The 144179-nt window shown below is 35.6% G+C and overlaps 7 protein-coding genes across 11 annotated transcripts in view; 5 read left to right on the top strand and 2 right to left on the bottom strand.

Annotated features, from left to right (window-relative positions):
- dhcr24 (24-dehydrocholesterol reductase) overlaps nucleotides 1-5315 on the bottom strand; it is an 11839-nt gene extending 6524 nt beyond the window's left edge. The window contains exons 1-6 of the mRNA XM_051139144.1: nucleotides 4882-5315; nucleotides 4254-4409; nucleotides 3215-3320; nucleotides 1628-1746; nucleotides 1269-1532; nucleotides 938-1081 (exon numbers count right to left, since the gene is read on the bottom strand). Of these exons, the coding sequence (XP_050995101.1) occupies nucleotides 938-1081; nucleotides 1269-1532; nucleotides 1628-1746; nucleotides 3215-3320; nucleotides 4254-4409; nucleotides 4882-5112 (1020 nt within the window). The 5' untranslated portion in view covers nucleotides 5113-5315. The remainder of the gene's footprint in view (nucleotides 1-937; nucleotides 1082-1268; nucleotides 1533-1627; nucleotides 1747-3214; nucleotides 3321-4253; nucleotides 4410-4881) is intronic.
- A 2030-nt stretch (nucleotides 5316-7345) lies between these two features.
- On the top strand, nucleotides 7346-9717 carry si:dkeyp-51f12.2 (uncharacterized protein LOC100151460 homolog). Its single transcript, XM_051092122.1, has 2 exons — nucleotides 7346-7935; nucleotides 9266-9717. The coding sequence occupies exons 1-2, from the start codon at nucleotides 7652-7654 to the stop codon at nucleotides 9504-9506; spliced, it is 525 nt and encodes a 174-aa protein (XP_050948079.1). The 5' UTR covers nucleotides 7346-7651; the 3' UTR covers nucleotides 9507-9717.
- A 4458-nt stretch (nucleotides 9718-14175) lies between these two features.
- si:dkeyp-51f12.3 (uncharacterized protein LOC107988041 homolog) lies at nucleotides 14176-21931 on the top strand. Its single transcript, XM_051137890.1, has 3 exons — nucleotides 14176-14512; nucleotides 14979-15421; nucleotides 20899-21931. Exons 2-3 carry the CDS (start codon nucleotides 15093-15095, stop codon nucleotides 21071-21073), a joined length of 504 nt encoding a protein of 167 aa, XP_050993847.1. The 5' UTR covers nucleotides 14176-14512; nucleotides 14979-15092; the 3' UTR covers nucleotides 21074-21931.
- Nucleotides 21932-23990: 2059 nt separating this feature from the next.
- On the top strand, nucleotides 23991-29174 carry bsnd (barttin CLCNK type accessory subunit beta). Its single transcript, XM_051138106.1, has 3 exons — nucleotides 23991-24983; nucleotides 25129-25211; nucleotides 28675-29174. Exons 1-3 carry the CDS (start codon nucleotides 24807-24809, stop codon nucleotides 28937-28939), a joined length of 525 nt encoding a protein of 174 aa, XP_050994063.1. The 5' UTR covers nucleotides 23991-24806; the 3' UTR covers nucleotides 28940-29174.
- A 2084-nt stretch (nucleotides 29175-31258) lies between these two features.
- On the top strand, nucleotides 31259-43978 carry pcsk9 (proprotein convertase subtilisin/kexin type 9). 2 transcript variants are annotated; one of them, XM_051138104.1, is made up of 13 exons: nucleotides 31259-31497; nucleotides 33755-33946; nucleotides 34594-34785; nucleotides 34924-35047; nucleotides 35179-35312; nucleotides 35397-35538; nucleotides 37612-37808; nucleotides 37889-38072; nucleotides 38196-38372; nucleotides 40024-40172; nucleotides 40256-40418; nucleotides 41119-41291; nucleotides 42912-43978. In XM_051138104.1, exons 2-13 carry the CDS (start codon nucleotides 33770-33772, stop codon nucleotides 43098-43100), a joined length of 2001 nt encoding a protein of 666 aa, XP_050994061.1. In that variant the 5' UTR covers nucleotides 31259-31497; nucleotides 33755-33769; the 3' UTR covers nucleotides 43101-43978. The 2 variants fall into 2 exon arrangements, with proteins under 2 accessions (XP_050994061.1, XP_050994060.1); XM_051138103.1 differs by lacking the exon at nucleotides 31259-31497 and having other exon boundaries at nucleotides 33599-33946.
- A 2711-nt stretch (nucleotides 43979-46689) lies between these two features.
- Nucleotides 46690-120833, bottom strand: usp24 (ubiquitin specific peptidase 24). 4 transcript variants are annotated; one of them, XM_051138100.1, is made up of 67 exons: nucleotides 120372-120833; nucleotides 104750-104918; nucleotides 104590-104657; nucleotides 104312-104455; nucleotides 102388-102510; nucleotides 102049-102084; nucleotides 101869-101934; nucleotides 97202-97267; nucleotides 94839-94913; nucleotides 94350-94508; nucleotides 94145-94259; nucleotides 90683-90786; nucleotides 89034-89141; nucleotides 88864-88959; nucleotides 87412-87573; nucleotides 86701-86796; nucleotides 84518-84625; nucleotides 84231-84380; nucleotides 83478-83609; nucleotides 81536-81647; nucleotides 81235-81311; nucleotides 81008-81148; nucleotides 80862-80915; nucleotides 80660-80715; nucleotides 78686-78752; nucleotides 77028-77138; nucleotides 76603-76701; nucleotides 75178-75351; nucleotides 74546-74631; nucleotides 72698-72806; nucleotides 71976-72134; nucleotides 70864-70961; nucleotides 70646-70741; nucleotides 69040-69268; nucleotides 68800-68962; nucleotides 68556-68711; nucleotides 68394-68464; nucleotides 68154-68314; nucleotides 67404-67465; nucleotides 65180-65371; nucleotides 64973-65087; nucleotides 64748-64892; nucleotides 64503-64622; nucleotides 63050-63175; nucleotides 62563-62661; nucleotides 62392-62474; nucleotides 62145-62286; nucleotides 61944-62063; nucleotides 59704-59924; nucleotides 58423-58547; nucleotides 57958-58099; nucleotides 57735-57885; nucleotides 57543-57638; nucleotides 57358-57461; nucleotides 56358-56471; nucleotides 54854-55061; nucleotides 54561-54650; nucleotides 54027-54129; nucleotides 51958-52079; nucleotides 51763-51876; nucleotides 51599-51664; nucleotides 51445-51511; nucleotides 51277-51355; nucleotides 50488-50563; nucleotides 50057-50143; nucleotides 48538-48648; nucleotides 46690-48398 (listed from the first exon to the last, which is right to left on the bottom strand). In XM_051138100.1, exons 1-67 carry the CDS (start codon nucleotides 120651-120653, stop codon nucleotides 48336-48338), a joined length of 7821 nt encoding a protein of 2606 aa, XP_050994057.1. In that variant the 5' UTR covers nucleotides 120654-120833; the 3' UTR covers nucleotides 46690-48335. The 4 variants fall into 4 exon arrangements, with proteins under 4 accessions (XP_050994057.1, XP_050994056.1, XP_050994059.1 ...); XM_051138099.1 differs by having other exon boundaries at nucleotides 80660-80775; nucleotides 120372-120832; XM_051138102.1 differs by lacking the exon at nucleotides 120372-120833 and adding an exon at nucleotides 115573-115747 and having other exon boundaries at nucleotides 80660-80775.
- Nucleotides 120834-122167: 1334 nt separating this feature from the next.
- On the top strand, nucleotides 122168-125707 carry bloc1s2 (biogenesis of lysosomal organelles complex-1, subunit 2). The gene is made up of 5 exons (XM_051137831.1): nucleotides 122168-122484; nucleotides 122793-122909; nucleotides 123071-123190; nucleotides 123293-123397; nucleotides 125208-125707. The coding sequence occupies exons 1-5, from the start codon at nucleotides 122325-122327 to the stop codon at nucleotides 125237-125239; spliced, it is 534 nt and encodes a 177-aa protein (XP_050993788.1). The 5' UTR covers nucleotides 122168-122324; the 3' UTR covers nucleotides 125240-125707.
- Nucleotides 125708-144179: the final 18472 nt, after the last annotated feature.

Here is a 144179-nt window from a genome sequence, read left to right as displayed (position 1 = left end):
TCCCGTAAACAAACGTTGGTTTGTGCGATTAGTTTTCAACTCACTGGTGCATGTGCAACACCAACGTCCTACGCCATCCGCCCGAAGCTGCTTCCGTGTATGATTAGTCGGCACAGGCTAGATTAAAGTGATGCTTACATTTGATTTCAAATATAAAATTCTTATAAAAAATGCATTGATTCGCTACAGGAGGCTTTTTTATTATGGATAGATGCACTTTATTGGACTTGTTTTGGACTGATGAAGAGAAACACCCGTCTAGCCACGATAAAGCTTGGAAGTGCCAGGATAATACAAGTCATATCCACCTAGGATGCCTGAAGGGTCAGTAAATAATAAGCTAAATTCCATTTTTGGATGAACTAACCCTTTAAAGGAGAAGTCCACTTCCAAAACAAAGATTCACATATAATGTACTCACCCCCTTGTCATCCAAGATGTTCATGTCTTTCTTTCTTCAGAAATTAATTCTTCAATTATAGAAATTAATACTTTAATCTAACAAGGATGCTTTAAATTGATTAAAAGTGACGATAAAGACTAAATAACGAAAATAAGAATAAATAACATAAATAAAACTTTCATTTAAAACATATACTTCACAATATTACTATTTAAAGTATTTTTGATAAAATAAACACAGCCTTGGTGAGCATAAGAGACTTTTAACAGCATTTAAAAAAAATCATATAACCCAAACTTTTAAATGGTGGTATATGTTGTGTTAAATGAAGAATTGTTGCGAATCAAGTTAATGTGATTCTCTACATTCATCGTTAATCTGCTGAGAAAACTATGTAAACTTGAGAAAAACTTTATACTGCCACTAAAAATCACTGACTGTTTTTTCCTAAAGAACAAAAAGAAAAAATATTAAAAAAATGAAGATCGTTTGGCAATTATGTTGTGTTGAGTGACATTTTCCAGAGTCACTTACTTGTAATTCCCAGAAGATGCTGCGGGTGTGTCTGTGGTAATAGTGCCGGAGAGGAATGTACTCCACTGCAACTCGGTTCTGTCTTAGGAAACCCTCCACATGCCGAAAGAACCACGGCTTGTAATAGTAACCTATACAGTTAGTCTAAAAAACAAAGAGAAAAACAGAGAAAATGAAATGGTATGATATCTACAATTGTAGATAAACATGCACCAGTGCCACTCGGAAAGTTGGCGTCTCAACGGCCGATGCTAATATTTAGAGAATTAGCAGCTGGGCCATAGAAAAAGTAAAAGCAATCAGATTTACATTACAGAACATTCATTATCACCTTGTCAGGCTCTGCATGATCTGTCATGGTGCCTGTCATAATCACGGCCTCGTCCCGAGAGTACTGCAGTCCCTCCACAAACTGGTTTTCCTTGTTGGCTGATTCCTCTGCAAACTTCTTGCAGATAGCATCCAGGCCACGTACAGGTTCGTAGCGAAGCTTAACCCATTTTCGAACTGGGATTATCCGGATCTCTGCCGCAACCAGGAACCCCAGTGTACCGCAGGACCAGGGAACGGCATAGAACAGGTCCGAGTTTTCTTTCTATAAGCAATAATTTTGTTTTAAAACATTTGTTTTATCTTACCCATGTATGTGTGTGTGTGGGTATTTTATATCATCTGTAACAGCGGACTCACCTCAGTGCAGCGGACCAGACTACCATCAGCCAACACCAGCTCAAAAGCCACACAAATGTGCTGGAACAGGCCGTAGATGTGAGATGAAGACTCAATGCCTGTTCCCATTACCAGCCCACCTGAACACAACATCAGACAATCATGAGAAACAGTTTCTGGATGGGGAAGTCAATCATAATAAATGGCCAAAACATGCATTAATAATATAAATTGAATGCAAATGTAAAATGTAATACGCTACTGCTTTTGAAAAGTGTCTTATGCTCACCACAGCTGCATTTATTTGATTAAAAAATACAGTAAAATAATATTGTGAAATATTATTACAATTTAAATGAGCTGTTTTAAATTTTAATACATTTTAAAATATAATTTATTCTTCTAAAGGCAAAGCTGAATTTTCAGCAGCTATTACTCCAGTCTTTAGTGTCACATGATTCTTTATAAATCATTCTAATATGATGATTTGCTGCTCAAGAAATATGTTGTCTTACTTAAAAAAAAAAAATAAAAAATAAAAAATTACATTACCATTATATTAGGTAACTTAAAATATTTAATAGTTCTCCCTACAAAAAAAAATCATGCTTCTAATGCTTTAAAAAAGATTCATGGAACACCAAAACCAACCTATTCAACCTAGTCAACTTAGAGATAAAAAAAGGAAGAGTCAAAAGTCCAAATAACTGACCTTTGATAATAGATACACGACTCTAAACTGCTTTATAGAAATGGTTTTATATAAAACGATCGCTTTCGAACAGTGCTTACAGTATTGAAGATATAGGAATCAATATATGTGGCTAGAAACATCTCCTATCGTTCAACACACAATCACAACACACCTTTCCCATGTCTTATTACCAAGTACTGTGTCTCTACAGAATTACAAATGAATTTGAAGGAGAGTCAGTGTAAAACATTTCTACGCCGATGAGCGCTCTTTTCTGGGATCTATAAACACTTTCAGCAATAGGACCCGTATCCGCCCTAATCTAATCTGCCTCATTGAAACAGGGACTATGCTCATCCGTAACCTAATTATGAGCAGCCTCTGATGCACCACACACGGCATATAATATTGATCAGGAGAGAACGTTATGCTCCATTTAAAGAAAGCAAATATCTGCAAGTGCTCAGAGACATTAAACAAATCCCTTGTGGTGCATGCGGAAAGAAAGGGAGAGATTGGACAGGTCAGAGATGACTTACAGTCTTCATCTAAATGGACAAAAGTGTTACTGTGTGCTGAAGAGAAAATGTTCAAATGCATCTAGACGCCACATAAATAAGAGTTTGCTGTAATCTGAGACTTGGTAACAAAAAAGCATATTTAGGCTTAACGCACAGATGCTGGGAAAAAAAGTGAATCCTTTATACGCATATGTTTCTGAATTCATAGTATGTCCAAAGGTTCACATTATTTTTCCTGCAAATTAAATTAATATTTAGATCTACTGTCTTACAGAAAATAAACTACAGAGCCACATCCTCAAATGCAAAGTAAGTCATTTTGGATAAAAACCATTCAGTGAATGATGCATTAATTAAACATTTGTTTACTCGTTTTTCTCTCGTAAAACCTACCAACTGTGAGGTCATCGAGTTCAGGTAACACAGGCAGTGTCCAGCCAATAGAGTTGAGCAGAGCGGTCACCTGACCCATGTTAGCTAAGGGTTCCACACGCACCACCTGGAAAATGTGACATACATGCTGGATTTGTTGTTTGTAACAATTGCACATTTCCTTACTTTACATTGTAATATTGCTAATTATCACTTATGACAAATTACTTTTAAAATTCTCATCTACACACGTTTGCTGTCGAATTAAAGCTTTGTCTTTCAAAATAGTTCACCCCAAAAAATCAAATTTACTCATCCTCAGGCCAAGATGTAGATGTAGAGAAATTGATCATTCTATCACTTGCTCACCAATGGATCCTCTGCTAAGAATGGGTGCCGTCAGAATGAGACTCCAAACAACCGATTTAAAACATCACAATAATCCAAATGTAATCCACACAACATCAGTCCATCAAGCGTAAGCATCCTCTATTCAAAATATTGCTTTCTCCAGAGAAAAATACATCTTTTCTGAATCAGGAGAGAAATATGCCCAGACCGAGCACTGTTTACAATTAAAATAGTCCAAAACAGTTCTAAACAAATATGTCAGTGGATTTTGAGGATAACGGAGGACGGATTTTTTTTTACCGAAAGGAAGCGTTATGGATTTTAAACAGTTTAATGTTAAAATGCCTTAATGTTAGATTTGTTTATTACAAACATACAGTTTTTCACTTCACAAGACATAAATTGATGGACTGGAGTCATACAGTATAAATTACTTGTGGATTATTGTGATGTTTTTATCAGGTGTTTAGACTCTCATTCTGACGGCACCCATTCACCGCAGAGGATCCATTGGTGACCCAGTTACGTAATGCTGAATTTCTCCAAATCTGTTCCGATGAAGAAACAAACTCATCCACACCTTGGATGGCCTGAAAGTAAGTACATTTTCAGCAAATGCTCATTTTGGTGAACTATTTCTTTAAATTTAAATGAGAAGAAGAGATTTAAACAATTTTACTGCCAAAAAATAATATCTGGCATCAAGCACCTGCCGTTTTGTGTCCACCTCCAAAATGTCCATCATGTTAATCATGATGTTCTTGTGCGTCTTCTTGTATTTTCCCACTCTGAGAGACACAGTCAACCATCCTGGACGACCTGTGCACATATGTTTCTTCCCTCCCTCGTTTTTCCATTCTCGCACCTGAAAATTTAAATAGTCACATTTTTTTTAAAACCAAATTGCATCGAAGTCTCATCAAGTTTATATATTCTTTTTTTTTTTTTTTTTTTTTTTACATTGATTCATGCAAAAAAAAAAAAAAAATTAGTCAATAACTAGACTGGTGCACCTGTCATGGTGTGTCAAATGGTAGGGGGCGTGTCAGTAAGTTTTCGTCACGCCCCTACTTTTACCACCCCCCACAACTTGGAGAGAGGCTGTCCGCTACTTTTTATTGTACCATCAATTATTTTTATCAGAATTTTTTTGAAGAGGCACTGCCCTTTATATTACATGCACATTTCATGTTTTGTTTTGTTTTGTTTTTTTCCATGCATGTTCACTAATATTACAAGTATTTAATTTGTATGCATAACGTATGATCATCTGTGCAATACTACAATACATCAAATATTAAATTATAAATAAAGTATAATAAAAGTTTTGCAGTTACCTGTCTCTGAATATCTCTGACTCGCTGGTCGTGCTGCTTGGGCGCTGAGCACATCTTGAAGATGATCCACGCACGCAGGTAATAGTACACATCAAAGACGACGGATAAGGGGAGCAGAAAGAGGCAAACGAAGATCCATCTCTGGTGTATTATCACGTACTCCAAGCCCTTTACTTTAATCCATACCAAAAACAAAACAACTAACCCACCCAAATATAACAACAGATCCATTCCGACAGCTTTTTAAATCACGAAATGCCTAACGTTAATTACAATGAAATTTAAAAACGCATGGAGCGTGTTGCTAGCTTTTGATTTAACAAATGCTGCATAAAACAAAAGTCTGATAAATTTACTGTGATTTCTTGTATTCCTTAATACGCGTAGTTTCTTCACTTGCACGCTCGCTATTAGTCATCTATATTTTCCTTGCTGTTTAGGAACTTGGCCAGGTGGTCTAAGCACCGCCCCCAACATGCGATGATTGGCCAGTAGCGCGTCAAATCAGATGACGCCAGTGGTTGCGTACCGTCCGTTCAGCCAATCACAAGAAAGAAACACCGTCACACCATTGACTCAGTGAGATGTGATCATTATTATACAGTAGTTGAGAAATGAGGCGACTAGTGAAAGCAGTACAGTTATAGGCATACATTTCCGTTTAAAAATGCTACAATTTAATAGATTATTTTCTCGCGTTTAGAAGAGGGTTTTATCATAGTGGTTTATGATTATGAGTAAAATAAGTCTATGGTTAAAATTTATGGAATTTTTGGTTAATAGCGTTCTGGGAACAGTATTTTATGTTAAAAAATCATCAAACATGAACCACACTAGACTACTAGACTACTAGTATGGTTTTCACTCTAAATTCAACTCTCCTTGTTAAGACATCAAAAGGAAAAAAAAGTTTAGTGCTATTTTAGTATCAATAAATGGGCACTCACATACACTCACACCCATTTTACTACAGCTGTTTTGATTTACACATAAAAAGTACCTATAAAATTGGAATTTTATATACATATATACTACTAGTGAGAAGTTTTTGAACAGTAAGATTTGTCTCTTCTGCTCACCAAGCCTGCATTTATTTGATTCAAAATACTGCAAGAGCAGTAATATTGTGAAATATTTTTACTATTTAAAAAAATCTTTCTTTTTGAATGTATTTTAAAATGTAATTTATTCTTGTGATCAAAGCTGAATTTTCAGCATCATTCTTCAGTGTCACGTGATCCTTCAGAAATCATTCTAATATGCAGATTTTTTTTTATTATTATAATTATTATTAATATTTAAAACACTTAAATACATATTTTTCAGAATACTTTGAAGAATACAAAGATCCAAAGATCAGCATTTATCTGAAATAAAAAGCTTTTGTAACATTATGCACTATACCATTCAGATACAAATTCAAAGACATTTATAATGTTACAAAAGATTTCTATTTCAGATAAATGCTGTTCTTCTGAATTTTCTATTCATCAAAGAAACCGAGAAAAAAAAATTACTTGCAGCAAATCAGAATATTAGAAAGGACTTCTGAAGGAACATGTGACTGGAGTAATGATGCTAAAAATTCAGCTTTGATCACAGGAATATATTACATTTTAAAATATATATTCAAATAGAATGCAGATATTTTAAATAGTAAAAATATTTCATAATATTACTGCTTTTGCTGTATTTTGGTTCCAATAAATGCAGGCTTGGTGAGCAGAAGAGAATTCTTTAAGAAACATTAAAAATCTTACTGTTCAAACACGTTTGACTGGTGGTGTATAGGGAAAGATCTGTGTTTGCTACATTAGACACAACAGACCGAACACACAAGACCAAAGAATGTAAGCAAACAGTTGCCAGTAGCCACTGACTTTCATATTGTGCATATTTTTTCCATACTATGGAAGTCAGTGGCTACCGGCAATATTTCCTATGCAACATTCTTCAAAATATCTTATTCCTCATACAGGTTTGGTACATCTTGAGGGTGATTTTTTTTTTTTTTTTTTTTTTTTTTTTTTGGTGAATTATCACTTTAATTAATATTTATTTTTATAAAAAAAAACATGAAAAAAATCATAAAGAGAAATCTAAAAGCTATATGAAATTTGTGAGCGATACAAATAACTAAAGAACTTAAATTGACGTCTGAGCAGCTCATGAAGGGATAACCGGCAAACTGTTTATAACTGTTAAAGGCTACTACAAATACATTTATCAATTGGATTTTCATTTAAACCTGTCCATATGAGGAAATCTATTTTAAAAAGGTTAGGGTCTCTGTACAACAAATAGATAGTTTAAGGGATCTTTACATGTCTTCTTGTTGGGAATCATATTTTCAAATTCATGCCAATAACCATCTGGCCTACAGACGGCTCTGGGGTGGGGCATGAACTCTAATGATGCTCTTATAATGATAGAGGAGTTTGACAGCAAAGCAGCTGCGCTCATTTGACAGCACGGACTAACCCTGATGCGCGTGAACAGCAGCTCACAGCTTCGATCGAGTGCATGTTACATTTGTATAATGCACTTTACGTCCTTTTTTACTACAAGTGCCTAAATCAAGACACTGGGTAATATGAAGGTATTATCAGTCATAAAATGCGCACAGGGAATGCAATTTCCTTCAGAAGTAAACCAGCGCAGACAAGTCTCCGTTTGAGGAACTTGATTCACCCTGGAGTGTTGATATCATCTTGAAGCTGGACGATGCGCCCGGAACTTTACAGATAGGTCAATGTTATGAATTGACATTATGCCTTCATTACATCATGGCGCTATTTTTATTGGAGTATTTTTAATAGTCACCGGTGGCTCCACCGCTTTTCTAACTACTAGTCAAAGTCGACTCCAGGCGTTCAGCATGTGCTGTGTGGTGCTCGGGGCGGTGATGCTCATACTAGGGCTCTTCTGGGCGATGAACGGCAAGAGAAACCCGGTGCCTTATAATGAAGAGTACAGCCACGACTACAGTCAAGTTCTGTTTACCCCACCGCCCGGAAACCACTTCCCCGAATCCCAGTCCGTCTTTCTGCACGGGTAAGTGGGGAATCGCATCATAAATTAACTATAAATGCGCTGATGATTCTGATAAGACGAAATTAGGAAGATATTGTACTTTTAAAATTTTAAATGTATTTTATGTATATATATATATATATATATATGTACTGTGTATTTCGTGAGTATACTAGAATTACTAATGAAATTTCAATTTAATATGTACTTCTAAAATTTTAAATGTATTTTATGTAAAGTTTATATGCATACATATATAGCCTATACATTTCGTGAGCAATTGTACTATAGAATTACTCATGAAATTGCAATTTTATATGTACTTTGTACTTTTTATATTGTACTTTGTATGTTTTAAATGTATTTTATGTACTATATATATATATATATATATATATATATATATATATATACTGTATATTTCATGAGCAATTATACTGTAGAATTACTAATATATATATATATATATATGTGTGTGTGTGTGTGTGTATGTATATGTATATATTTCGTGAATAATTATACTACAAAGTTACTAAAATTACTAATGAAATTGCAATTTTATATGCACTTTTTAAATTTTATATCTATTTTATGTAAAGTATGTGTGTGTGTGAGTATGTATATATATATATATATATATATATATATATATATATATATATATATATATATATAATAGTATAGTACTCATGAATTTGCAATTTTATATGTACCTTGTACTTGTTATATTGTACTTTGTAAATTTTACATGTACTTTATGTACTTTAAAGTAATTATATATAATTTTATACGCACTTTTGACTCAAAATATAAATTCAGCCTAATCTCTCTGAACTCAGACTCCATCCCACAAACATTTTATCACAGATATTACATTGTTATTCATTACATTAAAAATAATTTTAACATATTTCCAACATAATACGAAAGAGGACACATGATCTACCATAAAAAGACCAGCCTTAAAAATATGTAAGTGCTCCTCTAGATAATTCACCAAAATGCAGCCCACATAAAATAGCTTTTTAGCTTTTTTGCAGCTTTTTTAAATTGATTGGAATAGATAGGAGCATGGAGAAACATGGAGATAATTTCACTTTTCCACCCATAACCCATATCCCTCCAGACTTGCTCCATCTCTCTTTCCTTTCCCCCTCTCTCCCACCCTCACATGTCATTAAAAATCACTTAGAGGAGAAGTCTAAGATCAGTTACTGCTTCTCTGCGCTATTGTTCTGATACTGAAAGGCCCTCTAGTGTTGATGAACAGAACAGCATATACCAACCTACATCCAAGTTCCGCTTCAACCCAGTACTCTTATAAATAATAATGTGTGATTGTGTTTTGAAGAACTTTGCAAAGACGAGGCGTATATGGTGAAGATTTGGACTATCCCCCGATGGAGCCAACCTGTTTCAGCCCTACCAGTCGGGGTCGGCCACCTCACTGGGACATGGAACCTCCTCCGCCTTATGAGGTGGCCATCAAAACCACCAGGAGCTCTACGCACCTGAGACGCAGCTACTCAGACACACAGCTGCTCACTGAACCTCTCTTTGGACGCTCACGGGAGATCAGTTTCGAAGTGTGACATCTGAGCCGCGATCATCTCTTGAGACCCACCCTAAAGTATTCTCAAAGTGTTGATGAAGCTACAAAACAGGCTTTGACAATCCACAGCTCGTCGAGGGGGTGTTTTGTGCCTCTTGAGATGGTTTTCATCTTAACCATGTGTTTACAGCCTTAATCAGAAGGAAATGTAGAATATTATGCTTTTTCTCAAATAAAATGCATTATAAATGTAAAATCTATACATAAGCTTTTGGAAATAAGTGGTTAATATCTCATTAAACATAATGCAATGCATTTTTAATAAAAAGAAGGCTTTAAGTTTAGTTATATGCCATTTCAAGTCATCTCAACACTAAAGAACAAAAAAACGCAATTTGTTGAGTCAACTTAAAATAATATGTTACCCTGCTGCCTTAAAATTGTAAATTTGGTTTGTTAAACTTAAAAGCTGGGCTTGTTACCCAGCTGACTTAAATTTTTAAGTTGAATCAATTCAAATATATAAAATGTCACCTAGTACAACTTAACATTTCAAGTTGACCAAACTTTTTTGAGTTGACTGAACTTGAAATTTTAAAGTCAGTCAGGTAATTTTTTTTTTAGTTAAAATACCTTCTTTCAACTAGCCATTGCACTTAAATGCATTTGCCCTATGGCATCATGGTATAATTTGCATGATATTCCAACATTTTTGAAAAAATACCAGAGAACTGGTTTGAAGGTGTTTAATTTGTATATTTATCCATTTGTTAGACTCTCAGGGCGTAACATTGTGTTTAATGTAAAGAACATTTTCATGGCATATGAGCACACAGTTTTGAGTCAAAAAACGCACAGTCAGGTTACTGTAGAGATCTGGCCGGAGAGATGATTTATGCATAAAGCACACTTTGTGGTGCCTGATAATGGGAGCACATCTCTGCTGAGAAAACCACACAGCATTACTGAGCTTAATGATGAACTAATGCTCTGTTAATATTGTTTGGAACACTATAAACACGACATTCACAGCCACTGCTTCCTCTGACTCATCCATTACAATGATATTCATCTTTTAACAAGGGCACTTCTGGGTGTTCTCTGCATTTTGTATATATGCCATGGGTTTTGAACTTCAGTGAATAATCTACAGAGGTAATAATCTTTACATCAGTTCTGTTTGCGTGCATATTAGATGTTTATTTGAGATGATGTTTTTTTTAAATTTAAACTAAAGAACCAGACTCACACTTTTCATATTCATTTTTCTGATGTCAAAGGCAAACACTATATGATTATAAATCTTTGCACTAGTCATGCAGCACAGGCTGAATGCTTGTAGGATGTAACACCATCTTACAATGAATGACAAAATGTCTCACACTCTCTATGCACCTCATCAGTAAAGACACAGCTCAGTTTTTAATTCTATCAAATACAGTATCTGTAAAACCTACATCTTACAGCATGTTAGTATAAATCTGAAACTGCCAATTTAAACATTCAGATCATTTCTAAGAATTTCTAAGAGTTTAAAGGGGGTCCTATTATGCCGTTTTACAAAGTCTTGATTTTGTTTTGGGGGTGTACTAGAACATGCTTTCATGCTTGGTGGTTCAAAAAACACATTATTTTTAACATAATTTACATTATTACAATACATCTCTCCCAGCCTGGCACATAAGGCTCGATTACTTCCGGGTTTAATGAAGGCCCGCCTTTCGAAAAGCAAAATGTGTTGTGATTGGTTAGCTCTTCCACTGCGCTGCGACTGGCAAACACCTTAGACGGTGTTTCAGTACTGCCGTGCCCCTTGTCGAAGAAGCAAGTTCCCTGTACAACTGTTAGCGCGAGCTAGATTAAAGTGATTCTTACGTTTTAAATATGGATATTTTTCTTACAAAAACACATCGATTTGCTACAGGAGGCCCCCGGAGGAGGGTTAATAAAGCTTGGGAGTGCCAGGATAAATTTTAATATAACTCCGATTGCATTCGTCTGGAAGAAGGAAGTCATATACACCTAGGATGCATGGAGGGTGAGTAAATAATACGCTACAGTAGTGCTGGGTCCTATCATCAGCCTGCCAGACCGCCAATACATTATCGTGCTAATGTATTTAATTATTTACATACTTAGTTTCACTGCCCGAAACCAGCTCCAGCATAAGGCTAAAAGCAGCCTAACATTATCAAAGAACATCATCGCTGATCAGCCTAGCCTATTCTAGTGCAAGTTTATGCATTTTAAAAAACACTTGCGTTATAAGTGAAACTATCTACACTGTGTGATGAGTAAATCTCTTACCAGACACTGCACACGTCTGCGGTGCGTTACGGCTCTGAAGCGGCCACTCTAGTCAATGCTTGTGTTTATACCCGCCGAGCTGCGGCTCGTTGAAGCGCTCTCCACGCTGCAACTCTAAAGTTAGGCTAATCCCCCACCTCGTCCCTGCCTTCCCTCCAACAATTCGATTTCCATGGGCGGGATTTATTTTAATGATATTCTAATGGACCGCGTTGCGACATCATTGCATGCGGAAAACAAACATTGTAGTGCGAAGGAGCTGTTCGTTGTAGTTCTTGAAAAGGGATTTTTTAAAAAACGAAATATCTCCTTTTGGAGTGGACTTGGGATTTGTAACTTTGTAGATTTTTTTATGCCCAAAGATACACACCACACACTGACTAAAGTTCAAAAAGTGAAAAAGCATAATATCACCCCTTTAAGAATTTACCATCTTAACCATAAACAACACCCATATCCTGCTTCCAACATGCCACACCATGACACATCTCTCTATTGAGAAATAGTGGTTGGGAGTATTTTCCCAGTTCCCATTCCCAAACAATTTCCCATAATATGTCAGTCTTTAAATCTTAACATTTTATACAGATGCGTTTACTCTAGCTATTTGCGAGAGGAGTGCTGCATGTTTCCTTTCATATAAATAGTTTTAGCTGATCTGACCAGAAGCATGTTCCTCTCTGTGTTTGGATGTTAGTAAAGTGCCCCTGAACTTATGTGGAAGAATTTAATGGGATAGTTCACCCAAAAATTAAAGTTCTGTTATTGATTACTCATCCTCATGTCGTTCCAATCCCGTAAGACCTTAGTTCGTCTTTGGAACACAAATTAATATATTTTTGATGAAATCCGAGAGGTTCAACCGTAATTTAATGAAGCTATGAAAATGATTTCTTTTATAAAATAAAATAACAGTTTTATTAAACAATTCTTCTCTTCCGTGTTACTTTAAGTTCAGAGGAAAACACACACATGCGTTGTGGTACTCTCCAAAACGGTGCTAGAGTGACACAGAGGAGAAGAATTGTTTAATAAAGTTATTTTCCTTTTTTGTGCAACAAAAAGTATTCTCGTAGCTTCATAAAATTACGATTGAAACACTGATGTCAAATGGACTATTTCGCTGATGTTCTTAGTACCTTTCTGGACCTTGACCATGGTAGGACTCTTGCTGTCTATGCAGGGTCAGAGAGCTCTTGGATTTCATCAAAAACATCTTAATTTGTGTTCTGAAGATGAACGAAGATCTTACGGGTTTGGAATGACATGAGGGTGAGTAATTAATGACATAATTTTAATTTTTGTGTAAACTACACTCTTAAAAATAAAAGTTCCAAAGGGGTGTTTTTGCAGTGATGCCATAGAAGAACCATTTTTGGCTCGCCAAAAAAACTTTCAGCGAACAGTTCTTAAAAGAACCATTTTTAAGAAAATTTCAGAAAAAAAAAATAAAAAAATAAAAAATCTAAAGAACCTTGTTTGACTATAAAGAACCTTTTCTGCATTTGAAAGGTTCCATGAATGCTCAAGGTTCTTCACGGAACCATCAATGCCAAATAAAGAACCTTTATTTTTAAGAGTGTATCCCTTTAACTTTTCAATCACTGCTGATTAAAGGGTTAACAGTGTGCAGGACAGGTGAACAGATTATGAAATAAACCGAATAGGCAAATTACTTGTCTAAAAACATTAACTGACTAAACTGTTAATATGAAACCTACACCACTGTTCTAACTACTTGCTAATGTTGTGGCAGTACAGTGTGGCTTTATCAGTTTTATCGTAAAGGGCTTTTGTTGGCTTGTGAGCGCTGAATAAAGCTGTGTATTGTGTCAATGAACTCGCTTTCCACGATAGACCCGTTTGGCTCTGCCACGCCCAGCTGGGAATGGGTGATTTCCTTACTGACAAGTGATGGGAAGTTAGACTCATTTCCACGACTCGGTTCTTTCGAACAGTTGTAAAACAGTTCAAAACAGATTCAGCGAGTCTTTTACGTCACGGCGCAACACGTCGTTGTGTTTTGCCTGACAAAACACGACGCCCCCTTTTCGAGGAACAACCTAGCTAATGCAGCTAAATTCATCCACCGTGTGAGTAAAATATTACGACAACGTAAATAACTAGGTTTCATATTATAGCCATGTCTATATTGTTTCTGTACATTAGTAGAGTAAACCTAATGTGATTTTCAAACCTCATATTGTTTAAAAATGCTTGTCAGTAAAATATTTATTAATTGTGCTTAATGTTATTCCACCTGTCATTAGAAAGAAAAAAATGAATAATGCCCTAGCAGTTAAAAGATCCGTTCTTAGACCGGGTTAGTGAACCGGCTCACCTGAATAGATTCAAAAGATTCGCTTCAAAAGAACGATTCGTTAGCGGATCGGTCATCCCTCTGAAGTGGCATCAACCTCCGCCCATAAACTCTGCCACTTCCTCTTCGCGTTTAAATGCCACCAGCGACTCTGATCTGCCGACACCGATGACTGTGGGAAGAATTGAAGTTTTTATTACGGATTCTCTAAGGAAAAGACTGGCTGAGTCGCGACTTCCGTGGTAAAGTGAAGAGCTTGCTGGAAATGATTATCCTCTCTGAGGATAATGAAACAAGCGGCGCTAGACGCGTATTCAGTACTTGAAGACCGTTCATGAGAAGAAACGCTTACACTCATCCACTGATGTTCAACTTTGTGATCAAAACAAACGCACGTCGGACTGCGTCAAACCGACAAGGTAAAATAATGACGACATGAATAGCACGAAGTGTAGTTCTGATTTTTATTACATATGAAGAAATATATTAACAATATTAATTCATAATATTCGACTATAATAACCGTGACGGCATTTGAATTCCATTTATTTTTTTGTATTTAATCTGGCTAAAACGGTGTTAGATTGACAGTGTTCATTACAATGTAATAACATGTGATTCTGCTCTTAAGGACCTATTTTTGCCTCATGTAAACTTTTAACTTCTCTTTTTTGGTGTAACTAATGTAGTCATTTTGTTTATGTCATATATGCATTTCTGACTAATTAACAGTTTATTAAGACGTTACCACATGAAGCACGTGCAGCTTAATTCATTTATTAGAATTCCGTTAGCAATTGAATTTATATTGAAGCATGCTGCAATATGTTCTAATATGTTTTAAGCAAGTATAATGTTCACTCATTTATCCTGCTCTGTGTGTAGGATGGTCTATGATCTCTTTTTTGGATCTGCAAGGATATGAAGTGACACCGGGGCTGGACTGACCTTTGTGCTGTGCTCTGCGCAACACAACTTGAAACACTTACTCAAACACACATGCACGGTGATACGCATGGTGTTACAAGGGCGGAAAACAATGTGCCTACTTGTGACAGTGTAGTTAGAAGAAACAACATGTCTTTCCAGCACAGATGGCAAGTTTCATTGGGGACCTTGCTTGTGATAGCAGGCCTGGTGCTGTTTATGACTATGGATATGTACATTGTTCTTATTGGCATGGCTATAGTGTGTCTGGGCCTCTTTATTCTCATCCGTGCCTTCTGCGTGGTCATTAAATCCAGTCATGTAGCTGTGCCGGGTCACTTTCTTCTACACCCGCGAACGGGAACCCGTTACACCCACCATCAAGCCATTGCGGTGCAAAGGTAAGATGGAAATGCTGAACTGTTTGTGCACAAATATCATTATGAGGCTAATTTATGAGTGCAAGTGTTTAGCCAGAGTTGTGGCAACTGTATACAAACACAATGAGTGTCATGGAGTATGTAAATGTCAAATCAAGTTTCCGGAACACTGTGAATATACAAAATAAACAGAGAGACTGAAAGCTGGAATAGGCTACCTGACTTTTTTAATATCTGAACAAATTTTAATATTTGCAGACTTTTGGCAACTAGCACTTGACTTGTCCAGACTGCAAATATCTGTGCAAAAGTCACGTAGTGTATTCCAAGTTTTATACAAAGACAGTATCTAAAACAGAAGATAAATAAGGAATTTTGAGAGGTCAAGAAATGACATAGCTCTCAATTTTGTTGTATGTATAAATGTATTCAAAAAAGCAATTCATACAATGTCTTGAACACATATCTTCTATGATAAGCATGTTTTTAATTCCTGAATTGCAATTAATTATATTTGGATGCAAAATCCTCCTTAAAAAGATGTAATTCATGAATATTGGAATGATTTCTGAAGGATCATGTAACTGGAGTAATGATGCTAAAAAGTCAGCTTTGAAATCACAGGAATAAACTACATTTTTCATATATTCCAATAGAAAACAGTTATTTTAAATAGTAAAACTATTTCAAAATGTAACTGTTTTTGCTGTATTTGAATCAAATAAATACAGGCTTGGTGAGCAGAAGAGACTTATTAGAAAAACATTAAAAAAAACTTTTGACTGGTAGTGTATATAAATATATATATATTGGTCCCACTTATATTAGGTGGCCTACTTACATTACTTACATTTAAATTAATCATTTGATACAATGCACTTATTGTGTAAATACATGATTTTACACTGTACTTATAATTACACTGTTGACCCATGCTTTACACCTTAACCCACCCTTAAACCTACCCATACCACCAAAACTGACCCTAACCTTACCCATATCCCACCTCAGTAGCAGCAAAAGTGTTTTCCAATTCAATATCAGCACAATAAGCACATTGTACTTTTTATATAAATACAAAGTAGTTAAAGGAGAAGTTCACTTCCAAAACAAAAATGTACAGATAATTTACTCACCCCTTGTCATCCAAGATGTTCATGTCTTTCTTTCTTCAGTCGATAAGAAATTATGTTTCTTGATGAAAACATTTCAGGATTGTTTCCATATAGTGGACTTCAATGGTGCCCCAAAGTTTGAACTTCCAAAATGCAGTTTAAATGAAGCTTTAAATGGGTCTAAACCCAGCTGAGGAAGTAGGGTCTTATCTAGCAAAACGATCAGCCATTTAAAAAAAAAAAAAAGACAATTTACATGCTTTTTAACCTCAAATGCTTGTCTCGTCTCTGTGATGTGCATGCGTAGTCAGTGTAATGCAGGTCAATACGGTTAGGGTATGTCGAAAAACTCCCATCTCGTTTTTTGCTTCAACGTCAAAATCATCATTTTACCTTTTTTTTTGTAAAGGGCATTTGACCTTCTTTGCATGCTCACTTTGTAAACACTGGGTCGGTACTTCTGCAGCGATGTAGGACAATTTTGAAGTTGGGGAAGAAAATGAGATGGGAACAGACTTAGACAAGACGAGCGTTTGAGGTTAAAAAGTATATCAATTGTTCATTCGTTTAAAAAATGACTGATCGTTTTGATAGATAAGGCCCTTCTTCCTTGTCTGGGATCATTTAGAGCCATTTAAACCTGCATTTAAACTGCATTTTGGAAGTTCAAATTCGGAGGCATCATAAAGTCCATTATATGGAGATAATTCCTGAATTTTTTTTTAATTTCTTTTTTTTAATATAATTTCTTATCGACTGGAGAAAGAAAGACATGAACATCTTGGATGACAAGGGGGTGTGTAAATTATCTGTACATTTTTGTTCTGGAAGTGAACTTCTCCTTTAAGGTCATGTGATATAAAGTTGGACCTATACTTTTTTTAGTACTTTTTCCAGACAGTCATGTGGTGCATCCAACATGCAGAAACAACATAAAATAGGAAACAACATCATAGAGTGGACCCCCTGCTGACCCTGACCTAAATAAGTTGGTTTGCTAAAAGTTTTTTCGCATTAGTTGGTTTTACTGAGCAGTAGTTTTCTTTCTCATGCATTAGTATGACTGCTAAAGAGATAAACATCAGTCATGAAACATAATACACTGATTGATGGTTTTGTATACACTCAGTATATCTCTGGCTTTCAGTTTATAAAAATATGCAAACTAAGAGGGTGCTCTGTGTCTTTTCGGCCCACTCTCAGTTTGAAAGCCAAAGTTAAGCAGAAGTAACAAATGTTCTGATTATGGAAGTAGGTCAACAGTGAAAACAGTGAGAGTCTGTAGTGTTATATGGTAGACATGGTGAGTCTGCACCCTGTCCATGAACTAATTAATGTCACTAACATTTACATTTATTTTCATAGTGCAAAAGACCAATGTATTAGCTGGAAGAATTATAATTCCCCTCTTATAGCGAGAACGGCGAGATACAATCTATCCAGCGTCTCTACGAGATGCTGGTTTGTGAAAGAAATCACTAGGTTCATGCTTCCAAACTTTGTCAGCTTTGTCTATTTAGTTTAATTCCAATTTAATATATAGAGACAACTGTGGGGCGCATGGTTTAAGCATTTTTACAATTTGTTTGGTTACATTATTGGTGCAGAAATTACAGCTTCAGGTTCAAATTAGATTTGTTAGGATGTCATTCTGTGATGCCCATTTAAATGACAGCTCAGCAAAACAGTGTTATTATGTCAATTACAGTAATTAGTTTCAAATGACTCCCTTTAGTCAAAGCAGACAGCATCGTTTTTAAATGTTTCAGCACCTGACAAAATGCAACTGTGTCATGTAATTAATGGAGAAACTGAGAGAAAATGTTAAGGCAGGGTTATGCTTACAGACCAAGTGAAGACTGAACAGCTGCTGGGCGCCAAATTCTTTCAGTGTTCCATGTCTGAGGGAAAGAGAGAGACAGAGAGAGAGAGCGAGAAAGGGCCTATTGCCATGTAAATCCTAGTACGATGCTGGTATCTTAGTTTATATTTAAATCTGCATATGGGTTTTTTTGTTTGGAGAATCGTGCTGAAGCAAAGAATCAAAGGGGGCAATGCAGTTCATTCGGATTGCGTGACCAGGAGAATAAATGTTAACAGAAAGCAGTCAGCATTGTACACTAGCCCAGAAAGAATGAGGAGGGAGGGAACAAGAGGACGAGAGACGATATTTTTGTTTCTTGCAACATGCTGAAGCCATCAAATCAGTGCCTAGGGGTCCCCCCTTCTCCCCACCCCTGTCCTTTTGGCAAGTTTTAAGGGAATAATGTTAAACATTCAAACTCTGGTTTAAAAACACACACACTAAAATACTCACTAGCAAGCACACACTGGGTAATTTCAGGCGATTTGGTTTTCTTTTGAAGTAAATGTTGCCTCTATAACTCCTTATTACCTAAAGGCCCCAACTTACTTTATGAGACTGAATCGGTGTGACAATTTAGAACAAAATCAGGCCAAAATTAAGTTCGCTTGGAGTTCGTTAGGGACGTTCAAAGCAGTTTGCCAAAGCAAACTTTCCAGAAAGCTGGTAACTTCAAACTACCATTGGTCTGTGGTGATTCGGGGCTCCACAAAAGTCAGACGTCTACAAATAAAAACATGGACACACTGGAGAGCTGCTTTATAACAGAAACTGAAATTCTGTTTTATATTTTTACATCAGCAGTGTAATCAATATTCTATTTATTAAAGCCAAGTATGAATCTCATCAAGTTAGTGTTTTTAAGCATTTTACATTTATTCCAAAATAATAAATCAAAGCAGTAACAATTTAAAAGGATATTTTGTTTGTGAACTTTTATATATATTCTTTTTTATAGTCAACTTTTAACTATTTTTGAACTTTTTTAATTAGCCTTCCCATTAAAGGAGAAGTCCACTTCCAGAACAACAATTTACAAATAATTTACTCACGCCCTTGTCGCAGAGCTTGTGCTACACAAGCTTTTGTGCTTAAAAAGTATACAAATTTTTATTTTCCAAAAAAAAATTACCGATCATTTCGCTAGATAAGACCCTTCTTCCTCGGCTGGGATCGTTTAGAGCCCTTTGAAGCTGCATTTAAACTACATTTTGGAAGTTCAAATTCGGGGCAATGAAATCCATTATATGGAGAAAAATGCTTTCCTCAAAAACCATAATTTCTTCACGACTGAAGACAGAAAGACATGAACATCTTGGATGATAAGGGGGTGCGTAAATTGTCTGTAAATTGTTGTTCTGGAAGTGGACTTCTCCTTTAACGCCATTATATTGTTCATTCAGATGGATTTGTGAAAGCATAACTTGCAAGAACACTGGATTTATCACATGAACCAATCACAGCTGATCATAACTAGTCATATCCAATTATGTTGCGATGGAGGCATTGCCTTCTCTCACATGACTTTCCCCCATTCGTTCTTAATTACCCCCCCAACAAACTCAACACATGCTTTTCGGTCTGTTAAAACTCAATGGGCTCAGGGGAGGTGAGAGAGACACTTCTCTAGTCGGCTATTTTTATTTGAATGTGGATTTTTGGAAAAATCAGGCTGTATATAAATACTCCTCGTTCCAGAATGACACAGTCCACACCAAACTTTGTCAACATGATGCCATACTGAAGATGCTAAATTACGAGCGGATTTGGGATATCTTGAATGGTTTTAACATGGTGATTTATTAAAATAACAGTAAAAAAAAAAAGAAATATATGTTTTTTTTTTGTTTTTTTTGACTATCCGGGGCATTTTGAGGGCCTTAACATGCTCAAAAACTCTTGAAAATTGGCATGTATATTGTTCTTATCAAGCCGGACAACTTTCTAATTTACACCCATTAGTTGCGACCAACAGAAAGTCTGCTATTTTGATTTGACTGTGGAATTTTGGAAAAATATAGCTGTGAATTAATGAATACTACTACTACAAAAAAACATCGAATTTACACCAAACTTTGTCAACAAGATGCCAACATACTGAAGATGTTAAATTGTGAGCGGATTTGGGATATCTTGATTGGTTTTGTGGTGATTTATTAAATTAGCAGTAAAAAACATAACCATAATTTTAAAATGCATCATCCAAACACTTTAAAACATTTTACATGCATAGAACTAGTCATTCTGAGAAATAAATGCTTAGTTCCATTGATATAAAATAGTCTACTAAAAATAGGGCACCTTTTTTCTGATGGCACCAGGGTTGCGGATGCGCTGGCGGCAGCGAGGGCCCGTCATCGCTGCTTGCAGCTATATTTAATTAATTACTTTTATAAGGATGTAACTCAGTTACTAACTTAGTTACTATTTGTGAGAAGTAACTAATAAAAATATCTACTTTTAAAGTAACATGCCCAACACTGGTTATACACATATTCACTGCTGTTTTCTTTCCATAGGAGGCTGGACCGGATCCGGAGGGCTACAGCAGAGGAGCACAGTCCAGTCCCAGTGCCTCCACCCTCAGACACCAGTCCACAGAGCCAACCTGCAACCCCTCCTCCCTGGCAAATGGAGCCGCCGCCGTCCTATGAGACTGTTATGAAGACCACTACAGCTGTAAACCAACTATAAACACTGCTTTGACTGATTGACAAGCTGGTCCCGTTGGGGTGCATAGTAATTATTTTCATCTTTTGGCTGATAACCGATAAATGGCAGAGTAAAATTAAAATCTGAACTACTTAAGCATTTTAAATGATACAACTGAATGTAGGAGTCAAAACACAGCGATGTGCAGTATGAAAGATGGATATTTAGCTTTCATTTTGCTAAAAAAATCGGTTTGAATGAAAAAACAAAGTAACTTAACTAATTTTTATGCATGAACGCACACAGCTCTGCATGCACTCTAAAAGAGACAATGCACTTAAATAGTTATATCTTTTTATATCTCTATCCCGTTTTGTTATAGTACATACAGACTGCAAAAGTAATCTAAACCTAAAAGGGAAACAAGTTTACAAGCATACACAATATTGAATGATAAGCGATATCTTGTGCAGCTCTATTTCTCTACCTATCTCTAATCTTTTCTAAAAGTGCCTTAATTGACAATAAATTACAGTTTTGTAATTTTGTACTGGTATGGACTTATCTTATCTTGTCTTGGCTGATGGGATAAACTATATATGTTTTAAAGCCAATAATTAAAGTTATTGGTTTCAAAACAAAACTAAAAAATTAGATTTTAAAAACTTAAAGTTCCTTGAATCATCATTATCTTCTTGAAGTTTGAGAGACCCAAGGCCATTTCAAGAGTTCAAAAACTATTACCATTGGAGATGGTTTTCTAAGTTGTTTACTTTCATGTGTTTCATTGTATTTCTCTGCAGTGTTTTTATCAGTGTCAAAAACAAAAGCAGTGTTACTAAAACAGATACCAGTCGCAGTGATAAAATATCCATTCTTACTTTGTGGTAAAAAAAACAAGGGAAAAGTGTCAATAACTGAGTCTAATGGGTTTTGATTAGGTTAGATAAAGGGAATGAACATACATTAATTTGAAGGGAATATAAGAGATTTATTTAAAATCACTATTACTATTTAATATTATACATACACTACCATTCCAGTTTTGGGTCTGTAAAATTAAAAAAAATAATAATATTATAAAATACTATTACAAATTATAACTGTTTTTTACTTTAAAAAAGTAATTTGTTCGTGCAAAGCTGAATTTTCAGCATCATTACTCTAGTCTTCAGTGTCACATGATCCTTCAGAAATCTTTCTAATATCTGATTGGGTGCTCAAGAAACATTTCTTATTATTATCAATGTTGAAAACAGTTGTACTGCTTAATATTTTCTGGACACTATCAATAAAATAAATGAAAATGTCTTAACTGCTCAAAAAAAAAAAAAAAAATCTTAAAAAAAATCAAAATCAAAATATATAAAAAAGAAATAAAACTCCCCTAAAAATTGAATGGTAGTGTTTTTTTTTTTTTTTTTTTACTATGGTTAGTGGGACTAAAAATATGAAGTCAATCTGAACAGAACATGAAGATTAAAGAGTTACTCCACCCCAAAATTAAAGTTTTGCCACTAATCACTAACCCCTATGTCGTTCCAAACCCGTAAAAGCTTCATTCGTCTTCGGAACACAATTTAAGATATTTTGGATGAAAACCGGAAGGCTTGTAAACTGTCTAATTGACTGCCAGGTAAATAGCGCTTGTCACGACCCAGAAAAGTATGAAAGACATTTTCAAAATAGTCAATCTGCCATCAGTGGTTCAATCTGAATTTTTGAAGCGACGATAATACTTTTGGTACACAAAGAATCACAATTCGTCTGCTCCGCGCCAGCGTATTGCCATTTTGGAGAATATCTGCTGGACGCAAACTGTGTACGTCGTTCTGTGTCAGGCGCACCACACAGATACGTTTTCTACGTATATTTACCATTAATTTCAATAGTATGTTCCTGCACAACCGGAGGCTGCAGTTTCAGGACCGCAATTCTAGGACCGCATTTCTGAGACCTGATTCAAGCATAAAACAAAAACTATTCATTTTTTAACCTTCCATCTCATTTTTAATGTAAGACCTGGTGTGAACTTGTGTTCGAGGCGGTGTCAGCAATCTCCATTTAGCCTATTTAGCTGTGCAAAACAGTTAATTGTTCTGCTGAATGTTATATACTAGCATTTATATTCAAATTATCTAACATTTATTAATTTACCAATAAATACTAATTTGTAGTGCAATTGTTTTACCGTTTACTGCACTTTATGTGTGTCACACATCAGACGTGAATCGCTGTGCTGCGGCTAATGAACTGACGTCTCACAAAGATACAAGTCTTTCTTTACAAGAAAACTGAATTTAAAACAAGATTATATATATATAGAATATATTGAAATAAACTAGGTTAAACATTTCAATCGGGTTTCCAATGTTCAGGGTATGTTAAGAGTTAGGAGTTGGTTAGGACAATAATTAAGTGTATACAATTAAACAACTACATATTTCTTTAAAATATAATAACATACAGAACGGAATAGCAAGCGCTATTAAATAGTATAAGAAGCGAATACATACATAAATACAATAAATAAATAAAACAATAAAAAAACAAAACAAACAAACAAAAAAAAAACTATAGGGTCCTACAAATGTGGCCCTGAAACTGCAGCCTCAGGTTGTGCAGGAATACCCTTCTCTTTGATTTGAACGAAAACAGCATATCCGGCGTATGCAGTTTGCATCCAGCGGATACTCTTCAAAGTGGCGTTACGCTGACACGGAGGAGACGAATTGTTGAATAAAATCAGTTTTTTTTTCTTTGCGTACGAAATGTATTCTCGTCGCTTCATAAAATTCAGATTAAACCACTGATGGCAGATTAACTATTTTGATGATGTCTCCCATATATTTCTGGGTCTTGACAGTGGTATTTACCTGGCAGTCAATGGGACAGTTACAAGCCTCCCGGTTTTCATCCAAAATATCGTAAATTTTGTCCCGAAGACGAACAAAGTTTTTACAGGTTTGGAACGTCATGGGGGTAAGGGATTAAGGACAAAATGTTAATTTTGGGGTGGAGTAACCCTTTAAGATGCTAGTTTATGATTGTAATGCCACCGAGTACCTCTTTATTAATACGCTGAACCAAATACTGAGTCGTGCCTTAATTTTTATTTACTCCCTAATTTTTCTAATGACCAGAACATGTTTTTGAGAAAGATCTAGACATTTCCTAATGTATATTCTCTTGTTTTTTCTATATTAATGGTAGGCCTACATTAAATTGTAAGATATGGGATTGAGAAACTGAACATCACTTTTGGTCACTTTAACAGGCCTACCAGAAACTATTCTCTCTGTTTCATGTGTGTGTTTTGTTAATAATATATCACATAATGCTGCATATGTTTCCTGTGATGTTTTGTCAGTTACACATCATGTTAGTATATTACTATCACTTGTGCATATAAATACCAATACACCACAAAAACTGTGTTGTTAATTTGTATTTGATAATCAATAATATTATCAAACCAAAGGTTTTGGTGTGCTCTTGTGCTTTATTTCTCTTCTACTTTATCATTAAGATGCCAGCATTCCTGGAAATGAGCATAGTAAGATTGCTTAAGCCACTGCAACCTTTACCTGAGGGAAGGTCACCTGACTAAGGCCCATTACAGGTTCAATGATCCGGATCTCGGTTCTCCACTGGGCCTGCGTCCTGTCACTCACTCCTGCCCTTCACCTTTATGCGGACACGTTCATAAAGCTTCAGCTCGCTGGTACTTTCTTCTGTTAACTTAATAAACCACTGCTGGACTAAGTTTTTTTCCATGGCAGAGAACAAGCCGTACCGCTATGGGCTCATCGTTCTGGGGATGGCGTTTGTGGCGTTGGGTCTGTTCATGATTTCCGTAGAAAAGCCACAGGTGTTTGCAACATTCTGCGCTGCGGGAGTGATAATGGTGGTCACTGGGTCGGTCTGGTCAGTTTGTCAGTGTTACCCCAGGGTAAGGAGGGTGGGCTGTTCCCACGGTTGGCTAATAGATGGATTTAATGCTTAATTGTCATGGCATAGTATCAGATTTTAGGTTATTAATACTCAAAGTTAAAGTTTGAATTGTTTCATATTTGTGTGTTTCACCCGTCCTACAGGTGACTGTTATACTGCCAGAGAAGGAAGAGCTCTTTCGGGCTGAAAAACAAGACTTGAGTGCTGGAAGCTCAGATGAAAAAAGGTTAGAGTGATTTCTTTACCAACAACATTAAAACAAATTCAGATAATTGTTTTTTTTTTTTTTTTTTTTTTTTTTTTTGTTATTTAAAAGCATACATTTGCCAATGAGAAACATGAAATTCATTCAAGAAACTATTGTCTATTTTGAGTGATGTCTATAAATGTTTTGTAGACATGCGTGCGTTTTTTTAAGATTGAATGGATAATTTACTTTACGAGTAAAGATAATGCAAACAATCATCTTCATCATTCCTCATTCATTCATCCAGTCTAATTCAATCTTTTCCTTCTCTTTCTGTCGTTACACTGGGGTCTGTGTGTCTATGTGTTTTCTAAGAGGCCATCAAGACTCATTACTTTCTAAGTCTAAATTCACTCGCTCTGTAACCGGGTTCAGCAGATGCCTAATTGAATCTTACCAGGCAGAGAATGTAATTACTCTAAATATGATAAGATTACTTTTGGATAATAGTGAGTTTTAGAAAGCAGTCTACAAAATAATGAATTCCACTCCCTGCCTGACAAAAAAAAAAAAAGCAACAGGCATCACTATACTCAAGATTTTCTTCATCATCAAATTTTTCCACCTTGACTGACATTTACACTCATTTTTTATGTTTTTTTTTTTTCTGGTCATTCCTTTGTTTGAGTCAAAATATCACATTTGTTATTATCTATGAATTAAAAATGGGGACAATTCATTTTTAAATGTTTTTGTTTTTAATTGTTGTAAGTTAATAATAATTAATAATTATTATGATGTTTAGTTTTATTAGGATGTCTCGTTTTAATACAGTTGACTAAGAATTAGTAGTAACACTACTTTACAAAAAGGTTTATTAGTTAACTACTTTAGTTAACATGAACTATGAATGAACAACACTTAATGTTAATTTCAACATTTACTAATGCATTATTAAAATCAAATGTTGTGCTTGTTAACATTAGTTAATGCACTGTGAACTAACATAATACATAATACAAAATGGCTGATAAATGGCAGATGGATATTTTTGGGTTGTGACTGCAGAACTTTTTAAAATTGTCTGCAAAACAGTTGTACAAAACAACAACAAAAAGCATATCAGGCATCACAAAATTAAATTTAAATTAAATTTTTTCTACTTTCAACATGTGGTATAGTTAAGATTAGGGGTCAACCAATATGTTTTTTAGGGCCGATACCGATTATTACAGATCAAATGAACCGATAACTGATATTTTTAACCGAAATATGTATATGTCAGGTGTAAAAATTTAAATTTATGTAAAAAATTAAGAATAAAAAGGGCTCTGACAAAATTTTCTTTAAATGCTTTTAAATTATTTTATCGGCAAATTGGTTTTAAAAATGACCGATACCGATAACCATAAAATATTTAATACCGGTGCCGATAATAACTGGAGCCCTAGTTGACGTATGGAAATTTTTGCGTTGTGATGGCAAAACTTTTGTTAAAAAATTGTCTGCAAAACAATCCAACAAAACAACCAAAAAGAAAGCATATCAGGCAACACAAAATTAAATTTCCCCCATATCTGGGTGTACTTTCACCATATGGTATAGTTAAGATTAGGGGTTGACTGATATATGTTTTCAGGGCTGATGCCCATACTGATTATTACAGATCAAGTAGACTGATAATGTATATTTTAAACCGATATGTATGTCTGGTGTAAAAATTAAAATTAATGCGAAAATAAAGAATAACAAGGGCTCTGACAAAAACGTTCATTAAATACTTTTAAATTAATTTATCGGCAAATCGGTTTTGAAAATGGCCATTATGATAACCATAAAATGCTTAATATCGGCACCGATAATCAGATCCTTAGTTAAGGTGTGTGGAAACTTCTGCGTTGTGATGGCAGAACTTTTTTAAATTGCCTGGAAAACAATCCAACAAAACAACCAAAAAAAAAAAAAAAAAAAAAAAAGCACATTGACAACACAAAATTAAATTTCCCCCATATCTGGGTGTATTTTCCCCATATGGTGTAGTTAAGATTAGGGGTCAACCGATATGTGTTTTTCAGGGCCGATACCGATTATTACAGATCAATTGGACCGATAACTGATATTTTTATCCGATATATATGTCTGGTGTAAAAAATAAAATGAATGTAAAAAATTAAGAATAAAAAGTGCTTTAGAATAAAAGAATAAAAAACTTTCTTTAAATGCTTTTAAATTATTTTATCGGCGAATTGGTTTTGAAAATGACCGATACCAAAAAACATAAAAATGCTTAATATCAGTGCCAATAATCAGTCAACCCCTAGTTAAGATCTGTGGAATTTTTTGCATTGTGATGGCAGAACTTTTTTTTTTTAATTGTCTGCAAAACCATCCAACAAAACAACCAAAAAGAAACCATATCAGGCAACACAAAATAAAATGTCCCCCATATCTGGGTGTACTTAAGTGTATAGTTAAGATTAGGGGTGTAATGTCTGGTGTAAAAAATTAAAATTAATGCGAAAATAAAGAATAACAAGGGCTCTGACAAAAACTTTCATTAAATGCTTTTAAATTAATTTATCGGCAAATCAGTTTTGAAAATGGCTGTTATGATAACCATAAAATGCTTAATATCGGCACCGTTAATCAGTTGATCCCTAGTTAAGGTGTGTGGAAACTTCTGCGTTGTGATGGCACAACTTTTTTAAAATTGCCTGGAAAACAATCCAACAAAACAACAACAACAACAAAAAAAAAAAGCATATCATATTAGGGGTTGACCGATGTGTTTTTCAGGGCCGATGATGATACGAATTGTTACAGATCAAGTAGACTGATAACCAATATTTTGAACTGATATATATTTCAGGTGTAAAAGATTAATGTCAAATTGAAGAATAACAAGGGCTCTGACAAAAACTTTCTTTAAATGCTTTAAAATTATTTTATCTCCAAATTAGTTTTGAAAATGACCAATACCGATAACCATAAAAATGCTTAATATTGGCACTGATAATCAGTCGCCCCCTAGGTAAAATGTGCAGAAATTTTTGTGTTGTGACAGCAGAACTTTTTTAAATTGTCTGCAAAACAAAACAACAACAACAAAAACTAAACTAAAAAAAAAGCGCATAATATGCAACACAAATGATACTGTATATTGAGGTCTAATTAAGTGAAATCTTCTGTCTGTCCAGGAAACTAAACATTATTTACAATGTTAAAACCATGCAAAATAAACACAATGGTAACCCATACAACCCAAATTAAAACTGTAAACCACATCTTCTGCCTAATTGTCATAGATGCATTCACTTGATGTAAATGTCAGTACATTGTGAAACTTGTTGTAAACCCGGGTTGGATAGATGGTCAGAATCAATGGTGTACAGTTACTCACATGTGAATGACTAAAAGATGAGAGAATTGTCATTCCTAGTTAGCATTTATATTCACATCAAAATACTACAGGATACAACTTACATTTATTTTTCTGTCACAGTCCAACAAAACCAATTAAAGCTCCCTTGGCTGGCTTCTGTGATGATGAAGTAGAAATATCAGCTGATCCAAAACGCCACATGGATAACAAAAACAGTGAGCGTGTCATCGTCCTCCACACATGTCGAAGTTCACCCAGTGTTCTGGCCTGCTCCAGCACTCCACTGACGGACAGAAGAGCTCCACGACCAGACTCCAACCGAGAAATGTACTATGGGAAAGTGGAGGACTCGTGTTACTACACATCTGAGCTGGAGAGTGAATAGCTCCTGCTGATCCTAATGTCCAAATCAACACCTCCATTTAAAGGAGAACTCCACTTACAGAACAACAATTTACAAATAATTTACTCGCCCCCTTGTCATCCACGATTTTGATGTCTTGCTTTCTTTAGTCGTAAAGAAATAATGTTTTTTGAGCAAAACATTTCAGCATTTTTCTCCATATAATGGACTGATATGGTGCCCCGATTTTGAACTTCCAAAATGCAGTTTAAATACGGCTTCAAACGATCCCAAATGCGGTCGTAAACGATCCCAGCCGAAAAGGAAGGGTCTTATCTAGCATAACGATTGGTTATTTTAATAAAAATAATACAATTCATATACTTTTTAATGCCAAACGCTCATCTCGTCTTACTCTGCCTGGACTGTTTTTTCCCAGTTCATGACAGTTGTCCCTCAACTTCAAAATCGTCCTATATCGCTGTTTTACCTTTTTTGTTAAGGGTGTTTGATCTTCTTTGCATTGTCACTTTGCAAAGACTGGGTCGGTACTTCTGCAGCAATGCAGGATGATTTTGAAATGGTTTTTGAAGTTTAGGGAGAAAATAAGGTCGGAGTTTTTCGACATACCCTAACTGATTCAGAATACACAGAGTTCAGGAAGAGAAAGGCTAGGCGAGCGTTTGAGATTCGAAAGAATTTAAATTGTATTTTTTTTTATGAAAATAACTGATTGTTTCGCTAGATAAGACCCTTCTTCCTCGGCTGGGATTGTTTACAACCACATTTGGGATCGTTTGAAGCCGCATTTAAACTGCCTTTTGGAAGTTCAAAATCAGGGCACCATTTTAGAATGGAGAAAAATGCTGAAATGTTTTCCTCAAAAATCATAATTTCTTTACGACTGACATGAACATGAAAGAAAGACATGAACATCTTGGATGACAAGGGGGTGAGTACATTATATGTAAATCTTTGTTTTGGAAGTGGACTTCTCCTTTAACATAAAACAATATTTGCCAGTCATGTAGTCATACATTTTTTTTAAAACATAACTTATAACAAAACGTTTATGCATGCAATTTATGTCATCACATTTTACATTAGGCTGTTAAGCATGTTAATGTCACAAGGTCTGGCCATGACTTGTCAAAAGCATATGATAATAGAATCGTTCCACTCTCAGGGAAATAAAGCTGGAAAAAGATTAAACATTAGGTGATGAAATACTTGTGACCTTGACTCATGTCACCATGATTACCAGAAGAACATAAAAGAGGAACTGCTTGGTGTGAAGTTTTTATATTTGTCTGTGGTGTTCCTTCAAAAGAGTTTCTTTACATATGAGTCAGCACAATAATTATAATTTATTTGTTTCTACATTGTTGAAATGTAGTATTTGAAAAAAATTCCATTACTTTAATGTGTGATATTGAAAATTGTTGAGCCAGTTCTAGATAATTTTAGTAATGTAAAAAATGCAATTGCAATACTGAACAGTGAATCATCTTAGATGTGTAAGTACACATACTTTTTTTTCTGTCATGGTGGGGACTTTCCATTAATGGGGTTCCATTTGTGCCAAAAAGGAATGAACTCTTTTGTGCTATACATTTGTCCATGTCTACACTCATTGCCTATGTAAGATTAACAAAGAACATACATACATCATCTATTATTTTATGTTGTCTTGTTATGTCCTCCTCCTTGCCAAGCTTCTTGTCATTTATGGAAGGCTGTCCAAAATATGGTGTTCCGTTTGGGCCAGAAACTGTAGACTGCTTTGTACAATACATTTGCTTAAAACTACCAGAGCCAATCCCCCCATACGCAAAATACCCAAGCCTTCCTCTCAAAGATGATTTGTTCTAGTTTCGTCTTTGAAGTAGGTCAGTGGTTATCAAAACATGAATGTTTAATTTCTTTTAATGCGGTGCGTTGTCGCCCTTTCTCCGTAAAAATCAGTTAAATCATGTAACGTGAATGTCAAGACAAGTTGAAAGCGTACGTAGCCACGGAAGAGACAATTGTTTCTCAAGCGCTTTTCACAAGCGCAATTTAAGACAGAGCGAACCACGGACAAATGCGTTTAATTTTTACATTAATAACACCCCTAATGAGTTAAACTCATTAATTCATATGTTCTGTTTGTTTACCATGATATCTGAAAAGTTGTCTGCAGAACATTCACTGAGAGAAGTAACTCATAAAGCATAAAAGAAGCCAAACACGACTTGAAAGATAACAGGCAATAACAGTAGACACAGATATGCAGTCAATAGACGCTTTTGCACCACAGTTTTAGAAACTCAGTTCTGGGTACTAGCCAGCATGGTGGTTCCTTGAAAACCAGTTTCGCTCATGGGCTGTTTCCTGGTTGCATTCGCACTGGCAGCAGGAACTCTGAAACTGCAGACAGCGATGTCTTTATTCACGCCATTTACAAATGTCAAAAACTGGTGAATGGAGGACGCTGAGATCGGAGCTGTTTTTATTGGGTGTCGAGATGGAATGTAAACGCACAATTTACACGATTGAAACAGCACGAAGTGTTACATATAATCAAGGCTGAGAAAAGAACACAATGCTGCAGTCAACAGGTAACGAAATGCCATTATCGCTGTTTTCCATGTTTGTGGAGTGAATATTTGTACACAGCTTTTTAAAAATGCTGGGTAGTCATGTTTCGCATGCGTTTGGCCAATCAGTGTACACGTATGTCACTGGTAGTTCTTACAGAACTGTTTTAGACCCTACTCTGAAATAGGAGCTAATTTAGTTCCTATAGAACTAAATACGTTCCTAGTTCCTGAGGTGCAAACATGCCAGTAAGTGGTAACTTCCACCAGTAGTTCTAGGAACTATAAAAAGGTTCCTCTGGTGCAAAATCCTTTAATAGTTTTTGGCACAAATTTAACGCCACATCCATTGACCTCTGCTTTTATACTGAGCTAAAGGTATTTTCAATTTTCTAACCCTAAACATGAAACTCACAAACTTCTGCATTTTTGCATGCTCATTTAGGAATATTTTTATGAATGGGACAGATTATATAATAATAAAATCATTTACTAATACTTATATGCTAATACCTTTTTTTTCTGGGACAAGTTGATTCCTACAATATGCAAAACCCGACACACACACACACACACACACACACACACACACACACACACACGTCTGGTTTATTATCTTTGTGGGGACTCTCCATATGCGCAATGGTTTGTATACTGTCCACACTGTATTTTCTATCCCCTTACCCTAACCCTACCCCTAAACCTAACCCTTACAGAAAACTTTCTGCATTTTTACTTTCTCAAAAAAAGTAATTCTGTATGATTTATAAGCTTTTGTACCCATGGGGACCTCAAGCCAGTCCCCACAATGTCAAAAATTTCAGGTTTTACTATCCTTGTGGGGACATTTGGTCCCCACAATGTAGCAAAAACAAGTACACACACACACACACACACACACACACATGTGTGTGTACATGTTTTATGGGGACATTCCATAGGCGTAATGTATTTTATACTGTACAAACCCTATTTGCTATCGCCCTACACCCAAACCTAGCCCTCACAGGAGACTGTGCACACTTTTACTTTCTCAAAAAAATGCATTCTGTATGATTTATAAGCCTGTTTCCTCATGGGGACCTCTCAAATGTCCCCACAAGGTCAAAATTTACTGGTATTACTATCCTTGTGGGGACATTTGGTCCCCATGACGTGATAAATACCAGGTGCACACACACACACACACACACACACACAGGTGTAAATATTCAGACTCTATCAAAACGCAGTTAGATTATTAATCAAGCATTATGCCCAAGCCTCTGGCATGTGATTTGCATATTCAGATCGTTTACAAACAGGTGTAGCACGTCATATGACACAGAAAAAGGGATTACGTCATCCTTGCCTCAGTAAAGGTTTACCTGTACTTTTGACAGCTTTTGATTCTTGTATTTTTCACATATCAATAATTCTCGAATGCTACAATTATGTTACACAACCAAAAACAAAACAAAACAAACAAACAAACAAAAAAATAATAATATATATTACTTATTTTAGATGAGCATTTTTCCAGGTGTTTGGGCGCATCTGCTTTTTTCTCCACAGAATGCGTTTTTCCTTTACTCAATACGAGTAAACACTACCAGATAAAAAAACAACCTACTGCTCTGACCATATTATTCATTGTGTTTTGCACGTTTAGTTCGACTGCGACTTTTTTTTAACTGTCCGACAATACTATTATTTGGCCAACAGAGGACGACGTGAATCTGTTTTTGGTCAAAACGATACCAGCAGCATCCGACGTGCACGCGCAACTTTTGGCTCGCGTGGACGCGCGCAGGTGACATGTGAGCTCAAGTTCAGTGTGAAAACAGTATAAAAGCATGCATTTTCCTTTTTATCTCGTTTGAAAAGACAAACAATTTTACTACAAATAAATGTCAATGTAATTGTTTAGTATTTATATATTTTTTTTTTTCCCCCACAATACATATTTAGTCTCTAACTAATTGCCACTTTCATTTTAGCAAATGTTACATGTCTGTGCAGGACTAGTAAAATGTGTGTGGGTGGACTGTAATCTGACTCCTCTTCTGCTGTATTTATTAACGAGACATCGTTCGATATAAGGACAGTGAAACGTCAGCACGCCCCACCTCACCGCCTTCAGTCAGTCAGAGACATTCAGATGTTCAATGACATGAGGATACACCTTAGCTACAAAACTCTCTACTTCATACGTCTGCCTTATTATATGTCGAACAACAGTGCAAAAAGGGACATTCTTAACAATATCACCTAAAGCTGCTTATTTTATATTGCTTAGTTTAGTGTCCACAGAATGAAAAGCTTCGTCACGGTGTGCTGTCTGAGCATTCTGCTGGGTCTTGTGGCTGTAGTTGAGAGTGATGAAGACTACACTGAGGATGAAGAGATGATCCTGTCTTTAATTCTGCAGGATGACACCCAGCCTGAAGCAGAGAGCAGGCCATCCGCCCAGTTTTACAGGTGCACTAAGGTAAGATCACTACCTGCTGAATGAACTAATTGGGCTTATTTGTGTATATGAACTTAAAAAATATAACCAACAATGTTTAGATAAGGCATTTCTTAACTAAAATGATTAGGAATAATTGTTGCACATTAAAAAATGTATAAATAATTACGTTTTCTGTGTCTGAGATGTCTAATATTCTGAAACTACTTTTTATGAAAAGTCAAAAAGTAAACTATTCTGATATATAAAAGATTTGTTTTGTGTTAGTTAAGTGCATTTACTATGTCTATAGCATGTATATTATTTATTAGGTGTATAAATAAAATCTAATTAATAATGCATGCATAATTAGTAATTTCCTGAGTGATACTAAAAAACAACTTTCCTAACGCGTCAGGCACTTAGTCCTATTCTAATTAGTTTTGTTCACCTGGTGTCGGAGGCGAGGGGCGAGCGTCAATCTCACATGCAAACTGTTATGTAACTGCCAATAAACTTTGAAATGTTTTATCAGTTGCGTTGAAACACTTGGAAGTTGCTGTCTTGACAGAAACAGTGTTGCCATATACCAAGAAAGTCTAAAATAAACGTAATGTATATGGAACGCTTGGGATGAGGAGGTTATCAAAATCAATGTGAATCAAATGCCCTATCTGTTTTACGCACAGGACGCTTGGCGCATGCCAGGTCAGTATATAGTGGTGATGCGGAACGGAACGCATGTGAACCAGGTGGAGCGCACTGCGCGCAGACTCCGCGCAAAAGCTGCCAAACGCGGTTATCTGATCGAAATCCTGCAGACCTATTCAGGAGCTTTTTACGGGTTTTTGGTGAAAATGAGCAGCGATGTTCTTCACATGGTAATTTGTTTCATGTATTATATTTAATAAACATGGACTAAAAAAAAAAAAAAAAGGAAAACAAGCAGGGGAATTACAATAATTCCTAAAAATACGCATTGCCTGTTTACTTCATTCCATTGCCTTTGTTGTTGGCAGGCAGTAAAGCTGCCCCATGTGGAATACATTGAAGAGGATTCCTCCGTCTTTGCCCAGAGCATCCCATGGAACCTGCAGCGCATCCTTCAAAACAAACATGAGCCTGGAAAATACTCACCACCCAGTGAGATAAAGTTTTCCCATTTTTCCCAAACATTTTGTTACTTCTAAAATTGTGTTCTGAGATCCTGAAGTGAAAGCTTTTTCCTTTCGCACAGTAATTTTTGTCTGAGGTGTATCCTTGTGTGTATATAGATGATGGAGCAAAGGTGGGAGTGTATCTTTTGGACACAAGCGTTCAGGTGACTCATCGTGAGATTGAGGACAGGGTGATGGTGACGGACTTCAGCAGTGTGCCGGAGGAGGATGGGGTTAGAGTTCACAGACAGGTAGGTGAATGTAATAAAATGTGCTTTATGATAACTGGACAGTTTTTAGTATGTCCATCACTTCTTGTGGTCTTCTGTCCACAGGCTAGTCTGTGTGACAGTCATGGGACGCACATAGCAGGTGTGGTCAGTGGACGGGATTCAGGTGTAGCTCGAGGAGCCAGTGTAAACAGCGTTCGAGTGTTAAACTGCCAAGGCAAGGGTACCGTGTCAGGAGCTTTGGCAGGTAAACCAAAACATGAATTAAAAATGTATAAATCTACTACATACACATACAAATTGTATTAACCTATATATTAATTTAGAAAAATGTCTAGATGTATTTAGATAAAGTAGACACACACTCACTGGCCACTTTAGAACTCACAGAATAAAAAATTCCTGATCATTTACTTACTCCCATGTCATCCAAGACATGTCTTTCTTTCTTCATTCTAAAAGAAATGAAGATTTTTGAGGAAAATATTCCAGGATTTTTCTCCATACAGTGGACTTCTATGGGGATCAATGGGTTTAAGGTCAAAATTGCAGTTTCAATGCAGCTTCATTCAGTGTGAAGATGCGAATGTGCAATGTGTTCTTCATGGCACAGATTCAACAAGGTGCTGGAAACATTTCTCAGAGTTTCTGGTTCATACTGATATTTCACATCCACATGTGAGATACACATCCATGATGGGTACCCATCATCCAGTGCAAATTGTAGCCTCAGTTTCCTGTTCCAGCTGACAGGAGTGTGGTCCTGGTGTTATCTTCTGCTTCCAGGTCGGTTCAGAGATGCCCTTCTTCAAACCTCAGGTCGTAACGTGTGGGTTACTAACACTTTTCTATCCACTCAAACCAGTCTGACCATTTGTCTCTGACCTCTGGCATTAAGGCGGCATTTTCACCCACAGAACTGATGCTCACTGGATGTTTCCTCTTTTTCGGACCATTCTCTGCAAACCCTATAGATCTCAGTAGATCAGCAGTTTCTGAAATACTTAGACCAGCCTGTCTGGCACCAACAACCATGTGATGTTCAAAGTTACTTAAATCATCTTTCTTATCCATTCTGATGCTCGGTTTGAACTTCAGCAGGTCAACTTGTCAGTGTCTACATGCCTAAATGCACAGAGTTTCCACATGTGATTGGCTGATTAGAAATTTGTGTTAACAAGTCATAAGGGTCAAATTTATGAGATTTGTAGCTGAATCTGAAAGCCGAATAAATAAGCCTTCCATTGATTTATGGTTTGTTAGGATAGGACAATATTTGACTGAGTCACAACTATTTGAAAATCTGTAATCTGAGAGTGCAAAACAATCAAAATACTGAGAAAATTGCCTTTAAAGTTGTCCAAATATAGTTTGGACTTACACGTGATTTGTAGTAGTGATGGGAGGTTCGGATCATTTTACCAACTCTGACCATTGAGTCTCGTTCAGCAAAATGAACAAATTTTTTTTGTGTCATTTCGTTCATTTTAGCAAAATATAATTAAAATGTTACGTGTTACTTCTCTAACACATCTACTGCTAACACAAACGATGATCACACTACAAACAAGACAAAACTGTAATGCTATAAGAAACAGAAAAGATTCATTGTTTACCTGGGTCTTTAGTCTATGATTAGCTCACCTCACCTCTTATCTGACAAGTTTTTGGGTTTGAGTCGTTCGTTCATCACGTGACAGCCCCATTAGATGAACGAACGACTCGAAAAACCCGGAGACTCAAAACAGGTGAACTAATTCCAGTACAAAACCTAATAGGATGTTGTGTATGTGCGACTGAACGAATCACTCACCGAGACGACTCGTTCTTCCCGAATCACATTAAAGATTCGTTCAAAATGAAAGAATCGTTCAAGAATGACCCATTACTAATTCGTAGCATCGTGGACGCACATCCCAGAGCCTGTGCTACACAAGCTTTTGTGCTTAAAAAGTATACAAATTTTTATTATTCGCAAAAAATGATCGTTTCACTAGATGAGACCCTTCTTCCTCGGCTGGGATTGTTTAGAGCTCTTTGAAGCTGCATTTAAACTGCATTTTGGAAGTTCAAAATCAGGGGCACCAATGAAGTCCATTATATGGAGAAAAAACCTGAAATGTTTTCCTCAGAAACCATAATTTCTTTATGACTGAAGACAGAAAGACATGAACATCTTGGATGAGAAGGGGGTGAGGGGGTATTTGTAAATTGTTGTTCTGGAAGTGAACTTCTCCTTTAATGACATATTTTACATTTATAAACTATCTCTTTGAATTTCTCTGCAGAATTTGCATTAATTGAACCAACTCTGTTGCAGGTCTGGAGTATATCCAATCATCTCTAATGTCTCAGCCTATCAGACCTGTGGTCCTACTGCTGCCATTTGTAGGAGGATTCAGTCGCACACTCAACGCTGCCTGCAGGAAAATGGTGGAATCTGGGGCAGTACTTATTGCTGCAGCTGGTAACTACAACGATGATGCTTGTCTGTACTCACCAGCCTCAGAACCCGAGGTACAATGGATTGAATCCTTTAGAAAAGCAATTGCTTGTCAGTATTTTTGGTTTTGACAGTATTTGGTCCACCACTGCAGGTGATAACAGTAGGAGCCGTTAATTTTGCTGACCAGCCCTTGAGCACTGGGACGACAGGCACCAATGTGGGTCGCTGCGTGGATGTGTTCGCACCTGGTGATGACATCATCAGTGCTTCCAGTGATTGCTCCACCTGCTTCACCACTAAGAGTGGAACATCACAGGCAGCAGCACATGTCGCTGGTTAGCACACATACGCTAAAGTCTTCGTTATCTTCTGCATAGTACTTGTGTATATTATTTGTTGGATGAGAGTGTATTTATCTGTCTGTCCATATAGAAGCTGTGGTCTCTGTGTGTTTTTAGGTATAGCGGCGGTGCTTCTAAATCTGAGTCCGAACTCCAGTTCTGCTGAGCTTCTACAACAGCTACGCTATCATTCAGTCAAACAAGTCATTAACCCTGAGTCTCTGCCATTGAACCACCGTCTCACTACACCCAACATGGTGGTTGCCCTGCCCGACCCGAAATCCACACTCACAGGTCAGAGTTTACAAGTAAAACTTTGTGGCTCAACATTGTGGCTTGCTGAGCAATGAGAGTAATAGTATGGACTGATAAAACAGTGCGATAATGCTACTAATACTGTAATCAACAGACTGCAATAAATTTATAAAAATGTAATCTAACAACCTTATTCATATTTTATAATACTATCAATTTTTAATTCAACACTATAATTAGCAGATTACAATAAATGTATAATATAAAAGTCTTTTACTGAATATTATACTGTTATAATTTTGTAAATTTTTTTTAATAAAATATAAAAATTTTAGTAAAAAATAAATAAATTTGTAAATTAAATTTTAATTAAAATGTAATTTATTTTTTTATGTTTTATGATTAGCTTTTTAAATATAATTTATATTAATTAGTTTTAGTTGATTTAGTTTTGGTTATTTAAAAAAAAAAAAAAGTACATTTTGCCTTGTTAACTAGCTGAAATTAAATTCTTTAGTTTTAAAAATAAAATAAAAATTGTAGTTAAAATTTTTAATTAAAATCGTATTTGTTTTTTAAATGTTATAGTTTTTTAAATATAGTTTTTATTTATTAGTTAAACTATACAAAAATGAGACATTTTGCATTGTTAACTAGCTGAAATTAAATTTAGTTTTTTTTTTATATATTTTATTTTAATTACAAGTTTATTTAGTTTCAAGTTAATGATAATAACCCTGAATATATAATAAAATATAATATAATATAATATAATAAAATATAATATAATGTCTTTTTTTAGTAACACTGATATACTGTTATAGTTTTTGTTAAAGTTTTTAAAATAAAATAACTTTTAATAATAATAATAATAATAATAATAATTAAAATTGTATTTGTTTTTTAAAATGTCTATATATTGTTTATTTTATATAATTTTTATTCATTAGTTTTAGTTGATTTGTTTTTATTTTAAACTATACACAAATTAATTAACTAGCTATTTTTTAAAAAATATTTCATTTCAATTAAAGTTTATTTTGCTTCAAGTTAACTATACTAACTCTGAATAATAATTTTATTTAGTAACATTACTGTTATAGTTTTAAAAAAATCTAAATTGTATTACTTTTTTTTTTTACTAAATTTTGTTTTAAATTTAATTTTTTTTTCAATTTAAAATAGTATTATTTTTTTTGTAAATGTCTATATAGTTCATAATATAATATATAACCTTAATATTTAATTGTAACCTTTAATTTTTTATTACTTTACCAGACTGCAATTAATTTATTAGATAATATATAAACCTTATTTATATGTAATAATAACATTAAACTTTAAAACTGTTTAGAAGATCTCAGTTATTGATGTAATGTAATATCCATATAAATATGTGTTATTAATATGAATATTATTTATTGTTTTACTTTACTATTTACATACTAATTGTGTATTTATTAGTGACTTTCATCATGTAACATACAGTACATACAATTGTATAATGAATTGCTTATTCTATGTAACAGTTTGGAACAGTTTAACTCCAAAATGGTTACTGTTACTGGCCCAAGCAGGTTGAGTTGTTTATTTTTCCAAGTAGACTTTAAAGAGTATGAAGTATGTCCAAAACATATTGGTAACCATTAAGGTGATTTTAATTCCAATACATTTGTGTGTTTCCTTACAGGAGAGGATTTGCTCTGTAGATCTGTTTGGTCTGAGAGGTCAGCTGCTAAAGGTTTCGCCACAGTTACAGCCCGCTGTCGCCAGGGTGAAGAGATGCTGAGCTGCTCCAGTTTTTCACAAAACGGAGCAAGAGCTGGAGAAAGAGTGGAGGTGATTAGCACAGAAAGTTTGTGCACATTCCTCAAAAGTTTTAAAATCATTTTTGCTCACCAGAGTAATTTCCTTTCTGACAGGAGAGAGATGGACAGAAAGAGTGTGTTGCTGTCAATGGGAATGGAGGGCAAGGTGTGTTCGCTGCAGCGCGCTGCTGCACAGGCCATAAAGCTCAGTGCCAGATGTTAGAGAGTCCCAAGAGAGGCGAAGATGCAGAATGTCCTCCAGATCACCAGCTGACAGGTGACAGATGGTTTAACACTGCAGTATTTTTCATAAACTCTGGAAATTATCATTAATTAATGGAATTTTCTGTGTTCGGTGGAAGTTAAAGTCTATTGGGTTTTGGCCAATTACCAGAAGCCTGTTTTCGACACTGAATAAAAAATAAAAAAAGGTTATTGCAACTTTTTTTCTCAGAATTGTGTGGTATAAACACAAATCTGACTTTTTTTTCTCTGAATTGCGATATATACACAATTCTAACTTTTTTTCTCAGAATTGCGTGATATAAACTTACTATTCTGAAACATAACCAGTCATATCATGATTGAGGCATTGCCTTCTCTCACATAACTGTCCCTCATTCATTCTCAATTACCCCCCAACAAACTTACCACAGGCTTTAATAGGTCTGTTAAAACTCAATGGGCTCAGGGGAGGCGAGAGAGATGCGGACCCCCGCTGTAACTTTACCTGCTGGTGTCGCTGTTGGACAATGTTTCTTTAGAAAAAGCGAGTGATTTATACACATTTATTGTTATATTTTGTAACATTGGTGTTTTATTTTTGTACGACACATTTTTTTTCATCCAGTATTTTGAGGAGACGCTGCCTTCCCTTGCCTTCCTGTATACAGTATATTACTTATTGAGTGAAGTTTCTGTTGTCACTGCAGCTGAAAATAATGCTTAACTTCATGACAACTTTTTGTCATCTGTAGGCTGTAGTTCTTCCTCTTCAACTGGAGACGTATCGGACTCTGGTCGCCCTCTACATGGCAGCCGCAGGGCATGTCCTGCTAAAAGGGGTGCAACGTCATACGCCTCCTGCTGCCACACGTCCTCTCTGGAGTGCCGGCTAAAAGAACATGACTCTACGGGTCTCAGCGAGCAGGTGACTTGCTCTCAGAATCAGAAAGAGCTTTATTGCCAAGTGTGCTTACACCCAAAGAATTAGTCTTGGTGACAGAAGCTTCCAGTGCACAGACGGGATGACAAGTAACAAGACACAGATAACAAAAATTTAAATGTGCTTTTTCGGTGCTCAGTGCTCTGTAACGCCGACCAGTCAACAACAGTTTGAAGAGAAGATGGGCTGGGCATGACTATCTGGACTATCCTCTGTAGTCTTCTAAGGTCAGTTTTGGTAGCTGAGCTGAACCAGACAGTTATTGTAGTGCAAAGGACGGATTCAACGATAGCCGAGTAGAACAGTTTTAGCAGCTCCTGTGTCAGGTTGAACTTCCTCAGCTGGGCCTTTTGGGCCGATGCGATTGTCCTACTTTACACTGTTTTGAACGTGTTGAGCTCCAGGTTGTTGTGACTGCACCAGACAGCCAGCTCTTTAACCTGCTGTCTCTAAGCAGATTCATCTCCGTCCTTGATAAGGACGATGACTGTAGCCTCAACCGCAAACTTCAGGAGCTTGACAAAGTGGTCTTTAGGGCTGCAGTCGTTGGTGTACAAGGAGAAGAATAGTGGGGATAGGACGCAACCCTGAGGAGCGTCAGTGCTGATGGTGTGGCTGTTGGATGTGTGTTTACCAATTCTCTAGCTGTTGCCCATCTGTCAGAAAGCTAGTGATACATTGACTAGGAACAGAGAGCTGGGTTAGTTTGGTCTGGAGGAGTGTTGGGATGATGGTGTTGATGGCCGAACTGAAGTCCACGAACAGGATGCTCACGTAAGTCCCCATTTTGTCCAGATGTTGCAGGACGAAGTGCAGTCCCATGTTGACTACATCATCCACAGACCTGTTTGCTCAGTAGGCAAACTGCAGGGGGTCCAGTAAGGGTCTAGTGATGTTCTTCAAATAAGCGTAAAACTGTTTTTCAAACAACTTCATGACCACAGACGTTAAAGCAACAGATCTGTAGTCATTAAGTCCAGTAATTTTGAGTTTCTTTAAGACGGGGATGATGGTGGAGTGTTTGTTAAACCTTCGCATAGCTCCAGTGATCTGTTAAAGATCTGTGCCAGCTGGTCAGCACAGGTTTTCAGACAGGCTGGTCTGACACAGTCTTGGCCTGGTGCCTTTCTTCTCTTGTTCTTTCTGAAGACCTGACGCACATCATCTTCACTGATCTGAAGTGCAGGAGATGGGGAGAGGGGGGTTGCTGGAGGTGTCTACAATAAAACTCATTCAGGTCTTTAGCAAGCTGTTGATTGTGGTGTCCTGTAGTTTGTAATGTTTTTCAGGCCTTTCCACACTGAAGCTGTGTCATTGGAAGAGAACTGGTATTCTAGATTTTCAGCATAGTTCCTCTTAGCCACTCTAATCTCCTTATTTAGTGTGTTTCTGATCTGATTGTACAAGACTCTGTCCCCATTCCTGTATGCATCCTCTTGGACCTGGCGAAGCTGTCTGAGTTTTGCTGTGAACCATAGTTTGTCGTTGTTGAATGTTAAATAAGCACACCTTCTAACATTTATAACAGATGGAGTTTACAACTGTAGATTCTTCAAAACATGATTTGGTGTATATGAGCAGCACTAACCTGCATCGTTTTTTTAGGTGGAAATTTCATGTGAGGACTCATGGACGCTGACAGGCTGTCAGGGTCTGTCACATGGTTCTGTCATTCGCGGAGCATTTGCTTTGGGAAACACCTGTGTAGTTCACACATCTGGAGAAGACAAAGGAGCTGCCGCTATCGCTACATGCTGCAGGCACCGCCTGTCCCACCAGCCATCTGACCACTGAGGGACGTGTGTTCTTCCTTTTCTCATTTCTCTAAGCACGTAACCATTGGACGTAACTGCTGTAACACATATAATAGTTGGAGGTGTTACACAAGTGAGCTCAGTTCTGTCACTTACACAACATAAGTCCATTGCATCATTGCATCAAGTCCATAACTGGTTCTGGATATAACCACATACAATCTAGACACTCTACAAGGGGTGTTAAAACACTTTAAAAGACGTTTGAACTGCAAAACACATTTATACGTGCATTAATATTAGCAATAATTATTTTCATGTTACGGCTATAAAACTCTATACTATTTTAAGTAATAATAAAAAACACTAAAATTAACAAATTGTGAATTCAGGCATCACTGAAAAATGGGTATTCATTTTCAGATTTGCTAAAAATTATATTTAACAGTGGTAAAGTTAGCAATAAATGACAGCTAGCTGTAAAAAAAAAATACAGAAAACAAGCATGTACAATGAAATATGCAACATCAGCCAATATATTTAAAATATGCACCAAAACTGCTAAATTAAAGTATTTTCAATATCGATTACCTGTATTATAGATAATACCACGTTGACTGTATTTAGACCAGTAATTTTTATATTTACATATTTTCTGAAATGGAGATCTATTTTCACTATTTTTGGCAAGAGCGTTATCTACAATTATGCATGTGCACTGTGTAGTTCTTTTTATAAATGTATATTTTTATATTACAAACTATGTTAACTTCATCTAATGGACTTAAATGAACTTCAGACTTGACACATACAAAATCAGACAGTCTGAGAAGTTGTGCATTCCAGTTTTTCCTTTTTTATATCAAATGTTTTCATTGTCAAACTCTGATGTACAAATTAAAATGTGGTTTTAACATGCATTAACAGATTCCTTTACACATCATACACACTCGCAGCAGAAATGAATCAAAGAATCACCAGTTATTAAAAACTCTTCAAGCATCTTTAACCCTGTCCTGGCACCCGGCTTAAAAACGCAAGCCTTGTCAAAGATCTACTGAATGGCTGGTACAGCAGCTACAGGTGTAGGAAAGGTTAAAAAAGATTGATTGGAGGGAGGAGGATCAGATTTGTCGATAGTTTTAACACACCCTGTTCACTCAAGTACATCGTATTTCAAAGACTCTACAGCACTGAACCTTTAGTGAAAACCTAAGCAGGGAGTTGAGCTGAAATTAGTGTTATACCTTCGCAAATGTGCATATTTCAGCAAAATAAGAAAGATGCCTTATGCTCAGGCACTGATCTGATGAATTCTCCCCTCATTAATAACTGAACCCTGTGCCTTCAGCCATGAAACATTTCAAAAAGTCCTCTGGTCCATCCTAAAACCTGTCTATCCAATTGTCCCAAACGCTTACCACATCTGCTGCGGTGAATTAGCAATGAACCATTTACTGATTCAAAGCATGAAGGCAGTTGTGAGTACTGCAGTGTTTCGTTGACTACTAGAGGCCAAAACCAAGAGAAAGAGTCAAAAAAGTCAAAGACCCTATTGAAAAAGAACTGCTTAAACCAGTCCTAATGGGTTTGCTGGTTTTACCGGGCCTCTCTGTCTGATCAGTCTTGAGTTTAGGGGCTCTAATACCAGCAAACCAGGCTGGCCATGTTGAAAAAATATGTAAAACCAGTTTAAGATGGTATTAAGACTTATCAGGCTGATCAGTTGAAAAAAACAAAAACAAAAAACAACAACAACATATTAAACCATCCCAAGGTGGTGTGCTGGTTTTATCTGGTCTTCCTGCCTGAGCAATCTTGAGTTTAATCCCCAAACCACAACATGTTAAACCAGTTTAAGATGGTGTGCTGGTTTTACCTGCTTAAGCAGGCAGGCTACATCAACTTAAATCAGTCTAAGCTGGTTTGCTTCTCTTAGTTGGCATTCCAGCCTTATCAGGCTGAGTTTAAGTGCCCCAAACCACTCTAAAACCAGCAAACAAGGCTGGCCAGTTGGGGGAAAAAAACAAAAACAAAAACAAACAAACAAAAAAAAAAACGTTAAACCTGCTTAAGTTGGTGTTCTGGTTTTACCTGGTCTCCTAGCCTGGGCAATCTTAAATTTAAGTGCCCCAAACCACTCTAAAACCATCAAACGAGGCTGGCCCTGTTGAAAAAAACAAAAAACATGTTACACCAGTTTGAAATGGTGTGCTGGTTTTATATGGTCTCCCTGCCTGACTTTAAGTGCCCCAAACCACTCTAAAACCAGTAAACCAGGCTGGACCTATAGAAAAAAAAAATGTTAGACCAGTTTCAAATAGTGTGCTGGTTCTGTCTGGTCTATCCAAGCTACACAGTTGTTAAAACAAGTTAAACCAGTTTAAGATGGTGTTCTGGTTTTACTAGGTCTTCTAGTCTGACCCCAAAACTCCCTTAAAACCAGGCAGGCTCTGAGAACTTAAACCAGTCTACGTTGGTTAACTTCACTTAGTTGGTCTTCCAGCCTCATCAGGCTGAGTTTAAGTGCCCTAAACCACTCTAAAACCAGCAAACATGGCTGGCCTGTTTAAAAAAACATGTTAAACCAGCTCAAGATGTTGTGCTGGTTTTACCTGGTCTCGCAGCCTGAGCAATCTGGAGTTTAAGGGCCCCAAACCACTCTAAAACCAGTAAACCAGGCTGGACCTGTTGAAAAAGCATGTTAAACCAGTTAAAAAATAGTGTGCTGGTTTTATCTGGTCTCCCCATCTGAGCAACCTTAAATGTAAGTGTCCAAGCTACAAAGTTGTTGAAACAAGTTAAACCAGTTTAACATGGTGTTCTGGTTTTACCAGTTCTTCCAGTCTGACCAATCTAGAGTTTAAGTGCCTAAAACTCCCATAAAACCAGCTAAACAGGCAGGCTTTAACAACCACAAAGTTGTTAAAACGTGTTAAACCAGTTTAAGATGGTGTTATGGTTTTACCAGGTCTTCCAGTGTGATTAATCTAGAGTTTAAGTGCCCAAAACTCCCCTAAAACCTGCTAAGCAGGCAGTCTCTGTCAATTTAACCAATCTAAGATGGTTTGCCTCTCTCAGTTGGTCTTCCAGCCTGATCAGGCTGAGTTTAAGTGCCCCAAACCACTCTAAAACCAGCAAACAAGGCTGGCCCTGTTGAAAAAAAACCTGTTAACGTCTAAGCAATCCTGTGTTTAAGTTCCCAAACCACAATGCTGTTAAAACATCATAAACTAGTTTAAGATAGTGTGCTGGTTTTACAAGCTCTTCCAGCCTGTCTAGAGTTTTATGTGCCCGAAACTCCCCCCAAAACCAGCTATGCAGTCTGTCTCTGTCATCTTAAACCAGTCTAAGCTGGTTTGCTTCTTTTAGGAGGTCTTTCAAGTCTGTTGGCAGGTATTACATGGTTTTTGGACACTAAATCACATAAACACCACTGAGAGACCAGCATAAACCAGCAAAGACCAGCAAATCCACTTAGGCTGGTTTTAGATTTATTTTATAAACCAGCTTGTTTCAGCTGTTTCGGCCAGTTTACGCAGTTCTTTTCCAGCAACAAAGTCTCCCACACATACAAACGCACAGAAGCGCAGCAAAAAAAAAAAAAAAAAAAAAAAAAAAAAAAAACCAAAAAAAAAACGCTGACATGAAAGTTGCGAAGAGCAGGTGACTGTGAGGTAAAAAGCAGCACATTTGTGTGAGGTGGCATTGAGGTCCTTCCGCTGTAAACACTGAAGCAATGTAACTAAGTCTTAAAGTCTAAATACAAAATGAGCAGCAAACGGCAGCTGAATCACCCTGTGGACTCCCTGAAAGAGAGACATCACAGGACCGGCTCAAACAAGGGACCGTGACGCACGAGGTCCCAACATGGCGCTCTGAGATGAGTGCAGCTGAGCCATTCGAGTATACGTACGTGTGCGTTATTATCGTAATGTCGAGTGGGTTCAGGCATTTGTGTAGCACGACGCGTCCACTGGTTTGTCTCGAGGCGAGGACGTGAGCGGCATAGGGGAGGAGTCGAGTAAAGGCACTTTACTGCTCTGTGAGAACTTCACATTCCTCCAACAACCGCCGTCTTTCCCCTTCCCCTTCACCCCCTTTCCGCCCCATCCTCGCCTCGCCATCCGAACTGCATTGCTTAAGGCAGACTGAACAGAAAGGATGCAGGCAAACAAACAAAAAAAAGACAAATTTGGCAAAATCAACCCTGAAAAGTGTCTTCACGTCCCTAGACCTTCATACCAAAGCGGCACAAGACAACATCAAAACAGATGAACACAAAAAGTGAGACAGTTTCTCAGTGACAAGCTCTGCTGATTGTAGCATTCGTTGCCTTTTGGGAAGAAGAAGAAAAGCTTGTTGGACAGTGTGTTGCATATGTGTCTTCGGACGCATCTGCCGATGCAATATGTCTTCCCGCCGTAAGGTCCGTCCTCAGTGTCCGCCATCATATTTCTGTCTAGCACTTGCATAAACAGCTTGTGTCTTTTGCTGCATGCTGTTCTGATCCAAGAAAACCGATGGACAGAGAGCAGCGAGGGACATCCGTCCAATTGTCTCCACATGATGAATTTGTCACAAACTGAATTCAAATATAAAGTGCATTTAAAAAATACCAGCAAGAAAGAGAAGGGAAAAAACGGTGTGATTATTTGACTCTCAGAGACTTGGCAAGTTCCTCTTTTTTTCGAATAAATTTGAGGCACCTCTCAAACAGATCCACAAAACAAAACAAAAAATAAAGAAAATCAGTAAAGGATTCTTAAAAATATTATTTTACATTTGAAATTACACTTATGGAACACATCTTTACATTTCTCATGAATAGTATCTACTTAATTACATTGGCAAATATACGCTGACTCTTTTAAAACACCCCGTCTGGCACCATAGTAGTAGTTCGGCGTAAAAATGTCAAGGAAACAAACGCCTCCGTTTTTATTAAGTCCTCATCTGACAGAACTTATTGAGTCAGACGAAACATTTGAATAACTTGCTAGACCTGAACTCTAATTTCATCCGGCCAGGCTTTAACCACCAGGAAAAAAACAAAAAAAACAAAAACAACAAGATATTCGCGCATGTTCACATCTCCGACAAGTCGGCCTGAAGAGCGAGCGCTCTGACGGGCCCTTTGGCTACTTCTGCTTGCTCCATTTCCAGTCCCTAGAAGATCAAATGCAGTTTCTGATTGTCTGTTTAGACCCACAACATCTTTCCGTCGGAGGGAAACTTTTTGTGTTGTTTTGTTGCGCAAAAACAATGAGAAGCGTTAGGGGTCCACATCTTCTAGATCACTTCGAGAATCGCCCAGCATCATTGGGGATTCGGATCCCTGAGAGAAAGAGAGAGAGAGAGATATGGTGAAAGAGCAAACGTAATTGTTTATTAAACACTAGTAAGTTTCATCATATTGCTTTTGACACTGTTTTATAATGAAACTGATGCAGAATTAATGACAGACAGAGCTTTACCTGTCTGAGACTCCTGTCTGAGTTCTCATTGGCCGGGCTGCCGTCTGATCCGTTACTGCTGCCGGACTGCTCCTTCTCATTTAGTAAAGCTGTGGCATAAGCTAGAGTGTCCTAAAACATAAAAACCAGCATTCACTGAGATTCATTCAGCAGATCACGTGCACTCCTAACCCAAAGGTCACTGGTTCGATTCCCGCACCAGCAGGATTTGAAGGTGGGGACTGTGAATGAAGAGCGCTCTTTTCACCTTTAATACCATGACTGAAGTGCCCTTGAGCAAGGCACTGAACCCCCCTCTCTGGAGCAATGGCTGCCCACTTGTCCGGGTGTGTGTGTGTGTGCGTGTGTGTGTTCACTTCTCACTGCTGTGTGTGTGCACTTGTGATGGGTTAAATGCAGAGGGACAATACGTTGTCACTTTCAATTTAAAGTAACATAAAAAGGAATTAAAATAAGGAAAGGAAATGTAATAATTTTATGATATATTTTGTACATTTTAGATATAATCCAAAATATCCAGGAAACAAAAAAGTCAGATTTCTTTCATGAATGTTTGAGCTTAAAGGAAAATTCATGAAAATGAGCTTAAAGGAAAATTCACCTAAAAATGACAATTCTGTCATTAATTACTCTAATGTTGTTCCAAACCCTTAAAAACTTCGTTCATTTACGTAACTCAATTTAAGATATTTTTTTAAAAATCCGAGAGCTTTCTGTCCCTGCATAGACAGCAATGCAATCGACACATTCAAGGCCCAGAAAGGTAGTAAGGACAACATTAAAACAGTCCATGTGACATCAGTGCTTCAATCGTAATGTTACGAAGCTACGAGAATACTTTTTGTGTGCAAAGAAAACAAAAAATAATGACTTCACTCAACATATTTGTGTCACATGGAGTATTTTAATGATGTCCATACTACCTTTCTGGGCCTTGAATGTGGTAGTTGCGTTGCGGTCTATGCAGGGTCAGACAACTCTTGCATTTCACCAAAAATATCTTAATTTGTGTTCCAAACATGAACAAAATTCTTGCACGTTTGGAATGACATGAGGGTGAGTAATTAATAATAGAACCTTCATTTTTGGATGAACTATCCCTTTAAAACAATTGTAATCAGTAGAAAAAGTTAACTTTGTACTTGGCTTAAACTTTGAAATTAGCTTAAATTAGTATTTGTGTTTTGTTTTTTTCATCTCACAGGAAAGCTAAATCTGAAGTATTTATAAAGGTGAGGGAGAGAGAAAGAAAGAGGAAAATAGAACCTTTTACTCCTAAGATTTTAAGAAGCTTTCCCTAAAAAGTAATAACTAAAACTACTGAAAATAGTGTTCAGTTATTGAAATAAAGCTGAAATAAAGTAAAATAAATATCAAATGTGCCCAATGGAGACCCATTTTACATGCTATCAAAACAGTTTCACAGAAGTTTAAACTGTAAAGGTGAAATGACAATTTGGCAAATACGTAATTATTTTATTCTAGTTATGTATAATGTAAAGAAGTGTGAGTGAAGTACCTGTGCTGAGATGGTGCGCTGGAAGGTTTTAGCTGTGGATGTCTCGTTTGATACGTTACTTTGAGGTGTCCAGTAGTGCTCAGACATCTGAAAGAGGAGAGAAGGGGACTTCAGTAATGAATATTGTTATTTCACAACAAAGTAGTACTCGTGTGTCTGTGCGTTATGGGGTCCAAGTGTCCACACAAATATAGCAACACCACTAAATTGACCTTGTGGGGACATTTTTTTTGGTCCTCATGATGAAAACACCTTATTAAATCATATCGAATTAAGTGTTTTGAAAATCAAAAAATGCCTGTAGCTTTGTGAGAGAGCTAGGTTTAGGATAAGAGGGTTAAAAAAAAAGTTTTTACAGTATAAAAACCACTACGCCTATGGAAAGTCTCCACAAAAAATGGAAACCAGTATGTGTGTGTGAGGTCTCTTGCCTTTTTCTGAAGCCACTGCACAGCCCAACTCCAATGTCCTGAGAGCTCTTTAAAATAGTCTTTAGCTGGGGAACATCTAATAGAAACACATTGTTGACATTTAACATCACTTCTCCCAGAAACACGGATATTGGAAGCAGAAAACATTAGACATTATTTATTCCGATTCAAGTAGTAATTTACTAAACAGTACTGAAGTTATCCATCTTTTCTTCTGTTGAAAAAAAAAAAAAAAAAAAGTAGACATTAAAAATATCAGGCATATAATTATGGTAACTGACTTATTACAAGAATAGGGATGCACAAATATTAAAATTCTGGCCGTTACCTATTAATTATTTTCTCAATATAAATGCCTGATATTAAAATTCAATTCTTTTTTCTCTAAATAATGAAAAAATTAACCTTAATCTTAAAACTAATACTAATTTCTGTAAATGCAAGTGAATTCGACATCTCAGTCACAATTATGTACAGCATGAAAAATGAATACTTATTTTGAGATTTGCTATGACTACATTTAAAGGTGTTATTAATTTTTTTTTTATTTTTTTTTATTTTAAAGATTAAAAAATGAAAATAATAAAAAATAACCTAATGTAAAAATAGAGGAAATTAGCATGGACATTTTAAATATCCAAAATCAACAGATAGCAGTTTATATATTTAAAATACTGACTGATAACTGAAATGGTACTATTATATTGTATATCCGTAAAACACAATAATATACAACTACATGTTAACATATTGTGTATGCCTAAGTTGATTCCAGTGTTCTACACTCACTTCTGTGCCAGCGTGACCAGGAACTTTACACACTGATAGCAGCGACTGCTGTCCACATTGTTGCTCTGATGCATCAAAGCTGTGAAAGAATGAGAATCGCATATTAGTACAAATTAATTTAATCTAAACAATACTTACACTGATAAAGCCAAATGATATGTTTCTTACCCAGAAGGCCCTTTTCAGATTCAAATGCATATTTGAGCCTCTGAGACTGCAGAGGGTCCTCTACCATCTGAGGTGAAAATAAGAAAATAAGGGCATTATATCATTATATCCTGCCCAAACACAGTATTTGAGACAGCACACAGTCATCACTCACCAGGATTTCTAGGAGCAACTGAAAGACGTTCTTCAGTTCGTGAGGAGGAGCCGTTTCCAGATGGTTCTACAAGTCACATGAATGTCATAAAGATTTTTGCAGGCTTATTTTTATAAATCTATCTGTCTATCTATCAAAAGGTTTAAACTAGTCAGGGTACCAACCTTGAGTAAGTGTAGGACTCCCAGTGAGAAAGGTTCGTTACAGAACGAGCAATATGTGATCATCTCTATGAGGAAGGGCAATGGGCCGGACAACTCACGCATGGCAAACATCACCTAAAAGACATGCGTCTCAGTCAATAGTGTGCAATACAGACAGGTAGCAGACAGCAGAGAGAGAATAAGAGACAGCATTACCTCCATGAGATATGCCTGTCCTTCTGCTTTGAAGAGCAACGTGTTGATGTCTGGATGTAGAGGAAGGAGGGGTGAAGATGGAGCCACCAGTCCTGAGGAAGCGTGCTTAAACGCCCCTTGAGCTGAACACACATGAGAATTGCATTAACACACTAACATTAACCTCATCGCTCACACAGAGAACCATTACTATCTAAACAAACAGATAACTACACTAAGAAATGGAAGTTTGATTACTGATTAAATATAAAGGATTAGTTCACTTCCACAATAAAAATTTACTCACCCCCTTGTCATCCAAGATGTTTATGTCTTTCTGTCTTCAGTCACAAAGAAATTAAGGTTTTTAAGGAAAATATTCCAGGATTTTTCACCATATAGTGGACTTCAATGGGGATCTAATGTTGAAGGTGCAAATTGCAATTTCAGTGCAGCTTCAAAGGGCTCTACATGATCCCAACCAAGGAATAAGGGTCTTATCTAGCAAAACGATCTGCCACTTTCTAAAAAAATAAATACATAAATAAAAAAGTATATACTTTTTAACCACAAAAGCTCATCTTGCACTAGTTCTGCAATGCACGTGCATTTTGCAATCACGCTAGAAAGGTTACATGTGGTTAGTTCTTCATCTGTGCACTACTGTGTAAAACTTCAAAATTGTCTCACATCGTTGTTTTATCTTTTTTTTGGTAAACGGTGTTTGACTTTGCTTACATCAAGAGTGGCCTTTCCAACATGAAGTGAATGCGTGAAGTCAAGCTAGTGCAAGACAAGCATCTGTGGTTAAAGTATATACATTTTTATGTTTTTAGAAAATAGCTGATTCCTCAAGTGGGATCGAGTCCTTTTAAGCTACACTGAAACTGCAGTTTAGACCTTCAATCTGTTGATCCACAATGATGTCCACTATATGGAGAAAAATCCTGGAATGTTTTCCTCAAAAACCTTAATATCTTTTCGACTGAAGAAAAAAGATATGAACATCTTGAATGACATGGGGTGAGTAAATTATCAGGAAATTTGTAACCTTTGTATGGTGTTCGGGTCTGTGGGACCCGTTTTCACTGTTTGTCAAAAGAAAAATGATAAGCAAAATTATTTTTTCAAGCTCATACTCATTGGCCTTGGCTCATTTTCTGTGAAGAAACAAATTTTCAATGACCGCTCGCTGTACACCCCCTTACACACTTATATTACACACAGGACGTTCGGGTCCATTGGACCCGGGGCTAATAAAAAAGTGGAAATTTTACGTCCTGTGTAACTTCACTCTGTCCCACCATTGTCTGGGCCTGCTATTAGTATGTGTGTTTATGTGTGAGTATGTGTGTGAGAGAAAGTCTGTCAGAGTCTGAGTGTAAGTGTGAGTTGTGTGCTTCTGCCTCTGCTATTCCCGCACAAGGTAGTAGCACTTTTATTATCTAACAAAGGAAAAGGGCAAATGTCAGCCAAACATTCTGTTTATATTGCTATTAATTGGGATGAAGTAAACATCTGTTGAGCACTTTTACGCAATTTTTAAAAATTATGTTGAATTAAAAACCCAAAAATGCAGCGGCTCCACCAGACCCACAAACACTGGTTGAGTAACAAAAATATGAACACCATACAAGGGTTAAAAGTATCATTTTTTATAATATGAACAACCATTCAAATGTTTCAGGTCAGTAAGATTTTTTTTTTAGTACCAAGGATGCATTTATTTGATCAAAAATACAGCAGAAACAATAATACTGTGAAATATTATTATAATTTTTTTATGAATACAAGTTTAAAAGAGCAGCATTTGTTTGAAACAAATTTTTGGAAATTTTTTAAATTATACCCCTTTTCTGTCACTTTTGATCAATTTAATGCACATATGCAGAATAAGGACATTCTTTTTTTTTTTTTTACTCCAAACATCTTATAAAATTATAAAACGTATAAAAAGTATTTTCTTTTTATTGAACATTAGTGTTTTATTTTGCAAACTTCTGTTTCTTTTTATAACATTTTTATGTCCTCACAATAGTTTTTATTAATGATGATAACTTCACGTATGTCCAGAAACTATGTGTTCTTACCCTCTGTCCTCTGAGACGTGAGGTCTGTGTGCAGCACTATCAGTGCCAGAGTGTTGTGAAGATGCAGGAACTCACGAGCCTGTGCTGAACTCCAGCGCCGGTGCTGAAACACAGAACCAGCAGAACACTATAACACAGAGATTAAACAATGCAGATCAACATGAGTACTTAAAGGGACAGTTCACCCAAAAATGAAAAGTTCTGTTATCATTTACTCACTCTCATGTCTGTCCAACCCTGTATAACACAAAAGAAGATATTGTGAAGAATGTCGGTAACAGTCACGATTCCCACTGACTTTATTTTGTTGTCCATACAATGGAAATCCAAGGAACCAAAACTAATTGATTACCAACATTCTTTAGAACATCTCTTTTGTGTTCCACAGAAAGAAACTCACACAGGCTTGGAATTATATATGTCTGAGTAAATTAAAATTTTCGGGTGGACTGTCTCTTTAAGAAAGTATTAAACCTCAGTATTCTCAAGATGTAGAACTCTTTGTAAGGTGTTAACAGCAGGTGTCTGTGATACCTGGTTGTTTTGCCGGTTGGGTCCCAGGAGGAAGGCAAGCATCCGACGATAAGCAGAATGTTTTAGCAGCAGCTGACACGGCCCACATCCCTAAAACAGATCATCAGTGAATAACTTTCATTTGTTTCCTCAGCTCCTATGAGTGTCTTCAGAAGACAGATTATCAGTTGTATGGACCATTTTATGGTCCTTTTTTTGGGATTACCATACATCTTCTTAATGGAAAAGAACAGAATAGCACTTCCTTCAAATATACAATCAGATGCCCCTAAAAGTAACATCATCGTTCTCACCCTCTGAGCGAAGTTACTGAAGAGGCTGAAGTATTGAGAGCAGTTCTTGCAGTTATCCGGGACATCCTTATCCAATAGAGAAAGCAGCATGTCCAAAAGACAGTCCAACCCAGAGTCCTGGAAGTACAAAGCGCTCTCCAGGGTCTTCTCTAGGATGGTGGCCACCACAATACGGACCTCCCGCACACTGCATTCCAACAGACAGATCCTAAAGAGAGACAAAGACATGTCCTTAATGAGATTTATCCATTAACAATGCTAATTCAGTTCATTTTGAAGCAGTTTTCTACTTTTTTGTGGGAACATGTGGTAGGAGATGCTGGATGTTGGCATATCTAAGCTGGGTGGGAGGTCTGTGGAAACTTTCCCTGCAGAGCCAGCTCTATCATTCTCTCCAGGGGGAAAAGTAAAAAAAATTTTGTTAAATTACAGCTTCAGGTCTCCATTGATGAGAGAAATGCTTGCTTGTTTTGTTGGAAATGTGTCAGAGCTCGATCATAAAATGATCAGGAACATTCCCTGGCTTCTGCTGAGGTGTTGCGTGGCAATCGGGGCAGCCCTAACATCCGATACGAACCAGCCAATCGTGTAGCAGGGCAGTGCGCACCCTTACTCCTCTTTAGAAGTGCCAGACATTTCCAGATAGCTCTTACATGCTCTAAACATTAACATCCCTGAACTGACCCACATTTCAGGTTGACAGAAAGCAGCTGTGGCCGTACCCCACACATGTGCTATTGATTTTCAGCGATTCGATTATGACCACACACCTGGCTTTGGGGGAACTGGGCACTAGCTAAAAGGCGAGGGAATATCTTCAATCCTTCATGGGACAGTTTTCAGCTTTTCTTTGATTTTTTTACTTATTACGGTAAAAACAAATACAACAGAACATTTAATGCAAGTCAAATGTACAGTGGCCTCAAAACATTTAGACACTTACAACTATGTGTTTAATAGAGACGTGGAACCGTTCTAAATTTAAATAAGGTGAGAATGCAGTAAATTGGACTTCAGATAGTTGCAGATACTTCAGATAATCTAAGCTAAGCTTAGTTTTTAGCAGCAGATAGTACTGTGCGCTTTAGAAACAGTCGTACTCTGCTTGCTTCCAATTCCTTACGCACACTTGAACCTAAAGTAATCATTCATTCATCATCTTGAGTCATACAAGCATTCAAAGCCGAGGTGCAATTACATGACGCCCTTCAGCGCTCTTCTTTGTGTGCATTTGAGTGTGTGGTTAAAAACAAGATAAGCCATCTGCTGTTAAAACTAAGTTCAGAATCGGTTCCAGGGAGAATCGTGATGCTTTCTGAGAATCTCAGAATCAATCCACGAAACGCGATGCGTTGATTTATTGTCGCAGCCCTAGTAGATACACAGACATATGAAGATATTTTTATATTCTGTGTCTGTGTGTCAACAGTCTGGTTAGTTTTACTATTTACTATCCATTGGGGATTTGCCAGTGTTTGCGTAGAGGGTTGGATATGATGCTCACTTGATGATCTCCCGTCCTTCAGGTGCCACCAGGTACTGGACCATCCATTGACATGCCTCGCTACTCTTGGACAACAAAACCTCCACGGTAGCGATCCACTCCTCTGTGTCCACCCTGAGAGAGAAGACATCAGAGTTCTTACGTTGAAAAAAATACACTGCTAAGTCTAAAGTCGTACTTTTGTCGATTTTGGAGACATTTGTCAATGAGACACAGAGCCAGCTGCATAAACTCTGCATGGCACAACCTCAATGTTAAGACAGTGTCTTAAGAACTAATCTGACCAACAGTTAACCAAGAAGTAATCAGTCTTATTTTTTGATTCAACTTAGACTAATCTACATTTTTATGTAACTGAATTTTAAAAATTATGACCAAAAAATTGCTGACTAACTTTTAAGACTAGTCTTAACCTTTTATGCAATCAGACCATAAACAAAAAATAATTTTTGTTGTTTTAATTTTACTTTGTTAAATGGTTAGTTCACCCAAAACTGAAAATTAGCCCATTGTTTACTCACCCTCCATTCATTCTAGGTGTATATGACTTCCTTCTTTCAGACAAATGCAATCATAGATATATTAAAAATACAAATCTTTACAAATCCTCATTTTGAACTTCTAATTCATGACTGGTGCTGTGTTTACCTCTCTCTACGGTGCGTCCGCATTCGTCATGACTGAGCGGTGCATGCGTGTCATCTGCCTGGAGCTGTTTCCATGTACAAGCAGTTGACGGAAACTAGATTAAAGTGATTCTTATATTTTAAATATGGATATTTTTCTTACAAAAAAGCATAGATTCACTAAGGAGGCCTTTATTCACCCCCTGGAGCTGTGTGAGGTACTTTTTATTATGGATGGATGCAATTTATTGTTTTGGACTAACTCTGATTGTATTCGCCTGAAAGAAGGAAGTCCTATACACCTAGGATGCCTGGAGGGTGAGTAAATTATGGGCTAATTTTCATCTTATGGGTAAACAAAAGCAGTGTCCCACCTGAGTTTCTTTTTGGTGCGCAGGTAAGTGTGGAAGAGGAACTGGACGGCCAGCTGCAGGCTGGTTTTGGCCATGGCCTGATACGATGGATGCTTTAACTTCGTCTGAAAAACAGTATAAAGCTCAAATTTAAGTGCAGGAAATACAAAGTGCTTATAAAGGAGGCTGAATGGCTCAGAACGTACCGCGTTGACAGAAGCCAGAGACAGTGTGAAGCTGAAGTAATCACTGTTGTAAACGTCTCTGTTCTTCATGAACTTCAGATTTTCATCTCTCACCATCTATAGATATAGAGAAAACAGCAAAATGTCTGAAACACTGTATTTCATTTAGTCACATTGGAATTGCAATGCATGAAAAGGTCTTATAATCTCTACCTGATAGATCCTAGCAGGCATCTTTTCCACAAACAGACCCTTCTTCTCTCCTTTCTTTACCAAGCGTGTGAGCAGGGTGAGGCGGTCATTGTTGGCCCTAGGTGGCCGTGGGGAGGATTGGGGTGAGATTTCTGGAGAGGATGGGGCTGACCTGAAGGATTATGAACGTTAATAAGAGTGTCCATATTCAATTGTTCAAGCAGGAAGTAAAATGCTAACTCACAGTGATAGATCCTCTGCCTCCTGCCTCATGATGCTGACTCGACTCTTTTTGGGAAGGACAGGGGAGTTCTGGTCACTGATGCGCTGGTAGAATAGCATGTAGGCGTTCCAGTAGCGCCGCCGCACATCCGGATAGGGGTTAGCTATAGCATGTAAACACAGTAGCAAAATGTTAATATAGTAATATGAACAATAAGTGATAATGACTATGACAATGTGACATTTAATCCATTTATTCCAAGATGTACTGTGTATGTTTTTATATATTAAGTCAAACAAAATACCAGTCACCAGTCAATAACATGAATAATAATTCATGATTACCAAGTAAAAATGAAGGAAACAGTTTTTTAGGCCTCATTTTGTGTTCAATTTTTTATTTTATCAATTTGGTGCTAAAGTACCAGTATTTTTGGCATTATAATTTAAATAGATTTAAAAATATATATATATATTAATAACTTACACTGGTCATACACTTTGGGTCTGTACTCTCCTCCAAAACACTCGTACTCCAGAGTCTCATCGTTCATGTCAAACTCTTCCACAACATTGTCGTTAAACTTATACCAGCGTCCTCGTGAACTACCCCTAAAAAAGAATAAAGCGTTGAAAAATGTGCATTACAAACATTGCTCACTCTCCTTGGTCACCCAAACATTCCTTCATTCCCTCAAAAAAATGTGCCAGGTTAAAGCACCATCAAGCTGCCAAGCATCTGGGACAGTTTAAAAACTCTCATAAAAACACTCTTACCAAAAACAGAAGCACAGCACTCCAGAGACCCATAAATACACATACATACACACAGAGGGGCAAAAGACCTCCCAGAAACATGGTTCAGATATAACGCTTACTTAAGAACGCTCTATATATAGACTGTATTTTGGAAATAGACTCAAACATATTGTTCAAACACAAGCCCTCTAGGATCTTTTAACACAAGCTTTATGCAACATTACAATGCATGTTGTAATCTCTTACTACTTTTCATAAATTAGAGATTTGTTCCCTAGTAATAAACTCAAGCATTGTTGCTTGAGTTGGTGTAGATCAGCGATTCCCAAATCTTTGTCAGCCAAACCCCTTTGACCTAAAATATTTACTTAAAGTACCCCCTAAGAAGTTAACAGTGTTGTGATACTGGTTAATAGTCATGTGACATGGAGGAAAACAAATAAATAGTTAAATCTTTGGTTTAATTTTAAAATGGTTTTGATTTAAAATTATTTTAACCATGACAACTCTGAATAGTTTTAGCATGTTAATGGATATGACAATGTTAGTTTGTTTGGTCTTGGTGGACGAGATCCACTACTGCTGCTGCAGAGCAATTCTGGACTTGCTACTGCCAATAGATACACAGAAAAGCTGTTTTGAGCATGCTGCTGCTGCTGCAAAAGTAGTAATAATTACAGTAGCATTAGCAGATCTAGACAGGTGGAGCTGGGGATGAGGAGGGTTTTAAAGGAACTGCAAAGCTACCTTACTGTGAAGCAGCAGAGGCCAATCAACTTGTGCCATGCAGTAATTTACATGATTACTAGCAGACTGCATGTATAGGATCTATCAGTCTAGAGATTTATCATCTCACAAATCGCGGTTTGGGAATTCCTGGTGTAAATTGTAAGGCCTGATAAGAAGTCATCAAACGCTCTCCTTCAACTGGGCCTAGCAAGAAAACACCCAGCAACCACCCTGAAAATCCCACAAACATATTAACAGACACACTCTCTTGCCATCTCACCGGCGGTCTTTGATGAATGAGTAATAGTGTCCTGCGTGGGCCTGTCCGCTGTGGACCACCACTCCCACAAGTTCGTAGTTCTCAGAGATAGTGACCTTCTTCCGAGGCGATCCCCCGGATCCGGCCTCACCCCCTCTCCCATTCTCTCCATGATCTGCACTTGAATCTTGACGGGCCATTCCTGACACAGTGTACGGCTCCATGTTCAGCACCCAGGGGAACTAAGAGTGAACACATATTATTGAAGTAGATGCAAATCGATTATATAAAGCAGGTCCATATATATTTGGACACTGACAGAATTTTCATAATTTTGGCTCTATATGCCACTAGAAATTAAACAATCAAGATGAAATTGCAGACTTTAAGCTTTAAAAATATAACATAAAATGCTTAGGAATTACAAACATTTTTATACACTGTTCCTCCATTTTCAGGCACTCAAATGTAACTGGACAAATAAATATAATCACAAAATGTTCATTTTTAATATTTTGTTGAGAATCCTGGCAGGTAATGACTGCCGTAAGTCTGGAACTCATGGACATCAACACAGACCGGATTTCGTCGTTTTGCGATGGTTTGCCAGGCCTTTACTGCAGCTGACTTCAGTTGTTTGTTTGTGGGGCTTTCTGCCTTTAGTTTTGTCTTCAGCAAGTGAAATGCAGGCTCAATCTGGTTAAAATTCCGAGATTGACTTGGTCATTGCAGAACATTCCACTTTTTTGCTTTAAAAAAAAAAAAAAAAAGCTTCCTTTTGCTGTATGTTTTGGGTCATCATCCACTTGTACAGTGAAGCGCCACCCAATCAACTGTGCTCCATTTGACTGAATCTGGGGAGAGTGTATATCCCAATACACTTCAGAATTCTTCCGGCTGCTTCTGTCTCCTGTCACATCATCAAAAAACACCAGTATGGCTATGTTCACACTTGGAGTCTTTTTTGGAACTGCCAGCATCTGTTTTACATTATAATCCTAGGGAGTACACTGTGTTTTCAAAAAAGTCCTGAGCGTTTTTTAAACGCCACCGCCGGCGTCTTTTTCTGCAGGTCAGAGCGTCTTTTTAGGTTAAAAAAAAAAAAAAAAGTCCAACTTTTCTGGGAAAAACAAAAAAAATAAAAATAAAAGACCTGCGTCAAGCACCTTTTTGACAGCTGTCCAATGACAAGCCAGTAGTGAGACCTGTCATTTCCATAACAACAAGAACAACAAGAAAAAAACTGAGAAGGTGCGGTACGCTGAACGCTGCCATATATATATATATATATATATATATATATATATATATATATATATATATATATATATATATATATATATATATATATATATATATATACACACACTGCTCCACCATGATTCACAGATTATGTTGTATGTTTTGGATCATGAGCTGTTCCAAACCTTCTCCATACTTTTTTTCTTTCCGTCAATCTAGTACAAGTTGAATTTAATTTTAGCTGTCCAATTTTTTAAGATGTTTTTTTTTTTTTTTGCCAAAGTCTTGTTTGCACCTTGTGGTGAACCCTCTGTATTTGCTCTCATGAAGTCTTCTCTTGATTGTAGACTTTAACAGTGACACGCTTACCTCCTGGAGAGTGTTATTCTCTTGGCTGGACGTTGTGAAAGGGTTTTTCTTTACCATGGAGAGGATCATCCAGTCATCTGTTGTCCTCTGCAAACGTCCAGGCCTTTTTATGTTGCTAATGTTCCTGCGATCTCTCTGATGGATTTCTTTTGTTTTTGAAGACTAACAATTGTCTGTTTCACTTGTATGCAGAGATCCTTTGACCGCATGATATAGGTTCAGAGCAACAGCTTCCAAATGCAAATGGCACACTTAGAATCATTTCCAGACCTTTTACCTGATTCATTGATGTAGAAACAAATGAGGAACAGCCCACAATTGTACATGAAACAGCCTTTGAGTCAACTGCCCAATTACTTGCGGTCCCTTGAAAAAGGGTACATATTAAAGAGCTGTAATTCCTTAACCTTTCCTCAAATTAAAGCTCAGAGTGTGCACTTTAAGTCCATATTCATTATATAACTGTATGTTTGGACAAGAGCTAAAAGAATACAAATTGTGTCAGTGTCCAAAGTTTAAGTTTAAGGTTCTTTTATTCAGCATGATACACTAAATGGATCAAAAGTAAGATTTTTAGTTAGTGGTTGTAGGTCAACACTACTGTACATGAGGTGAACTAAAGCAGAGCTGATGCTGATGCATAATCTTACTCTGATCTGCTCATCGTATTTGATGGATCGGCCGCTTTCCCAGTCAAAGCCGAATCGCATGAGGTGGATGACCAGCACGCTGGGCAGAGACTTTATACAGGTCCTCTTCACAGTGGTCCGCTGCAACACAGATTGTGTGAGCACAATGTACAGCCGTATTTCCTTGCAGTTCTTCATGAATGAGAACACATCAGACTTTACCTTCTCTTTACATTTCTCGCAGTAATAAGCATTGCTGCCATCCAGGACTTCTCCTCTGACAAACTGATCGAGAGAGATCTCCAGACTCTGACAGGACGTCACTCCCAAGTTCAGAGCCATGAACGTCTCCTCACGCTCATACCTACAAAGCAAACGAAAGTCAATGTTATAAAGAAGTCTTCTTGAGAACATAGGTTTGGAATGATATGTAAATGAGCAAACACCAAGCTGTTCCTTTAAGGCTTACCTGTGTGGGCAGTCTTTGCATATCTTCTGATCAGAGAAAATGCCCTGGAATGTGTTCTTGAAGATCTGCTCTCGACCGATTTTCTATATAAGTGACATTAGAAGAATTACAAACGCAATTCAGATTGTGTATGAGCACTTGGGTATGCAGAGGACTTCGGGTGAGCTGTACCTTTAGATGTTCATCAAGCTGATCCACCAAACTGGTGAAAAACTCATAGGCGTCCTGTTGTTCTCGCACGTATAATTCTTTATTCCACATCTTAAATATCTGCATCAAGACCAAACAAGTGATGAGAACAACAAAATACTTGATTTTCATTATATTAACTCTGATAAAATAACATATATAACATACAACTGACAACATTTCTCATTTTTGTTTAGTTTAAACTGTACTAAAATACTAAAGAAACTAAAACTTAATAAAAACTATATAAGACATTACAACAATACAGTGCATTTTTAATATCCTCGACTTTCATATAAGCATCAAAAGTTGATATCTTTTTCCTCAAATGTTCTGGACTACAGTTCAAATAAAAGTCATTTTTAAATATGTTTCTTTAGTATTTTATACATTTTGCAGCATTTATTGCAAATTCAGTTCACTGTGTGCATGTCGATAGTTTCAGATAAATCATAACAGTGGATCTCACCTTCCAGAAGTTCTCAGGTACGTAGTATTGTAGTTTGCTCTCCATCAGGTGACCAAACAGAGACTGCACCTGACAGAACACACTCTCCTCTGGGTTTTCAATGTCATCTTCAATTGACAAGACAGCCTACAACACACAAAGTTAATATTGTTACACAAACCTTCTATAAAGGCAAACACACAATAAAAGTGATACACAAAAACTGAAAAATAAGTAAGTTAGTAAGTAAGTACAGTAGTATAATGTCAGAAATATACTAAAGTAAAAATATATATACTATTTTTAAGACTTGCAAAAAAAAAAAAAAAAAGTCAAAAATGTTAATTATTTTACCAAAATAAGAGGGATCATACAAAATGCATGTTATTTTTTATTTAGTACTGACCTGATTAAGAGAATTTCTAAGTATGTAAACTTTTGAAATGGGTCATTTTTATAAATTCAACTATTATTTTCTCTTGTGAATTATATGTAAACAAATTTATGTGAAATATCTTATTCAGGTCAGTACTAAATAAACAATAACATGCATTTTTTATGATCCCTCTTATTTTGGTAAAGTAATTAACATTTTGCAGATTCTGCAAGGTGTTTATAAACTTTTGACTTCAACTGTAGTAAAAACTGTATATTATAATATAAAATATTTTTACAATTTAAAATAAGTTTTCTAAAATGCCAGTCTTCAAGAGTCACATGACCCTTCAGAAATCACTCTAACATTCTGATTTGGTGCTTAAGAAACATTTCTTATTATTATCAGTGTTGAAAACAGTTGTGCTGCTTATTATTTTTGTGGAAAGCAAATTTTTTTTCAGGATTGTTTTGATGAATCGTTCAAAAGAACAGAATTTATTTAAAAACAATAATATTTTGACCCATTATACATGTCTTTACTGTCCTTTTAATCAATTTAATGTGTCCTTGCTGAATAAAAGTGTTTTTTTAAAAGAAAATCCACAACTTTTAAATGGCAGTGTACATAAATAAATAAATAAATAAATAAATAAATAAATAAATAAATAAAATCAGAACTCGTAAAAGAATAAAAACTAAACCAAAACTATAAATGTGGGGAACATTAGGGTAAAAAAAACTACATAAAATTGCAACGAAAATAACTTCAGTTTCAATATATCCCATGGTGGTCTGAATTAATTCATTCACCGCAATATTGAGTATGATGTTTTTAATAGTGTAATATGCTTCACCATAGGTAGATGGAACAATCTGTAGTGCTAATGTTTTTTATATAAAAAAAAAACCCTATAATAAACTAAAAAAATATATCATAATTCAAATATGATAAAACAAACAAAAATCATCCTTTATTTAGCAATACAGCAATAAACACTTTCTTTATGCAGTTCACTCCTACTACTACTAGGTTAGGGCGTCACCTAGTGGAGAGAGTGCTCTGTTATAACTAGTGTACGGTTAGCACAATGTTTACCTCAGGCAAACCAGGCTGCATGTAGAGCTGCTGGAACACTGCATTCATGTAGCAGGTTGCACCTCCATTCTTCAGTCCCACAAACCCAGACACAGAGCGACTGTCTACAGGAGGAAGATACTGACAACACACACAATGACAGAAATGAACGCAAGTATCTGTTTTAAGTTCCTACAGCAGTACAGGGCAATTAAAATCAATTTCTGTTTCCTCCAAAAGATGTAAAGTCTGGTGAAAGGACTCACGTCAAACTCTTTGGAGAGAGACGGGTCAGACTGATGATGCATGGACAGCAGTTCTTTAGTGATAAGCTGCAGATTAGTAAGCGAGCTGTCAGACAACATGACCAGCACCTCGTAGGCCGCCAGACGACTGCTGACCGTGCTGCACCTGAAACACAGACACAATTATTAAACGCAGCTGTTTTGACTTGCATATCAATGTGTTTAAATGTACGCATTTCCTCTTACTTTGGGTGAAAGTCGTGGATAGATGCTGTAGTGCTAGATGAGCTGTCACTATTCAGGATGATTCGTGACGCTCTGAACAGGAAGTCGTCCAACAGCTGCTGGATCAGCGAAGGACCTGCAGCACATTAACGAGAAGAAATGTTCGAATGCACATCCGGATCTTCATATGCATATCATGCTGTCATATTTATCTGAAAAGTGGCTGACCGAACTGCTCTTTCTCACTGCCGCAGAGGGACAGCAGGGTTTTAATGAGGCGCAGGTGTCCGGCCAGCAGGATGTTGTCGGCTTCGCTGGTCTCTAGCTCGTTGGTCCAAGTGGGCTCGAAATTATCAAGCCAGCTGATCTCGTCCTCCAGCATGGCTGCAGGACCGATCTGAAGCTGCTCCATTTCTGATGCTGAGGATATGAAACATAAGAGGCTGAGCTTTTCTAAAGGAACCCAAAATTGTTAAATTCCACAGGATTAAAAAACACTCCCTAAAATTCACATTTCAAACTTATCCACCTTTTTCTTCCCGTAAGAGTAGTCACGGCCATTTGTCAATTTTATGGGTCTGGCTTTCAGTCTCATTCACGTCCAGATATTTTAACTAAGCAGTAGAAAACAACTCGTTTTCCTGCTTGATATTGCAAATTGGTGTGTCCTACCATTATATTTTAATGTATTATCTTAATTATGAACACATTGGTTTGTAATGCAAAGAGTTTTACCATTTACTGCACGTTGTTATTCTTCTCGTTACTTCCCTATAGGGGCTAATGAACCGGAAGTCTCACCCATAGGCTTACTTCCGCATTGAAGAAAAAGGTGGATATAGAGGGAAAAAAGCAGGATTGAGCAAATGGCTCAGTGAACTGGTCATAAAATATTGATAATCATATATAAATATTAATCATCAAGCTTTTTATTTAATGCGCCATTCATTTTCAAAATTTGCAACCCTGTTACCAAAAATCACAAACTTAGTTTAAAAAATAAATAAATATACATGCATATATAAAATATTTATAAAATCATACTGTAGACATGGAAATTTAGCCCTGAATCAAGTGATTATTCAATAATGACTATCAAGTCTGGGAATTGTTGATTAAAGAATCAGTTCACTTCCAGAACAAACATTTACAGATCATTTACTCACCCCATTGTCATTCAAGATGTTCATGTCTTTCTTTCTTCAGTCGTAAAGAAATTGTGTTTTTTGAGGAAAACATTTCAGGAATTTTCTCTATGTAGTGGACTTCTATGGAGCCCACGAGTTTGAACTTCCAAAATTGCAGTTTAAATGCAGCTTCAAAGAGCTCTAAATAATCCAAGCCGAGGAAGAATGGTCTTATCTAGCGAAACGATTGGTTATTTTCTAAAAAAAATTGTACAATTTATACACTTTTTAACCACAAATGCTCGTCTTGTCTAGCTCTGCAGTGCGCATGAGTATTCTGTGCACTCCGGGTCAATACAGTTAGGGTATGTCGAAAAACTTCAAAATCATCCTACATCACCGTTTCACCTTTTTTTGTAAAAGACGTTTGACCTTCTTTACACATTCACTTTGTAAACAATGGGTCGGTACTTCTGCAGCGACGTAGGACAATTTTTAAGTTGGAGGAGAAAATGAGATGGGAGTTTTTCAACATATTCTAACTGTATCGACCTGGAGTGCACAGAGTACGCACATGCAGCGCAGAGCTAGACAAGATGAGCATTTGAGGTTGAAAAGTACATAAATTGTAAATTTTCACCAGTCTTTTCACCAGTTTCTTCTTTCTTGGTTAGGATCGTTTAGAGCAGGGGTGCCCAAACTCCGTACCGGCCATCCAGCTCTGATCTAGAGCCCTTCGAAGCTGAATTTAAACTGCATTTCGGAAGTTCAAACTCATGGGCACCATAGAAGCCCATTATTTGGAGATAAATCCTGAAATTTTTTCCTCAAAAAACATAATTTCTTTATGACTGAAGAAAGAATGACATGAACATCTTGGATGACAACGGGGTGAGTACATTATCTGTAAATTTTTGTTCTGGAAGTGAACTAATCCTTTAAGTAGCTGACAATTTAAAATTTCCAAAAACTAAATGAACAAAAAAAAAAGAATATAAAAGAATGTTGACTAATTAATGCAGTCAACACTACACTAAAAAACTGAAGGAGATTCACTGTTTTGTTCTGCCATGGTGTAGAAACACTCCACATGATGCATCACAACTAAAGAATGTTATTATTTATTTTCCTTGATGTGAAAAAATGTTTTTTCTTCTGTTAGTAATTAGTTAATAATTACAAATAATTTTAACAACAATGAACTATATTATTGCAAATCAAAATTACGGAATAACAGAATAATCAGAAAATAAATAATGGGAGATTTTTGTGAAAACTGACATTTTTATTATATAATTATTTTTCAAATAAGGCAGAACACTTACTGGTCAGGTCATCAAGCAGCTGGCACCGCAGGTCAAAATACTCTGTGCATTGTGAAAGCAACCTAAAACACAATAATCAGTTTAGCTCAGCAGATATTCATCATTTCACAGCTTTTCTACACAATGTTTTTAAGGGATAGCTCAGCCAAAAATGAAAATTCTGTCATTAATTACTACACCCTCATTCCAAACCCGTAAGACCTTCCTTCATATTGAAAACACAAATTAAGATATTTTTGATGAAATCCAAGAGCTAAAATACAAATATATCGATAAAATAGTCTGTGTGACGTCAGTGGTTCAACCGTAATGTTGTGAAGCTACAAGAATACTTTTTGTGTGCAAAGAAACAAAAATAACTTTCATTCAACAATTTCTTCTCTTTCGTGTCAGTTTTTGACATTGATGTCACACAGACTATTTTAATGTTGTCCTTACTACCTTTCTGGGTCTTAAAATGTGTCAGTCATGTTGCTGTCTATGCAGGGTCAGAAAGCTCTCGGATTTCATCAAAAATATCTTAATTTGTGTTCCAAAGATGAACAAAGCTCTTACGGGTTTGGAACAACATAAGGGCATTAATGGCAGTATTCGTTTTTGGGTGAACTATCCCTTTAATTACTTTATGGGGCTATTATAGTAATAAATAGATTCCAGCAATTTCGTAAGTTCTTAGTCATTACACAAATCAGAAATAAAACTGGTCTCCTAAGAGAGATGAAATCATGTATGTTTAGTAGTGTGTCTGACCTTTGGTTAATGCCCCTCATAATGCTGGTAGGGGACCAGAGAGGAAGCTGTGCTGTCAGAACCACCTTCAACAGGAAGAGGTTGGGCTTCTGGAGGTCAGGGTACGCAGAAGTGTCTGACTGACTGAGAGTGTACAGCTGATCACACGCCACACGTCGGATCTGTGAATAGAGGAGCTTAGATGTTGACACTCCAAAGAGACAAGTTAGATTTTCACAGAGCTATAATGCAGACACTGACCTCTCCACTGGGTGACCCCAACAGAACATCAATGATGAAATCATTCACAGAAGGCAGATTGTAAAACGAAGCTTGAAAGGGAACGGGAAACAAAGCCATTCTGTAAATGTTTGATTTTTGCTGACTTCATTTTACACATAAGTGTTTTTATTTTTTTCTTACATAGCTGTTGGCAGCGTAGCTGAAGGCATGTGACGAGTAAAGAAAGCGCTTCCCGTGCAATAATAGTGTCTTTGATGGAAACACACAGCTGTTTGACGCATATCCCAGCCTGCAACGTGGTAACCTCTCCCTCACTGCCCGAGCTGCAGTTACTTCCTGCAATACATACACGAGCACAAACATTTAGAGAGATGAAAGACAGACTGACTGAAAGACCAACGTACAGTACAGATCAAAGTCTCACCTGTGCTGCTGACCCTGCTGCGGACACCCAGCGGGAGAAGCGAGTTGGTTGTCTCTCTGATTGGCTGGCTGCTGCCAACTAGATCCAATCGGCCCGCGGCTGCCGCCCAGGTGAGTCTCATGAAACACGCCACTGTGGATGTGAAGTCTCCCACCTCCATTGTCTGAAACGTCAAACCACAGATGTCAGAGATAGAGTTGAAAATCAATGATTTAGTAAGCGTGGGATGCACTCTCGCACCTGTATGGCGACACGGGCGGCCGGGATGATTTCTTCCACTCTGATGGAGGACCTGTCAGACATGGACACCTGTCTGTAGGAGGACTTCTCTGGAGTTCCGCAGACGGAGAGCTGTCGGCCGCTCTGCCGCCCGGCGTTACGGAACGGCCGAGAGGACAGAGTGTCCAGACCTTCCTTGCTCAACTCCTCATCGAGCATACTAGGCATAGCCTGCCCTACAAGCAGGAACCTGCAGGGGGAGACAAAGACCAAGTGCTTTAAAGCAGACATCGGATGTAAAATTTTACAATGCACTTTTACAGTGTTTGCATATAAACGTGTCAAACACAAACACCCTACAAATAATAAAACTTAATTCACTCTTTTTTTTTAAATCTCCAAAAAAAAACTAAACACTCAATTATCAAGCCGTTTGGTTTTCGGAGCAGTATGATGTCATATTGCTCAGGCCCTACCCACGCCCACAGATGGCATGGCGGGGACTCATACCAATTTGTGGAAAATGGGCATCCGATGTCCCCTTTAATAATCAAAAACTAGGGATGTAACAATATCAAAAACTCAAGATACGATAATATTATGATATGAAGTCCACAACACAATATTTATTGCGATATTTAAAAAAAAACAATTAAAAAAAAGACAAAGAAGAATGGGAAAATTTTTTAATTTTGCACATTTTAAAGTTAAATCTAATGCACTTTGAGAGTTCAAAATTAAGAGCTCCAAACCATCTTCTTAACGAAACGTAAGTCAGAAAAAGTCAGTGAATTGACTTGTATCTGAACTTTAAAGGGGACTCAACTCTATTTTTATTTGTGATATACCGTCTCAGTTCAAATTACATTCACACTGGTGTTTTAGGAAGCCAAAAAAATTTGAATATAATAATAATAATAACAACAATGACAGTAATAGCCATAAATTGTCATTTACACTGCAGAAGGGAAATTACAATACTTCTTTCCTAATTTCTACACTTAAAAGAGTTATTTTGAATTTGGACTGCATTTAAACCGCTAGCTGTCAGCAATTCATTCAGCACTTTTAAGCTTTTATTTTGATGGAAACTCCAGTTTCAATGAAACAGGCTTACAAAAACGCATCTCACTACAAATCTAGTGAAATGCTATAATCATCTGCCATTAAATAAAGCATAACTGATGGCCGTTGCGTTCCCAAACGCGTGCTAAACTCACAGCACATGCAATAAACGAGTTCACTTCAATCATTCACTGGAAATGGAGACGTTCTGAGGCACGGTAAACACCAGATCAGGAGCTAATCGCCAGAACGAAGTGCAGAGAAAACAGACTTGATTTTTTTTGGTTTTAGTTTTTTTTGACAGATACTGTGCAAAAGCATAATGGCCCAAAACACAACTTAAAAGACATTTTATGATAGAATAAGAAGTGTAAATATATTTTAAAAACTACACTTTTTGCCTGGAAGACCTACAACAATATCGAGACAGTTTTGCTATCACAATATTGATAATATCATTGCATCCCTATAAAACACACATTGTTTATAATGTTCATCTGGGTAAAGAAAAGATTTGAACAGAATGCAATGGTTTTTAGATGGTTTATAAATAAAACTGCACCTGGCCAGCTGCAGGCAGATGGAATAGACTCCCTGTCTGGTCTCGTAGTCCACCTCAGAGGGGATGGAGTCTCTCTGCATGACGTTAACCACCAGACTGAGAAAGAGAGAGACAAAGCACCGCTGAGATAATTAATGGGTAAAATATACGACCACATTATGACTGCAGAATTATCAACATGAGGAGCAGCGTAAAAGTGGGTTGAGTGCAGACGCTACCTGAGACCTCCCGCTTTGAGGAAATTCTCACAGAAGGATTTGACACTGGTCTTTGCCATTTCATCATCAGATGTGGGCATCAGCTTGGAGCTCAACACCTTTAAGGAAGACAGAGGTGAGTGTGTGAATATAGAAAAATGAATGTTCTTGCCATAAGTTAATTAATTCGTTATGTAAAAAAAAAAATGCAATTAAAATATTTTAACGCAGTCGACGCCCCAGACCTGTACATCATCTTATATTTAAAATAGCTGACTGTTGACAAATATGATGAAGAGCAACAACTCCATAAATGCAGTTATGCCCTAAAATTCAAGATACTGGTGCAAAAAAATGCCCCTGTATGTGTTTTGGCATCATATTTATATATATCACATGATATATCAAGGGCAGAAAGAGCAATATGACTCGAGTGCTGATTTTGACCCGATCTATCACAAGGCCGTTGCAGCCCAAATGTTTGTGTGTAATAAAATTTATGTTGAATCAAATGAATTATTTCTTTCTAAAGCTACAATTTGTAATGTCTACTTGATACTTTGTCATTTAACACAAAAATAGCTTTAAATAATCTTTTGTGTGTATTTTCACAGTCAAATTTTGCAATTGAGTAGATTAATCAACACATCATGTAATTAAATACATGTTATAAAAATGTGGAAATTAATATACTTTGTTTTTATTTCCTAGTAATAAACATTTTAAAAAAATACATAGAAATATGTACACTATCATTAAAAAACATGTTTGAATATATTTTAAAATGGAATTTATTCCTGTGATCAAAGCTGAATTTTCTGCATCATTACTCCAGTCTTTAGTGTCACATGATCCTTTAGAAATCATGCTAATGTGCTGATTTGCTGCTCAAGAAACATTTCTTCCTATTATTAATGCTGTGATGCTTAAGATTCTTGAGGAAACTGGGATGTATATTTCAAAATAGGTAACAGGGTTGAAAATTATGCCTAAATTAACCTTTAAATCAATAGGGTATAGATAGATTGGTTTGCAATTGTTGATTAAATGTAAAATATTTGTTCGATATCTGTTTTTAATAATTACTTTGGAAACACAGTTGAATCAAAACAAGAAATTCATGCTTCATGTACCTCCAGGTTATACAGCACTCTGAACGTAGACATGCCAGGGGCAGATGAACGAAACAGAGACTCCAGGATGGATGCTGCGCTCTGCTGGTGCTGCTGTTTACTGGACAGAGATGGAGATTTCGAGGCCTGAGAACCAGACCCCAGTGTAAACAGAGTTTTCTGATGGAAGAGAGTGAAAGAAAGAGTTATTTACTGTCTGCTAGAGGACACTGTCCTTTGTGTGCACTCTACAAGGAACAAACACAAATGCTGAGTCATTCAGCACAAGTTCAACTCGAACTCTGTTTTACCTAAACTACCAGTCACACCTAATTTTCTTTACTATTACAGTTTTCCAAACAGCAAACTCTCTCTCTCTCATCACTATTAAATAATTCCCATTATTCAATTCATGTTAAGTATTGGCTATAAATGTTAAATCAAAAGCACACTTTTTATTCAGCAAGGGTGCATTAAATTCACCAAAAGTGAGAGTAAAGAATTTCTAATTGTACAAAAATATATCTATTTCAAATAATTACTGAACAGTAGTTCAATATTTTTTCTACCAAACTTTTTTTTTGTCTAACAAAACATTTAAGGCTAATAAAGGTTTTTAAGATAATGGGAAACATCAATTTATTCCACTTTTCACTACCTAGAAAAAAGTTGAACTTGTTATCTAAACTTGAACTGACACATTTATGCACTTTTCTTTAAATCATGGAGTGGCTTTCAAGTACCTGGTGACTCCAGACGCTGGACTCTTTTGGCACGAAGTTATCAAGGGCGTCCTGCACCTCTGGGTCAGTTGGGATAAGCAGCAACAACTTCCTGACACGCAAAGTTATTCTGGACAGGAACAAGAAGGCCAGAGAGTTATTACAAGTCAACTGAAATCACAAAATACACACAACATACAGTCATGGCCAAAAATATCAGCACCCTTGCAATTCTGTCAGAAATTGTAACACTTCTCTCAGAAAATAGTTCCAATTGCAAATGTTTTGGTATTCACGTGTTTATTGTTTTTGTTTGCACTGCAACAACAGACACAAAAATGGACTGAACAAAATTATTGGCACCTTGTCAAAATTGTAAGAAATAATTGCTTTTCAAGCATGTGATGCTCCTGTAATTTGTATTTAGACACACCTGTGGCAAGTAACAGGTGTGGGCAATATAGTAATCACACTTGCAACCAGTTAAATTGGAGCAAAGTTGGCTCAACCTTTGTGTTGTGTGTCACATTGACCATGGAGAAAAGAAATAAGTCTAAAGAGTTATCTGTAGATTTGAGAGAAAAAATTGTGGAAAAACATGGACAATCTCAAGGCTACAAGTCCATCTCCATAGATCTTAATGTTCCTGTGTCCACTGTGTGCAATATCATCAAGAGGTTTACAGCCCATATCACAACAAAGAATTGTTTGAATGGTGGATAAAGAGCCCTGATTAACTCTCAAACAAATTCAAGCTGATCTGAAGACACAGGGTACAACAGTGCCAGCGTCACCTTTTGAATGAAAAGGGATGCTATGGTAGGAGACCCAGGAGGACACCACTGCTGACACAAAGGCATAAAAAAGCAAGACTGGAGTTTGCCAAAACTTATGTGAAAAAACCACAATCCTTCGGGGAGAACATACTGTGGACAGATGAGACAAAAGAGCTTTTGGAAAAGAACATCATGGCACTGTTTACAGAAAAATAAAAGAGGCTTTCAAAGAAAAGAACACAGTCCCTACAGTCAAACATGGTGGAGGTTCAAAGATGTTTTGGGGTTGCTTTGCTGCTTCTGGCACTGGATGCCTTGACTGTGTGAACGGTATCATGAAATCTGATGATTACCAAAGAATTTTGGGACACAACGTAGTGGCCAGTGTCAGAAAGCTGCGTCTCCACCAGAGGTCATGGGTCTTCCAGCAGGACAATGACCCGAAACACACTTCAAAAAGCACTCGGAAATGGTTACAAACAAAGCGTGGGAGAGTTCTGAAACAGCCACCGATGAGTCCAGATCTGAATCCCATAGAACACCTGTGGTGAGATCTCAAAACAGCATTTGGGAGAAGGCATCCTTCAAATCTGAATGACCTGGAGCAGTTTGCAAAAAAAAAAAAAGTGCTCCAAAATTCCAGTAGAGAGGTGTAAGAAACTCATTCATGCTTACAGGAAGCGACTGATTTCAGTTATTTTTAAGGGGGTGCTACCAAATATTAAGTCAAGGGTGCCAATAATTTTGTCCAGTGCATTTTTTGGGTTCTGTGTGGAACTGTAGAAGATTTGACTTTTCTTCTGTTTTTTTGTGCTATTCCAATGCAAACAAAAAATAAACATGTGAGTACCAAGACATTTGCAACTGCAACAATTTTCTGAGAGAAGGGTTGCATTTTCTGGCAGAATTGCAAGGGTGCCGATATTTTTGGCCATGATTGTATGTCTGCAAAGTGAAAGGAAAATCGACCAGTTGTGTGGTATTATCGACCAATAAAAGAAAAACAGGTTTACTAAACCATACAGTTGAGTCAATAATGAAAGAACTATGCTTTTAAATAACTGCATAACTTGCAGCGTTTGTGGGTGCTTACCTGGGTTCCTCCAAATTGGCGAGCTGATAAAGCATCTCAAAGACATTACACACCAATGCCATGACCACACCGGGAAGAGATTTCTCCTGCAATCACACATATGAGGTTAATAAAGTAGGTTGATGAGGTTAATAAAATATATTTGGGGCCTGTAAGTTTTTTTTTTTTTTTTTTTTAAACAAAATTAATACTTTTATTCAGCAAGGACGTATTAAACAGATCAAAAGTAATAGAAATCTTTTGCAACAAAAACTACTTCAAATAAATGCTGCTCTTTTAAACTTTTTATTCATCAAATAATCAAGAAAAAAAAAACGTATCAGTTTCCAAAAAAACAGTAAGCAGCAACTGTTTGCAACATAAAAAGTGTTTCTTGAGCGCCAGATCAGCATGAATCAAATCAGAATGATTTTTGAAGGATCATATTAAATTATATCAAAATATTACTATTTTTCATGTATTTTTAATCAAATACAGATTTGTTGAGCATAAGAGACTTCTTTTAAAAACATAAAAAAATCTTACAGACTCTAAACTTTTGAAAGGTAGTGTATGAATTCTGTACACAAGTGTGTACTGGATCCAATAAGTATTAGGAAATTGTGAGTTGTCAGTTCAGTGGGTGTATGTACCTGCTCCAAAGCATATGCAGAGTTAAAGACCCCGCTGCTGCTGGAGCTGGCTGAAGCGGAGCTGTCCGCTGAACTGCCTGATGGAGTGCCTGTTCCTGAGCTCTTCACCGTCAGACTCTGCTCATCAGAGAAACCCAGCTGATTCAACAGCTTCTGGTCTCGATTCATCGTCAGCTGGAATTTATAAAGAGGACTGTTAACAGAAATCCATAACACGTGCAAATAAGGGTTTATATAAACAACTTGTGTTACATGAACTTTCATTAACACTTTACTGCAATATTATTTTAATATTATCTTTTGTGATACACATTCTAATAAAAAAAAATAGTTTAAAACTAACTCTCATTAAAAGATTACATTTCTTTTTATATTATTAAATCTGATATTTTAGAAACAGTCAGTGTTTTTATTGTTAATTAAAACTTAAAACTAAAATAATAATAATAAAAACAACACACATTTTTGAAAAAATAAAAATAAAAGCTGAAATAAAATTAAATATAAATGTCATATGAAAAATAAAATTAAAATTGAACATCTTTCCTTGGCAACTACCTAATATAAGTTTAAGTCGAAGTACTAAAAATACTAAAATAAAATTGAATTAAATTAAAATTGAAATAATATTAAATTTAAACATTAAAACTATTAAAAAATAAAAATGAAAAATGAAAATTGAACATCTTTCCTTGGCAACTAACTAATATAAGTTAAAGTTGAGGTACTAAAATTACTGAAATAAAACTGAAATTTAAATAATATTAAATTAAAATATTAAAACTAAAAAAAAAAAAAATTATATATATATATATATATATATATATATATATATATATATATATATATATAAATTATTAACTAATATAAGTTGAAGTACTAAAATTACTGAAATAAAATTTAAATTGAAATAATATTAAAATTAAAGCATTAAAACTATTTAAAACTATATATATATATAAAAAAACTCAAAATTACAAATGCATGTGACAAAATGAATAAAAATGTAACTAACATTAAAATGAAAACTGAAAAAAATAAAAAAAAAGCTGAAATAAAATAAAATAAAATATAAACATTAGATGAAAAACTAAATGAAATTGAACATCTTTCCTTGGCACTAACTAATACAAGTTTATGTTAAGGTACTAAAATTAAAAATTAAATAATACAAAATTAAAGTTAAACATTAAAACTATATGACAAAATTATGAAAAAAAAAACAAATTTAAATTTAAAACCTAACAATAAAAATAATCAATACAAATAAACAATGTTTATTGTTACTTAGAAAACAAAGTCTCCACATGCTTCCATAATAGCTGCCACATTTTCACACAGTGCTGGCCTGTGCTGTAGGAGTGTTTGGCACCTGTGCACCACTCAGATATGACTGCGACGCATCACAGCTAGTGTTTGACTCACCATGCTGTCATTGGCAAATATCTGCACATTGTCCACCGGACAGCTGAGCTGCTCGGCTATCTTCCATCTGATGCTGCCTATGGTCTCGTTGCTGTGAGCCTGCACACATTCACATGAACACAAACACATAAGGGCCGTTTCCATCCATCCATTCAAATTAGGCAAAGCAGATACCAGTCACTTAAGTCTACAGAACAAACAATCACCCAGCAGACTGTTGTTTATGAATATCACATTTGGTTTCTCACACCGAACGTCCACCTGCCATCTATCGATGTTGCTCTATTGTCCAAATAGGGGAAATGTTTATCAAATTTTCCATTTATATCAACCCTGCTTACAATCTGTCAAAAGTATGTGCGTTTGTGTCACGAGTGCCAGAACGAAAAAGGTTTTGTCTCCAAGAAGTGTGCGTGTGACGTTACCTCCAAGGTGAATGTGTCTTTGGTAGATTCGTAAGTGATGTGAAGTGTAACAGGATGGCCGTGGAAAGACGCTCCATGAGGTAGAATAGTTCGAGGAACAGAATACAGGTCCTGAAACAGAGCCAGCGGAACAACAGTCAGAACCATGTGACCTGGAAACTCATTTTAACTAGTATGCTATATTAAATAATAAAGACATTAATAACAGGAATAAGACAAAGCATATACACTACCGTTCAAAAGAAATTAATACTTTTATTCACCAAGGATGTATTAAGTTAATAATTAAAAGTTTATTAAAAGTTCATAATAAATAATTTACATTGTTATAAAATATTTATATTTTGAATAAACACTGTACTTTTTAAACTTGTTATTCATGAAATAATCCTGAAAAAAAAAAAAAAAAAAAAAAAAAAAAAAAAAAAATCACAGGTTCCAAAAAATATTTGGCAGCACAACTGTTGATATTATCCAACACTGATCATTCTAATAATAAATCCGCATATTAGAATGATTTCTGAAGGATCATGTGACACTTAAGACTGGAGTAACAGCTGATAAAAATTCAGCTTTTCATCACAGGAATAAATTACATTTTAAAGTATGTTAAAATAAAAAACATTATTTTATATTGTAAAAACATTTTGCAATATTACTGTTTTTTTTCTATATTTTTAATCAAATAAATGCAGCCTTGATGAGCATAAGAGACTTCTTTAAAGACTATTACAAGTCTTACTGACCCCAAACGTTTGAACGGTAGTGTATATATTTCTTAAATTACTAAAACATACATTATTATAATCATATAAAATAAATGATGTATTTGAAAAATAAATACATTACATTAATAAAATATATATTAACTCTATAAACAATTTTTCTTGCTTACTAACATATTGAACCACGTTCCTGAGGTAAACGTAAGATTAGATGAGCTCCTGCATATTTTACTGCAATAAATCTGCCATTTTGTATAATTTTTCCATGAAGAAGCATTTCAATGAATGGGCAAATGAATGCCAGCAATAAGCTACTGAGGTTCATATTACATGATTTACTCAAATTCATAGAGTAGACAAATCTCCTCCAGTCCAAAAGCACTTCCTGCGCCAAACGAATGTCAATAACCTGACCAATTAGTGTCTGTTATACTGAACGGGTGTCAAAATGTCTGTGTCTCCTTCTGAATGCACACACAAATCAACACCATATCGGATCCCTTTTCGCTGTGTTCTGGCATGATTATTCCTGAATGCACTAAATGGCGCGACAGACTCTATGCCAGATTTCGGCATGGAAGTGAACAGCTGGAGAAATGGGGAGACGGTGAATACTGCAGTCAACCAAAGATCCGACTTCATCACTCCACAGCTGCAAGTCTGACAACTATCTAACACATTAAGAGAGTTAATTAGCAAAGTCTGTCAAATGATGTTGCTAAATTTGACTTCTACAGCTTTCTGGTTTCTTCGCTGTGACTGGCTGATGCTTTCAAACAGAGATAAAGTAAGTCATTCAAGGTGGGTATTAAAGCAGGTTGAATAAAAGATGAACTTGAGCAAATAAAGTCATGCGCTTATATACGTGAAGCAGTGTGTGACCCAGTCTGTGTGTGTGTGTGTGCGTGTGCATGTGTGTGTATCAGCTCTCACCTCTATTGTGATGACGTAACGTTCTGCCAATAACAGAAGTCTCTCGATGATCACTAGTTTACTGGACCTGAGGACAGAGAGGGTTATGAGCTTTAATACAATTTCAGGTCAATCTTTACATTAAATAACGTTAAACTCTTTCTAAACAGCCTTCAGATCAATTAAGACTTTAATGCTGCCTAACACCACGTCTGGTGTGGCTAAATGATAAAGTATTAAATGTGAGATATGAATTGTTCAAGAGGAAACCAAACAAAACAAAAGAAAAAGAAAACAAAAAGACAGAATAGAACAAAGAACAAAAATCAACATTAAAAAACAAAATAAAAGCAAAGAAACAAAAAGACAGCATAAGCACAAAAACAAAAAAAACAAACAAAAAAAGGCCAAATAGAACATAAAAAACACAAAAAAGCAAAGCAACAAAAAAAACATAAGACAAAGAAAAAAAAAATACAACAAAAAAAAACAATAAAATAGAACACAAAACAAAAAGCAATGCAACAAAAAAAGTAAAACAAAAAGAAAAAAATACAACAAAAAAACAGAAGACAAACAAAATACAACATAAAACAATACAATAAATCAACAAAACAAATTAATACAACAAAAAACAAAACAGAAAAAAAATCAATACAACAAAAAACAATACAATAAATCAACAAAACAAACAAAAAACAGAAAATAAACAAAACACAAATTAAAAGACAAAACAGAATATAAACAGATGACAAAAAAAATATATCAATACAACAAAAACCATTAAACAAAAAAACAAGACAAAAAATACAACTAAAAAACCTATGTAATAAAACATTAAAACACAAAAAGACAAAAACAAAAATCAACACAACAAACCAAAATAAAACAGAAGACAAAAACAAAACATAAATAAATACAACAAAACAAACAAAAAACAATACAGAAGACAAACAAAACAGCAAAACAAACAATAAAAGACAACAAATAAGATAAAAACAAAACAAATCAATGCAACAACAAAACAAAAGACAAAAAGAAAAACAATGCAATCAAAAAAAGTAAGACAAAACAATACAAGAAAAAAACAATATAATAAACAAAAACAAAAATGAACACAAAACAAAAAATAAACAAAACCAGACAAAAACAAAAATCAACAAAAAACAAAAACAAATCAGAAGACTACTAAACTAAACAAGATAAAAACAGAACATAAATCAATACAACAAAAAACAGAAGACCAAAAAAAACAACAAAAAAACAATATAATAAAACTCAAAAACAAAACAAGACTAAAAAATATTAAAAAAAAAACATAAAAAAAACATAAAAAAACAAGACAAAAACAAAACATAAATCAATAACACAATAAAACAAAAACAAACACAAAAAACAAAACAGAAGATTGAGATACAAAAAAAAAAATCAATACAAAAAAATCTAAAAAAACAACAACAACAATACAATAAAAAACAGAAGACAAAAAAAAAAATATATATATATATATATATATATATATATATATATATATATATATATATATATATATATATATATATATATATATATATATATATATATATATATATATATATATACACACAATTATATATATATATATATATATATACACACACACACACATAAAAACAGTAAAACAAAACGGAAAAAACAAAAAACAAAATCAGCAGAATAAAATAAAACCAAAACACAAAACAGAAGACAAAAACATAAATCAGCACAAAAAAAAAAAAGAAAAAAAAAAAAACAATAAAACAAACAAAACTAAACAAAAACAAAACAAAAACAACAAATGTAATATTGTTAATTAGCTTTGGTACTATTCTGCTTCCGTTTTCCTAAGTTTCTAAGCTTAATAAAAGTAATGTTAAAGTGCGTCACTTATTTTAAAACAATGAAAATGCAACATCAGTTGGATCTCATCAACTAATCTACAAGCTGTTCAACTAGCCTCAAAACTAGTCCTCCTACCTGGATGGAGATTGCACTGATGTGGCGACCGTTGGCATAGCAGTGGCTGTCAGCATCTTGGTTGCCCGAGTAACAGCATGTGTGAGGGTCGGGCCGCCTAGCGCAGAGCTAGCAGCCTGTGTGAGATGTAGGGATGGGTTTTATCACAATCATCATCACAAGGAGAAAAAAAAAAAGTGTAATTTCACACTGTAACACTCACCTCCAATCTCTTATAGCAGTCAGCAATGAATTTCTTATGTAGAGATACTGAGTCCTGTAAAAAAATACACAAAGAAACAGAAAATGATAATTAACAGAGAAATGATGGATAAACTAGAATGAAAAAATAAAGGTTTGACTGTTGACCTTCTTCATTTTAGGGTTGAGGTTGATGTAGCTGTATGTAATGATGAGCTGTATGGCTTCATTAGCGATATCCTCGTCTGGAGACTCCATCGCGATCCTCCAGATGAAGTCCATCCCAGCCAGATCCAATCGCTCCACACACTGCGAGAGACAATCATACATTTTATCACCTGTCAAAACAGGATTTTCCCATCCAGTTTCACTGAAAATAAGCTTGGATCTCATACCAGTTGCGTTCCCTGCCGTTTTAGACGGTGGTCACTGAGGTTCACATTCTCAAAGAAGGTCTTGAAGAGGTTAAACCCTGTAAAACATTGATTAAAGAACACAGAAAATTCACACTTCATGCAACTTCACCCTGTGGTGCTAATGAGGCCATTTTTTTTCTGTGAGGGTAAATTTAGCACAGCAAGCACAGTGGTTTCCTGCAGATGTACAGGAGACGTGCAACACCTCTAGATGCTATAATGTGGAAACAGTGTGGTTTGAAGTGGAAGTGGTGAGTGAGCTCTGTGGTTGAGCTATTACCATTCATAGTGATCTCATAAGGCTCCAGCTTGAGGATTTTCTCTTTAAAAAGCTGCTGTTGAACGTCACTCTCTAGATCATGCTGGCCCTTGGTGAACCATTCGAAACACATCTACAGCAGAGAGTTGAACAACATCAAACTTTTATATAGTTGCCCATAAAAATAACTTAAAATAAAAAACCTTTACATAGTTTGTCACAATAGCAAAACTTCAGCATTTTTTTTTTTTTTTTTTTAGTATTTTTACACCACAGAACAGAAAAGACATTAAACACATTATGGGATAGATTTACTAAACCATAAAAACCATAAAAGCACCAAATAATAAGGGGAAAATTCCACGTGTGGTTTACTGACAATGCACACATTAAAGAACAAAGGCACAGCCAGATCATTTCCATAATGACCAGCGCAATCTACCGAGTGCTTTGACACATGTTTTTTGGGCGTTAAATTATGGCACAAATACAGTAATTTGACATACACAAATGTTAGTAAATCACATTGCATGATTTTTTTGAATACTCTCCTCCCAAAAATTTTGCTTCTGAAAGCGAAACTCCTACAAATGCACATTTAGGTCACGCGCAAAAAACATCCCTAGTGTCCTAGAGATGTCACAATTCTCAATATAATATCAAACCGTTCGGTACGACATCCAAGATTCAATATGCGCTTGTGAATTGCGTTTTTTCGGTTTTGCATTTAAATAATTACGTTGTTTTATTTCTCTTGGAATTTGCTGTGTGTGCCAGCGATTTCATATGCTGAGATGAGGAAATGCTCCCCCGCTTATATTTGAAAAAGCAACTTCCCTTCTAATGACATGCAATGATAAGCCTTTCTAAACCTAATGTCCAACAAAAGTGTTATAAAAACAAAAGTTATAAAAAACATTATAACTTGTTTTTAGGGGTAACGATACATGTACTCGTACCGAGCAGTCACGGAACAGACATCTCGGTTCGGTGCGTGAGGCCTTACAACAAATACAGGCAATTCACCCTCAATCCAGAAGGGGGCGTCCACAGTGATGCAATGCTGATTGATAACCGCCATCAGAAGAACAGCGAATGCCGTGATTTGTGCATATACCAGCAAAGTCAACTTAAAACACTGTCATCTGTCATGTCACTGTCTTATTAATAATGCATCACTGTAAAAGGTCTTTTGTAAATTAAAGAAAACAAATAGGATGTCACTTTCAGCCATTTGAGTTTCCTTTCTGTCAAAAAAATGAACTGAAACTCAGCACATATAGGCTACGTTACTTGTCACACTTTTCCCCTTGTTTATCTGTTAACTAAATCAAATATATTTCAAGTATTTATGTATGTATATATGTACTGCAGATTATATATTTATATATATAACATTATAATTTGATATAATATTTAGTATTTCACATCTAGGTGGACTTTTTTTTAATTTGTACTACTGTCTGTTCAAAATAAATGAAAAGAAACTTATAGCAATCATAGCAGATTTGTTGTTTTTTTTCCCGTTGTACCAAAAAACGTATCGAATTGTGACCCCCGAACCGAGGCAGGTACCGAACCGTGCATCTGTGCCATTCATTCACACAGAGATACGAAAAACATGCAGGATTCATATTTAAAACTTTTTTTTTCAGCTTAATATTTAGATACTAGTCCATAACACGATTTCATTTAAGTATACTGATCTACTTTTGATTATTTTTTCAAGATTTCGCCAAATTCCCTGAGATTCCGAGTTATACGGTAAACTTATTTTTATGATTGGATCCATGTTTTTCGCACTGCCAAATATGTGGCTTCTGCTGATTAAAATTCAAACAAAACAAAATAAAACAATAAATCAAACAAAAGGACAAGCCAGTAAACAAAACACCCCCCCCCAACAACAGAAACAAAACAAAAAAAAAAAAATGTAATCAAAACAATACAAACATCACCGCACCTCTCGATCCAGTTCGCACACATCCATGCCGGACACCAGGCATTCCCAGATCTCTTTGGCTCTATTCCAGACCAGGTACAGACTGGCCTCTTGCAGGAAGAAAGCAAGGAACTTCAAGTGACCTTCCAAATACTGGAAAAATGTGAAAAAAAAAAAAAAAAAAAAAGTTAATTAAATAACAACATCAGATAGATAAACAAAAACCTACTTCTCTTTTTTCATTCTTACCAAATGTGAGGCATAACATGAGTCACTTCTGTAGTCTACAAATGTATTTTTGTCCTGTGCAAATTTTGGGTCAAACAGCAATGATTCATCTTTAAACCAGAGGAAATGACTAGACTGTGTTTACACTTATCTTACTTAACTAGAAACTAGAAGTCGACTGCCTTTTTGAAACAATAACACATAGGCAAAAATTAACAACAAAAACTAAGTATGCATGTTTATGTGCTACATGTTTGTGAACCACTGGGGGAAAAAAAAAAAAAAAAAAAAATCTTATCTTATCTTTATTTATTTGTTCATTTACTTATTTCAAATATGTACCAAAAATGTCCAAAAATGTACCAACATTTTTTTTTAATAATAAATAATACAATTTAGATGTGCAATGTTTTACATTACTTGGAATTCAGCTTTTTCACATCTTACTAGTTGTTACTGGTAAAATCTATTTTTGACTGAGCTGTAACATTAACAATGATTAAATTCATTGATTCACACAGATGTAATAGACTTTTGGCAGCACACCTCCTGATAGGAGTACCGCCCATCAACCAGCGTGGACCCAGAAAGACCGTTGGATCCAGCGACGGACACGGCCAAGCGATGACATGACACCAGAGAGCCCGTGATCAGCTTCACTATCTCAAAGTTCTTCTTCAGGTCCTGGATTATACTCTGATAAAGGAGACGACACAAAGTATAACCCAAATCCAATTAAAGCATGAAAAATGAGGTTTACAGTTTATGTAGCGCCACTTGCAGGAAAAAAATGAACAGGCCAGATGGTCCGTCTGGACACTGTCTGTACCTACCTTGTCCTGTTTCTGGTAGGTCTGTTTGATAAAAGACCGTGTAATCTCATGAAGCTGCCGCAAGGCTGGAACCACCCACACCGTCTGAGGGTTAGTCTGCTGAGACGACTACAATACAAGCACAAACACACAGAAATAAACACAGTGACATCAACCATAACACACATGGTGCATTCATGGATTACAGTAATCTCTATCTGGGTCAATGACGTATATGTATGTCCACAACTTACATATGGTTTATTAACATTTTTACTATTTTCAAGAATAGTTTCAATTTAATGACTCTAAAATGTCATGTGGTGTAGCCAAGTAAAAAGTATTAAAATAACAAACTAAAAGTTAAAAAAAAGAAATTCCAAAAGTAAAAAAAATGACTGAATTATAAATTTACGTTTTTCTGGAGTTGCACCACATGACATTTATTAACCTGAATTAATCTTTTCTTGTCATAAAATGGTCAAATTATCAGATTTTTCATACACAGACTTATTGACCTTGAGTCATGAGGGTCTTGGGTCCATTATTTTGTTTTGTAACATCTTTTTTTTTCCTTATACGTTGGTCGCACCACATGACTTGTCTTCTTATAGTAAGGCTTTTTTACTGTATTATGACAGTTATATCTCCCTGACTTTTTTACTTTTTATGCCCCCCAAAAAATATCACAATGAATTTGAATTCAGAAAGAAGGTCTTTCAAGTGATTACATCAAACATTTATTTATTTATAGTTGAGGTCAAAAGTTTACATCCCCTTTTCAGAATCTGCAAATGTTATTTATTTTACCAAAATAAAAGATATCATACAAAATGCATGTTAATGTTTGTTTAGTACTGACCTGAATACGATATTTCACATAAAAGATGTTTAAATATGATCCACAAGAGAAAAATAATATAACTTATAAAAATTACCCTATTCAAAAGTTTACATCCCCTTGATTCTTGTGTCATTACCTGACTGATCCACAGATGTGTTTTTATTTTTTTTATTTAGTGATAGTCCCTTGTTTGTCCTGAACAGTTGAACTGCCTGCTGTTCTTCAGAAAAATCCTTCAGGTCCCACAAATTGTTTGGTTTTCCAGCATTTTTCTGTATTTGAACCCTTTCCAACAATGACTATGATTTTGAGATCCATCTTTTCACACTGAGGACAACTGAGGGTTCAAACACTCACTGATGCTCCAAAATAAAAAAATAATGCATTAAGAGCCGTGGGGTGAAAACTTTTGAACAGAACCGAGATGTGTACATTTTTCTTATTTTGCCTAAATATCATATTTGTTTTTAATTTACTACTATCCTTCAGAAGCTACAGAAGATACTTACATGTTTCCCAGACGACAAAATAAGTTATATTTACCCTGATCTTCAAATTCAAAAGTTTTCACCCCGACTTAATTTTAATCTTTTTTAATAGTTGTCCCTCAGTTGTCCTCAGTGTGAAAAGATGGATCTCAAAATCATACAGTCATTGTTGGAAAGGGTTCAAAAACACAAAAATGCTAGAAAACCATAGAATTTGTGGGACCTGAAGGATTTTTCTGAAGAACAGCAGCAGTGTAACTGTTCAGGATAAACAAGGGACTCATGAACAACTATCACTTTAAAAAAAACAGCTGTGGATAATTCAGGTAACAACACAGTATTAAGAACCAAGTGTATGCAAACTTTTGAATTGGGACAACTATTATTTTCTCTTGTGGACTATATATAAATATCTTTTATGTAAATCGTGTTACTGCTTTATCTTATTCAAGTCAGTACTAAATAAACAACATGCATTTGTATGACCCCTTTTAACATTTTGCAGATTCTGAAAGGGGGATGTAAACTTTTGACCTCAACTGCATTTTTGGTTAATGAACAGGACAAAGAAATTAGTATCACGTCATTGACCCACTGAATAACCCAGGTTTTTGTTAGAGTCTCTGATTTCCAAAAGTTTCAAATAGTCCAACAAAGGATTAAAGCCAATAGTCAAAAAGTCATTAGTTGATATTTGGAACGTGAAGATCAAACCCTCAGAAGTGCCCTTTGTAAATCACACATATCTTTACAGTCCTTCCCCGTGAATCAAGTGGCAATCATCAGTTTTCAAATCAAATTCTGTTCATGTGAGATTCAGGCTGAGTTATGATTGGTCAGTGTTAAACTGAAGGGGTGGGTCTTCTTCTTACTTTAGCCAATGAGCTCGGTTTCTTCTTGCCCCAGGTGCCAGTAAGAAAAGAGACCTGTGTCTCGCTGGAAGACTTTGAATCCTCCTGTATTTGCATCTAAAGACATAAACTTGAGTTGTATTCAGTGAGCGCCACTAAGAGTTTATGCGGCAGACGCTGCTCCCAAATCACACCAGAGGCTGAAGCGCAAAGATTGAGCAAAGTGAATGCATGTGTGTATATGTGTGTGTGCGTGTGTGCGAGATGAGGCAAGCTGAAACTAGACTGCCAAAAATATACATCTAGCGCTAGAGACAGAACAACACCTTTATAATCCCAGATCAGCTCTTAAAATAGCCTGCTGCACAGATTCTAGCCTGAAAGAGAAGCCAGGAAGCTCGAAAATGTGTGTCATTGCGTTGCTGTGTCAGTATGTGTGCGTATTTTGCGTTTATGGTCCATAATCTTCTGAATATGGATCTTCAGGAAGGAGCACAAAGCAGATGGAGTAGTACTGGAGATGTGTGTGAGAGTGAGGGAACCTCACTCCAATTCAGACCACCAGAAGCAAGCCAGACAGTGACTTTCCAAAATGACAGAACAACAAATAATAGTAACATCATAAAAAAATAATCATATGCACGTTAGTTATTTATCTAAATCCGTTTATACACTAAAGGTGAAGTGAGCAATAGTCTTTGAGCTATTATGAGAATTAAGATATGAGCTCACCTTCTTGATATCTTCGATGCATTTGATGATGTAGTTCCTCTTGACCGTTTCTTTGACGGCGTATGCGTCGCTGAGGATGGTGAGATGTTCTTCCAGGGCCTGCTGCACTAGAGTGGTAGGAAGGGTGGGGAGATGCGCCAACTCCCACAAAACCTCCAACACCTGAAACACAAGCCACAAAAAAAAAAAAAAAAACAGATACTGTGTTTTAACACAAAAACAATTCACAAGTCAAGTGCCACTATAAATTGTATTTTTATGAAAATAACCAATCGTTTCGCTAGATAAGACCCTTCTTTCTCGGCTGGAATCGTTTACAATCGCATTTGGGATTGTTTGAAGCTGCATTTAAACTGCATTTTGAAAGCTCAAAATCAGGGCACCATATCAGTCCATTATATGGAGAAAAATGCTGAAATAGTTTCCTCAAAAAACATAATTTCTTTATGACTGAAGAAAGAAAGATATGAACATTGTGGATGAGTACAAGGGGGTGAGTACATTATTTGTAAATTAAAAAATGTTGTTCTGGAAGTGGAGTTCTCCTTAAGTGTTAATTTCTTTAAAAAAAAATATTGAAGCAAATCTTTTTAAAGGTATTGTTGGTGGTAAAAATAAAAAAATAAAATACGCTGTCAAATACAGAAAATATCTTGAATGAAATGTGACCAGACCACCTTCAAGTGGCATGTGAAAGTAAAAAAACACATTAAGAATGTATAATATAATTCTTATATGCAATATTAAACACAAAAAACAATAACAACAACAATATTATAAAATTACTCAGTGTTCTAATATTATCTAATAGAATAATTAGGTGATTTGGGTTACAAAAAAAGTGTGAATTTTAATATTACATGAAGCATTTTAATTTTTTTAGGAATATTAGAATATTAGACTGCTGTCACTTTAAGAGCTGCCCGGATCCAATACACAGTTACCCGTTTTCTTATTCTGCTGTTTGCTTTCTCTTAAGACCCAAATTACTGTGTACAAAGACAGGCATTTTGACACATAAAGTGTGTGAATTTAACTGTTCAAGGCCTATACAGCAGTAAAAATAACGTTCAATACTCCCAAACTTTATGAGCACCGTCTTCACATGTGCACACCTCTCTGACACGATCAGAATAGAGACGTTTGGAGATGGCAGTCAAAAATCTCTACCGGCTGACAAATTTAATTGTTTCTAAATGATCTCTTAGGGTTAAATAGTTAATAGTTAATCATTTGCCCCCAATTATTTGACAATCAACCAATTATTTCAGAAACAAAAAAATTATTACAGAGCAAGCGATCACCAGCTGCAACAATTCTATATAAATCCCTGGCTGTTACATATCCGCACTGCAGCTTATTAGCAGCTAAACAGGTTCAAATCACAACTTTTAGTTCAGTTTCAGCTGAGGGACTGAAATACACATAAAGTTGCTTTCTGACGACACAAACCTTTCCTGTGGTTGCCTCAGACCGAGCCTCTCTGCCGATCCGACCAATCAGACTCAGAAGCTTTTGTCTCACACGATCACTCTCCACCTCCCAGCTCTGAAAACACACAAGGCACAGTCAGAAACACAGCTCATAAAGATAAAAAGAGTGCAAAGCAAGATAGACAAGACCTTTTGTATGAGGACGAAGAGGTGGCTGAGCTGGTCAAAGTTGAACTTGACGGCAGCAGCGGCGATAATGGTGTGGATGTTCTCTATCACAGTGGAGGACTGACCAGCCTGCACACATAACATGACGCATATCAACATGTTGCACATGCATTATCAAAATATATACTACCAGTCAAAAGTATTTGAACTGTAAGATTTTTAATGTTTTTCAAAGAAGTCTCTTCTGCTAACCAAGCCTGCATTTATTTGATCCAAAGTACAGAAAAAACAGTAGAATTTTTACTTTTTTTAAAAAACAAAAAAACAAAAAAAAACCTGCTTTCTGTTTGAATACATTTTAAAAATGTAATTTATTCCTGTGATCAAAGCTTCATTTTCAGCATCATTACTCCAGTCTTTAGTGTCACATGATCCGTCAGAAATCATTCTGATATGCTGATTTGCTGTTCAAGAAACATTTATTATCATTATTATTATCATTATCAATATTTAAAACAGTTAAGTACATTTTTTCAGGATTCTTTGATGAATAGAAAGATCCAAAGATCAGCATTTATCTGAAATGAAAAGCTTTTGTAACATTATACACTATACCATTCAAAAAGCTTGGGGGGGATTATAGAAATTAATACTTTCATTTAGCAAGGATGCTTTAAATTGATCAAACATGATGATAAAGACACTTATAATGTGTTAAAAGATTTCTATTTCAGATCAATGCTGTTCTTCTGAAATTTCTATTAATAAAAAAAAACTGAAAAAAAAAAACTACTACTACATAATAATAATAATAATAATAATAATAATAACAACAACAACAACAACAACAACAATAATAAATGTTTTTGAGCAGCAAATCAGAATATCAGAATGATTTCTGAAGAATCATGTGACTGGAGCAATGATGCTAAAAATTCAGCTTTGAAATTATAGGAATAAATTACATTTTAAAATATATGAAAATAGAAAACAGTTATTTTAAATAGTAAAAATATGTACAAATTTTACTGTTTTTTCTGTGCTTTGGTTAAAATAAATGCAGGCTTGGTGAGCAGAAAAGACTTCTTTAAAAAGCATAATTTTGACTGGTACTGTATACAGTTATTTTAAATGGAATTTTATAATATAATATAATATAACATAATATGGCAGCCTGACCATGTCAGTTACTGCATTATTGTTATTTATTGCCCCGTTTTCTTGTGATATTTAAAAAAAACTATTTGTTTTGATAATTTTTAATATTCTCATCAGAAATCATGAAAAGAAATAGGTGATCTGAGACAAAAACACATAAAAAAACAATAATACAAAATCTCACTGGACTTCCAAATCTTTGGAAACTGTCATTATGTTTGCACATGAGGTTGGTGCTACTTTGAACTCAAAATCCCTGTACTGTTATAGGATGCAGTCCTTGTCTTCTGAATTAATCTCAAGATTGTTCACAGCTTCATTTCCATACTGAAAATCAATGTCCATGCGGCTGGATGCCAATTGAAATGCTGTCTATTCATTTAGTTCTTATTCAAATGTCTCAAGACATTTGAGAGCCTTCTGTGCAGCGTATTTCTGAGAAACAATGTTAGAAATTCACGCAGTTTTGAGGGAGCACTTCTTTGAAGAATATCTTTAAAGACACAGCTCACCTGTATTTTCCATATTTTGGAGAGTTCATCCAATGAGAGCTTACTGCCCAACAGCTCAATGATTCCCTTTATTCGGTCACAGTACTGAGCCTGGTCAATGTTTCCTACAGCACACCAGAGAGAGAGAGAGAAATATTTACTTACTTTATCATTCACTGGATGCAATTTTAAAAAACTGGATGCAATTTAATAAAATGAGAGCCTAGTTCCATTATAAACCCATTCATGTAAAAACCTCTTAAAGTTTTCCATCTCTTAACATCACTTTACCAAAATCTTAAATCACAGTCATCTACAAAATTGTGTTTTTTTCCTTTTATAAACCTAAAAGTTTGGGTCTTACTGAAAGGTAGTTTAGAAAAATAAGAGAAAGAGACAGAGCACAAGCGAAAGTAAGAAAAAGGGCACAGAAAAATGTAAGTAAGATAAAAAGAAAGCAAAACAAAGAGTGCAAAGAGAAAGTTAAACCAAACAAAGACATTAAAGTGAAAGAGAGGAGCAAAAGAGAAAGCGAAGGGGGAAAAGAGAAAGTGTCAAGAGAAATGCAAACTGAACAAAGAGAGAAAAGACAATGAGGCGGTGTCGAATAAAGACAAATGAATGAAGAGATGACACAAATGAGTGGGTGAGGTGAAAAGGCTTCAGGCACAAAGCAACAGTTTAAGACTCTGGCTTCTGAACACTTTAACACATAGATGATTTGCTCAGTGTGAAAGTGTGAGCATCCACATACACAAGACACATTTATGCATCGCCTTTGATTTCCAGTCTGAAAATATCAACAGATTTATCAGTTTTTGTCAATCAAAACCATTTCAGTCGCATTTAAATAATTTAAATGAGATTAATTTAATACAACAGTTAAATAAACAAGATGTTAATATTAAGTGACTTATGTCTGACTATAACACTACTTCCTGATTTTTGCCATTTCATCCTCAAAAATAGTTTAAAACAAGTCACAACTAAACCACTGCGCATATCCATTTAAACACAGCGGTGTTTAGTTTATAAATGAACGTGCATTTTTAAACAAATCTAGTGAGTCAATGATTCAATTTCCCATTCATAACGAATCAGCCGTTTGAACGAATCAAATGAATGAATGATTCAATAATTAATCAGTGACTTGCCGCCAGTTTTAGTTTCATTATTAGCATTTTTTCTGTTATTTAAATCATTTAATATTTAGATATTCCAAATGTTATGTTTCTTGTAATATTTTAAAAAAATAACGTTTAATATGCTCAGTTGAGAACATGAAAACAAATAAGTGACCTTGAGAAAACAAGACATAAAAAACACATCTCAGTGGGCTTCCAAATCTTTGGGAACTTTCATCATTTTTGCACATCAGGTTGGTGCCGCTTTGAACCTGAAATCCCTGTACTGTTATAGGATGCAGTCCTTGTCTTGTGAATTAATCTCAAGTTTGTTCACAGCTTCATTTCCATACTGAAAATCAATGGCCATGTAATTAAATCAGTGACTTGTCCATCTCCAGTTTCATTTTTAGTATCTTTTCAGTTATTTAAATCATTTAATATTTCTATATTCAAGATTTCTTGTAATATTTAAAAAAATGTTGAATATTTTTAACATTCATTATTTCAAACATTTATCTCAACATGAATTATGAATTTGATTGCACTCATGCTACCTCTAAGCCTCATTTAAACATGAAAATACACATACAAGCCTTCTGTGCTACCTCTGTAGTACAAATTAAAGGAAAAATCCACTTCCAGAACAAAAATGTACAGATAATGTACTCACCTTCTTGTCATCCAAAATGTTCATGTCTTTCTTTCTTCAGCTGTAAAGAAATTGTGTTTTTTGGGGAAAACATTTCAGGATTTTTCTCCATATAATGGACTGATATGGTGCCCTAAGTCTGAACTTTTAAAAGTTTAAATTCAGCTTCAAACAATCCCAAATGCAGTTGTAAACGATCCCAGCCGAGGAAGAAGGGTCTTATCTAGCGAAACGATTGGTTATTTTCATTTTAAAAAATACAATTTAAATACTTCTTAATCTCAGACGCTCATCTCGTCTTGCTCTCCTTGAACTGTGTATTCTGACTCAAGACAGTTAGGGTATGTCGAAAAACTCCAATCGTATTTTCTCCCTCAACTTCAAAAATCATTTCAAAATCGTCCTACATCACTGCAGAAGTACTGACCCAGTCTTTGCAAAGTGAACATGCAAAGATCAAACACCCTCAACAAAAAAGGTAAAACAGTGATATAGCACGATTTTGTAGGACGAAGTTGATGGAGAACATGAGATGGGAGTTTTTCGACATACCCTAACTGTCATGAACTGGAAAAAATGGAGTTCAGAAAGTATATATATTTATATATAAAGTATATAAATTGTATTATATTTCTGAAAATTACCAATTGTTTCACTATATAAGACTCTTTTTTATTTACAACCACATTTGGGATCGTTTGAAGCTGCATTTAAACTGCATTTTGGAAGTTCAAACTCGGGGCACCATATCAGTCCATCATATGGAGAAAAATGCTAAAATGTTTTCCTCAAAAAACAATTTCTTTACGACTGAAGAAAGAAAAACATGAACATATTGAATGACAAGGGGTTGAGTACATAATCTGTTCATTTTTGTTCTGGAAGTGGATTTCTTAAATTTTGTTAATACTGATTTCACGTGGTAAAAACAAAATTCCCCTATAAATCACTTTAAGGAGTCTCGTAATGGGAAGGCTAATTTTTGATCAGATTTTTTGATTATTGATTAGAAGGTGCTCTTGAAATTTTGACTGTGCTTCTTAAATTTTTTAAGTTAGGAGCACAAGTGCCCTAAAAAGAAAAGTAAGCATAGAGCCCTGTAAGACCTCTGTATATCTTCTGAACACAAAGATATTTTTAATAAAATCCAAGAGCTTTCTGTCCCTGATTAGGCAGCAACGCTTGACACGTTCAAGGCCCAGATAGGTAGCAAGGACATCAATAAAACTGTCCAGGTGACATCTGTGGTCCAACCGTAATGTTATGTAGCTACAAAAATACTTTTTGTGCTCAAAGAAAACAAAAATAACGAAATTGTAGAATAAAGAGAAGCATTGTTGAATAAAGATGTTATTTTTGTTTTCTTTGTACACAAACAGTATTATCTTAGCTTCATAAAATTATGGTCGGTCCACTGATGTCACATGGACTATTTTATCCATGTCCTTACTACCTTTCCGGGCCTTAAACGTGGTAGTTGTGCTTCTGTCTATGCAGGATTAGAAAACTCTCAGATTTCATCCAAAATATCTTCATTTGTGTTCTGAAGATGAACAAAAGTCTTACGGTGTGGGTGAGTAATTAATGACAGTATTTTCATTTTTGGGTGTCTCTTTGGGTGTTATTTTAGTATCACTAATTGAATTTAATCTTAAAACAGAGATTAACAGGTCTATATTTTTTAAACTGAATCAGGGAACATCGTACCTTCCAAAGCTATTGACAGCACTGAGTTTTCGACCAGCCAGTCCAGGAGTCGATCCGTGTCAATGGCGTTCTTTACTGTCTTGGAAACTGTGCTTTCCTCAATGAGTTTCGTGACCTATCAGAACACAAAGGCGTCAACATGAGGGAAGAACTGAGGCGTGAACTTTAAGCTCCAGAGCACTAACATGAGGAAAGGAATTTGAACCTCTTTGAGGGAGTTCATCTTGGCACTGAAGTGGGGCGTCTTGAGCATTCGGAGAAGGATGTCCAGCCGAAGGTCATCCACGACGTTCACCAGCTCTCGCTGGAAACGCATGCAGAGGAGCTTAATGGCCGACAAGAGCTCTGGAATACTCACCAAACGCTTTGGAGAGAAAGAGACGTACAGAAAAACAGGGCCAAACAACAAGGGTGAGTCAAAGTCTCTCAACCATTACAGAAATTTAAAACAAGATGACTGTACATGACTGTACATGTAAAACACGCTACTGTACTTCAACATATGAAAACCACAAAATGCAAATAAACAACAAAAATGTTTGCAAATAATTTCACTATGGAATTATGTAAATTTTTGTCTCTCTCAAAATGCTCTTTTATTTATGAGGGTAAAAAACACTGCTGTTCTTTGTCATTTTTTTCCCCTCACACTACCACACTAAAGTAAATGAAGAAATGCAAGCTGGTGCCTTACCTTATCTTTCAGGTCTTTCTCCTCCAGATTCTGCACATATGTTATCATCTTATGGATAACTGGGTCCAGCATGGGCTACAAAATACAACAAAATAAACCACTTTAAGCTGAAGGTCACATTGCAGAGTGGCCTTGAAAGTTCTCTGGTATAACCACTGTTCAAAAACATGTTGATTCAAATGTATTCTTTATTATTCAGTATCATATATTAAAGCCATGTCCTTCACAACAGGTAAATCTAATTATACATAGAAGATATCTAAGGTTTTACTATAAGTGATAGGAAAGTATTGAATAATGTACAGTCTGGCGATTACTGGAGCAAAATAAACCCAGAGAGGTTTCAAAAGGCCAATGTTAAGTGGATGTTAATATGCCAGGTCCAAATAAGTAGATAAACGGGTAGAGAAAGTAGAGAAGAGAAGTACAGAAAGCGCGGAGTCGAGTCATAAAAATGGAATTTACTGTATAACGTGGAATGTTATGGAATTTTGGGATTAAAAAAATGCTGTTGTAAACAATCCCAGCCGAGAAAGAAGGGTCTTATCTAGCGAAACGATTGGTTATTTTCATAAAAATAATACAATTTATATTTTTTGTAATGTCAAACGCTCGTCTTGTCTTATTCTTCCTGAACTCTGTGTATTCTGGCTCAAGACAGTTAGGGTATGTTGAAAAACTCCAATCGTATTTTCTCCCTCAACTTCAAAATCACCCAATATCACCGTTTTACCTTTTTTGTTAAGGGTGTTTGATCATCTTTGCATGTTCACTTTGCAAAGACTGTGTCGGTACTTCTGCAGTGATGTAGGATGATTTTGAAATGATTTTTGAAGTTGAGGAAGAAAATACGATCAGGGTTTTCAACATACCCTAACTGTCTTAAGTCAGAATACACAGTTCAGGGAGAGCAAGACAAGACAAGCGTTTGAGATTAAAAAGTATTTAAATTGTATTTTTTTTTAATGAAAATAACGGATCGTTTCGCTAGATAAGACCCTTCTTTCTCGACTGGGATCATTTACAACTGCATTTGGGATCGTTTGAAGCCGCATTTAAACTGCATTTTGGAAGTTCAAACTCAGGGGACCATATCAGTCCATTATATAAAGAAAAATGCTGAAATGTTTTCCCTCAAAAAACAATTTCTTTACGACTGAAGAAAGAAAGATATGAACATCTTGGATGACAAGGCGGTGAGTACATTATCTGTAAATTGTTGTTCTGGAAGTGGACTTCTCCTTTAAGCCACAAAAACACTTTTTAAATACGAAACCTTCAAGTTTTGCATGCCTCTGTGTGAATGAACAGCGCAGATATGCGGTTTTGTAAACTACACATACAAAGGCGCTCCAGATGCTTGTGCCATTTTCAGCCTCTGTCACCTCAATATATGAGTACATTAAAAAAAAAAAAAAAACTCTTCAACAGCTCTGAAGGTCACTTTTGAGCATTTCTTTTGAGAAAAAAATAGTCATATCATACACAAACAGAAACTTAAAAGTCTTCAGCAACCCGTCAAAATAAAAGTTCGGTTTAACTTGAAGAAATTGTGACAGAAATATATTACTTAACGTAATGATTGTACTACTACTACTACTACTACTACTAAAATTATTATTCAAACATTTCTTTAAAAATATTTATCAGAAAAATTTAAATATTCAACACAGTATTTCTGAAGAAAAAAAAAAAAAAAAAAAAAAAAAAAAAAACTTAAAACACTTTATAGAATGTTAATTAGACATTCTTTTAGTTATTAAAATTTAATGAAACCATTAAAATGGAATCCAGAAAAGTAATGAAAAGCACAGGACAAAACTCAATATGACATATTTTGTAGGGCCTTAAAATTTTTATTTTTGTTAAACTTTTAATAAACTGCTGTTAAATTATGCAAGTTTCATGATTTCAATTAATTAGACACGCTTTTCGATTTTTTTTAACCATTTAACCAAACGGAGTCTAGAATGATTACTGAAGAAAAATTAAAACGAAAAAATGGAATTCAGGAAAAAATTATACTGATTTCATAGATTTCCTAGACATATTTATTAGTGCTTATTACATATTTTAGTGCTTATTAGGCTATGTAGACAATTAAAGGCTCATTATTATGATTTATATAGTTTATTAATAAATGTGCGACTAATAGTTGACTAATGCTTAAAATGAACGACTACTATTCGACCAGGAAAAACTTCAGTCGAAGGCAGCTCCAATAAAAATAATTTCAAAATGACTCAGATAAACTTGTTAACCTAATTACCTAACTTGACCACAGACCTTCTAATCAATTACAATCAAGTATTCCAGGGATCTGTGAAACAAAATAAGAACAGAAGTAGTGTGGAAACACTCACCTGCACCAGGCCGGAGTTGAGGTATTCTGCACATACACCAAGTGGCTGAACCAGAGCAGATACACACTGAGGAAACACACATACACACATGTGCATTCTATTATGAATGTTATCTCAAAAACAAATCAGTAATCAATGTTTCCTTGCTAAAAAAACAAAATATTTCTCTAAGCTGGAGTCTTGACAGCAACAAAGAGTAAGCAAATTCTTAAAGGAACAGTTTGACAAGAAATGAAACTTCTGTCATCATTACTCACCAACATGACTTACTTTTGGCAGTGGTACAAAAGGTTTGGAATGGCATGAGGGTCAGAGCATGTGATGACAGAATTGTAATTTTTAGGTAAACATTTTCTTTAATGGCCACACTGAGGCACCTGATTAAACAGTGAACCATAACTACAAAATCAGGGATTTTTATACAACATTTACACAACATCTCTCCGCTGGCATACATCTCTGTAGAGATATGCGCCAGCACCGATGAATCACTCCTCTGTTCAGCATCGAATGACTTCTCATCCATTGGAGAGAGTGAATGAATTAGTCCAGTCAGTGGAGGAGAGGAGACAACATCCATCTCTTGTTTTCTCGCTTTAATTGACTTTTACCCTCACTACAAATTAAATGGTTACTGTAGCAGGGCATCCCTTTATGTCTGAGATTAAAACATAGCTGGCGATGAACCAGCAGTGTTTCCTTTATGTGGCCACAGCAGGTTGTATGCGTCCCTGAAAAGAATTCCTCTCCCTACGCTCTTCCTGTTCCTGTGTTAAGGCCATTAATATGCAAATCCTAAATCAAAGCATCTTTTCCCTGTCGCCAGCTCTATCTCTCAGCCCTGGCACTCAGATCATGCTAATGCCCACCTTCAAAAGACAAGCGGGCGGAACCAAAAACAAGGCGGCTTCACAGCTCCAAGACAAGGGGGAGCATTTACACGCTCGCACCGAAGGGGGAGCGGACACCTCGTCTGCTAAAAATAATGAAGCTGTCAAACATTCTGAGAATCTGTCTGTCTTTTTTTTATCTATCAGACGAGACTAGACACATATCTGGGGGGGGGGGGGGTTTGTCTTCTTAAACAGACAAACGAAACATCAACAACGATGGTAGAAAATTTTAAACCAAAACTAAGAATCTAAGCAAAATAAAACCAAAAGCAAAATACAAGTCACCAAAAAACCAAAGCCAAACAAAAACATGACATAACTATAGAGACGTAAAAAAAATGTAACTGTGACTTTCTATCTTACAACTCTGACTTTTTTTTCACAACTGTGTGATACAAACTGATAATCCATCAGAATTGTGTGATATAAATTCATAATTGAGAGTTATTTTTTTCTCACAAATGCTAGTTTGTATCTCGCAATTCAGATTTTTTTTTTTTTTCACGCAATTCTGACTTTTTTCTCCGAACTGTGAGATAAACTCACAATTGCAAGTTATAAAGTGCAATTTTGAGTGGGGAAAAAGACTGATATGTTTATATATGTCGCAATTCTTTATTTCACAGAATAGCATGATATAAACTTATTTTAAACGTATAGTTATAAAGTCAGAATTGCAAGACAAACTGTCACTTCTGACCTTTTTCTTGCAAATGTGAGTTGCAATTGACCTTTTTCTCACAATTCTGACTTTTTTCATGGATTTTTTTTTTTCATGGAAAAAAGTGATCAGTCGATCACTAGTTTATATGAAGCAATTCTGACTTTTTTTAGGCAATTCCGACTTTTTTCTCAGAATTGCAAGTCTAATTTTGAGGGGAAAAAAAGACTGATATGTTCTCAATATTTGTCTCAATTCTGATTATATCCCACAATTCTGAGAAAAAAAAAAAAGTCAGAATTGCATGAAAAAAGTCCTAATTGCGAGATATAAACTTGCAATTGCGAGAAAAAGTCAACTGCTAGATGTAAACTCAATTCTCACTTTTTTGTGAATGCGAGTTTGTATCACTTCTTTTTATTCAGTGGCAGAAATGGGCTTCTGTACATAACAGACAAATGCGTTTGGAAAATGTAAAAAAAATTATTTCACTGGTTTATCTAGATGAAATAAGAACTAGATAATCTACATAAATCTAGATAAATTTGTTTATCTAATTAACTGACTCACAATCAACTGTCGTTCATTTGTTTTCATTGTTAGTTTGACAGCTAATCGACCATCCCGTCTGTCTCTACCTTTTATCTGTCTTATCTATCCATTCGTCTGACCCTATAAAACATTAGCTGGTGTTTAAGAGCTGTGTGGTAGAATCTATTACCATTATCCCTCTAACTCAATTTTTAATATTTTTCAGACAACTGCATTACCTCGTAGAGCTTGATGAGGAATGGCGCTTAAAAGCCATTCTGTTAGTACATATCTTCAGGCTTGAATTTTTTTTTTTTTTCAGCAATATGAATGTGGCATCTCATGTTCTCTCTCATCCCCCTGTGCTTTCGTCTCTTTCTCACTGTCTGGTGTGAGTAGGATGCTCTCCGTGATGGTGATAAAGATCCTGAGCTCTTTAGCACACATGCTATAATAGAATCTGCCCTCGTTCAACTCTCTCTCTCTCTCTCTCAGCATCTCACACATACTGCCTCTCTTCATCCAGACACCACTACCGTACTCTCTTGCTCTGATGGATTATCCATGAATTATCCATTCATTTCTTTGCAATTCCATTATTATGCTAACAGCTTTCTCAACCCAAAGACGACCAGTCCTGATCATTTCTGGAATATCTAAAATTGTGAGCAACCAACATCTGTTTTACATGTAAGGCGTGGTTCAAGGTTATCTTGCATTTTCAAATTTCTTTTAATTTGAAACCCTTTTTCAAAGCTTCCTTTTTCTTTATATTACAGTTTAGTTTTAGTCTATTTCATTAGAGTTTGTTATGAAATCATTTGAGGGAATAACAAAACATTGGCAGAGTTTAGATTTACATCTACAATAAACAAGCCGCATCTGTGTTTACACAGAAATCACAGTTACGGGAAACAATGTTTTAGCTCAATAATTTCTTTATTCTTTTTTTCTCAATAAAACCTTTTTAAGACCTGCACAAATAAAATTGATACCTTATGAGTGGCGTATGTCTATGGTAACATATTCGTAAAATGACCTTAAAATGCACGATTTACAGTGCAGATTTGCACTCTGCACTCCATGTGCTCGCTGCATAAAAATATGGGTCGATTTTCGCTTTCTGAACAAAAACAGCAGACGTCTTATTGAAAATGCAATTTCATTCTATGCCAGCAGGAGGCGCTTTTGAAATAGAAGAAATACACCGCTTTTCAATGCAGCGTCTGACTTGAAATGTGCAGTGCTTATATTTATTCAACGAAATCATAGCCTTTTGAAGTTTAATCTTCACATTAAGCCATATCACAATTCTGGTCTTTCCCTTACCAAATTTAAGATGTCTTAAAGGAGAAGTCCACTTCCAGAACAGCAGTTTACAAATAATTTACTCACCCCCCTTGTCATCCAAGATGTTCATGTCTTTCTGTCTTCAGTCGTAAAGAAATTATGGTTTTTGAGAAAAACATTTCAGGATATTTCTTCATATAATGGACTTCAATTGTGCCCCCGATTTTGAAGCAGTGTTTACAAAGCGAACGCGCAAAGACTAACAAAGTGCAAGTAAGTCAAACGCTGTTTACAAACAAAAAGCTACAATGATGTTGGACGATTCTAAAGTAGTAGGAAAAAATTCGTTTTTTGCCATTCTCTACATTTTTGAGCTGGAGTACACAGATGATGAACTTACACGTGATTCATAGTAGTGATGGGAAGTTCGGATCATTTTACCGACTCTGAGTCTCGTTCAGCAAAATGAACGAATCTTTTTTCGAGTCATTTCTTTCATTTTAGCAAAATATAATTAAAATAGGATGTTGCGCACGTGCGACTGAATGAATCACTCCCCGAGATGACTCGTTCTTCTTGAGTCACATTAAAGACCCATTCAAAATGAACAAATCATTCAAGAACGCGCATCCCAGAGCCTGTGCTACACAAGCTTTTTGGCTTAAAAAGTATACAAATTTTTCGAAAAAAAATGACCGATCGTTTCGCTAGATAAGACTCTTTTTCCTCAGCTGGGATTGTTTAGAGCCTTTTGAAGCCGCATTTAAACTACATTTTGGAAGTTCAAAATCGGGGCACCATTGAAGTCTATTATATGAAGAAAAATCCTGAAATGTTTTCCTCAAAAACCATAATTTCTTTACAACCGAAGACAGAAAGACATGAACATCTTGGATGACAAGGGGGTGAGTAAATTATTTGTAAACTGTTGTTCTGGAAGTGGACTTCTCCTTTAAAATCATAATTAAGACTTTCTTGTACCATTTAAGACTTATGTCCTTAAATTTGATACAACCATTTTAAAGACCCACAGAAACCCTGATAATTATGTTGCTTTGACATTCAATAAGACTCCATTTGTGTCAGCTGAGCCATGAACCAATGTGAGAAGAAAGTCAGTCCACAAGGGATGCATCAAAATTTGAGCTGACACAGATAAGCCAATAATTATAATTATTATAATAATTACTATAATAACATCAACAACAACTGTCCCATTTTTATTGGCCTTGGGCATATGTGATATGTGAAATAAAAATAACGATTGTACTCTAGAACATTTAAAGACTTACCCCAATCTCGATCTCTTCCTGGTTGAGCTTGCACTGAATTGCTGTGAAGCCTCCCATCTCTCCAAACTGCAAATATAAGCCAGAGACATATTTGGAGTCATCGAACACCACATAGATTTGTCTAATGTGATGTAATATAATATAATTCCTTCCATCAGTGTGTGCTACTTAAGTTCTTACCCGATTCACTAAGTCCACCAGCCAGCCATGAGGTTCCTGGTCAGAACACAGAATATACATTTCATGGAATATACAATTTTTTTTCCCTCTTGTTTTATTTTTGCAAGTTATATCATTTTTATTTTAGAGAACATACTACACTTTATGATGTAAAACTCATTTATTTAAACATTTATGACTCAGCGGTTAACACTGTGCCACTATTTTGCTGAAAACACGCGTGTTGGAATGTACAAAACCAGTTTTTCTGTCCTTTAGCGAGGACTGTCAAGTCAACTGTCAAGTCAACTGTCAAGCCAACAGCACATGTAAGCACCCACACATGTACATTTGCTGTACCTTCTGGTAGCTGGAGCTGGGAGAAACGGCGAACATGCTGTCCTCTCCAAACACTTCCGCCCAGTTCCTCTGACAAGCCTTCATACGATTCTTAAAGTGATACTCGTTATCAGGGTTAAAAGCCTGTCAATAAAACAGTACAGGGAAATAACTTAAGTCTAAGATGTTTTGCCATAGGTCCATATTCACATTATATGTGCAATATAATATTGCACTACTTTAGTAAATTTGATAGTTCACCCAAAAATGAAAATTCTGTCAACATTTATTCTTTACATTTATTCTCAAGCTGTTCCAAACCTATATTAATTTCTTCCCTCTGTGGAACACAAAAGAAGATATTTTGAAGAACAACTTAAAGTTGCTGGTCCCCACTGTATTTTTTCCATACTTTGTTCCCCAACATTCTTTTAAATATTTTCTTTTGTGTTCAACAGAAGGAAGAAAGCCATACAGGTTTGGAATAACTTGAATGTGAGTAAATGATGATTTTTAAAAATTTATTTTTTAAATTTAACCATTACGTTTTCTACTTTTCCTCTACTGTCATTAGACAACTTTTACAGAGACATCCTGAAGTTTCATAAACAGTCAATATCAGTAATGAGTCTGCAAATACTTTGAACTGATCTGAACTGTCAAAACTCACATTCAACTATTTATTTGCACCATGGCTCAAAAATGTTCATAAAGGTCTCAACATGGAATTTTATTGGTTTAACTTGGCATTTGTGACGCTGGACCACAAAACCATTCATAAGTAGCACGGGTATATTTGCAGCAATAGCCAACAATACATTGTATGGGTCAAAGTTATAGAGTTTTCTTTAATGCCAAAAATTCTTTAAGATATTAAATAAAGATCATGTTTTTATGAAGATATTTTGTAAATTTCCTACCGTAAATATATTCAAACTTAATTTTTGATTAGTAATATGCATTAAGAAATTTATTTAGACAACTTTAAAGGCAATTATTTTAATATTCAATTATTAAAAACATTTTTGCACCCTCATATGTTTTTATATAGTTGTATCTCAGCCAAATATTGTCCTATCCTAACAAAGCTTATTTATTCAGATTTCAGATGATGTACAAATCTTAAAAAAATGACCTTTATGACTGGTTTTGTGGACCAGGATCACATATAACATTTACGTATTATATATGTATTGTATTAAAAATATATATTTATGCATACAACATATTATATGTATTATACAAAATAACAAAAGAATAATTAATTGCTTCATACAAGTAAAAAATGTTAAATTTTTTTAAAAGACATTAAATATACTTATTTAGTGAAAATTTAGTGACAGTTTTTTTTTACTAAAATTACTATTTTAGATCTTTTAATTTTTTTTAAATTTTTTTTTTACTTCTCATTACTTCCTGTTTACTTGGTGTATTTCGGTTCTTACATATCTATTTGGAAGAACGCCCATCTTTCTTAGTCCATCATCTGTACATTCTGGTTCACATAAGTAAGGCTCAGCAAAAAATTGCAAGTCATCTTCTTGTAAACAAGGCGCACAGGCATACATCTCGGTACTCTCATGAACGCGCATCAAAGACTGACACGGAAGAGAAGAATTTGTCAAATAAAGTCATAATTTTTGTTTTCAAAACATGTCACATGGACTATTTTAATCAATGTCCTTACTACCTTTCTAGGCCTGGAACAGTGTCATTTGTGTTGCTGTATATGCAGGGTCATGAATCTCTTTCATCAAAAATATCTTAATTTGTGTTCTGAAGATGAACAAAGTCTTACGGATTGGGAACAACATGAGGGTGAGTAATTAATGACAGAATTTTAATTTTTGGGCAAACTATCCCTTTAATTTCTGATAAAAATGTCTGACATTTTGTAGAAGCTGATCACAGTTACTAGTATATAACAGCAAAAGGGTGTGTGTACCATAGTGAGAACTCCCATGAGGCCGATGGGTATCGGATCCTGTTTGACTCTTTCCGCCACCAGATCCACCAGCAGCATCAGCATGTTGTAGATACCCTCATGAATCTCTGTTCCCCACTTGTGCACTGCACTGGACGTCAGCAACTACAACAACATTTAACACCCAAATTATTAATCTAATCATATCTTGCCATTTCTAACAATTTATTACAAACACCTGATAGCGTGTACAGCTTTTGTTTACATGCCTGCCTATCCAAACACACACACACACAAACCTTTTTGAAGGCTTCAGGCATGCAACGGTCAATGAACCTCTTACAGTTCTCATCTGCGTCGGCCAGGCCTACAGAGAGAATAATCAATTTCAGATGTGACATTTCAATCCAGAGTACACAAACATCCAAACATGTACATAGAATAGCCATAAGAACTCACCCAGTCTGGCCAGGCAGGTGGAGGCGATGAGGCACTTGCCGAGCGATTCCTCTCTCTTGTACGGGATGGACCAGTGATCAGTGAACACTCTGCTCTCCAGCTCATACAGATTAGTGGTGGGAAACTCCATGCTGTTTCCAGAACAGTTCCCGTTCTCATCATTACTCCTCTATAAGAGACAGAAAAAGACAGATGTGTCACAAAATGAACATATGCGATTACTCATCGTTTTTTATACATTACAAGATTTTAAAGAGGACATATCGTGAAAATCTGACTTTTTCCTTGTTTAAGTGTTATAAACAGGTCTCTGGTGTATCTACCAACCCAGAAAATGTGAAAAAGGACAACCCAGTAGCTTTGTTCTTTGTTTCTCTGCAAGTATGAAAAAAAAAAACAAGCCGCTCAAATTTCGCTCCCTCTGTGATGTAGATTATTATAATTATTACATTATTATAATATTATCACCCTTTAATCTAGAAGTTCAAGCAAAGCATGTTAACTGTTCTGTCATTGGCTGCACAAGATGCGATGACGATATAGGTAGGTGTCACTGCATTTAACACTTTTGTTAGCCTACCCAGTTTAACCCACTGGATACGCTGTTCATTCAAAATATTACGCAAAAAGAGAACATCAATGCGGAGATGATGTTTATGTCAAAACTGAAACCAAGCCACTCACACAGAATGCATATTTCGCGCATTTTCTAGAGGAACATCCATCACCGTTGCACCCGCATCTCACACAAGAGAGTTGAATGTTTAGAAAGCTATTTAAAATTACTGTAAGTTCAACTTGTCTCAGAATTTTATGGTTGGACAGGTCTCTCCCCATTCCACTGCATCTTATGTTTTTAAATTGAAAAAAATAACGTTACTCTTTGTGATCCCACTCCCACGATAGTTGATTGACATGAGCGTCTTAGCTCAGACCAGCTGTAACAGTCCGACCTCCATTGTTTCGATGCCGGAGCAGGGATGTAAGTTAGACAAGAATATCTTCAACTGAGCGATTGAGGTGTTTTGTTGGTGGATGTAATACTGAACATAGTGGTCGTCATTTACTCCCGACATCGGAGCTGCCGAAGATGCAGTAGATTACGTTTGTTTGTGAAGGGAATGCGCCTCCCGATCTACATATATCCGTCTATGTTTGCGCAAATCATTCGTGATTCAAGTTCACTTACAGCAAATGTGAGTATAAGGTTTTTTTTTTTTTAATGAATCTTTGCGATCGCCTTTCCTAATAATGTGCTAGTTAGCAAGTTTAGCGGCTTAATGCGGCTAAAGTAAACATGCTCGTCACTCCACAGAGAGAAAAGAGGGGCGGGGCGAGCAGAGCTCATTAACATTTAAAGCAGCCTCAACCAGAACAGGAAGATTTTTGCAGAGCTGATTTTGTCAAGGTAAAAAGGATGTTACACTACCATTGAGAATTTTTAACCAAAGTATATTATAGACTTTTCATTAAGACCCTAAAGAATCATATCAACTTGTGGAAAATGGGCATCCGATGACTCCTTTAAGTAACTAAATTAATCAAATATAGTTTATAATATTATTTTGAAACATCATGCACTTTTAGATAGTTGTGTTATTTTATTTTATTAGAATCGTGCATTAGTAATATTTTGCTCGATGTGTCCTCTTTTGGCCTCAGGAGAGAAGCCAAAAGCTTTTTTTCCCCTAACTGAAGTTATGCATTTTAAATTTGAATATAATTCAAATTTTTCATAATATTTAAGTACAAAATTCATATTCAGATTTTCAGCCATTTTGACAGCCCTACATGTGACAGGCACTTTCTGTGCGTGTGCTTTGAATGTGGGCACTCAGAAAAACCTATACCAGAAGTTGTAACTAATATGGTTTAAAATGCATGATTTCAGCGTGATAGACTTGAAAATCAAAACCAAACAGATTTTCTGAAGTATGAGCTGTAAAGGCACAGCCCTTTTCTGAAAAATGGGCGGGGAGCAGCAGTTCATTTGCATTTAAAGAGACATGCACAAAACAGCATGTTTCTGCTTCCACTCAAAATAGGCATTTTTAAAATTATATAATAAATGACCTGTGGGGTATTTTGAGATGATTTTAGGCAAAGACACACTCTAGGGACACCTGAGACTTATGTTACATCTTGTAAAATTGCATGGCTGCATTTATTATTATGATCAAAAATATAATAAAACAAATTACAATTTAAGTTAATGGTTTAATATTTTAATATATTTTAAAATGTAATTTATTTCTGTGAAGGTAAAGCTGAATTTTCAGCTTTATTACTTCAGTTTTCAATGTCACGTGATCCTTTAGAAATCATTCTAATATACTGATTTGATTTTTTTCCACTCAAATGTCATGCTTAATGGTTGAAAACAGCTACATTATGTTATGTGTTCACAGGAACAGGATGGATGTTGGTCAGTAGCTCAGAAATAAATGCCTACATAAGACAATTTAATTAAAGCAACCACAACTGTGAAAAAAAACTGAATAAACAAAAATGTTGCTGTTCAGAACCTACTTGAAATCTGATTATTTTTATACAATACTTACAGGAAATCCATTCAAAAATATTAAAGAAGGGCTATCAGACAGACATATATCTGATAACAGATGTGCGACTTCCACATTTCACATTTTAAACCAAATTTAATGTATTATCTACGTCATCTGTTTCACATTCATAATTAATGCTGCAATCTGGAACACGGTTGCCCAAGAAACTAGCGCAGAGGCTAGCAGCACAGATTTGTTGTTGTTTGGGTGGAGTGCAAAATGAAATCTACTTGGCAGCTGATTTCTGAGGCTATTTATGCTTAGCTTTGCTGCAATTATATCACAACTTTAAAGAGCAGATATTTCAATGGTTGTTTGGTGATTATCAGCGTACACGCTGTTGCAGATTACAGCGTTACTAAGCACTTTGTGTAAAGGAAACATTTCTGCCAGGGGAATATTAGTATACAAGACATATGTTTGCCCTTGAGTGAGTGGAATAAGTGAATGTGCAATCATGTCTGAAAAGACTGAGCGGAACAACGTGGAGTGAAAGTCACCTTCACTCTTTCTGCTCCTCAGGGGGAACGTCAGATGTCTATGCCATTCCCAAACGACGCAAATCAGTGATTTTAAAGTCAGAGAGGGAAAAGTGAGATCCGTCTTAGACCTGGGATTAACAGTGAATGCCTCCTTGCAGGCAGGGTCTGAGTTCAGGGGTTAAATTAAGCTTCTTTTGACCTGACTGAACTTCAGCTGTTACTGTTTACTTATTAAAGAGCCATTATGAAGCAGGATTAACACTATAAGCTGTGCAGGAGCAACCGTGACAGGGATGTTTTATTGATTCTGAGGAGCTTCTGGTTTTGACTAGACTTCATTGTGTACTATGAATGTTGACAAAGCACATTCATGCAGGAACTTAAACCATCTGACCAAGCACAATGGCAAATCTGGGTCATAAAGTCAACTTTAAATGACACACTTGATTTTCCACAGGCAGATGTTGCAGATCAGTTTCAAGTTTGAAAAACAGCCTCTTCACAACTAAGACTATTCGGTGAGTAATGTGTCTCAATCATCACAAATCTGTGGTAAATCAGTATACAAGGTGCATGGGTCAAAAAACAACAAAAACAAGAACATTTTTTATGGTCGGGCTGGTGATTTTGGCAAAGCAAGTTCAAAACTGAACCAAATAAGGCCAGCAGAGAAAATCCTTTGTGTTGAGCCTTGGTATTAAACATTTAAAAGAAAGAAAAAGTATCAAAATGTAAAAAATATACTATCTATCTATCTATCTATCTATCTATATATATATATCCCAATATTACAACTATAAATTTTCTTGATATCAAAAACTTTTGTATATAAAATATATATATATATATATATATATATATATACAAATGTTTTTGAACAGTAAGATTTTTAATGTTTTTAAAGAAGCAGTAATATTGTGAAATATTTTTTACTATTTAAAATAACTATTTGAATTTATTTTAAAATGTAATTTATTCCTGTGATCCTTCAGAAATCATTCTAATATGCTGATTTGCCGTTCAGGAAATATATAATATAATATAATATAATATTATATTATATTATTACTACAATTTAAAGCAGCTGAGTACATTTTTTCAGGATTTTTGGATGATTAGAAAAATCCAAAGATTAGCATTTATCTGAAATAAAAACGTTTGAAACATTATAAACTATACCATTCAAAAGCTTGAAGTCAGTATAATTTTATTTTAGAATTTTATAAAGTATTTTTGTTGTTTTTTTTTAAATGGGGTTATAGAATTGTTTTCAGCATAATAATAATAATAATAATAATACATTATTTTTGAGCAGCAAATCGGAATATTACAATGATTTCTGAAGGATCACGTGACTGGAGTAATGATGTTAAAAATTCAGCTTTAAAAATCATATAAATTATAAAGAATGAATTACATTTTAAAATACATTCAAACAGAAAACTATGGAAGCCCATTTCCGCCACTGAAGAAAAAAATAAAAAAAAGGTTATTGCGACTTCTCACAATTCTGACTTTTTTTCCCAGAATTGTGAGATATAAAATCAAAATATCGAGTTATAAAGTCAGAATTGCGTCATATAAAATTGGAATTCTGAGAAATGAAGTCAGAATTGTGAGACATAAACTTGGAATTCTCTGAACATATCAGTCTTTCTTTTTTTCTTCTCAAAACTGGACTTTATAACTCGCAATTGCCAGTTTGTATCTCACTATTCTAAGAAAAAAAGTCAGAATTGCGAGATACAATGTCACAATTGCGAGAGATTTATATAGCGCAATTCTGACTTCATTTCTTTTTAACTCACAATTCTGAGAAAAAAAATTCATAATTGCAAGTTTGTATTATGCATTTCTAAGAAAAAAAGTCAGAATTGTGAGATAAAAAGTTGCAAACACCTTTTTTATTTTTTATTCATTGGCAGAAACGGGCTTTTATAGAAATTAGTTTTTTACATAGTAAAAATAACTAAAATTTACTGTTTTTGCTCTACTTTGAATCAAATAAATGCAGGCTTGGTGAGCAGAAGAGACTTCTTTAAAAAACATAAAAAATCTTACTGTTCAAAAACTTTTGACTGGCAGTGTACATCAAGAGAATTTTATTTATTTTTTTTTTTACAGGGTAAGGTTCTGTTTTGTACCCTATCAGTGCAATGTGACATGGATAAATGCTCGTTTGCGGAGGAAATGAGGTGTAAATAAGTCATAATGACAGACGTCATTACGGTTGTTAAGGTTTGAGTTTACAGCTGAGTTGTTATGAGAGTTATCAACATGATCTCATTACGGTCTCTGCAACAGAAACATTAAACGGTTCTAGAGGAGCGATTGATTCGTGAAAGATCTGTGCGTTTCTGTTGACGGAATCTGACAGTGTGAGAGGAGAGACAGCGCTGGGAAAGCAGAAGAGAGGCAACAGGAACAAATTACTTATTCTGTTCTCTGGTGGAGGAAACCACCACCTGCACTGTGGGGACCTCGGAAAAAGAGAGAGACAGAAATAGAGACTACGGAAGTCGAGCTGGAGCCTATTTTAACATTCTGATCACATAAATGTGTTTACTAAAAATATAAAGAGCACTGGATAAGGAAGACTGGAAAACCTCTTCTTATGTGAATTTTTTTTAAGTCTGTTCTGAGTAGGAAAATATGCAAATTACAGCCCACATAAGATCTGTTTGCATATATTTACCGTACGTTAAACGCTTGCGATCTATATTTGTCAATGTTAATTCAATTATGACGGGAAAAGGTAGCTACTGACATCGGACTTGCTGCATACGGGTTGTGATGTACACTTTTGCCTACTGAATTCAATTGAAAGCCCCCTCAGGAAACTGTGTGAAAATATCACCCATGCAAATTCGGGGAAGTGGTGTAGTTTGAAATTTAACCTACTGCCATGTCTCCATATTACGGTAACACCACAGTGACATTTAAAAGGTTTCCTTTTAAGTTTTCATTCGAAGTCATTAAGAAATTAATATCTGTATTCATCAAGAATATTTCAAAAGATTTCTATTTCCAACAAATGCTGTAAGAATAATAAAATGTTTCCTGAGCACCAAATCAGCATATATGAAGGATCATGCATATTTGAATGATAATTTCTGAAGGATTATGTGACACTGAGGACTGGAGTAATGGTCAGCTTTGCCATCACAGGAATAAACAATGAAAATAAATTAAAACAGAAAACGGTTATTTTAAATCGCAAAAATATTTCACAATATTACTGTTTACTCAGTTTTTAATCCATTAAATTGAGCCTTGGTGTGCATAGTAAACTTTAATTTAATAATATAATATAATATAATATAACAATTATATACATTTTGTCTAAATAAATCACAATACATTAAATAACTACCTAATTATAAATAAAACTAAAAACAATAATTTTAAATTCTACAAATAAATTTAAGCATCAGAGCATTATAATGGAAAGTACAAAAATGTGTGTGTAAAATGTACATGCAAAAAATAGTGACAAAACATAATATAATATAATAATATACTATACTACACTATAATATACTATAATATAATATACTATGATATAATATACTATACTATACTATACTGTAATGTAATGTAATATAATATAACATAATATACAATATCCCGATATGAAAATTATACACTTTGTCTAAATAAATCATAATACATTAATAAAAACCTAATTATAAATAAACAATAACTAAAAGCAATCATTTTAAACAAATAAATTTAAGCATTGCACCATTATAATGTACAGTATAAAAATATGCATTCTTATGGAGATCTGTGAAAGACTACATTTTATAGCATTGTTAAAATATTAGCTGTGTTAGATGACAGCAGAGGTAATGTAAACACAAAAAATAGTGATAATATAATATAATATAATATCCCAATATTACAACTATATACGTGTGTCTAAATAAATCACAATACATTAAATAAACAATTATAATAAAAAATAAAAAATAAATAAATAAAACTAAAAGCAATCTTTTTAAATTTTACATATACATTTAAGATTCGCAACATTATAATGTACAGTATAAAACTGTGCAATCTTTTTGAGATCTCCAAAAGATTACATTTAATATAGGAGCCTATAAAATGCATTTTATTTAGATGTATTTATTTATTTTATTTTACTTTTTCACAAATTCTGTTTTATTTTTTTTCCAAATTTCTTTAACATTTTTCTGGATTACATTTTCTTTCTGCTTTAATTTTTGTTAAAAGTTTTCTGAGACAGTTAAATGGTTATATGGTTGAATTAAATAAAATAATAATAATAATAATAATAATAATAATAATAATAATAACAACAATAATAATAATAATAATAATAAATCATTAAGCATGTCTAATTAATTGGAATCATGAAACTTTGAAACTTACACAATTTAACAGCAATTTCCTAACAGTTTAACAATTTAATTTGAGATCATACGATTTTTTTTTTCCTTCCTCTCAATTTTCTTCTTTTTTCCCCACAGAAATACTGTGGGTTTACATTTTTCTGGTAAATGAATTCTGGTAAATCTTTTTTGTTCTTGTTTGTTTGTTCTGTTTTTCTGGTAAATATATAAAATATAATATATAAAAAAAACCAAACTTTTATTTTGACAAGTTGCTGTGATACTTTTTCTCAAAAGAAATGGTAAAATGCTCATGAAGTGACTCTCAGAGCTGTTCTAGAGATTGTTTGCTTGTTCATGTACTCACATATTGAGGCAGCAAAGGCTGAAAACACGTTCACTATGTATGTAGTAAGCAAAACCACATGCCTGCACCATTAATTCACACTGAGACACGCAGAACATGCAGGATTCATATTTAAATAGTATTTCTGCGGCTTAATATTGACAGACGCTATTCCATAATCACCTTTTGATTTAAGTGTACTGACCTTCTTTTGATTTATTCAACCAAAATTTGCCAAATTCCGTGACATTCTGTATTATACTCTAAATTCCATTTTTATGAATCTGCAATTTCATCAGCGTTTTCCACATCGCAGAAATCATAGGTCTCTACATTTAATAGCGTTGTTAAAATATTAGATGTGTTATGCCGTCAAAGGTAATGAACTGCAAAAAACTGACAATATATAATATAATATATATTATATAATCTTACTATTGAGTCATGCAAGCATTCATGTTTGCATACTTGTGTACTATTCTTAAAGGTCAAGAATCCCATCCAGTCTAGCATAAGGGTGCCTGTGATTATGGAAATAAACATGCGAGTATGTAACGGGACACTTGTTATGTCCTAGTCTGCATTTCAATGCAGGATTAGGTTTACTGGCATCGATGGAGATAATAATAATTTTGCTGTGCAAACATTCTGTGCCCATTTAGAAGACTTTTAGGTCATTTCTGCAATTTGTAACACAAATGTTTCAAACAAACACAGTGAATCTAGGGCTGGCGTGTTGTTCTAAAGAGACGAGAGAGAGTCTGTGTTGTCAGGAGGCCTCTGGCCTTTGGGGCGATGTAAGTTCACAAGGCACATTCCAAACCTGTTGCCATGGTACGAATGGGGTGAGGTGTGTGCGCAGAGCCCATCGCCTGCTAAACACACAACCTCAGAGGGTTCAGACCTCCCCTATGTGTGAACTAATTGCTCATAAGCCTGGTGTTTAGGCAGGCAGAGTTGTTTGTTGCCGAATACCTAGAACGCTGCTCTCTATTTCGAATGCTCCTCTGCAACTGCGCACGTGATCCTGGAAGTTGTGATTTGAGCAGGCTGTTTGCTGTTGCCCACTGCATTGCGCAGTGCTGGGCGGAGCGGCTGGGTAACTAGAGACCCCGGGTGTGTGTACCAGTACCCTCCTGACCAGGCCTGCTGGTTCTATTTATAGTTCTGATACATGGTGCTTTCAACCTCTGACATGGAAGACCAGAGGTAAACAAAGCAGCTAGGCATGTCTGAATCTTTCCAAAAAAGTACTTCATGATTGCCTCACAAACACAGAGCTCTATGAAATCCATTTGATTTACATTTACTCAAATGAAGAAAACAACAAATGATTTATTATAACTTTAGGCAATAAGTGATTCTCAGAGCAGCTCTGAGAAGTCACGTTTATGGGTTAATGTCCGAGAGATGCTGAAAACACCACAAACGTCACATGTTTGAATGTGTTGTAGATGAAACTGTGCTGCTCATCTATACACAGACACGTGCAGCAGACTTCATATTTAAACATCTTTTGCGATTTAATATTCACAGATATTGTAATTGAGCATACGTACTACTTTTGATCGCCACCCTTCTAAAAACCAAAAGCATTACACAGCAAACATTCAGGTTTTTCAAACCTGCATGTCATCCAACAACACTTTTTAGGCAGATGACATAAGACGTGAAGGGTGGATGAATGGAGAGCATCTAGGTTAAATGTCATCTGGATTTCTTTTGTTAGAATGGCATGTCTACTAGGGATGCAACAATACAGTTAGACCACGGTTCTAGTACTTAAATTTGAAAAACATCCATTTCCCGCTCACATTTGAGCGCTGTTTTTTTAAACATCGCTGATTGGCCATAGTGTTCACGAGCTCGACAGACATGACTGTGATTGCCTACAATGATAAGCGCTTCACACTTCTCACCAAGCGCTCACACATAAGCACAACGGGAGCGTTTTAAAAGCCACGTGTGTCAGCGGATCCCTAATACATCTGCACAGAGACTGATCCGCTGACAGACACGGCTTTCAAACACTATGGCCAATCAGCAATGTTTAAAAATTGGCTCAACAGTGCTCAAATGTGAGCGGGAAATGGACGTTTTTAAAATTTCAGTACTGCAAGTACCGAACCCGGTACCTTTTGACAACCCTACACGGTTCAATACGTACTTCGGTTTTCAGTTCGGTTCTGATATCTTGCCACTTCAGTGTTTTTTTGCAACAAATGAACAAAATACTCCCGTAAACCTCTTTACACTGGAAAAAGAGTGGTTTCGTATATGTCTGCTTAATTTTTTTTTTTGAGAGAGGTATTCTTTTTTCGATTTTTACGGCAAAATAGAACAGGCTTCATCCATACTGGATGCCGGAGGGCGCCCTCGTGCAGAAAATCCACATAAGCGTCAAAGTCCATTCTAGCTTCTCTAATATGGATAAAGGCATCGGTATTGCTATAACTGAATAAAAAAAACATTTTAAATAGTAATGAAATGTAAGGACAATAAACACTCATCTGCAATAATATATGGTTTATCTGTGTTCTTCAAGCCATCTCGTGTATTTTTATAAGCCATTTATTTAAATTATTTAAATCCAAAGTTAAGTTATTTAAATCCAAAACTGAAAAAACACAATTTACAAGCGCGTATTGAATCGTGGATGTCATACAAACGGTTCAATATTATATTGAGAATTGTGACATCCCTAATTTCTACATGAAGCAATTGCAAACATGGCTGGAACAGCATGGCTAGGCCTATATATCATTTCCACCCTAATCATCATAGCCGTATTTCTACCTATCATGTCTGAACGACAACTACAAGTTATGTTTTGATCGATGACAAGTCATTGTAAAAGCCTGAAACAAAAGATGTTTTTCGGATCATTTTTACCAAATTGTTATTTTGAAAGTTACAGAAATCAAAATCAATAATTGTTGTATGGAAGGTATCAGTGTTTATTATAAATTATTTATCAATGCACATTACTTTAAGTTAATGTGCCTTCAGTATTTAATAAAAACATTATGGGATAGTTCACCCAAAAATGAGAATGACTTCATGGTTTACTCACCCTCAAACCATCCTAAGAGTATATGACTTTCTTCTTTCAGACAAAAACAATCAGTTACGTTAAATAATGTCCCGTCTCTTCCAGCTTTATAATGGCAGTGAACGGCTGTTGAGATTTTGAAGCTGAATAAAATGCATCTATCTATCATAAAAAGTACTCCACATGGCTCCAGGGGTTTAATGAAGGCCTTCTGAAGCAACTTGATGCATTTGTATAAAAATACTGTTTACAGCAAAGGAAATCCTGTCCTCCTCCTCATTAGTCACTTCTAACCGGTTACGTCATCGTACGTGCGTACGACAGTTAGCAGAAGCCAGAGATTGTGGTTTATAAAGTTTTAAATATGCATCAGTTCACTTCAGGAGGTCTTTATTCACCCTCAGAGCTGTGTGGAGCACTTTCTATGATGGATGGACTCACTATATCAGGCTTCCAAAAATCAGCAGCCATTCACTGCCATTATAAAGCTTGGAAGAGCCAGGATGTTTTTATATAACTGCAACTGTACTCGTCTAAAAAAGAGAGCCATACACACCTATGATGGCTTGAGGGTGAGTAAATCGGGGTAATTTTAAAGGGTTTATCGGATACCCATTTTCCACAAGTTATGATTCTTTAGGGTCTTAATGAGAAGTCTATAACATGCTTCGGTTAAAATTTCTCAGTAATAGCGTAAAACCTTTTTTACCTTGTCAAAATCAGCTCTTTTTAGAGCTAGCTGTTCTGTTGAATGTTCCTTTAAATGCTAATGAGCTCTGCTCACCCCATCCCTCTCGTCTGTGGGGTGGCGAGCCGTAATATTTATTTTAGCCATGAAACTTGCTAACTAGCACATTAAGAAAGGCGATTTGCAAAGATGCATACAACACCCTTAAACTCACTTCTGCTGTGGGTGAAGCTTAATCACAATTGATTTGCGCAAACACAGACACATTTATGTAGATCGCCGGGCGCATTTCCTTCAAAAAAACAAAAATAACGTTAACCCTCAGTCTTAAGAGGCTCAGAAATCAGGAGTAAATGATGACTGCTATATTCATTATTACATCCAACAACAGAACACCTCAATCGCTCAATCTGTGACATTCTTGTCTTCCCGTCACACAGTGACGGTTGAACTGTTCTCAACCCACTCATTTAGGGCGGGTGTAAAGTAAGACGGTCACGTCAATCAACTATCATGGGAGCGGCCTTGGTCAGTGTGACTGACAAGAAGCTGAAAATGGCCTGATTTGAAAAAGGGGATTTTAGGTAAAAAAAAAAAAAAAAAAACACTGGATGGATTTTTATCATTGTAGGGTGGTTGTGTACACACACTGCCAACACACATTTATGTTCAAACAACATGCAAAAAAGACTTGCCCTATATTTCATCTAGTTTGAGAAGCCGCTTAACTCTGATATACATCACAACACAGGGTTTGAAATAAACTTTTTTACTTGGTAGCACTGGTGCTCCCAAGTTCAAAACGTTAGGAGCACCGAATAAAATTTAGGAGCACCCAATGTATATTAAGGAGCACCACAACTGAAAAATTGAGAGGAACGGCCAGCAACATCCTGATGATTAATAGCTTCACCAGTCGAACCTGATCCTGAATTCTTTACCACACACTTCTTTTTAGTAATGCACTGATCTTGATTCTTTATGGCCGATTCTGACTGCCAATGCTTTACAAACAAATGGGTTATTTTAATCATTATTTATTGCCTTAAAAAAGGGACAAGAAAGAACGAAAATATGAGTACATGAACAAGATGTTTATTTTCTCTATTACAGGTCAAACTCTCTGTAGCCATTTAAATTGGAGGCAACCACTGCATTTTTTTAAACTTAATCCACACAAAGACACTGCATGCATGAGCCGTTTCTTATTTAAATTAGATTATAATTTCAATATCTGAAGCAAAAACAGAATGATCTGACAGACTTTAGCTTTGTGAAATTATGCTACATAAAACACCTGTGCCAAACCACACATAAAAAAATACTTTTTTTATATATTTTAAGCACAAAAGCTCGTGGGGAACAGGCTCTGGGATGCGCGCTCACGATGCTATATACTATCGAATCAAGTCGATAGGCGGAACTACAGACCCAGTGTTTACAAAACGAACGCACAAAGACTTAGTGCAAGTAAGTTTGTAAACGCTGTTTATAAACAAAAAGGTACGATGTCCTCCTCTCAAGTTGTAGGAGAAAATAAGATTTAAAATAAGATATAAAATGTTATGTGTTACTTCCCTAACACATCTACTGCTTACACAAACGTTAATCACACTGCAAACAAGACAAAACTTTAATGCTATAAGAAACAGAAAGGATTCATTCATGTTTACCTGGGTCTTTAGTCTAAGATTAGCTCACCTCACCTCTTATCTGACAAGTTTTTGGGTTTGAGTCGTTCGTTCATCACGTGACAGCCCCATAAGATGAACGAACGACTCGAAAAACCCAAAGACTCAAAACAGGTGAACTAATCCTAGTACAGAACCTAATACGATGTTGCGCATCCGAGACGACTTGTTCTTCCCGAATCACATTGAAGATTCGTTCAAAATGAAAGAAACGTTCAAGAATGACCCATCACTAATTCGTAGCATCGTGGACGCGCATCCCAGAGCCTGTGCTACACAAGCTTTTGTGCTTAAAAAATATACACATTTTTATTTTTGGAAAAAAAAGACCGATCGTTTCACTAGGTAAGACTCCTCTTCCTCGGCTGGGATCATTTAGAGCCTTTGAAGCTGCTTTTAAACTACATTTTGGACATTTAAAATCGGGCACCAATGAAGTCCATTATATGTAGAAAAATCCTGAAATGTTTTCCTCAAAAACCATAATTTCTTTACGACTGAAGACAGAAAGACATGAACATCTTGGATGACAAGAGGGTGAGATAATTATTTGTAAATTGTTGTTCTGGAAGTGAACTTCTCCTTTAATTCATTAATCAAAGAAATAATAAACAGATGATATACCATAAACAGGCTGTACCCGAAAAGGGAAGCACTTCAAATCTCTTCCACCATCTGCAATATCATCATAAACCGGAGTGTGAAGAGTGTGCTAAAACAGACTTTCGCTCTGAAATAAAGCAGATGCCGCTTTATTCACCTGTGGTGTGACTTATGAAATGAATATTAAACACTCAACTCGCTTCCTACGAAAAACAGTGATATGTTAGGTTTATTACCTTTCATCCTAAAAATACTACACCTACTTGACGGTTCTTCTAAAATGATCCGTTTTAAAAATATATATTCAGCAACTTGATTGAAATCGTCTTGATTATATTTGATAGCATATTCAAACATTTTCTTTCCCTACCTAAATAGCTGCAACGAAGCACAATAAAATAGCTTTTCAGCAGTGATAAAAAACAAATTGTAGTAACATTAACACATATTTAAAGGGTTTTTGCATAGATGCTGAACCCTGACACTGACCCACGTGGTCATTAAAATCAAACCACTTAGAGTTCAGCTCTAACTGCGGTTGACCAACAGGTCAAAAAAGCCATGAGGGGAAACAGCAAGAGAAACACTGCAACAGTTGGGCAATCTATCAGACTCAGTGGAGTGGACTCATATCAAACACGCTTCACACAGAACTAATACCGTTTACCGAAAGGTTTTATGAAGGTAAATTTAAGTTTTCAAGACCTAATAAAATAAACTGAAAGGCCAATATGCTAAATGTAAACATCTTCAAAGCTTAAAAACATCATTACTTCTTAATTCTATTGTTAAAAGAAAATATGAAAGCTTATGGCTTGTTCTCATCCAGTGCAGACAATAACTTTTACTGTTTTAAGTCTGAAGATTCATCAAAACACATTTACTTGAGAAGAAAAATTTCTAGAAAATAAAAAGGCTTGTTTTAGGAGAATGATTAAAACAAGAACACATATGTTTTCAAACTATATTGACAATATTTGCTCTTGTTTTAAGCATAAATGTCACATTTCTCAGAAAACAAGACTTCAAGACATCCTAACTTACGGATATTTAAATATCCATATTCAAAAAAAAAAAAATACTGAGAAAAATATTTATTTTTTGCGAGGGCGTGCAATATTTCATGTCATCGCTTTATGATTTCCCACTTCAATTCAAGACCTTTTAAGTCTTTAATTTGTGGAAGGGTGCATTAAGACATTAAGACCCGCAGAAACCTCACATCCAAATCCAGACAAATAATAACTCAAGACGTGCCGAAATGCAGACCCCAAGGCAGGGAATTCATTTTCACATGCTAAATAGCAGTATCTCATCAGTCTAATAAATTCAACCTAGTGACAACGGTCAATATTGGCTTCATTGCAGAGATAATATAACATGCTGGAGTCTAATGACACTTGATGGTTCAACAACCTGATATGTAAATCATCAGCCACACGTTTCCTGCTATTGCTCAACAGTATACAAGTATACAGTATACTCCATTGGCTGAATGCTTCCCTATCAACGCACAAATAAAAACAAAGTCAACTCTAACAAGTCATGCATCTAAATGCAATCTACGACACCCATCCCCCAAGATCCCACAACTTCTGCTGCCATGTGAATGAACGCCTCTGCTGAATTCATTCGTAACCCGCTAACGCACGCACAAAGAATGCAACGTTAAGAGAAAATATCTTGACATCCTCGTCAGGTGTTGCATGCACACGCACAACAGGTAATGCATGCTTATGCAGTGGCGATAAAGGCGTGCGAGCGCCTTTCCCTCCGGTTTTTGACAGCGCCGGTGGTTCCGCCTCAAACAGCCGTGCGAATGCGTTTCATAATCATACCTCACTTTCCACGACGTCGTGATACGCAGGCGGAGGATCGAAGCCTCCGGTGCCCGTGCGCCCGCTGTTCTCGCCGTCCCCGCTGAGGCCGGAGCCCGGGGAAGGGCCGCTTTCCATCGGCTCGTAGCCGTATCCGAGTCCCGGGCTTTCGTTGGTGAGCAGCGCGACAGCCTCGTTGATGTCGTTTTTGGCCAGGCGCAGGGCTTTCCGGATAGCCACCGGGTCTGGGAAGCCCATGCATAACAGCGTGGTCATATGCTGCTCCTCCTCTGTCTCCATCATGGAAGTGTGTCGATGATCGGGGCTTCAGTAAGGGGGCACATAGCACAGGCATCCGGCTGTGCACGCCGCCATGTTTACAGTCGGTAGTGCTGCTGGTATCCTGTCACGATGGATTCCCGTCACAGGCAGAGGGCAGCGGGGCTGAGAGCGGGCCACGCCAGGCCTGTGAAGCTGGCGACGCCACTGGCTCGCTAGGTGGGTGTAGGCGGGAACGCTTTTCAAAATAAAGGTCAAATATTAAAAAAAAAAAAAAGCCCACACCGCACATATAAATAACACTGTAAGAAAAATACTCGTGTATAAAAAAAGACAAATACGTAGTAATACAATTAAATGAATAATACAAATACAAAAAATAAGTACATGCATTAATTCATTTAACACCATAAAGTGTGAATGAAAACATATCCCTTATCATTAATATGAGTGAAAATGAAAATATGATTCAGTGTGTACTATGTAACATGTACTATGTGTACTTTTTATTTTTTATTATTTTAGTGAATTTAATTTAATCTGAAATTAATTATCTTCTGCTCAAGCCTGCATTTATTTCAATCCATAATACAGCAAAGTACCATTTTGAGATATTTTTACTATTTTAAATAACTGTTTTCTATGTTAATGTAAATGTATTTAAATGTAATTTATTCCTGTGATTTCAAAGCTAAAATATATTTGGAATCATCCTTCAGAAATCATTCTAATATTCAGATTCGCTGTTCAAAAAAACGTAATATTATGTTGAAAACAGCTGAATAGATTTTTTTCAAGTTTCTTTGATAAATAGAAAGTTCAGAAGAACAGTATTTATCTGAAATTGAAATCTTTTGTAACATTATAAATGTCTTTATGAAAACTTTATTTAATGTCTTTTCGATCAATTTAAAGCATCCTCGCTAAATAAAAGTATTAAATCTTACACTAACTCCAAGCTTTTGAACAGTATAGTGTATAATGTACCAAAAGCGTTTTATTTTTAGATAAATGCTGATTTTTGAATCTTTCTATTCATCAAAGAATCCTAAAAAAAATGTAATCAACTGTTTAAAATATTAACGATAAAAATAATAATTAAAAAAATGTTTCTTAAACAGCAAATCAGCATATTAGAATGATTTCTGAAGGATCATGTGACACTGAAGACTGAAGTAATGATGCTTATAATTTAGCTTTGATCACAGGAATAAATCGATTTTTAAAATACATTCAAATATAGAAAACAGTTATTTTAAATGGTAAAATTAATAGTTATTTTGAAATGCACTCGGCCGGAAATACATTTCAGAGCAGCTTATTGTTCTGTGCTTCACTCTTTTTAAATTGGCAGAGTTGTCATGCAGCCCCACCCATATCTGTATATGAAACATGTGTTTTTTGACCTATACTTTTTAATTATAACCCTTAATGATGCACCTTTAGATTTCACATTTCGTATTTAGTAAGTGCATCTGACATGCATGTCAAAAAGAACAAAACAAGTAATAGTAACAAATCTGACCACGTCATAATTTTTCACATAAATAAACGATAAATAAATCGTATTATATCAATTTCGTTTCATCAGCCTTAAAAAACTGTTAGATTTCATTTCGCTGCATAAGAGAAAAAAGACCAGAAACGAGGAGTCACGTGAAACTGGGTCAGGTCATGTGATCATGTGAGCTGAAAATGGCCGCTACGGGGGAGGAGGCCGCGGCGATGGACAGCATCAGTAAAGCACCCGTTCCCCCGACCGAGCTCAAGCTCACAGCCGAACCGGAGCTCAAGAGGGACGCGACCACAAACGATGCGACAGAGAACCAAAAAGCCAAAAGACCCAGTAATAACAGTAAGCTGCTTTTGTAAACAAATCAGCCTGTGTGCAAGTCATTGTAACTTCTGTAGTGGTTCTCTTTGCGTTCCAGTGCTGCTATTGATTATGTTTGTCGGTTATTTTATGAGTGAATACAAGCTGTTTTGGTTGTTTGACCTGTTCTGTTGTCAAGGGGAATAATGGGTTTGTGTACAATTTGTAACTAGAATGTTTCTGAGTGTCAAAACCCAGTAAACCGTCTACCTAGACTGCACTTTTAGAAATCAAACGCATTGAGAATCTACTAGTTTTTGTACACTATCAGTGTTTCCTGTCTTTAACAGATGACGGAGGAGTGGAGACAGCAGAGGAGGCCACTGAACCTGCTGAACCTGACATCAATGAGCTCTGCAGGGACATGTTTGACAAAATGGCAGTTTTCTTACAAGGAGAGCTCACTGGTAATTATAGAAGAACAGTTAATCTATTTATCTCTCTCTCTCTCTCTCTCTCTCTCTCTCTCTCTCTCTCTCTATATATATATATATATATATATATATGTGTATGTGTATGTGTGTGTGTGTGTGTGTGTGTGTGTGTGTAATTTTTGTTGTTTACTCAGCAACCTGTGAGGACTACAAACTCCTGGAAAACATGAACAAACTCACCAGCCTGAAGTACATGGAGATGAAGGACATATCCATCAACATCAGCCGCAATCTGCAAGATCTCAATCAGAAATGTGAGAAATTTGACTGCAATATGTAAATCAACCGATGTGTGTTTTGTCAATATGACGTTAAGCTTTTTGCAACTATAATTATGTTTTGATTTTTGGCTTTAGATGCCAGTTTGCAGCCTTACCTGGATCAGATTAACCAGATCGAGGAGCAGGTTACGGCTCTGGAACAGGCTGCTTATAAACTTGACACATATTCAAAGAAACTGGGTGAGTACAAACACCTGTGAAAAATACTGGGAGCTCTTTTTTCCAGTTTTACTTTCTTTTATGTATGTTAGATTTAATTGGATTAAAAGTTATGAAGGACAGCATTAAGTTTGTCTGGACTGTGAATTATTTTGTATACCCTATACCCAGAGTCATTCTGTACAGGAAGGATTTTTCCAATAGGATTATTGCAGAAAATAAGCTCTGTGATCATCAAGAGTTTATGATTCTTGCATGTTTTGTTCATCATAATAATTTTCACAAATGAAGACATATGTGACAATTTTTTTGAGCCTAAATACTTATAGCTTAAGTAAAAAGCTGTTAAAGTACAGCAAAAACAGTACAATTTTGAAATATTTTTACTATTTAAAATACCTGTTTTCTATTTGAATGTATTTTAAAATGTAATTTATTCTTGTGATTTCAAAGCTGATTTGTAGCATCATTACTCCAGTCTTCAGTGTCACATGATTCTTCAGAAATCATTCTAATATAGTTATTTGCTGTTGAGGAAATATTTATTATTATTATTATATTATATATTATTATTATTAATCTTTTTTTTTGTTATAGCAGTTGAGAATTTTTTTTCAGGATTCTTTGAATAGAAAGATCCAAAGATCAGCATTTAATTTTGTGGAAAGAAATTATAGAAATTAATACTTTTATTTAGCAAGTATGCTTTAAATTGACAAAAATTGATGATAAAGACATTTATTGTTACAAAAGATTTGTATTTCAGATAACTGCTGTTCTTCTGAACTTTCTATTCATCAAAGAAACATGGACAAATTCTACTCAGCTGCTTTTAACAACAACAACAATAGTAATAATAATAATAATAATAATAAATGTTTTTGAGCAGCAAATCAGAATATTAGAATGATTTCTGAAGGATCATGTGACTAAAAATTCAGCTTTGAAATTCAGCTTTGAAATCACAGAAATAAATTAAATTGTAAAATATATTCAAATAGACAACAGTTACTTTAAAATAAAAATTGTAAACATTTTTGCTGTACTTTGGATCAAATAAATGCAGGCTTGATGAGCAGAAAAGACTTCTTAAAAAAATAAAAAAAAAAAAAAAAACTTGATGCATGATTTTTTTCAAGACAAGTAAAAGCTTTTAAAAAAAAATCACAAATGGGTATTATTATTTTTTTATGCTGTAGAATAAAACATATTTTGAGCTTGTGTGAACTTATTTCTGGCATTATTTTAGGCCATCTCTACCCTGTCTGATAGAGATACTCATGATGCAACAAAACTAGTTCATTTCCCATCATAATCAATACAGCCGTCTGCTCTGTAGGCGCCCACGTCAGATGACACACACACACACCATGTCTATTTTTGCTTTGCTGTGCTGCTACTTTCATTCCCATTTTACTATTGCGGTTTAGCTGAAATCAAATAATTTATGATTTACAAATCATATATATTTAAATAAACTGACCATCATTCAGCCCCCGCTTGATGTTTCTAGTTTTTGATTTAATAAGTTTATTAAATTAGTTTCTTTATATGTAGACCTTTAAACGGTTGTAGCAATATTAAGATGTCGAGAAATGTAAAAAATGGAACTCTTGAAAAATGAAATACCCCTGAATTATTCACTGAACAGTTGATTAGCTGATTAAACAGACATTAGATGGCGCTATAAGACCAAAATAGATGCTCAGGCTCCTTTTCTGTTATAGTTGAGCTCATTTTGTGAGATTAATATGACACACACGTGTGACTGAACTACTCAGTATTTTGTATTTCACTGGTGTAATTACTTCTCTTTGTGTGTTTATCACAGAGGCCAAGTTTAAGAAACTGGAGAAGCGGTGAAAGCCACCAGGAACTCCTTCAAAGTAGTCATCTTCAAAATCTGGAAGTCTGGATTGTGTTTGTTTTATGCACTAAACAATCTTCAGAATGATCACATCACATACACTATGGCAGCGTCATAGTCTCTAGGTTATGGGTTGCGCAGCAAGTAGCCTTAGGTACATAACATTGAATGCTCATTGATGACAGCAGTGGACAGGAGTACAAAATACACCTTTAAGATTCACAAAGCATGAATACAGATAAACCTGTACAGTGTATATTTAAAACAGCTTGCTACAATATATGTTGTTAAAGATGATTTAACCATTATTTCTGTTAAATAGTGACTTTTTTTGTATGTTTGTGTTTAAAAAAAAAAAAAAGCAGATGTTTTGTTAAATGCTTGTATTACTTTTTAATTATTTTCAAAATCTTAACTAACTTAAATGTAATTTGTGAATTTTTGAAATAAAAAAATGAAAAACATGTGAAGTGAATATTGTTACAACTGAAAAGGTCAAAAGGTCAGAAGTTTACATACACCTTGCAGAATCTGCAAAATGTTAATTTTACCAAAATAAGAGGGATCATACAAAATGCATGTTATTGTATATTTAGTTATTTCACATAAGATGAACATGTAGTCCACAATAGAAAATAATATTTGAATTGATAAAAATGACCCTGTTCAAAAGTTTACATACACTTGATTCTTAATACTTTAATAATAATAAAAGTATTAAAATTATATATATATATATATATATATATTTATATATTTATATATTTTATTATTATTATTATTATATATATATATATATATATTTTTTTTTTTTTAAGTGATAGTTATTCATGAGTCCCTTGTTTAAACTGTCTGCTGTTCTTTAGAAAAATCCTTCAGGTCCCACAAATTCTTTGTTTTTGTAGCATTTTTGTGTATTTAAACCCTTTCCAACAATGACTGTATGATTTTGAGATCCATCTTTTCACTCTGAGGACAACTGAGGGACTCATATGCAACTATTGCAGAAGGTTCAAACGCTCACTGATGCTTCAGAAGGAAACACGATGCATTACGAGCCAGGGGTGTAAACTGTACATATGTTAATATAGTGCAGCTAACAAACATGCCTCACATTTTCAACCTTTAAAAATTAAATAAAAAATTCTGATTATTTGCAGCTGCTTTTAGATTATGTGGTCATGCAAATGACCAAATGCAAAGTGCCGTTTCAAACCTCTCTCTTCACATCCACCAGAGGGCAGGCGAAGCCCACAGATAGTCTGTCTCAACCTTTAACCTGAATTTGACTATAAGCCACAGTGATAGATCCAGAGCCATGTATGGTGAGGCGCTCATCCACAGAGATAGGGGCCAATGTATCATATGTTCAGGCTCCAATGTCAGGATACCAAAATAATCAGCACGGGGGTGTTTCATTTACTTTATAGACAGTGTAACGGTCCATAACCATTACTGTATCAACCCACATTCATTTACACTCTCTATAGTGTTATAAGTGCAACACTATGCAATATGATATCAGTTTTTTGACATATTTGATATTTTCACCATTTAAAAATGGTCTGAAAGAACAAACCTGAACAAATTTGTCTGTCGCATTGATTTTAACCACACACGTTTGTTGTTTAAAACATCACAGTATTGTTCTCTTTACCTAGAAACTTTTTTCACTCCCTTGATGTATTTGCTCTTTAAAAACACTTGACACATAAACACAACACTGAGCCAATATAAAGACCCGTCTCTGCTTACTGATAGCAGGTTTGCTTTATCTCTCAAAGAAGTGATAAGCTGTCCTTCACTTTACTGTTATGCAGCTAACAGAAGTACTGTTTTATTTATTATGCACTTGTTTGGTGCTAGTCCTGTTGTTTCTTTTTTCCACAAACAGATGCTGCTTTGTCTTTTTAACCTCTGCAACTGGTTTAAATCTGTCACTACTGTTGGTTTGTATGATTGACAGCTAGACTACTTAAATTATTTATTTTATGGAAATAGAACTGCATGTGTCTTGTGGAAAAACATTGTTTTGGTGGCATTGTGGCTCTGCTTCTTCACGGATAAATGTAGCACAAGGCAGCAGATAGACTTTTTTTTTTTTTTTTTTTTTTTTTTTTTTTAACAGCAGGTGCCTGTTTCCTCCACTAACTAACTAACTGAATTAATTAATGAATAAACAAACGAATGTTATTGCCATCAACCTTTTTCTCACAATTCTGGCCTTTTTTCTCACAGTTTTTTTCACAGAGTTTACGTATAAATTTTTTTCTGCCTCAAAATACAGGTAATTCTGGCTTTTTTGTTTCGCGATTGTAAGTTTATATCTCACAGACTTTTATTCTCAGTTTTACAAGTTTATTTCTCACAATTGTGTTAGCACATCACAATTCTGACATTTTACTTCCTCAGAATTGTACATTCATATCTCACTATTCAGACTTTTTTTGTCGCAGTTTTACAATTCTGACATTTTTTCTCAGAACTGTAAGTTTATATCTCACAATTCAGATTTTCTTCTCAGTTTTACAAGTTTCTCTGTTGAAAAAAAGGTAGGTTTTGATGCTGGGATGCTGGTTTTAGCTGGTTTATGCTGGTCCTTAGTCATGTGCTGGTCCAGGACCAGCTTAAACCAGCTAAGGACCAGCATAAAACAGCTAAAACCAGCATCCCAGGATCAAAAACTGCCTAACCAGCATATGCTGTTTTTTTCAACAGGGTTTTACCTCAAAATTGTAAGCATGTCACAGTTCTGACATTTTTTTAGCAGAATTGTAAGTTTTTATCTCACAATTCAGACTTTTCTTCTCAGTTTTACGAGTTTATATCTCACAATTGTGAGTTAGCATGTCACAATTCTGACATTTGTAAGTTTATACCTCACAATTCAGACTTTTCTTCTTAGTTTTACAAGTTTTTACCTCAAAATTGTGAGCATGTTACAGTTCAGAATTGTAAGTTTATATCTCACAATTCAGATTTTTCGTCTCAGCTTTAAAAGTTTGTCAAAACTTGTCAGCATGTAAAAATTCTGACATTTTTTTCTCAGAATTGTATATTTAGCTCTCACAACTTAGACTTTTCTTCTTAGTTTTATAAGTTTATATCTTAACATTGTGAGTTAGCATGTCACAATTCTGACATTTTTTCTCAGAACTGTTTATCTCTCACAACTTCTTATATCTCACAACATTTTTCTCAATTTTACAAGTTTATTTATCAAAATTGTGAATTAGCATGTCAAAAATCCGACATTTTTTCCTCCGAATTGTATGTTAATATCTCACAGTTTAGATTTTTCATCTCAGCTTTACAAGTTTATATCTCAAAATTGTGAGCATATGTCTCAATTCTGACATTCTTTCTCAAAATTGTAAGTTTATATCTCATAGTTCAGACGTTTCAGTTTTACAAGTTCATATCTCACAAATGTGAGTTAACGTCATAATTGACTCTTCGCAAAAATACATAGCGGAGCAAAGAGGAAACACAACTTGCCGACAGACAAGGGAGAGCAGTTTACTTCTGGAATGAAACAAGGTCTCAGCTTTAAAATGTAATTTTTACAAGAAATTCAAACAAATACCATTTTGTGGCTCTTTAATGTGTCATGACAGATCAGTGACAGATCAATGACACTTAAACCGATTGTCTTTTCTGCGTTACTTTAAGCTTTTCTTTTTTTAGGTTTCTTTAAAAAAAACGAATGAACGAATGAACATCACAATGTATTTATTTAAACTGCATAAAGACGTCAATACACACAATGAATCAACTCAGAATTCTGAGGAAAAAGTGTATTTAGGTACACATTTAAGACATGACATTCTGCACTCTCTAATTAATAATCAAAAACCTAATAAAAATATGATCAAAGTTCACCTTTTTCAAATATTACCAGCTCTATGTCAATCTGAAGTTACTCATCTAGTCCTAAGAGACCAGATTACTGGAAACGTGTATGTAGGTGGCAGAATTTCTGTGGAAATATCTGTGTAAGTAATCGCCTCAGAGACGTCTAATGCTATGCTGTGCGAATGTTGTGTTTACAGTAATTACATCCCGGAATGCTGCTTATAACACTCACTTAAAAGCAAAGGAAAAAGTAACTGAGCACAATGACTCATTAATCAACACTTCCCCCAGTCCACGGGGCTTGTACAGCCGGATTTATGCTGTTAGTGGGCTTCAGTGATGAGAGATGCTCATTGGTTAGTTTCCCCACCTCCGGGGACTCTGTTTCTCCAGTGCTTTTATGTAAAAAAAAGCTTAGTTTCAAACACAGAGCATTTCTTTTACAAACATCTGGCATATATCTATGATTAGAGTCATATTTTGTTCATCACGAGTTGCTCTGTTTGCTGGCTGAACTGGGTGCTACGCCCACCTAAATAGTTTTAACATTGCGGGGCAAATCTCGGGCAGAGCAGCAGAGGTCATGGATACAGCCATTTGTATGCATGAGGATATAGTGCTTAATCACATTTTTTGACAAGGCTAATTATGAACCCCAGTTCGAGTGGGTAATTAGTGTTGAGTGGCGCTAATGTTCTAGTTGCCTCCGGGGCTTTTAAGTCCGCTAACCTGTGCTAACCTACGCACTTTGAATTACTGCCAACACTGGGTTTCTGGCATTATTCAGGACCGGCACATTGAGTAATACATTAAGAAAGGGTATGTTTTATACACATGGGTTAACATATGATATATTATGACAGGAAGGACCTTTCAGTGATGCAGCTCCAAAAATTATGCATTTATACGTTAAGGATATATATCACACAAGCAGTGCTGAGAGATTAGACTAGCAGCGCAATTGCAAATGTGATATTGCTTTAACAAAACAGTACATTAAACAAGTTAATATTGAGTACCTTACATTTTAGGGAAAAATTGCTCAGTCTTAGTAAACAGAGTCAACAGCAGAATCAACAGTGATTTTGCGTTTCTGTAACAAAGTAGCTGCATTTCTGAATGAATCAGTTAAGTGAATGAATCAATGACACTCAATCGCTTGTTTAGTTTCTCAATAAAGCAGTACCGTTGAACGAATCGGTTGAGTCGTCATGGTATTCTCATAAATGCGCATCAAAAACCAACAGGGAAGAAAAGAAATTGTTAAATAAAGTTGTTATTTTTGTTTTCTGTTTGCAAAAAGTGTTTAGTTCCAGAGCAACACACAGCGTTGTTTCGTTACTGAAAGAAACAGCTGCTTTGAACGAATCAGTTGAATAAATGATTCTTCGACTCATTCATTAAGTGATTAGCTGCCACCATTTAGCTACTGCCAGTTTTATTTTTGTATTTAATAGTATTTTTTCATCCTATTTCAATATTCAAAATGTTATTTTTACAACATTAATCTCAACAATATATTTATGCACTACCAATTCAGATGCAACTTCTACGCCACCTCTGCAGTGCAAAGATTAATTTTGTTGTTAGTGTTTTCCTTTGATCAGTAACAGCCCTAAATACTGTCCTATCATTCTAATTGCATTTAATGTTTAATTATAAGACATTTTTCAGGCAGTAAATGTGGTCTTGGTTTTGACTCTGCCCTGTCCTGCCTTGGGGCCAGTTGCATAAAAGGTTTAGACTAGTCTAACAAGTTTGTAATCTGATTTTTTTGCAGATGCAATCAAAATGATTCAACCCCCTTGACCTGCAAGGCATTTTGCTGCAGAGAAACATTAGAGAAAGTTTATTAATGCACATTTGAGTCATTCTGAGAAGGTACTGTTCAAAATTATTCAACCCCCAAAAGCCAAATTTGGTGCAGAATCTTTCATTCTTTAAAACCACCAATAAACGCTGCTTGGAAGTGTTTAGAAGCTTCTGTTACCTCTCTACTGTAATCTTGGCCCATTCCTTGCCTGAAAAAGCTTTCAGATCACTGATAATCTTTGGTTTTCACATTGCCACTGCTTTCTTCAAATTCAACCATATATTTTCAATGAGAATTAAATCTGGAGACCGAACAGGCCACTCAAGAACATTTTATGACTGATCCCTAAAGCAAGCATAAGTAGATTTGGATGTATACTTTGGGATGATTGTCCTGCAGGAAAGTTCACTGATTATCATCTTCAGTCTTTGCACCAAAGGCAACAAAATTCTTGATAAAATGGCCTGATACTACAAAGAATCCATGATGTCCTTCATACAGTCTAGATTTCCACTTCCTGCAACAGTGAAACACCCCCATAACAGGACTGGCCCACTTCCAAATTTGACAGTGTAGATGGTGTTCTTCTGCTCATAAATTTAGCTTTTTTTTTTGCACCAGACATACCACTGATCCATGGGTCCAAAAGGTGCTCGTTTGGTCACATCACACCATAAAACATTCTTCCAAAACTCCACAGGTCTATCCAAATAAATTTGAGCATGTTCAAGTAGGCTTTTTTGTTCTTGGTAGTCAAGAGTGGTTTTCGGAAAGATGCCAGAACACGAAGTCCATACTTGTCTTGTGTTCTTCTTATACTCTGCACTGAAATGTTTTTCCCTCTTTCGTCAGGTCATCTTGCAAGTACATTGGCTGTACATTGCAGGTTTTTCCTCAGCTGTTCTGATCGAACATTTTATGATATTGTGCTTTTTTGTTCAACACCCTCAAAGGTAGTTTAAAACACATTTTGAACTAAGGAATAAGGCTGCCAGCCTTGTCTCTAGGTATGTCTTGGAAATCTTCATATAGCCTTAAACTTTATACACTGACCGAAATGATAAACGCAACACTTTTGTTTTTGCCCCCATTTTTCATGAGCTGAATGCAAAGATCTAAGACTTTTTCTGCAGTCAGCATGCCAATTGCACGCTCCCTCAAAACGTGCAACATCTGTGGCATTGTGCTGTGTGATAAAACTGCACATTTTAGAGTGGACTTTTATTGTGGCCAGCCTAAGGCACACCTGTGCAATAATCATCCTGTCTAATCAGCATCTTGATATGCCACACCTGTGAGGTGGATGGATTATCTCGGCAAGGGAGAAGTGCTCACTAACACAGATTTAGACAGACTTGTGAACAGCATTTGAGAGAAATAGGCCTTTTGTGTACATAGAAGAAGTCTTAGATCTTTGAGTTCAGCTCATGAAAAATGAGGGCAAAAACAAAAGTGTTGCGTTTATAATTTTGGTCAGTGTAAATTAATAAATTTATTTCTTCTCTATAGCTTCTCTACAGCTTTTGTGAAAGCTCTGTTGACTTTGTTCATATCAGCTACTTTAGCACATGCATTGGCTAGCTCAAGCGAATTCTGTTTTCTAATAGAGTTTCTAAAGGTTTAATTGTGTTTTAAGGCAATTTAGTTCCCCACCATACAAATAAGTGACTAAAAACAGCAATGTTAAATAGGGGTTGAATAATTATGACATAGCTGTGTTATTAATATTATTAATTATATATTGACATTACCACTTTTAATATATCAGTAATCTGTTACAGACGCAGTCGTGGGCCTTCAGAAAAGCTTGTATTTGTAAAGTACTTCAGTCTCTGGGGGGTTGAATAATTTTGATTGCCACTGTATATTTTATATATTAGTCTAAGTCGAATCTAAAAAGACTGATTATCCATTTGCTAGTTGGTCATACTTAAGACACAGTCTTAATACAGAGGCTAAGTTTGAGCAACTGGCCCTGGTTTCAACCCCTCAAAGTCTTGGTCTTATCTTGGTCTCAACGCACTCTGGTCTTGTCCTCAGTTTAGGTGGTCTTGACTACAACACTACTGGCAAGTGCAGTGATACAAACAGTAAAAAGTAGGACTTGGTTGCTCTTACATCAGCACTCTTGGAACACAACTTGACCAATCAAATTTGAGGTCCGGAACGTACTGTTGTATAAATGAATCTCAATGTCAAATCCTGATGTGCTTTCTACTCTCTGTATGAAATATACACTAATACTGACACGTTCAATGTCATAACTCTGGAATAAAAGGGTGAAAAGAGGATTATTTCACTCAAAACATGTGCAGAGGCCAACACAAATTCAGTGTCTAAACTATCTAAAGTGTGTTTCAGTAACAGAAAACGGCAATATGTCTAAATGAGGAGAATCTCTGTGTTGAAAATGGCTGATTGCCCGATTCCGCCACAGAAAACACATTAGCGCACCACAAATGTGACATGCATGAACTCCTTCAACCTCAGTAGATTTTTCACCGATGGGTTCAGAACAAACACAGAGCTCGTAAAGTCATGTGGTGTTCACGAATCATTCAGAATCATTATTCCTATTACGAGACTCTTTGTAGACGATGTGGTGAAAAATGAAGTATAAACGTTCCTCATATTATGCAGTCATTTGTATTATTGTTACCTCTTTGCAAACATTTTGAAGGACAAATAATGTGTTTATCTGATATTTAATAACACACAAAATAATGTTTGTCTCATATTTGGTCCAATGGTTGTGAAATCAAAGGAAGTTTATTATATGAAAGACAACCAAACCGTGGCCTCCCAATGATTCCTGTCTACCTAATACAAGCACCAAATATTTTGGTTGTTGTGTACTTAAACACACATTTGGTTCCCAGTGCCGGCGCATGACTCACCATCCGCCAGTTGTGTTTAATTTAGGACATGAGTGTGATGCTAACAATATGCTAGCCTTCTTTTCATCAAACGATTCTTTAGTCACAGGCCATGGTCTTGAACTCCCTTGTGGTAAAAAATGTGCTTAATTGTATTGTATGTGCACATCTTAAAAGAATATTTTTCAAAAGAACTTGTGGATTATATAATACATTATAAATGAAATAAAAGGCCACTTAAGTGTACTTAGAGAGAGTAAACTTTCATGACTTTCAAGCATTTAAAACACTTCTGTATTAAGTTTGCTGAGTGGGTACGAAATTCTGCATACTTGCTTAGTATATTCTTTTAAAGCACAGCTTATTATTTCTGTAAATAGTACTATTTTTAAAAGTATGTTAAACTCTACTTATTTTTTCACAAGAGCTTCCAAAGCAAGTTGAGCAATCTCTTCTATAACAGGACACAAGCACAAATAAGCCCCCTCAAAACACCTGGGAAAAGAAATGCAGTTCTGAGTAGAAGACAGAAGTAAGTTCAAATCAGTTACACTAGAAACTAGAGCATATAGCCTCTAACAAAGTACTGAAATTAAGATCCAAGATAGACTTTCTTTGATGAGAAGAAGTGATAAAAAGCTCCTTGGAATCGTGCGGTCGGCTATTTGAATTTGTGGTGAAAGAAATTCCTGTGTTTCCTCTGGGAATGCTGAACCCTACGAGACCACAGGAGACTGCTTGTGCTGAAGTAAATAAACATACATAAATCTAAGTCCTTCCCCCGGGAGCCTGGGAGGAATTGTGTTTGTGAGTGAGGGAGCAAGCGATAGAGAGCGTGAAATGTGTTTGTGTGTCAGAGTTGAGTGATTGGACGGATTTCTTTTGTAACTTTCTCTGAATCATGGTGAGTGAGAATTTAACAGATTGACTGGAATGTTTTGGATTGGTAGCTTAATCTACTCACAAACATCCTCATGTGCTGATATCTGTTATTTGTGATTTATTTAGACAAACTCCTCCAAAGTGAGGACCATATAATTCTTGGATGCCTTGACTGAGCAATGGCAGTCATTTGTTAATCACTTACTGATATTTTTTTCACATTTTTATGTTGCAGCCTTATGTTAAAGTGCTTTAAATTACTTTTTTCCCCACATCAGTCCACACTCCATACACCATAAGGACAAGGAGAAAACAGATTTGTGACAACTTTGCAAATTTATTACAAATAAAACTCTGAAATAAGTACATTGCATAAGTTTTCATACCCTTAACTCTGTACTTTAGTTAATGCATCATAACAGCCTCTTTTTGAAGTTTTGCACATCTGCATTTGGAAATTATCTGCCATTCATCTCACCTCTCAAGCTCTGTCAGCTTGGATGGCTGCTGACAGACATTTTCGGGTTTCTTAAGAAATGTTTGAATGGGTAAAAGCCCAGGCTCTGGCTGGGCCACTCAAGGATATTCACAGAGTTGTCTATAAGCCACTGAGTGCTTAGGGTCGTTGTCCTGTTGGAAGGTGAACCTTCTGCCCAGTCTGAGGTTCTGAATGCTCTGGATTAGGTTTTCATTAAGGCTATCTCTATATTTTTCTTTCCTTCTACTTCTACACTTTACTGTTGGGATGCTACTGTGCAGATGATGAGCAGTGTCGGCTTTCCTCCAAACATGATGCTTGTAATTGAGGTTCTTTAGACCGGAGAATTTTGTTTCTCACAATCTGAGAGTTCTTCAGGTGCTGTGCTGCAAATTCCAAGTGTGTTTTCATGCGTCTTAATTGATTGAGTTTGAAGGATTGAGTTTGGCCACACACCGCCATAAAGACTGGATTGGTAGAGTGTTGCAGCAATGTTTGTCCTTCTGTAAGTTTATATCATCATGGACCTCAACTAGAAGTTATCATCTGCGTCTTGGTCACCAGTATAACCATGTCCCTTCCCCATCAATTGCTCAATTTGGCCATAAGGCCAGCTCTAGGAAGAGTCCTAGTTGTTCCAAACTTCTTCCATTATGGTTAATAGAAGCTGCATGCTTCTGTGAACCTTCAATGCAGCAGAATTTTTTCTGAACTCTTCCCCAGATCTGTGCCTAGATCTCTACAGGCAGTTCTTTTGACCTCAGGGCTTGGTTTTTGCTCTAATATGTATTTTCAGCTGTTAGTCCTTTTATTGAGAGGTGTGTGCCTTTCTAAATCATAGTCATTCAAATAAGGACTCAAAGTGTATTAACATTTACAAGTGATATGAATGCTCCTGAGCTAAATCTCAAGTGTCCCAGAAAGGGGTATGAATACTTATGCAATGGAATCATTTCAGTTTTTTATTTTTAATACATTCGCAGAGTTGTTACAAACCTGTTTTGCACTTTGTCATTATGGTGTATAGAGTATAGATTGATGTGGAAAATAGTTATTTAAAGTAGTATAACATAAGGCTGCAACCTAAAAAATAATGATTACTTTTGAATACTTCAAACTGAATACTTTCGTAAGGCACTGTATACACACACAAACACATATATAGGAAAAAACAAGTCACTGTCTTTTTGAGTGACTCACTGAATCATTCATTTGACTGATTTGTTCACAACATTGATACATTCATGAACATAACTAATGACTGTCTTTATGAGTGAGTCAATGAATCATCCATTCAACCATTTTTTTTTCCAAAACACTGATTCATTTAGGAAAAAGACAAGTGATTGTGTTTATGAATGAGTCTCTGTATAAATCATTTACTTAACTCATTTATTCAAAATGTGATTTATTGAGGAATGTAACAAATGTCTGTGTTTATGAAAGATTAACTGAATCATTTACTTAACCGATTTGTTCAAAAGTACTGATTTATTCAGGAATAAAACAAGTGACTGTCATTATGAGTGATTCATTGGATCGTTCATTCAACCAGTTCATTCAAAACAATTTATTCAGGAATGTAACAAACCATGTTTATTAGTGGTTAACTGAACCATTTACTAAACCGATTTGTTCAAAAGTACTGATTTATTCAGGAATAAAATAAGTGGCTGTCATTATGAGTGATTCATTGAATCATTTACACAACCGATTTGTTCAAAAGCACTGATTCATTTAGAAATAAAAAAGGTGACAGTCATCATAAGTGAGTGATTGAAAAAACAATACTGATTCATTAAAGAACTAAATAAGCGGCTGTAGTTGAGTGAATAAATGTATCAGTTTATTTAAAAAAAGCACTGCTGTATCCTCACTGTCAGGTAGCATTTTTGTGTTTTTCTCATTGTTTCTTGTTGCAAAACTAAATATTGATTATTGATTTTATGTGCAATATTCAGTAATCTAAAATCATTAATACAATCGACATTGTTGAAATGTTAAACAATGTTGAAATATTACCAATCTGCAAATAGCAGTCATTTATCAATCCATCAGTCTTTATGAAGTCTTTCGAATGATTGGAAGCCTATGTTTGTTTGTTTTTGGAACCATTTTAATCTGCCAGATGAAAAATGAAACTGATCATTGAGACATAATATCATTTTTGTCCTTTGCATAAATACTTAAGAATGAGTTTTGGGCTGAATTTTCAGTTCTTTAATAATGCAAACACCAATAAATATGCATTCAGTCCATGTAGGTTCTTTGCAAGTACTTAGTAAAACATACAATTGTGTTTAAAACTTATAGGGCTATTCATAATACCAGATGAAGCAATGAAATGCCATTGTAGCTCCTTGCAGTAAATGCCACTTTTAATTTCGAAGGCCTCAGAGTATCCTTCCCCTAGCGCTGACCCACAGCTGGATCCCTTCGGCAGGAGAGAGTGGATTATAGGAGAGGATATTGGGATACTTTAGACCAGAACCCAAATGCTCTTCACACTAATAAGAAGCAGACTGCAATTCCTCAGCAGGCCAGTCACTACCCCTGCCTTCCCCAATTGTCACACACAAGCACGCAAACAACACTACCCTCGTCCCATTTGACGTACAGTGTTTGGGGCTACGGTCTCCACGCTCTGCTGCAGCAAACTCCATCAGCATGGGCTTCATAATGCATCCCTCCCACCAGGCCAGAGTAATCAAAAACAGCTGCTGTGATTAACTGGGATCCCCCCTAACAGCGCAAAACCATTATTTATGCTTTGCCTTATTAGCTTTTTTTTTTTTTTTTTAAATCTCATTCAGTCTTCCTGTCCATCTGTCTCTTGCGCGTGATATGAATTACTCAAGGTTTCCTGTCACTCGTGTAACTGATAAATGATTAAGCATGCTTTTTAAGCCACAGGGTAACAGAACATGCAGACAGGCCCGTTCCTGGATGACTGTGATTGAAAGATATTGATCTCACACATACAGCACACACAGTCATACATGCAGAGGGCAATGATTCATCTAATGATTCAATTATGAATCACTCCTAATGATTTTATTCCTGAATAAGTTAGTTCTTTTGAACAAATCGGTTTAGTAAATGATTCAGTTAATTACTAGTAAACACAGTCATTTGTTACAATTCTGAATAAATTAATGTTTTGAATTAACTGGTTAAAAGAACAATCCAATGAATCACTCATAATGAAAGTCACTTGCTTTACCCCTCAAAAAAATCAGTACTTTTGAACAAATCGTAATGATTCATTTAATCACTAACAAACAGTCATTTGTTTCATTCTTAAATAAATTAATGTTTTGAATGAACTTGAATGAATGATCCAGTGAATCACACATAATGACAGTCACTTGTTTTACTTCTCAATAAATCAGTTCTTTTGAACAAATTGGTTGAGTAAATGATTCAGTGAATAACTCATTAAAACTCTTTTTTTACATTTCTGAAGAAATTAATGCTTTGAATGAACTGCTTATTTTACTCCTCAAAACAACAACAACAACAACAACAAAAAACAAAAAACAAATCACTCATAAACAGTGATAAATACTTATAAACATAAACTCATTTGTTACATTCCTCAATAAATCAAACTTTAAACAATTTTTAAATGATTAAGTTTAATCATTAAAAACCTTTGATTCATTCAGGAATTAAACAATTTAATGTCTCTTTGTGAGTTGTTCATTCAGCTGATTTGTTCATAACACTGATTCATTTAGGATCAGAACAAGTCACTGTCTATTTGAGTGAGTTATTGAATCGTTCATTCAATCAAATTCACTCATAAAGATTCCTATATGAATCAGTGTTTTTGAAAAAAAAAAATTACCTGAATGGATGCTTTATTGATTCATAAAGACAGTCATTTATTATGTTCATGAATGTATCAGTCTATCAGCGTTTTGAACAAATCAGTTGAATGAATGATTCAGTAACTCACTCAAATAGACCGTGACTTGTTCTGATCCTAAATGAATCAGTGTTATGAACAAATCAGCTAAATGAACAACTCACGAAGAGACATTAAATTGTTTAATTCCTGAATGAATCAATGGTTTTTAATGATTAAATTAATGATTCAACCACTCATATGATTGTCACTTGTTTAATTCTTCAGTGAATTAGTATTTTTTTTAACAAATCGGTTACGCAAACGATTCATTTGTCATTTGTCACTTGTTTTATTCCTAAGTAGATCAATACTTTTGAACAATTTGGTTTGATTCAATCACTAATAAACAATCATTTGTTACATTCGTGAATAAATTAATATTTTGAATAAACTGTTTGAATGAACGATTCAATGAACCACTCATAATGACAGTCACTTGTTTTACTCCTCAATAAATCAGCTCTTTTGAAACAATTGGTTGAGTAAATGATTCAATGAATCACTCATAAACAGTCATTGATTACATTCCTCAAAAAATTTAAAATTGAACAAATTTTTGGTTTGAGTAAATAATTCATAAAGAGACTCAATCATAAAGACAGTCACTTGTCTCGTTTGTGAATAAATTAGTGTTTTTGAAAATAAAAAATGGTTGATTTGATGATTCATTGACTCACTTATAAAGATATTCATTTGTTATGTGCATAAATGTGTCAGTGTTTTGAACAAATCAGTTGAATGAATGATTCAATGACTCACTCAAAAAGACAGTAACTTGTTTTGTTCCTATGTGTGATTGAAGACTTACTCATTTGTTTGGATACTAAATGAATCAGTGTTTTGGAAGATAAATAATAGATTTAAGGAATCAATCATAAAGTCTCGTCGCCACCTACCAGCATAATAATGTAACCTACAGAAAGACAGAGTCCAAATCTCCACCACTCTCGAACAAACCAATGTAGTAAAGTAGAATGATACAAACAGACAAAATTATATTCGCAAAAACAATTGCTGATAATGGCCATCCCTACAGATACCTCCACTGAGCAGTTGGTCGACCTGCTTCTGTTGTTCATTCCATTGATCTTCAGAGATTCAGAGCTCATTGTGTTTTATGTGGTTTTGTGGTGCTAACAAACACAGAGCTGCCCTGTAAATCTCCTGACACAATGGACACCACAGCAAACGTGTCTCACAGGGAAGACGCAAACTGCCCTCTCAGGGCACATTTCATTCTTTCTTTCCATTCACAGCACTTTACATGAGGTGTAAATCAGATCCTCAGAGACAAAGCCATGGCTGTTCAATGAACCATAAGGCAGCTGCTCTGTTCCCACATTAACAAACCACCCAGGTTTGTTTACTTATGCATATGAGAGCATATGAGAGGAGAATGCTTGGAAACGCCCTGAGCGTCTGTCTGATTTGACCATCATGCAGGTACTTTATCTTTGCAAGTGAAGACATCTGGTAGTCATTTCTCTAACCAGGCAACGGATGGTTTACACAGAACCTGTTGCTGCAAACCTTGGCAAGTCAAGCAAACTGTAATGTTGATATAACGCAGGGAATGGGGTGTAATCATATATGATATTCGTAATAATATACGACAACATGATCCTCTACAATAAACTTTGGGTCACAGTTGGTGAGAAACTGCGCACTGAAATTTCCCAGAATTCTCATCATGAGCTAGTCCAGAGCAACTCACAATTGAGCATCAAAATATTTAGATTTATCTTGATATCTGGGTCCAAATTTACCACATCCAACACTGATTTGGCTGCTTTTAATCATGATGCCATTGACGTGTCAAAACACTGTGAATTGCTGTCATCACAGCCAGTATGGAGGCAGGAAAAATAAAAGATTAAAAAAGAAGTCGGCAGCGCGTCAACATAAAATGCTGTTGCGCTACGGGCGTCCCGAGTTTGAATCCTGGCTCGAGGGCCTTTCCTGATCTCGCCCCAGTCTCTCTCTCCCACTTCGCTTTCTGTCTTCTCTACACTGTCCTATAACAATAAAGGCAAAAAAAAAAAAAAAAAAAAAAAGCCATCTGGTGCAATATTTATTTATTTATTTATTCTTAGATTTTATTATATTTTTATTTTTTATTTTTTTACAATGACCACCAGCAGCTTATGGTTTAAATAAATAAATAAATAAATAAATGGGTTAAATTTAACATTTAATGGTTTAAATTTAATGGTTTAAATTAAACATTTAAAATTTAATGTAATGCCTTTTTTTTTTGTCAATTTATGAAACAATTTCTACAGATAAATACATAAGTATATATATATATATATATATATACACACATATATAAAATGATAGTATTTCTATTTGATTCAACTTAAAATTTTAAGGCAGCTGGGTTTCTTACTCAGCTTTTAAGTTGGCACTTAGTACAACTTAACATTTCAAGTTGGCTTAACTTATTTGAGTTGACTGAACTTAAAAATGTTAAACTTTTAAAATTTTAAAACATACAAGCTGAGTAAGTAACCCAGCTGCCTTACAATTTTAAGTTGAATCAACTCAAATATCTAAGTTGTCACTTAGTACAACTTAACATCTCAAGTTCAATAAACATTTTCTGAGTTGACTGAACTTAAACTTTTAAGGCAGCAGGGTAACAAATTATTTTAAGCTGACTCAACAAATTGTGTTTTTTGTTTTTTGAATGAATTATTATTTTTTTTTTTTTCAATTTTTGATACCTTTTCTACAGATAAATTCATTCAACAATTTGAAAATGTTTAGACCTTGATTAATGCTGTCTCTAATTTGCTCACAATCACAAAAAGGGAATAAATCAATCAATAAATAAACAAACAAACACATTTTTTTTTTTCAATTTTAATACCTTTTCTACAGGAAAAAAAAAAAACCCATAAATAAGCAGATAATTTGCCAATTTTTTAGACCATTTTCCCCCTTTCTGACAAAAAGGGCCTTGATTAATTGTCTTTAATGTACTCCTCTTATAAAAAGGGAATAAATAAATCAATTAATTATTTTAATACCTTTTTTACAGGTAAATAAGTAATCTGATAATGTTTAGACCTTTAATGTGCTCACAATTTTAAAAATGGACTAAACAAACAGACAAGTTCTTTTTTTTTCAATTTTTGATACCTTTTCTAGAGATTCATAAATAAGAATAATTTGACAATATTTAGACCGTTTTTCCCCTTTGTGGCAAGGGCCTTGATTAACTCTGTCTCTAATGTGCTCAAATTCACAAAAACATATTTCTACCTTAAACAAATGAATATAGAAAATATTTTAAATTTAAAATTTCAAACAAAAGTTATTTAAATGAATATACTGAAATAATGACACATAATTTGAAAATGTTCATACCATTTTCCCCCCTCTCGATAAGTGCCAAGATGAATTCAGTCTTAAATGTATTCATATGTTCCAAAAAAAAGTATACAATATGTGTCTATAGGCATGTAGCTGAGAGTGAGGAGAAAGCGAGAGGTGCTCGGGAGGTTTGAGGAGTATCTGGTTTCTGCCTCAGTGCCAGCGCACGGCTCAGTTCCATTGTGTCTGGCTGAATGAAGGTCTCCCAGGAAAACTCAATGTTAGAAGGGGGCCGCTCACCAGAGCAATGGATTGGATGACTTTATCGTACATGTTGTTGATTTGTGTGCCTCTGTCAAGACCAGGTTTTATTTGCTGATTTAGGTAACGTGAAACAGTGAGGAGCAAAGTGGCACACATAAACACACACACACACAACTTGCCCTAGAGTATTAATCATCAGTGCCCCATATAACGTGTGTGCTTTGCATGATTGCAGAGACGTCTATGATAAAATGGTGCAACAAAGCTTAATGAAGTACATGCGGCGCCAGAAGCCTGTGTCCCAGACCTCACAACAACATCCATGCAGCATGCTTCTATCAACTGAGAGCTATAATTCTACTATAAAAACGGGGAAATTTGATATTAAAGTAAAGCTTGTAACAGAAATGTTCATTACATATCCTTATCTGTTCAGAAATGTTTTAAGCAGAGTAGGGTGTACACATGGAGGTGATCTAACCTGATGTTCAGCCAGATGTAAATGGAGACTGTCTCTCTCTCTCTCTTCACATCTCCTCCTCCATCTCTCTCGCTTGCTTGATTAAGTGATGAGAGTCCTGAAATCAAAGACATAATATGTGACTCATCACAACCAGTCCACACCCTGGTGCAGTGTGTGTTCGCTAAAGCATGTGTCATGTAGCAAGTAATGTAATGGGAGACGAATCAAAGATTTAATAAGAATTTCAGTGCCAAATACGTACCGTTATTGGAAAGAAGGTTCCAGTAATTTGTTTTCCTTCATTTTGAGTGAAGGAGGGCAAAGAAGATGAGGGCCAATCTGTATCATAACCTTTAAGAATAAATAAAGTCAGTTTCTCAGTTGTTTAACATGTCTTTATTGAGTTTTCACATTTTTAGGACAAAAACATTTCAATCCCCAACCAAACCCCAGGCAGGCATATAGAAATACAAAATAGTAAGTTACAAAATTAGCTAGATTCTTCCTACATATAAAACTTCACACATCTAATGCATCTTCAATATTTCCATTTTTAAGAAAATTCAGAAACACCTCCCAGATGTTCGCAAATTCAGATGATTTCTTCTTTGTTATATATGTAAGCTTTTCAAGAGCCAAACAAGATGACAGGTTTCTTAGCCATAGTCCAAGAGAGGGGCAATCAGCCTTTTTCCAATATAAAGCAATAGACCGTCTGGCTTGCAGTAAACACAAATCCACCATTTTTTTCTCTTTTACAGACAATGAACAATTTTCTGCATATACATTCAATACACATAACATAGGACATGTCGTGACTTGAGAAGAAGTAAATTGAGAAATGCATTGGGTCACCCCATCCCAAAATTTCTGAATCTCCTCACATTCCCAAACACAGTGAAAAAATGTACCAGGGAATTTATTGCATTTAAAACAAAGATCTGGGATATTTGGATTAAATTTATTTAATCTTACAGGGGTTATATAGGTCCTCATTATCCAATTATATTGTAAAAGTCTAAGACGAGTATTTATGGTTTGTGTTTGCGACTTTAAACAAATTGTACTCCACTC

This window comes from Labeo rohita, chromosome 20 (assembly GCF_022985175.1).
Source record: "Labeo rohita strain BAU-BD-2019 chromosome 20, IGBB_LRoh.1.0, whole genome shotgun sequence".
Taxonomy (NCBI): Eukaryota; Metazoa; Chordata; class Actinopteri; order Cypriniformes; family Cyprinidae; genus Labeo; species Labeo rohita.
Note: the sequence above shows the minus strand (reverse complement) of the source record. Positions and strands in the feature narration are given on the sequence as shown.

Bases quoted from the DNA above. Each gene is read 5' to 3' on its own strand.
- si:dkeyp-51f12.2 (XM_051092122.1), top strand. From the start codon at position 7,652: ATGCCTTCATTACATCATGGCGCTATTTTTATTGGAGTATTTTTAATA. The intron at 7,936-9,265 runs GTAAGTGGGGAA...TGTGTTTTGAAG, and splicing joins CAGTCCGTCTTTCTGCACGG to AACTTTGCAAAGACGAGGCG.
- si:dkeyp-51f12.3 (XM_051137890.1), top strand. From the start codon at position 15,093: ATGCACGGTGATACGCATGGTGTTACAAGGGCGGAAAACAATGTGCCT. The intron at 15,422-20,898 runs GTAAGATGGAAA...TTCTTTCCATAG, and splicing joins CAAGCCATTGCGGTGCAAAG to GAGGCTGGACCGGATCCGGA.
- bsnd (XM_051138106.1), top strand. From the start codon at position 24,807: ATGGCAGAGAACAAGCCGTACCGCTATGGGCTCATCGTTCTGGGGATG. The intron at 24,984-25,128 runs GTAAGGAGGGTG...CCCGTCCTACAG, and splicing joins TTTGTCAGTGTTACCCCAGG to GTGACTGTTATACTGCCAGA. The intron at 25,212-28,674 runs GTTAGAGTGATT...TTTCTGTCACAG, and splicing joins GGAAGCTCAGATGAAAAAAG to TCCAACAAAACCAATTAAAG.
- pcsk9 (XM_051138104.1), top strand. From the start codon at position 33,770: ATGAAAAGCTTCGTCACGGTGTGCTGTCTGAGCATTCTGCTGGGTCTT. The intron at 33,947-34,593 runs GTAAGATCACTA...TTTTACGCACAG, and splicing joins AGTTTTACAGGTGCACTAAG to GACGCTTGGCGCATGCCAGG. The intron at 38,073-38,195 runs GTTAGCACACAT...GTGTGTTTTTAG, and splicing joins GGCAGCAGCACATGTCGCTG to GTATAGCGGCGGTGCTTCTA.
- usp24 (XM_051138099.1), bottom strand. From the start codon at position 120,653: ATGATGGAGACAGAGGAGGAGCAGCATATGACCACGCTGTTATGCATG. The intron at 54,651-54,853 runs GTGAGAACGATG...GATCTGTTTTAG, and splicing joins TCAGTAACTTCGCTCAGAGG to GGATGTGGGCCGTGTCAGCT. The intron at 50,144-50,487 runs GCAAGAGACCTC...CTCCTCTTTCAG, and splicing joins TGCAGTGGCTTCAGAAAAAG to ATGTCTGAGCACTACTGGAC.
- bloc1s2 (XM_051137831.1), top strand. From the start codon at position 122,325: ATGGCCGCTACGGGGGAGGAGGCCGCGGCGATGGACAGCATCAGTAAA. The intron at 122,485-122,792 runs GTAAGCTGCTTT...TGTCTTTAACAG, and splicing joins CAAAAGACCCAGTAATAACA to ATGACGGAGGAGTGGAGACA. The intron at 123,191-123,292 runs GTGAGAAATTTG...TTTTGGCTTTAG, and splicing joins GCAAGATCTCAATCAGAAAT to ATGCCAGTTTGCAGCCTTAC.